Raw genomic sequence first — 119,940 nt, 5'->3', positions numbered from 1 at the left:
CAGCTATTGATGCTGATCAAGAATATATACACTTTATGGGGTCGGAAACGATTCCTTCTGGACGTTACACACATCCACTTTTACCACAAATCTAACATACCCCAATACTCATTTTGAGTATCGGGTATAAAAACTGTTCTATGCTCTAAATGGGATGAAAAGAGATTTTAAACCAATTACCACTCCTGATGGGGACTTTAGAGTTATAAAAGAATCTAAGAAATCAAGGCCCAAAGCATGGCCTTGGCTCAACTTGTTGCTTGACGATGTCAAAAGACAAAAGCCACGGGAAAGTACGCACATTGCGTGGGTCATTTAATGTTTCGGCCACAGAGAGACATAAATCCTCTGTTGGAGTTCCATAACATAAATTACACCTTTAATTGTTTCCTATAGTATTCGATCCAACAAAATTTTTTAAGTTAGTTGTAAAAGTCAATGGTTTCCTATAAAATATAGAATCGGGCTCCCGAAACAACAAATTTACGAAAATAAATCTAAATTTGCTGGCCTCGGCTCCTTGTTGCCGGTCACTCCCCATTGAGTGGTAGCTCTCAGAGTCTCTCCCCCCGCATTTGTAGCGCAGCTCGCACACAATTAGAGGAGCCATGACCGCACACAGGCTTCCAATGACAAGGACCTGGACATTGCCGGTGGCCTGAGTCTGGGCGTGGGCGTTGGCGTTGGCGTGGGTGTCGATGCGAGCGTGGGACAGAGGGAAACTTTTCGCTTTGGTAAGCAACTGACGCCATTTTAATAACGCAAATTACAGTCAGCGTTGTATAAATTTAGTTCGCAGTGGGCAAGGGTGTGGGTTGATGGTGGTGGCTGTGGCGAGAGGGGGCCACTGTTGCTGTCACATATTGCAGCTGTTGTGAAAGGTTATTTATACTGTGGTTCCATCAACAATAGCGAAAAATAACTGTAAATTGATGCATAATTTTCTATGGATACGAAGGAGTAATTCAAGCTAATGGTAAAGATTTAATTAAGGCATATTTGTATGTAAATGTACATGGTCTTCTCTGTATAGAATTTAATCCCTCTTTGACCATTGATTGTCCTTCTCAAAAGCACCGCATAAGTGGGCCAAATTAAATTGCCAACAAAAGCTGATTGTCCCAAACAGGCCACACAATGGATGCAGTGGCTCGGAGGGAGCTCTCGAGCAGTCCATTATCAAAGGATCTACACACAGATACGTATACACATGCATATTTACATCTGATGAGTCGCCGATTGTCTCTGTGCGTGTGGTGTGACATGCTTCGGACAGCAAAGCAGGACACAGCGGGAGGCCATGCGGCAATCTGTCCGACTCCTATCTCTCTCTCTCTCTGTGTGGGCCTCGAGCCGTGTGGCATAACCATAACGCTTGGCAGCAGTCCAACTACGAAATATTCGACAATTGTTGCCATAGCTACAGCTACTGCTACTGCTTCTGCCGCTCCTGCTGCTGCTGCAATTTTGCTACATATTGTTTGCTGATTTCGTTTCGGCTCTAAAAATAAACAACTCGGATTGAAGAGGTTGCTGCCAACACCACCAACCCCATCCCCCCTCCCACAGCCCGGCCAAACCCCGCCCACCAATCAAGGAATGGCTGCTTTTACGAGTACTAATGATAAGCCTTGTTTGGCTGCGCTTCTGTTGTTGGCTGCTCTTGCTGTCTGGTGTGGGCGGTGACTGCCACAAAATCATTATGATTACGTATTATACAAATACACTCTCATTGATTTTAATTTTAATGTGGAATTTATCCTTTTGACTGCTGTTCTGTTTTTGGGCCTAATGCGCTTAAATGCGTAATTATTATGCTCCAGAGAGCATTAAGCCACAGAGGAGCCAATCGGTTTAATAATTAAACAGGAAAACGGATCTCAAGCTTTTGGGGTAAATATATAAAAAACCTGGCGGTGCATAACCAGCTTTATATGGGGATATCATTTTGATCCAATTTGTGTGGGATTTGGTAAGAAGCCACAGAGAGCAACAGAGTCTGTAGAGATAACAGAGCAAGTAACAGAGAGAGAGAGAGAGACTAGAGGCGGCCGTCGAACAAAGAGAGGAGAGAACACAGCCTCAACGATCGACGCCATATAATTCGGTGAGAAAGTCTCACTCGAGCACACGCAAATTACCAGCGCAATCATTTGTACTTATTTCATAAAAGTTAAAGCACAGCGACTATTGTAATCATAACTAATCTTAAATAATATTCATAAAGTCTAATTATAATAAAACCTGGCGTCCCGGACTTGAGTATAACTACGGAAAGCCAGGTGCCACATTTTTAATCCTGATTCTTTTTTGAGGGAGAGATTTTAGAGTGAATGGTTGAAGAAGAGATAAAGATTGGGGGGAAAATATAAAATAACCATACAATTAAGAGTGGATGAAATAAATTAGATTAAATAGGGTGCAATGTCCAAAAATATTGGGTCTTGGCATAGGTAGGACTTGTGAAAAGCGCATAGAACGGCGGCAGAACGCTGTGCTTCCCGTGACATGAAGAGAGCGTCACAGAGAGACCAGAAACTAAGATGCAGAGCTTGCAAGAAGTGGTCCCTATTTGCAGGCAGTCATAAAGAACTGTTGCCCGCGGACACAATTAAAAACCGGAATCGAAAAGACACTTAACCATCGTTTGTTCTCAACGCGATCTTTACTCAACCAGCGAGGAGGGTATTTTGTCGCTCCTTTTCACATAGCTTCCATACGATACGTACAGTCGATATTTGTGTAAAAACCTGTTTGTCTGGGAACATCCTGATCTACTGATATTACATCAAGTCGAAAATGTTTATATCATAACATTAAAGATCTGAAAACATTCTTTTTGTGTGTGTTTTTTTTTTAAATGAATAAGGTTTTTATTTACGCATTAAATTCTTGCACATGTGCACAGTTATCATCAATATATATGTATATATGTATAAGTATATCGGTATATCACTTGTTATGTAATTATAGACTTTAAATCTTTTTTTTAGATTTCTATTCCTTTTTTTCTTGTTGTTTCTCAAAAAAATTACACACACGAGTAGTTTATGACGTGATTGAGTTTATTCTGTATTGAATTTAAATGAGTATCTATTTTAAACGCAACGCACAAAAAAAAAGTTCAAGCCAACATTAAATTAGACATAGTATGTATTTATTTAATTAAGATTTAGAATTAATCAAACAATAAGTTTAGTTTAAATGGTAATTAAGATTGCTGCTAAAAATAAACTTATTTTTTAAATTAATTCATGAATTCATGTTTGTTATAGTGGAAACGTTTTTCTCTAAGCTTTTCTCTTTTGAAGTGCGTCAATTATAGAATAATTATTAATTGAATATAGTACGGATATGAGTACTTTAGCATAAGGTTTAAGTATTCAAATATGAATCGAGTAATTAGAGTGGATTATTGCAGATTTGAACAAGTGTCGAGTGGTTGGTGAATGAGAAGTGGCATTTTGTGTGGGTGTGTATGTGTGGATACCCGGAGACTAGAAACTAGAGCTAAACGTAGACGTACGATATATGTGTTTGCCTATATATATATATATGTATAAAAAAAAAATATACTTATACGAATACGGGGTTTGTGGTTTTCATTTTAGCAATTTTTAATTGTTGAATTGTGTGTGTGTGTGTTGACACTCGTTTTCCTTCTTTAAATGTGCCCATTGCTTAACTCATATTTTTGTATTATAATTTATTTTATTGAGCACAACACTCAAATATATGTCCGAATGCTTGGCATGCCCTTTATTTAAATATACATTTAGATTTACAAACCCCCGAAGGGGGTGTGTGGTTTTATCGGGCGGAGGGGGGTTACAATTACATTCCGAACTTCCTTAAAAACTGCTAGAAGTGTGCGTTAAGTACACGCCGCTTTTAGGATCGAAACCCTAAGAAATTTATTTCTTAATTTTACGTTTTAAGAAATTTGATTAGAATTTATTTAAGTAACGGAATTTGCTGAATGCAAAAAAAAAAGATATATATCTATATGTATTGGCTAATTGGCTTTAAAGGCTTTACAAAGTTATTTTTAAATTTAAATTTAGATTGGTTTTTGTTGGTTGTTTCGACTACATTTTTAAAGGCTTGTTCTTTCCTTGCAGGAAATACTTATTAAATTTATAATTTCATTTTACGCTTTCAACTAAAATGAAGCCTTGCCCAAAACCTTGAATAATTTAATTCATTTCATTTTAAATATAACTTAAAACAAAATTACTGAATGTGTTTTCACTTGGGGGGCGGGGGTGGTAGTTCTCATGTGATCTTATATGATCTGTTTTTTTTTTTTGCTTCTTTTCTTTTTTATGGTTTGTGTTTTCTGGTTTTCTTTTGGCCATTTCCTGCATCCTCGCTCTCTCTCATTCATGCTTTTTCATCCTCCGCTCTGCCATTCGCATTCCATTCTCGCTCTCTCTGTGTCTATAGCTTTCATTTTTTTTGTTTTTTAGTTGGTTAGATTTTTACTCGCATTATTTTCAGATTGGAATGACCTTCATTAGAAACATGTACTTCTTCTTTTTTCTTCTTTATCAATCTTTAGAATATCATTAATTTTTTGCTGTTTTTGTTTTGTATTTGGTATGGTTTTCACTTACGTTTTATTAAAAGTTTTTAATCTTTTTCTAAATGGTTGTTTTTTTTTCTTTCTTTCTTGTATTTTTTGCTTCTTAAGGAAAGGGTGCGAAAGTATGGTGTTATTTTTGTTTTGTTTTTTTTTGTGGAGTGTCACTCCCCGGCAATTTTGCTTGGCTTTGTGTTTGTTTTTGTAGTTTTTGTTGGAAATAGTAAAGTTTCGAAATTTCAACTGACGTTCAAATGTTTTAAATGCATTTAGAAAATAAATAGGATTTTGTGTGTTGTTGTTGATGTTGTTTTGTGTTTCGTGTTTTGGGTGTATGTTCTTCAGGAATTATATATTTTTTGAGAATAGTGAGCACCACGCTGGATTGTGTTTGTGTTTGACACGGAACGAAGAAACTTGTGGGATGAGGAAATGAAAGTTCTGCACATGCGCCACGTAGCTCTATAAAATGTTGCATCAAACAGTGAAATCGCCGGCTGCCCAGTTCATCTTGTAGTCATCCATGTTGAACAGATCAAAGATATCGCCGCTGGCATTAAAGGCATCGACAGCCCCACCGCCAGAGTCGCCCAAGACACCGCCTTCTACTTCTCCTCCTCCGCCCTCGCTATTGGCCATGATGGTCGTCGTTGAGTACTGTCCGCCATGTGATCCCGCCTCTGGTTGTGTGACGGCTTGCATAAAGGAATTGAGAGTGCTCTCAAAGTCATCGCAGTCCATGGGCGTGCCATTGAAGTGACTGTTCGACGAGGAGCTTGATTCCACAGTCCCATTGCAGTGGCCATGGGGACTGTTGCCGTTGCCCGTCACATGCTGACTGAGCTGTGCCACAAAGCTATCCGCATCGAAGTCCACATCGGCACACGGATTGTTGTTCAGGAGTACGCTGTCCGGGCTGCTGGCTTCGAGCAGCTCGTTGATACACGGCTGGAGGCTGGAATTGAGATCGCGCCGCAGGCTGTTGTTGTTGCCTTGGGGCTTGGGGGTGCAGTAAGTGTTCGAGTCGTCGCCCATGTCCATCTCTAGCTGCTGCGACATCAGCTCCAGCAGCTCGTACTCATCAAAGTGATTCAGCTTAGCGTTCGGACTGTTGGGCTTCTCGCTGCCGCTGTGGCTGCTCTTTGGCGGCGTGCTGGGCGGGGGTGTTGCATGGTGCTGCTCCAGAAAGATGTCCAGCGTCTTGGCCACGCTCTCGGCGTCGATGGCCGTCGTGTCCGGCTGCAGGGGCGATCCCATGTCGATATTCTCGACGAAGCCGTGCTGCGTGTGCTGGCCACTGCCGAAGCTTACGTGCGAGTCATTGGTGTCCATAGCTATGTCCACCGTGGCCACAGCCGACTGCGGCGTCGCCGGAGCCTCCAGCTTAGGCACCACTGGCACGATGCTGGCTCCTCCCGCAGCTGTGTTCGGAGTGGCGGCACCGTTGAACATGGGCAGCTCGGGAAGGGGCGTTAGTGGCGTGATCGGATCGAGGGCCGCACTCTCGGGCAGCTCTCCCTGCTTGATGAGAATGTCCAGGACATCGCTGACCTGTTCGGACTTGATGCCCGCCGATTTGCGCTTCACTTGGTTACTCAGCGGAGCTGGAACGGGCCCTGGCAACGTCAACGGCGGTGCCGGCGAGTGCACAGGCTCCTCCTTGATCTTGACAAGCGGCACCAGACCGTTCAGAGCCGCTGCCTTGCTGGCAGCTAGCTGCTTGGTGGCCTCCTCATACTGCGGTGGCGGTGCTGTCGACGGTTTGATGTCCAGTTGGATGAGTTGCTGATGGGGATGTTGCTGTTGCTGCTGGAAGTGTGAATGCTGCAGCTGCGTGATAAAGGACTTGGCTTCGATGGGAAAGACAATGCTGGGCAGGGAGTTGGTGCGTTGGTGCCCATTCAGCAGCTTCTTGGCGGGCGCTGCAGCAGCTCCTGTTACTGCTGCTGCTGTGGTAGTCGTGGCCGTGAGGCTGATATTTCCCAGTGTATGAGCCGTCATGTGCTGATCATCGAGTCCCACAAGGAAGATGGTCTGATTCCCCTCGTTCCACAGCAGAAACTCATTGTTGTGGTGTGGCGTTGCGGCTGCTCCTCCGCCTGCTACTACTCCTGCTGTCGGCGGTTTGCTTGCCTGCAGGATTGTTGCAGTCGTTGTGGTTGTTGGTTGCACAGTGGCAGCAACATGGGATTTCTTGGCCTGATTCTTGGGTGGAGCGTTTGGTTGATTGTTGTTGTTGTTCTGGTTGCTGGTGTTGTTGAATGGAATGAGTACAGTTTGTGTCTTTTGCGTGAGCAGGCGCACCTGCTGTTGCACCTGTTGTTGCTGCTGTTGCTGTTGCACCTGCTGCTGCTGCTGTTGCAGTGCCTGCTGTTGCTGTTGCTGCTGTTGTGCAGCTGCTGCAGCCGCTGCCTTCTGCTTCTGTATTTTGGCCTCCAGCTGCTGCTTTACCACCATCTTCTGGCTAATTGGCGGCGGCTGGCTGGGATTCGTGCTAATGTTGCTGCTGTTGGCGTGCGACGACTTCTTGGCTACTCCCTGGGCCTGCTGATGGACTCCATTGATCTTGGTTGCCCCCGCTGCTGCCTTCATTGTCAGCTTGGTCGGTATGATGCTCTTCTCCACGTGCTGCTGCTGTGGCAGCATCGTAAGCGTCTGTTGTGGCCCGCCATTCGATGCGGTAGTTGTGATCAGGGTGATCTGCTGGGGCGGCAGGGCATTCACCACCGTCTGATTCTGTTGCTGCTGCCGCTGGCGTATCTGCTGCAGTTCCAGCTGCGAGCGCTGCAGTTGACGCTGCAGCTCGTCGATTTTTCGCTGCTGCTCTCGGAGCAGCTCTTCGTTGGTCAGGATAATCGTGGCAGTCTGTGGCTGCTGTGGCAGGATCGCCATGGAGTGTGTAGTGTCCATCTGTTGCTGCTGCTGCACCACATCCATCTGCTCGTGCTCCGTGCTGGCTTCGGACGACACCAGTATGGTTGCGGGTGGTGGAGGATTGCTTGTTTCCATCGCATCGCTGATGGTGATCACCTCCGTTGTGTTGGCGGCGGGAGTGGCTGCGGCATTGCTTTCCAGGGGCTCCAGTGGCAGGTACGGCTTTAGTCGCTCAATCAGATGCGGCTTCGGTCCAGAAACTGGGAGATTGCGGCGTTTCAGATGCTGCTTTAGGTCGGAGACCTTCATCTTCTCCAGCCGCGTAATGTCCGTGATGCAGGCGCTGCTGGTGGTAGCGTTTGACTCTGCGTAGCTGGTGACCGGACTGGGCGGTATGGAGGAGCTCACGGACAGCGCTGGAGATGGAAGTGGCGGTGGATGCTGCAGCAGCACTGTAGGCAGCACCACAGATGTTGCAGCAACTACTGGTTGCTGTTGCTGCTGTTGCTGATTGTGGTGGTGGTGTGGTGTGGCTATCAATGATAGCATCGGAGGTGTGGGCGTGGCCGCTGCCGTGGTCGTGGACGTGGTTAGCATGGCAGCATCCCCAAAGTTCAGTGGAGCTCCGCCCACACTGCTCGTGATGGATATGGTGTTAGGTAGGCTGATCGGAGCTGGAATCGGTGCCGTTTGGGAGGAGGCTAAAGCTGGCACTGTTTTGGTCGTCACCGTGATGCTGTTGTTGTTGCTACTGGGAGTCAGGGGCGGAGCCGGGGTGGACGCTGATGCTGCCGGGGCTGCTGCTGCTGTATTGGACGAGGGCAGTATGGACTGATTTTTGTTAAGGTTCTCCAGAAACTTGAGCAGGCAGTTCTGCTGCTCCAACATCAGCTGGTAGGAGGTCTCCTCCGGCTGCGTCTGATCCATCTTCTGGCCGGCGGCACTCGGGGGACCTTTGTACTCGTGGAATTTAATGGTACGCGCCTTAGACACCGGCTTGGACTTGGACTTTTTGCGATTCTTGTCCTTGCCGGGGGCATCAGACTTCACGGAAACGGGCTGCAGATGCAGCCGGGTGATCGCTGGCGGTGGCGGTGAGGCAATGGATGACAGCGGACTCAGGGTGGAGGTGCTGCTGGAGGCCAGGGAGCAGGGCGACGCAAGCATGGGCATGGGCAGGAACTGGTTAACGCCTCCCGGGCTGGCCGTGGGTCCGGCCACGCTCTGGCACAGCTCCTCGAACAGATTAGCCGTCTCCGCCTTGACCCTTACGATGCTGGCCATCGGCAGCGGTGGTGGCGGAGGCGGTGGCGGTGGCACTGATGCAGGTAGCACCATTTTCTTCAGCTGTGGTTCCTGCTGTTGCTGCTGGATGATCTGCGGCGAGCTGACCATCAACTGGCCTCCACTACTGGCCGTGTGCATTGTCAGGGCCACCGTCACAATCCCTGCAGAGGCAGCTGCCGCCTGCAGCACATCCGTGGGCGGTGAGGGTGCTACGCCTGCTCCCGCTGCCACCATAGGCGTGACGACCATGGCCTCATCGAGACGAGGCGGCGTCTGTCTAGTGTCGCTCTCGGAGCTGAGCGAATCCTCATCAAAGGTCACATAGCTGTGTGGATGCTGTGGCCTCGTGAGCAGACCCTCGCTGGTGGCCTTGAACGAGACGAGGCCCTCCTTCACAATCTTCTCGATGGGTTTCTCCGTGTGCAGGATGTTCTTCTTGATCAGCTCGAGGGGTCCCGGACGATGCTGGATCTGCGAGTTGAGCTGGTCGGCGAGGCGTGCCTTCTTGAGCATGCGTTGCTTCTCCGCCAGACTCGGATCGATGTGGCACTCATCCTCCTCGAGTATGTGACGCCGCTCCAGATCCTCGCGATTGGGCCGCTGCTGGATCTTGGCCTTTAGCAAATCGCTGGTCTTGGCTCGCTCTAGTTGCTTGCATTGTTCGTGGATGGCGGGCGAGGTTTTCAAAGCTGTTTTTTTTTGTGTTTTTTTTTTGAAAAGATAAAGGATAAACGAAATTTTAATTAAATAAATAAATCAATGCCCAGAAATATAAAGGCTGAAGGGTCTTGACCTCAATTAAGTAATCTATTTTGCTGGAAAAACAAGGAAACGGAGTGACGGAAGAGCTTAAACACCTCTTCCTGGGAAGCAGAAAAATTCCAAGGAATAGGAACGGTCTTTTATCAATAGGTTCTAAAGCTCTAAAATATAAAGCTTGCCTAGGTTTGATACGCAGAAAAGGACTACTTTTAAGAACATATGTACATCTGAGTCGGATCCTAATAAATTCTCAGTTTATTTTGCACAAAAGCACAAATGTGCTCGTAGCATGCACGTAACAGAATATCTGAGTAAGGACAGCTGCTTCCCGCCACATTTAATTCAAAATGTATGTGCAATAAATTTATTTTTTGACCATTAGCAATTTTCAATATATATGTTGTTACTCATAGTTTGTCAAACATGTTAAATACACAGGGGTGCATCTAAGATTTCCGTCGTTTTACTTCCGCAAAAGTAAGTGAAAAGTGGACACATAAGGGTCTACATATGTGAAGTAGCAGAATGGTTTCTATGGTTACACACACAGAGAGAGAGAGAGAGCTTTTTTGTTTATCGGCCCAATAATAAGGATATCTTTAATGCATTTTTTGACTAACTAAATAAAAAAAACTCTAATTTTCGTTGGTCTCTGTTTAAATTATTCCTGTCCCCCATTTGAATGCTGAGAAGTTAGGCCATGGATTTTTCTTTTTATTCTGTGGGAAATCTATTATTCAAATTAAAATTTACTTTCACTTTTGTTTGGCGTTCGAGAGCTTTGAATTAGTTTGTAAATTTTAGTATTTTTGCTGGATTCCTCTTCAGGGCAGAGCAGGGTCATGCAGGGTTCTCTCTTTTTATTTTTCCTTCATTCTGTTGAAATTTTTTGTTTTACTTTTTTCTTTTCTTTTGGTTTTATTTTGAGGCTGTTCATAAATTTGAATGCCATTCAACTGAAATATATTTGCATATCCTTTTTGGCCGAAAGCAGATGCTTTGAGCCAAATAAGTGGGGTTAATGGAGATTGTATCGATCTGTGGACTAGCTATAGGGAGATTCCCTGCCTCTACACCCCAAAGCCCGTGTAGTACTTACATGGTATGATGCCCTGTTCGACCAACTGCGAGTGGGGTCGTCGCACCATGAGCTTCACTTTGAGCGCTGCAAAAAATATACAAAGACACAATTTATAGCATGTATGTACATACATATGGAACATTCAACAAGTTGAAGACACACACACGCACATACAAGCATAAATCAAACATAAATTAACGCAGAACAATGCCAGATGAACAAAAAACATTTCCGCTTTTTTCTCCATTCTAAAATTTTCACAACGATAATGCGCAAGGCGCACGCAATAAATGTCGAGCCAACAACAACACATAAAAGGCAGCTACAAATGGGACAAGAAAAAACAAAGGCGCGGACTGAAAAAAGGAAAACTTTTATTATCTTTATGTGCGGGCGATGATGGTATGAAGAGGGCCGTACACATACATATACATAAATACATATACATATATATTTGCCATAGAACTTTTCAGAGAGAGAAATAGAGTAGAAAGTTTGTGCGTGTTATGCGGGAAACAGGCCGCAAGAAAAAAGAGACCCCAAGGTCTGGGTCCCCGGGGCGTATACGTAATAATCTGATTAGATTTTCGCTGTTTTTCGGCCTGGCTAAATGACAGATTGATGTCAATTAACTTGGCGCTTCAGTCGATGAGACGAGACACTGCCGAGACCGAAAGAAAATCGTATTGATTTTGCGTGAACGGATTTCACTTAAGATCCAATTTATATTATGAACGAAAACAGTATCAAAAAAATGAATCAGCTAATGGGACATTGGTCCCGGGCTGATGAACAATCCGCTTCAAACTGGCTGCTGTTGCATTTCGTTAATGTAATTCTGGTCCAGGCTTTCGCATACAGCCTATTGTCCGAAATAAAATTATCTTCAATTAGCATTCAAGGCTGTACCTATCAAAATGTTTCACAAAATGGCCAACGAGTCATATAATTAAAGCGAAATAATGCGAATTAAGGATAAATCAAAGATCTAGGCGCAGGGATAAGTCCAGAGTAGCCAGAAATTGAAGATAGAAGTCGCAAAATGAAATGAAAACACAAACAAAACCCAAAACCCCAAAGAAGCAACAACAAATATAAAGAACATGGAATATGGTAGGTGGTAGGTCGATAGTAGCGCCCTGCATTATGGTTTTCCGTCTGCGGTTTAGGGTCAAATTGCATTTCCAGACCAGGACCCTGATCTGCGGTTTCTTCGCGCACTCGTAAGAGCCTAATTTTCTCAGCAGAATCCCAAGTAAATGGGTTGGAAATTCATTTCAGGCAAATTTTACTGTCTCAAGCAATAGACGCCAAACGAAACATTTGACGCCCCAACAAAGCCGACATCAAAGTGACGATGACGTTATTAAAGTAATTTAGGCTCTTTGTCGGAAATCATCATACAAAAAACGAGGAGGAACGTTGTGAGGAAGTCGCTGCTGCGACCGCAATTCTACATTTATACCCGATACATAGTCAGTAAGGCTCTCCTCCGGAAGCCGGCGCTAACATTGCACTACAAAGAGGGCGTGCGAGAAAGACAAAAAAATCAGTCACAACGTGTCGCCGGCCGCTGCGTAGCCGCAGCCAGATTCGGCAATCCGGTGTTTATTTTTCTTATATCGAAATGGTGGATGCGAAAAATTTTCGTGTAAGGGCGGACGGCGGCGGGGCGAAGTTTTGAAATATACTTGTAACAGTGACATACTACAGAGGTCTGGATACAAAATGTCGTTGCTCTAGCTCTTATAGTCTCTGAGCACTAGGCGCCCATAGGGACGGACAGACATACATGGCTCTATCGACTCGGCTATTGATGCTGATCAAGAATACATATATGTACTTCATGGGGTCGGAAACGCTTCATTCTGGACGTTACACACATCCCCTTTCACCACAAATCTAATATACCCCTATACTAATTTTGAGTATCGGGTATAAAAACGCAGAATCGTTGAGAATGACTATATCTTCTAGACTGCAGAATCTGAGCCAGATCGTATTATTATAACCAGAATGATGAAAACAATTTCATTCTTTCTCGATGTCTTTCTCTAACACACACGTTTCATGGTCGGAACGCGTAGATCTCAGAGACTATAAGAGCTAGAGGAACCAAATTTGGTATCCACACTCCTGTGATATCGAACCTGCACAAGTATGTTGAAAAATTTCAATTCAATTTACAGTGGCTGTGCAGCGCCCGACGACATGTTCAGACACATTTTCTGTCTCTCTCGCACGCACTCGTTATCGCTTAATGTAGCCATGCTATGACTATGTTTCGGGTATAAATGTAGAGCTGCGGTCGCAGCAGCAACTCACAACGTTCCCCCTTGTTTTGAGTATCGGGTATAACAACAGTTAAGCGAGCCGCCAAGGCGCATAATTGTCTCAGACAGACGGAAAAGCAGGGAAGACACAGACAGGGGGCGCAGCTGTTGACTGAACGGGGGACGCCCGATTTTACGATTGAAGTGTGCCACACAAAAAATTACGCAAAAACGAGGGGGAACGTTGTGAGTTGCTGCGGACACCGCAACTCTACAGTTATACCCGATACTTAGTCAGTATGGCTCTCTTCCGGCAGACGGCGCTAATATTAAATGAAACGACAAAGAGTGCGTGCGAGAGAGACAGAAAATCAGTCTGTGCGTGACGTCGGGCGCTGCGTAGCCACTGCAAATTGATTTGTTCCTGTTGGCTATAAAAATTATCTGATCTGATCCAGACTCAGCAATCTGATAGATATGGTCATTCTCTATGATTCTGCGTTTTTAGTATCGAATCTGCAATATTGTGGATGCAACCGATTCTCGTCCTTTGTGGGGGCGGAAGGGGGTGGGACGAAATTCTGAGATATACGTTTTATAGTGAGATCTAACAGAAGTCCGGATACCAAATTAGGTTACTCTAGCCTTAATAGTCTCTGAGATTTGTGGATGCCCCAGATTTTCGTCCTTTGCGGGGGCGGAAGCGGGTGTGGCGAAATTTTGACAAAATTTGGATACCAAATTCGGTTGCTCTAGCTCTTATGGGTTCTGAGATCCTTGAACTCATATTTTGCAATTGGCAAAACCGACCATGAAACCTGTGTGTTAGAGTAAGACAGAGCGAGAAAGAGTGAAATTGTTTTCGTGATTCTGGCTATAATATTTATACGATCTGGTTCAGATTTTGCACTCTGTAAGATATAGTCATCTTCTACGGTTCTGCGTATTGCGGTTTTCTCGTATCGTCGAAATTGTGGATGCCACAGATTTTCGCCCTTTGTGGGGGCGGAAGTGGGCGGGGCAAAGTTTTGAAATATTTTTGTAGCAGTGACATATCACAGAAGTCTGGATCCAAAACATCGTTGCTCTAGCTCTTATAGTCTTTGAGCACTAGGCGCTGAAGGGGACGGACAGACGGACAGACAGACATGGCTCAATCGACTCGGCTATTGATGCTGATCAAGAATATATATACTTTATAGGGTCGGAAACGATTCCTTCTGGACGTTAGACACATCCACTTTTACCACAAATCTAATATACCCCAATACTCATTTTGAGTATCGGGTATAAAAACACAAAATCTAAGGTTACCCGAATCGTTTCATACCCTTCGCGAAAATGTTTTGGCCATGTAACTCACACACGCACACAACCATATCTCGATGACGACACAGTCGTCCTCCTTGGGGAATTAATTATGCGCGAAAGTTGTTGCTGCTTTGGCTTCTAAATCTTAGATACTTCGACCGACGGACCGACCGACCGACTGATTGGTAAAAACAATATCATAAATTCCAAATTAAACACATAAAAGTTTTTATGCGTACGGCGTAATCAAATTGTGTAGACTTTTTCCACCGACACAACAATTTCCTTTTTTCTTTTTTTGTTTGTTCGTATTTTTGCGGTTAGGCAGCAGTGCCCACCCCCCCAACCCACCACAGTGCTGACCGAAAGGCGAAGGTCAGGTAAACAATTCTTGAATGTGAGAGAAAATGAGATAAAGAGAGAATGGGTCGAGTTGGTAGAGAGCCTCACAGAGATATATATTTCTATATATATTGTATTATAACATCGATTACGTGATCGAACGATGGCGTCTTTTGCCCAGTATCACTGCTAGAGAAAATGAATGATATGGCAGCCAGGGATCCAGAGACAGTAGGCTAAATTGGAGAGTAAATTGCTATAAAAAAAATTAAGGGGTTTCTTAAGAAACTAAATAGTTTTCCAAAGAAATTTCAAAGAAAATCAAGCAAATATTCACATGAAAATGTCTTGCTTTGATACAATGCCATTTGCCATTTCCATTGCATCGTGACAGTCAAAAAAGAGCCTCTGGGCTGCACAATGGATATGCTCTAGCCACAACCACTGTGCGACACACAGGCAGTGAAAATGTGGCTCCTGAATCAGCAGCCCGCCCCCTCGCCACCCCCTCTAGTGACTCCTGGGGTCGCGTGTACCGTGTTTATTTGTCAAAAAATTTTGCAGCAGCACCGACCGACACCGACACCACCACTGCCGTCGACGCCCCATCATTGAATGTGTGTGTCGGCCATGTGTTTATAATAAATTCTTTGGCAAAATATTTACACCCAACGGGACTGAGAGGCAGTGGCAGGTTCTAGCTGGTGGTTGCGTCTAAATATGCAGTTTATTGTTAGGTAACTTTTTGGGCGCCTGCCGGAAACATTTTGCCTGCCCCATTCTCCCATTTCGGCCTGAAAATTTGCCAAATAAATACGAATTTCGTACTTATTTGTCAGGGTCAGGCGGCGTAATTGAACTTCTTTCGTTTTTCGTTGGCCTTTCCGTTTAGATCCACAAGCAAACAAAGCAAACAAAAAAAACACAAAAACAACGAAGGGGAACGTTGTGAGTGGCTGCGGCGACCGCAACTCTATATTTATACCCGATACATAGTCAGTATGGCTCTCCTCCGCCAGACGACGCGTTCGACAAAGGGTTCGTGCAAGAGAGACACAAAATCAGTCAGAACGTGTCGTCGGGCGGTTTCCTTTTGGTTATAAAATTGATCCGATCTGATCCAGATTCGGCAATCTATTAGATTTTGTCATTCTCTGGCTTAATCGACTGGGCTATTGATGCTGATCAAGAATATATATACTTTATGTGGTCGGAAATATACTTTTTACCACAAATCTAATATACCCCTATACTCATTTTGAGTGTCGGGTATAAAAATGCCATGCAAGTGGTGCAGGCGACACGAGCTGTCAGAGCTATTAGCGAGTATGCATCCCCAAACCCCAATCCTCAGCCTCATCCCCACAGAGAGACAGACAGATCCAATGGCCCGACGGCTGTCATCTTTTTGGCCATTCAAAATTAATAAGAATATTTCTCTTCACTCGAGAAATGCCACCGAAAATATGTAGGCCAGGCCGAGGAAAAACTGTTGACAAAATAGAGAACATTTTTCAGTCTATGAATGGGTTCCCGCTGCGTTGCTGTGCCGTGCCCCAAGTGTCTGCCTGTTGCGCCTGTGACAGCTTCATTAAAACTTGTAAATGCGGGAAAACGCTCTCTAGACGGTGATGCTGCTGCTGCTGCTGCTGCTGCTGCTGCTGATGATGATATTGATGATGATGATGATGATGATGATGATGATGATGTGGAGGATGTAGCAGCATTTATGACTAACCAAAACAAGATGACAAATGCCAAACAGCCGCCACAAGATGGTTCTTTTGGCGTGGGCGTGGACTATGATCTAGGGCCCAAAAAAGAATGCTTCTTTTCCATTCAGAGCATTCAGAACATTCCGAACTTTCAGAGAATTTAGGGGGCGTCAACTCACATTCTTTGTTCTTGTCCATGGCTGGCTGCAGGGGACTGGAATCAACGATGGCCTTTGGTGGCGATTGTCTGGCATCGTAGCAGTCCGAATTGTTGCCATCATCGCTGCTGCCCAGAAATGTAGCATGCAGTCGCTGCTCACCTGGAAACAGACACAGACAGAGAGAGAGCGGGAAAAAAGTCTAATAAAAAGCATAACCCAAGGAGTTTCCAGAAGCCGGGTACTCACCCTCTGACATATCGTCGTAGGCCTCGTGCAGCAATATGAAATCCTGAAAGGAGTGCTGCAGGGCTTTGCCGCTGAGCCTGGTGGCCAGCAGACCGTTGCAGGCAGCGCTCGAGATGAGCTCTACGGTGGTCAGTGGCGATGTGGATATGTTGGCAAGCAGCGAGGAGCTGCCACTGCCACTGCTGCCGCTACCGCTACCGTTGCTGCAACCGCTGCTACCACTGCTCAGGCTGTGCAACGAGGCGGACTTCACCAGTTGGCCTAGCTTCTGGCAGCTGTTGCTGTTGCCGTTGTGCGTCTTTTGGGTGGCCTTGAGCGTCCGTGCCAGTCCCTTGGCGGGCGTCGTGGAGGTGGATTTGTTGAGGAAACGGCTTGTCGTCGCTGCACCAACACCACCACCACCGCCACCACCACCACTGGAGTGGGAGCTGTAACTGCTGCTGCTGCTGCTGCTGCAGCTGCTCAGGCTGCTGCTGTTGGATTTCTTTGAGCAATTGGAGCTAATGGAGGAAGCAGGCGATGCAGAGCTTGAGCTGGAATTGTGGCTCAGTATCGCTGTCTGTTGATGCTGCTGCTGTTGGAGTGTATGATTGTTGTTGTTGCTGCCGATCTTCGTGTCTATGGTAATGGGTATGACACTGTGAGTGGCCACCAATTGGTACTGATGGTGCTTCTGGTGCAACTGCAACTGCTGTTTGCTGGCTGCTGCTGCTGAAGAACCAGTGCTGCTCTGAAACCAACTGGGAAAATTACCCTTGAGCGTGTCAAATAAATCCTGATCGAGCGTTAAACGCCACGATGCAGGTCCTCCGTCCACGCTGTGCGTAGACTCTGGAAATAGATCAAAGAAAATCGATTTCGATTAGTACGCGGGGGATTAAAAGTCATAAAATTTAAATCCATTTAAAGTTTTTTTAAGTTTTAACAACAGTTGTTTTTCTAGTCGATCATTCAAAATGTATACCAAAGAGAATAGAATATCACAGACAACGTTTTTTTTTTAGAGGAAGGGCCTGGGTAGGCAGCAAAGTAAAGTTCCGTTGGTTACTCTTTAGCTTAATGCAATGTCTTGCATTTGCGAGAGCGAGGCCTCAGAGAGAGAGTCACCGCCTCAGTTGAGTGCAGCGCATTGTTGCTGTTGTTGCTGCGAGAGCAAGTTTGTAGCGCAGTTCGCCAAGGAAATAACATGATCGAACATGTTGTTGTTGTTTTTGTTGTCTTTGCTGAGAGAGCTAAATAAGTATGGAATTGCTGAGAGGCAGTAAAGGAATTGCGAGATTGTGTAATTGCGTGAGAGGAACAAAAGATATGTAAGACAAAATGCCAGAGCTGGAGCCAGCCCAGAGTGCAATAACAATTTACAATTGAAACTCATTTCATTAGTTATTTTTACTTGGTTTGAACTTAATGTTAATTAAATATACACTTATATACACTTATTCTAATGCTTCACCCTCTGCCTTTGGTTGCGCATGGGCGGGAGCTTCTTCCTCTTATGTGCTAGTTATTTATGCAAAACACTAAACGCTGCCAACTAACCTAGTTAGTGGTACCACCAGCCAGCCCACCTACACCTTTGGCCGCATCACAATCCATTCACTATTCGCCATTCGTCCCTCCTGTTGGGTGGGGGGCAAGGAAAATTATTTTTTTTTAAATTCTTTTCAACATCTTTTCAGTAGTTCTCTCTTTTTGTATCTTTCGTTGTATCTATCTTTGTATCTCCCTTAATTTTATATTCTTTTTTCTGTTTACGCAGTTGCCGAGTCGAGTGTTTCCCCAGACTTTTTATGGAAATTTTTTTGGCTTTAGAATAGCACAAAGAAATATCGGTGGTCGGTGGATGGGAGGTGCATATCGAAAAGTATAATGATTCGCAATTAAATGCCGCGCCTGTGCCTGAGCGAAATGATTTAACTGGTGGCGACAGTAATGCGAATTGCGACGAAAAATCTTGGCACGCCGCTTTGGGCGTATTGCATCATGCAATCATTGCCCCAAAGCGGACATTCCCAGACACGCCTCAACTTATGCAATAATCTTTATTTTAGCCACTTTTTCGGGGGAGTATAAATAGTATGGCTAGAAAAACGGTTTAGAACCTTTATAGAGATTTTGTGATGGATGGAAAGGACAGGACAGGACGGGACAGGACAGACGGGACGAGACGGGACGGAATGACATGCACTTGTCAAATGTGTTTTTGTTTTTTTTTTTTGTTATTTTTGGCAATTGGTCTTTTTTGCTTTTTCCTTCCACTTCGATTGTTATTTCTGTTGTTCGGAACTTAAAAAGGTTCTGCATACATTGTTGTTGCGGCTATTAATACCGTATAGAGGACGGCCAGCAGCTGTTTCTCCGCTCCTCACTGTCTCCCCCACACTTTGCTGCTGCTTCTGTGACGTGGGCGACTGATGTGACACTTTCATGCTTTCAGTTTTTCTACTCGGTCGTTTGTTGATTTAAACTAAATTTGAAATTGCAATGCAAATAAATAGATAAATATGCCGTTCTCTGTGCGGCGCTGCTGTTGCTGTTGCTGTTGCATTTATTGGTCAGTAAAGCAGAGCGCCAAACAAAAACAAACAAATATGCACCACGCGACGCGACGCCACCCACCCACACAAACACTTTTCTTGCTGTAGCATAGCTTTAATGCTTGTTGCCCCACTCTGTGTGCATGGTGGCGCGACATGTTGTCCACACGCAGGCACATGGCCTGAGACCGTACCACCAAAGCCATTGCCAATTCTATTTCTGTGGCAGGCAGCCAGCAGCAGCAGCAGCGAATGCAAGTGGTTTCTCTTGGCCACAACACAGACACACACGTCTCCAACTTTCACGGGCTGCAAACACAAGGGGCAGGCGACTCGCGATAGGGGATAACGCCTTGGTCATTAGATTTAGTCAGTTCTCGCATGAAATAGCAAAAACTCACACACAATGGGAAATGAGAGTGAAAACTTACTGATCCGTTAAAAAAAAAAAAACAACTAAGGGTATACCAAAATAAGAAGAAATATTCATATTTTTCAGGCAGAAAGTTCACAGATGTTTTGCAGTTTTGTACAAATAATCATGAACTAACAGCAACGTACATAAATACAAATATATGGTTATCAATTTAAATTAATTGTATTAAATGAATATTCTATGAAGAAAAGGGCCTTACACAGTTCGGGCTGTTATGGAAATTATAAACAAAGACAAGGACACACATCGAACATTTGATGATAATCAATAGAAGAACATATACCTACACATTCCCCCAGATACAGTGAGAGAGAGAGAGGGAAAAAGCTAGGGAGAGTGACAGAAACAGGTGTACTTTCTCCTGTTAAAAGAAAAAGGTTTGAGGCGTCGTCAAAACTACATATAACCTTGAGGGCATGAAGGCTTGAAGCTCCTGCCCCTTTTCTGCAGATACACACAAGGTAAAGGTTCATTCAATTGGAACAGTTGTAAAACCGAGAAAGAATGATGCGTTTTAAGGTATAGAAGCTTTAGATACCCTTGTATTTCTACTAATCTAAAGTAAATAGTGTTCGTAAAAGTTACCTGAGGCTTCCTAATGTTACATAAAATCATATTTGATTTCACAGTTTGGCTTAAAAATATTTATGTACTTCCTTTTCTGTATAGAGGATATCATAAAGGATTTGTAGCGTGAGCACTTAGTTTGATTTCACGGCCGAAGAGGCCAGTCCCAGGGTCTAAGCGCTCCAAGAGACCAAAACTAATCATTCACTGCCAGGAGCGGAGTTCAGCTCACCTCCAAAAGTGTGTATTTCTCCATATGTGTCGGTGTGTGTGTATCTGTGTGGCATCGTTACTTCCAGAGAAAACATCAATTATGCACACGGCTGGTATGGCGGGTACGGGTAGATATGCTGGGAGCTATACACGAATCAAAGCGCCCTAAAGTATGCTACAACATTGACGTGGCCTTTTGTTGGTGTAGTGTGCCACATCACACCACTCTCTCTGTGTGTGTGGGTGGGTGTAGCTTCCTTTTTGGCCAAGACACAGGAAACAGGATGCTGTGAACGTTCAAATTCAACATAATCGATGCTTGTCGTACGAGTGCTCGCATTTAACCCAGCCCGGCAATTTGTTGGCGGCTTCATAAACATTTAGTTTTATTTCCAATTTACCTTCTGGCCACGACTCCAAAAACAAATCGTACTATCCACTGATATCCATGACTGCCCGTAGCTCCTCTCTCTCTCTCTCTGTGACCAATGAAAAAAAAGAGCAATCCAAGATATGCCACATTTACATATTCATTTGAATGCCAATAACAGCTGCAGCAGCAGCAGCAACAGCAGCAACATCGCTGCTGACAGCTTCGACAAGTGCGAAGGAGGATTATGCAAGCGCAATGAATACCAGAAAAAAAAGAGAGAGAAAACACAACACATAAGAACAAATTCAAAAAAACAACAACTAATACTCATAGCCGTAGCCTCAGTGCCATGTGTCGCTGTCTGTGAGGTGGAGGAATGGTTGTACGGTACGCCATGATACAATAAGATACGAATACGAATAGTACTCGTGGATAATCCGCTAGGGTACAATGTGTATAAGACTTCAAATTGAAACGTATATTTGTAAACAATACGCAGACGTCATAGACGAAAACCGAAAACCCATTTAGATGTGCACAAGCACACAAGTACATACGAGAGTAAACGAGTACACGAGTAAATCCAGAAACAGAACACTATTTCGAACAGAATAGAAAAACACTGCTGCGACCGCAGATCTACATCTATACCCTCCGGCAGACCAGTCGTAACACTGAACGACAAAGGGTTCGTGCAAAAGAGACACAATATCAGTCAGAACGTGTCGTCAGGCGTTGCGTAGCCACTGCAAACTAATTTGTTCCGTTTGGTTTTAAAATTGATCCGATCTGATACAGATTCGGCAATCTGGTAGCTTTGGTCATTCTCTATGATTGTGCGTGTTTATTGTTCTGGAGTCTTGAAAATTGTGGATGCCACAAAAAGTGGAGCGAAATTCTAAAATAAACTTGTAGTAGTGAGATCTAACAGGAGTATGGATACCAGATTTGGTTGCTCTAGCTTTAATAGTCTCTGAGATCTGTGGATGCCACAGACTTTCGTCCTTTGCGGGGGCGAAAGAGGTGGGGCGAAATTTTGAAATACACTTGTGCAGGTTCGATTTCACAGGAATGTGTATACCAAATGTGGTTGCTCCAGCTCTTATAGTTCTGAGATCTAGGCGCTCATTTTTAGCGATAGGCACAGCCGACCATGACACTTGTCTGTTAAAAAGAGACGGAGCGAGAGATAATGAAATGGTTTTCTTCATTCTGGCTATAATCGTATCATTGATCTGGTTTGCATTCCGCGATTCTGTGTTTTCGCTTTTTCTCGTATCTTAAAAATTGTGCATGCCACATATTTTCGTCTTTTGGGCGGGGCGAAGTTTTAAAATACAGAGTGTATTCCAGTGACATATCATAGAAGTTTGGATACAAAATGTCGTTGCTCTAGCTCTGATAGTCTCTGAGCACTAGGCGCTCATATTGACGGGCAGGCGGACGGACGGACAGATAGACATGGCTCAATCGACTCGACTATTGATGCTGATCACTAATATATATCCTTTATGGGGTCGAAAACGCTTCCTTCTGGGCGTTACGCAAATCTAATCACCACAAATCTAATATACCCCCATACTAATTTTGAGAATCGGGTATACAAATAACCAGAAAGAAAGGATTGAGTATACCTATTTTTATATAGATACACTTGCATATAGGGGCATGGAGAAATATAGATAAAAGAAAGATAGACAGATAGATAAAGAGGTATATATTAAAATAGTGGTTCCAGGCAACCGAGGCGCACTGCCGCATGATGCGCAACACTTAGATACATACATATGTGCATACAAATGTCAAGGGTTTGTTTATTTTGTCAGCCAAATATCTTAGAAAATAGAAGACTTAACCCATGCGAAGGGCGCTACCGCATAACGCGGGAAACACAGATAGAAGATGGAAGCAGAGTTACAGATAGGACAAAAAAGATTCAGTCCACAGTTGTAGACTAGTTTTTTTGACCAACAAAAGCTTCCTTTTTCTACCTAGACACCCGTTCAAAGGGTATATTCAAATACAGATTACATTTCGCCAGAGCCAAAAAATCGTTTGGCGATTGCCACAGCGCTGTGTTGTGTGCTGTGCTCTAGCCGCGTTTCATTTCATTTCATTTTGGTCATAATGCTGGAAACGTGTTTTTCCACTCGTACCACAGAGCAGGCAGCAGACAACAGCCACAACAGTCATCAAAATATACGATATATATGTGTGTATATGTGTATGTATATATGCATCTATGTATATATAATAAAATAATCTATGGCGAGGCGTTTTATTTTATAGTTTTTAATATGCATAAACTTGTATTGCCTTTTTGGAATCCGTATTGGCTCGTTGTTTGCCAGAAATTTCGCATGTTATCGCCGCGTTTGACAAGTGTCAGGTAGCTCTGGCACAATGCAACAAAACAGACACAAAAACAAAAAAAAAACAACAGACTTTCAGGAGCGTGTTGTATTTGTTGCTTGGGTGTGGAGGAGGGAGGCAGGCAGGCGGCGCTCCAATTGGCATTGAAAATGGAAAATATTGTTTTGGTCTGATCTGCCAAGTGTTTTTTTTTTTTTTTTTTTTTTTTTTTTTTTGGGCTCTGTCTGGGTTTATCAATGGCAAATGGCATGAGTCATGTGGCATGGGGGAGGTGGCGATTTATGTAAGTATTACGAGTACTACAACATATGATTTATTCAATTGTTGTTGTTTTTTTTTTTTAATAACAACAAAATAACAAAAGAGAAAATCATATTCCATGAATTCTATTGATTATTTTTTTTAACATTTCAGCTGTTCTTCAATTGTAACTATTCATACACCTCTCAACCTTTAAATATTCCGAGGACTGTTGACTTTTCCGTTAACAATCAGCTTTAGCTCTTACTTAAAACTTTTCAGAAGCTTTAACTTTTGTTTTTGCTTTAAAATTACACAGAAATTAAGTATTTTTTTCTATAACTCACAATTGATATTTCCACAGATTTCAATGTACCCTACCTCAAGAAATTTCATGACATTTTCGTTGCTTTTCTATTTAACTTTTTGTAAATCACCTTTTCCTGCCTTTGCACTTTTTCGCCACTTTAAACAATATATGTTTCCACACTTTTTTTATATTTTTGTATCACTTTTTTTCAATTGATTTCAACGCTCAAGTGGGTATTTTCTTATCATTTTTTTCTCGTATATTTTCGTTTGCTTTTTGTGGGGATTAAATAAAAGACTGGCACTTTTTAATGCGGCGGTTATCACTGTTTATGCCTCAACGTAATCGCTTAACTGAATCATTATCAGTCTACAAAGAGAGTGCGAGAGAGAGAGAGAGTGAGACAGAGAGAGGGAGACAGCGAGCGGGGGTGGGGTAGGGGTGTAGACAGAGTGAGAGAGAGAGAACAGATATCGCCCGTCTGGCATGGGTAGCGGACGCCGGTATACTGAATGAAACCTGGTTGAGCGATGGTTTCTGGGAGCGCGCTCCATGTTCGAACAGACGTGACGTCGTTGTTCACCTGACCGATTGATTGATTTAGTGAGTGGTTGAGTGAATGACTCAGGGACTGATTGACTGACCAACTGACCAAATGAATGAGTGGGAAGCGACTTAACTGGCATTACATGACGTTTCTCTTTCAAACAAAACCGTTCTGTACTGTTGACATATTTACGCTTCATTGGCGTTGATTGTTTGCAACACCCCGCCCCGCCCCGCCCCGCCCCTTCATGTTGCTGCTTCAGCCTCTTCTTTTTCTTTGAACAATGGCTGCTAATAAGCCTGTGCCCGTGCCCGTCCCGGCCTTTAGAATTGCAGTCTGCTTTTTCAGAGTCGAGTTCTCCACTGAAATTGAATTAAAAGCAGTTTTTGTTCAACTGTTGCATGCAAATGAGTTGCAGCAAACGTCAACAGTCGAACAGCCCAACAGTCCAATGACGGCCTGCCAGTGGTGGCTGCTACTTTGTACCTGATCCCCACACACCCCTCCTGGAGCCCTCCTGGCAGGGGCTCTTCTGGCTGCTGCTGACGGACATGTTTTGCATACAAAACTCGCTCCTCTCCCTCCCTCTCCCTCTGTGACGTTGAATTTTGGCCTTTTATAGAGCCTGCACTTACCTCATGGTAACACTTGAGAGGACACACACTTACACACTGAAAGGGTGGCCGGTTTTAGGCCAAGAGAATGCAATGATTGAATTAGAAGTTAATATGTACGGAGGACAGACAGACAGTTGGATACTCCTCTGGTGGGTTCGAGGTGTGAAAAGTGAACTTTCGTCATGCAACATATGTCTGCACATCTCAGAGTATCTGGTGGTAGCAGTGTTCTATCTACAGTTCCTGAAACGAGAAACCTTTCTTTCCTATAAATATAGATATGTATGTTGAACCAAGATGACCATGTTGCTGCTAACCGCTCTCTAAGGGTATATCTCTCTCTCTCTCTCTATCTCTCTATCTCTCTATCCCTCTATCTCTCTATCTCTCTATCTCTCTATCTCTCTCTCTCTCTCTGTGTGTGTATCTGTGTCCTCAATTAAAATTAATTATGCCCAAACGATACGCTCAATAAAAATTTAATTTGTGAAAATATGAGCCAAGAAAATGAGCCACACAACACACACACACACACACACATAGTGAGGGGGAAAAACTGAAAAATGTGACATTTAAGTGCCAGAAGGAGAAGAAGAATCATCATCGTCTACGAGTATCAACGACAAGTCACATACACACACAATAATTGAAATTGAATTTTCAATGATAGCAAGAAGAGACATTGCTGCCACCCGCACCACAGCACTGTGCAACAGCAGGCAGCAGATTTTTGGCAAACTATTTATAATCCCAGAATCAAGAACGTTTTCTGGCTCCCTGGTTTTTTTTTTTTTTTTTTTTTTTTTGGTTGGCAACAAACTGTGGTTGCCAGCAGCTCGAGTTGATTATAGGATAATATATATTTTATTTTCAAGCACCAATTTAACCAATAGATTCTCTAGATATTTTCCGCTAATAAACACTTGAATTCGGGAAAATCTGTTGTGCATTTCCCCACCCGCTTTTGGGATTAAACCTCAAAATTTCAAATACAGTTACACTCACACAGAGTCCCACACTCAAACACTCACATACAAAAGTCTACAAATACGAATACGGCCATGCTGCGTGCCAAGTGGAAAATATTTCGCAAGTTTTTCTACACACCCGAAATTTTGTTGCTGTTGCTTTTCTAGCGGCGACTACACGTTTATTGTGTGAAAAATACTATAGAAATAATAGGGAGCAGAAGAGACAGGAACGAAGAGCAAACAGGGTGAGGGGGAGGTGGGGGATTTACAGAGGGGAAGGAGGGTAGGCAGTAGGAGGTGCTGTTGTGATTAGTTTTTATACATTTAACTTGCTGTTGTTGGTAGTGGAGCCGCAGAGGCACCTTCCTCTAGAATCCCTATACAATCCATTGTTGCCGGCAAAACAAAAGATTGGAATCCCGCCACAAGCGTTTGCAACACTAAGATACCCCTTAACGGAACTCTATCGACAAGTAATGACACTCAAAGCTCGTTGCTCTGGCACTGAGAGGACAGGTGTTCAAACAGCCAAGCGAAATTTTTTGTATGCATTGTGTCAGTAATATTGAGCCGATTCCAATTAGATTCTGCAACTTGTAGACAAGATGTAGATCATAAAGATTCTACATTTACGGCTTTCTTGTAACTTTACGAAATAAATATACCCTTAAAAACCAAAAGAAACTGCAAAAAAAAAACAAGGCATAGCCAGCAACAAAAAGAACAAAACAATGAATAAAAGCAAATGAAACTGAACATTTTTTGGCAAACAATTCAGGGCTAAATATTTTGTTTATGTGTTTTTATCACACGCAGAAAATGCCTGCCTTGCCACGCCACGCCAGGTAAAGTAAAAGCGACGACGGGGAAAAATCTAGATAAAATCAGAAAATCTGTGAAAATCTAGCATTACTTGTATCATGCCGAATCAGATGATATTTTGAGGGGAAGTTGTGGTAAAAAGAAATCAAAAATAATTGGATTGTTTTCGCCGTTGCGCCATTTCCTGTTTCGAGAAGTACATAGATAATGAAAGAGACTACAAAATAATATAAGAAGATTCTTTCGCATTTCATTAAGACATTTTTCTGGGTTAAGTGTATTTTAGGAAGGAAATTAATGGAACTATTCTAGGGAACTACTCTAGGAATCTGTTGCTTAAACCTTAAATAAGAAGAGCTCTTAAGAAGAAAATACTTATACTTTTAGATAGACTCGTATAATTAGTAGACCTTTGGAAGTTTTTGGTGGGTTTTCGTTTAAGATCGTCTAGCATTAAATTAATTTTGAGGACTGGTTTCTCGACTTCGGATTAACATACATATCTCGGACAGAAAAAGTGTCGGAAAATTGATTTTCTCAAGGGCTCATGCCAGCCACCGGTCCGGTCCGCAGGCTAAGAATTGTTCGGCTCTACAAAAATATGAAGAAGGATAGACTATTGCTTTGCGTTAGACGAAGCATAAACAGCTCGTTCAATAATCCAAGAAATTCTGTGTGTTTGCGCTTAACAGCAAACTACCGACAAACTACCGGCCCTCGGCCAAGAAAGCCGAATGGTTTTTGGACAAGTTTGTCTGGTCGTAAGCCAGTCGGCACCTTTATCCGATGTCGAGAAACCGCCCCTAAATGGTTGAAAGCTACTTAAGTATATAAATACCTTAATAAGAAAAATCTCCTGCTTTAATTAACATTGAAAAGCATATTTTACCTTTGGGGTGAGTTCTTTCTGGGAAGCAGTACCCAAAGAATAGGCTTTCATCTTTAATGTTAGAGTCCTATCGCTGCTAATGGGAGATACCTTAAAGAAGCCACACAAAACGAAGCCTTAATTTAAGCCCCTTCTCAATATTCCCCTTTCATTCGGAGATCCCCTAAGTTATTACTAAAATATTACTTGAATATTCTTCAGGCTGCAGCCTTAAGCTCAAGCAAAAGTTTCGTTAGTTGAAAGGGTTTTTGGGAGGGAGGACGGAGGAGGATGGATGGTGGTAGGGTTTCGGAGAATGGAGGTTGAGGTGAAGGTGAAGGAAGGTACCTACCAGACACGAGGAGGAGACACACGCTTACACATTTAATTGCAAAAATTCTTAATTATGCATGAAACATTGCGAATAACCAAAGAGAAACACATACATATACATACATAAAGAGAAAGAGACAGAGAGAGAGAGACAGAGGCAGATAAATAATTAATGCGAACAGCGAATAACAGAGGCCAGCCAGGGCAAAATGGAGACTTTTCGTGGATCGACTGTGGGACTGTCTCTCTTTCTCTTACTCTCACACGCTTCTCTTTTCTTTCAATCGCTGATGTTACAGCGCGCGTTTATAAAGCAAACAAACAAAGGCGCCACATACACACACATATTTTGCGTGCCACCTAATGACGCCTCTATTCATTCCAGACGCACCAAAACACCAAGAGCCAGAGTGAGAGAGAGGGGGGAGAAGAGGTGGAAAAACTGTTGCGCCTAGCCAACATTCGTTTGCAATTTTCACGTCAACATTTTTTCCCCACCCTCAAAAGGCAACAGCAATTAGGCAAAGTCTGCGGTCAAGTTTGTTGTGATATTGAAAACAATCCCGTGCCCAGGTCCAGGTCCGGACTACCCCGACAATGAGGTGAGAATCGATTGGGAGATTTGTTGGCGAAATTCCAGAGCCAAACACTCCCACTCAGAAACACAAAAAAAAAATTTTACCCCCACACATATTTTTTTTTGTTTTTTTTCTTTTCCTGTTTTGTTTGTATCTTTTTTTTTAATTAGTTAAAGATTTATCTCTGGGTATCCGTTGATTGCCTTCTAAATATGCTGCAGCTTCAGAACGTTATAATCAGCTAAAAGAAACCACTAGAACCTCTAGAGGAATATCCTGTTATCATAACCGTCATAGGAAATTGCTTTGAATTACAGAGAATCTGGTACTCAAGCATTTTGCCTGTTGTAGTGTTTCGATTGTAATTAATTTTCATTACATTTTTATACCCGATACTCAAAGTGAGTATTTGTAAGCTAGAAAAGGACAAAATGTCAAAGCATAAAAACATAAACCTTTTTTTGGGCCCTTTAGGACTTTTTAATTTTACTGTTTTGTTAAAACAAAAAAACAGAAGAAATTCGCTGTTTCTATTATTTTTTTCATCATACATACTCTTTTTTGTGTGGAAACCGCTTGCTTCTTCTGCATTTACAACGAATACAACACACTCTTCCTTGCAATCAATCAATCAGAACTTACCTGCAAAAAATAAGGCACAAAAAATAAGAAAAATAGTCAGAAATTAGTCAGAAGAAAATCTTGTATGCAGCACACTGTCGCGTGTGTAGCTGTATATCATTGTATCTTTGTATCCGCATCTGTGTTTGTGGATATGTCGACTAATTGCGCATACTCCGCATTGGTCAACGCACCTTCCAAGGCTGCCACAGAACGAAGAAAAAATATCTATGGGCAACAGCAGAGGCAGCAGCCGCATATTGCGCTCTAATCATAATTTTATGATCTACAAATTAATTAGCATGCGCTTGAGTGTGATTGCAATTTATTAGACACCAAATTGAGATGAAAATTCATGCGATATTTTCATTCATAAACATTGCAAAACAGCGGTAGGGGGGTGTGTGTAAAGGCAGTGGCAGTGGCAGATGCAGGGTGTGTGGCATAAAACTCACTAAATTTATTAATTGCTAGCAAATATTGCTGAATTGCCGCCGCTGCCTGTGTGTATGTTGGAATTATGTCGTCATGTGTACCGCCGCTGACTCAATACCCACTCCCCTCCCCTCCGCTCCCCTTCCCTTTAAATCGAAAAGTTCAAAGTTGCACAAATCTGTTGAGAACATACAAGTTTTTCGCACGTTCTGCACATCGAGAATGGTAGGGGGGCATGGGTGCACTCTCGTGGTCTGAGGAGGTAGCAATAAACATCCCCCCACCCCACAAAACCGTACGAACTCTGAAGGGGTTGGGCAATAAATAATTGCAAACATTATTGGCCACTCGGCGGCGCATTCTGCCAGAGAGAGACACACACACACACACACAAGCCAGCAGAAGATCCGTCGGGATATACGCCGATCTGCCTACCGGACACCGCTGAAAAATTCTCGAGAGGATCATCTACAATCGTCATTTGGACGCCATTGAGGAAAGGGGAGCACTCTCTGATGCGCAGTATGGCTTTTGAAAGTCCCGCCCAACTCGCTGGTCACGAAAATAGCGAGGAAGGCGATGGAAGGTAAAAGATGGAGATGGGGAGAAAAGGAATACTGTACAGTAGTAATCCTCGACCTGTGGAACGCGTTTAACACGGCACGCTGGGCAAGGATCATAAGCTGCCAGGAGAACGCTGGACTACCAAATTACCTTGTGAGGGTAATCTCTAGCTACCTCTCAGACGGTACCCAGTCACAGCAGGTGTCTCACAGGGGTCGGTCCTTGGCCCGCTCTTGCGGAACATGATGTATGACGATGTCCTCCGGCTTAGCCTCCCACCAGGATGTAGGCTAGTAGGATTCGCAGACGACCTAGCGTTAGTTAGAGGCGGCCGCGAACAACTCAATCCGGATAGCAGGTGAGTGGCTCAAAAATGCTGGACTTGATCTGGCAATCCACAAAACGGAGGCTGTTCTGATATCCAGCAGAAAAACCATGGAGTTCATGACAGCGCACTGCGAGTCAAATCCGGATTGCAAACGGTCTCCGATGACGCAGCGCTGGTCCTAGCAGGGATGATCCCGGTGGATATACTGGCTAGGTAGATGGGCGCAACGCCTGCCGGCACCCAAGAAGAAAGAACGCGATCGAAAGTAACCTGGCAAGAGAGATGGGACACGGTCCGCAATGGGAGGTGGACCCACCGGATGATCCCCAACATCGAGTCGTGGATGGGGCGGAGCAGCGGGGAAGTGAATTATCACCTCACCCAATTCCTGACGTGGCACGAAGGCTACAGAAAGTACCTGCATAGATTTAGGCATTACGACACCCTACAGTGTCCTGAGTGTCCAAATGCCAGCGAGCATGCGGAGCATGTGATGTATTACTGCACAAGGTACAGCTCAAGAACACAATTTGTTCTACCATCAGAGGAGCTGTCATATATGACCGAGTCAGAGAAAAACTGGATGATCTGTGGATGATCCATAATGATCTGAGAAGATGCGAAAGGGAGCGAAGCTTAGCAGAGAGTGCCGAAGTAGGCAACCCATCCCCGCGAAGTAATACTTAGCGGTGATCCCGCGGGGAAGTGAGCCGGGAAGCCCCGGAGGAGTAGTCCAGTTCGTTAACTGGTACGGGCTGGTCACGTCTCTAAGAGATTCTCACCCACCATGAAAAAAAAACACACACATACGCAATCTCTCTTTCACACACACGCACACACACACACACATGCAACAACATGTATAGAGAAAATAAATGCAACAACAATAAGGCCTTTTCGACCAAAATATTGCATTCCCATAGTTTCGCAATAATTCGACGATGACTCAAGAGACGACGACGAAAAATTATAGCCATAAAAACAGAAAAAAAAATAAAACAAAATAAAACGAGGGGGAACGTTGTGAGTTGCTGCTGCGACCGCAACTCTACATTTATATCCGATACTCAGTCAGTATGACTCTCCTCCGCCAGGCGCCGCAAATAATAAACGACACGACAAAGAGTGCGTGCGAGATAGACAGAAAATGTGTCTGAACATGTCGTCGGGCGCTGCGTAGTCATTGCAAATTGATTTGTTCCTTTTGGCTATAAAAATGTGCCGATCTGATCAAGATTCTTTTAGTTTTCTCGTATCTTCAATATTGTGGATGGCACACATTTTCGTTCTTTGTGGGGGCGGAAGGGGGTGGGGCGATGTTTTGAAATCTACTTTTAACAGTGACATATCACAGAAGTCCGGATTTAATGTCGTTGCTCTAGCTCTTATAGGCTTATAGGCGGAAACGCTTTCTGCTGGGTAAGCTTGAGAATCGGGTATAAAAATCATTTGCCATATTAGAGGTGGGTGCAGGCATGATGGGGTGGCACTTGGCATAGATCTCTGGGGGCAGGATGATGTACGGCCATTTGACAGTGCGACTACCCACGCCTCTGGTTAGCAGCCCAGCCGCTCTCTCTCTCCCACCCCCCTCATGTCGTTTCCGGTGTGCTAAACAATTGGCAGGAAATCGCGTCTTGCGTTAATAAGCCGCGCGATTGTCAAGGCCAAAATTGCGGCTGTAATCCAATATTTGCACTGCACAGAGAATTTTTCATTGCAAATGGTTATCTAGCGAATGTTGGGGTCACATATTTTAGACACATTTCAAAATTTTTCCAGCAGCAGCAAATAAAACCTCTTTGAGCCTCTACGGAACATGCAACAGTTATATTCTTTAACTTGAACCTAACAGAAAAACACTATAGAAATCGGATCTAAAAATACAAAAATTGTTGTGACATCCAAAAATTCACCAAAAGAGGAACATCCTCTAAAGCTTTTGTATTCGTTCAGCAACGCCTTCTTTTATGTTCAATTTTGTTTTGCCTTGAGGCTTCCACCTTTACCACAATTGTTGCAATCTATTCTATTGATCCTGTGGGGTTGCATTACTTAAATGTTTTACAGGAGGCAGCTGCAACAGCAACAGCAGCAGCAGAACCTCTGGCAAATTGTCGACCATTTGTTTGGGTTCAATTCAATGGCAGCCACACCCAGCCGTATACCCTGTACACAAGCTGCTGCTATGCCGTGGGCTGTGCCCGACCGCCATCTGCCACTGCCACTGCCACTGCCGCGTGCCTCCCTCCTTACCCTACCGTATGCCCCATGGCAGCCGCAACCGCACGTCACCCGCATACACACAGCAGTCGTGACCAATGCAACAGAACAGCAAAAAAAACTGCAGTTTCCGTGCGGGCAGGCAGGCAAACATTTCTTGGCAGCCGTTGTCGTGCGCTTTGGGTCATTTCTGCTGAATTATGTTCGGCATTCGGCCCGTCGCAGGGGGATTTTTTACACCAATTTATATAGCGCCAGAAAACAGCGGCGAAACGTGGAATACCAAATATCGAAATGTGAATGAGAGCCTTGGAATATCGATGTAATCTTAGTTCTGGAAGTCAATTTCTATGGCTCCTCATGCTATATACATATATTTGTATAAAAATTAATTAAAAGCTTATTTGATTTATAATTTAAGACAAAATACTCGTAGTTGGTGGGGAAAAAAGTGACATTTTTCTCTTGTATCTTGCATTTTTCATAAAGAAAATTATGTATGGAAAATAATCATAATTTTCACACTTGAAAGAGCGACACACAAGAAGGCAAGGGGTGGGTTGGGTTTTGTTCCATTATTTCTTAATTAAATTTATTAATTGCACACAACACGAGCTGACGGGGCATATGGACCAAAAACCATCGCCACCGCTACGAAAAACTCAGCCAAAACCATGAAAGAGAGAGAGTGAGTAAATGAAAAGCCATTTGAATGATTCATTTACGTGCCGAATACTTAATTGTGCCAGCAGGTAAAACGCTCTGCAATGACGCCAGCGAGAGCCAGGCCAATGGACAACCTCATCCTCATCCTCCCAATGAATCACAGCCATCGCTAATCAGAGCTTAACCCCTAAAAGAAAATGGCCAATCAAATGAGCAACAAAGATATACCCTGTACTCCTTTTCTACGTGACTCAAAAATGTATCGACATGAAAGCTCAATGCTCAAGAACTGATAGTGTTCTACGAGTCTAGGTGTTCAACCAGCCAAACGACAACTCTTGTATTGATCATTCTGGCCATAATAATAATACGATCACAAAATCTGCGCATCTCAAAGATATGATCATTCTTCATGATTCTGCGTTTACGGATTTCTTGTATCTTGAAAATTGTGACTGCAGCAGCACCAGCTGTCAAGCCATCATCGTTTTGGATATCTGTCAGGGGGGCTATGCGAATCTCTGGGCATTTGTCAGTCACTCTGTCACCTTTGGCCGCTGCCTCTCTTCCTCCACACAAGCAGGAAAAATTGTGTCATATTCCGACAAAATAAATAATGAATTATTTTTGGGTATTTCTATGGTTATTTCCGCGCACAGAGGGGCATTTGGGAAGAGAAAGTAATTAGGTAAAATGAGAAAGGGAGGGAGAGCGGAGGCGTTCCGAGACAGCCTTTCCCGCATGCTTTTTCCATGACGGTTGTCGTATTGAATTCAATTAATTAAATGAGATTTTTGAATGCACCAAAGAAAGAATTTGTCTGTAAAAATAAGCACAAAGTTTTGTTGCATTATATGGCGAGCATTCTCTACGGCTTTCAATAAACTATGTCTATACCCTGTAAAGAATTAAAATTAAGTGCAATTTCAAGTGAAACTAATTGAAAACTTTTCAATTTTAGGTTTTCACAAAAAAAAATTTTTTTGTTTTTAAACTCTTCGAATAAAATTTTCACATTTCCCTGCCCTTTTTGGTGTTGGTTTTTGAGCGAGTAAATATTTTCATAATTTAAGTTCTTTGATGTAAAAAGTTTAGCTTTCTCCCATGCGCAACGCCGCCACATCATTTTCAACGAAATGGTGCAACAATGTTGATTGTAACACAGAATGTAAAAGCTTAGAGCAGCCTTGTAGATGGGGGGCTATATGCGGCTACAGGGTTTACCTTTAGATTTGTGGTGAAAATGGATGTGTTTAACGTCCAGAAGGAATCGTTTCCGACCCCATAAAGTATATATATTCTTGATCAGCATCAATAGCCGAGTCGATTGAGCCCTGTCTGTTTGTCTGTCTGTCCGTCCGTCGTGTCGTTTAATAGTAGCGGCGTCTGCCGGAGGAGAGCCATACTGACTAAGTATCGGCTATAAATGTAGAGTTTCGGTCGCCGCAGCAACTCACGTTTCCCCTCGTTTTTTTAATTGTTTAATTTTTTTTTATTTTTTATTTTTTTTGGATTTGTTTTTTCTTTATTTCCTTTTTATTTTTGTTTCTTTCTTTTTTTTAGGTTTCGTGCAATAATCTGTATGATTATTTAACTTGCGCTAAATACTAATATTTAGAAAACATTGGTTGCGGCAATTTGTTTGTTGTGTATTTTTCTTGGCATCGGGCGCGGGCCAATAAGCTTTGCTTTTTGGATATTTTGTGCCTCCATCACTGGCAAAATAATTTGGATCATTGAGATACATAGTTAGACCTTTTTTTTTATTGTTATGAATATTATATTTTTGGCATCTGTAGAAAGTATCTGTGTATCTACATATCTATTATTCTTGTGTTATTTATTTGCCTTGGACTTAGGATTTTGAATGAATAATCTTTGGGAAGGATAATCCTCAAGTAGAGGTCAAAGAAGTAAATCAACTGAAATCATTCCAAAATGTCTCATTTGTCGGCTGGTGTCTTCTATGGATATCCTTGACGGAGAAAACAACACATACCCAGGGTCGGGCGCTGCGTAGCCACTGCAAATTGATTTTTTCCTTTGGCTATAAAAATGATCCGATCTGATCCAGATTCGGCAGTCTGGTAGTCTCTTATAGTCTCTGAGATCTAGGCGCTCACTTTTTTTGGCAAAGCCGATCGGGAAACGTGTGTGTTAGAGCGAGACAGAGCGAGAAAAAATGAAATTGTTTTCTTCACTCTGGCTATAACAATGATACGCTCTGGTTCAGTTTCTGCAGATTCTGATTCTAGAAGATATTGTCATTCTCTTCGATTTTGCGTTTTTGGTTTTCTCATATCTTTAAAATTGTGGATGCCACAGATTTTCGTCCTTTGTGGGGGTAGAAGGGGCCGGCCGATGCTCTAGCTTTTGTAGTCTTTGAACACTAGGCGCTGATAGGGACGGACAGACAGACAATCGACTCGGCTATTGATGCTGATCAAGAATATATATACTTTATGGGCCGGAAACGCTTCCTTCTGGACGTTACACACATCCATGTTCACCACAAATCTAATATACCCCTATACTCATTTTGAGTATCGGGTATAAAAAAACCAAGAAACCAACAAAACATTTTGATAATTCTGCAAAAGTACCGGCCGGCAACGCAACCGAAGCTAAAAATACTATTAGTGGGAGAAAAACTCAGCCATACTACACGAAAAAAACAAACCGAAAAGAAATACAAAAACATCAAAAACTAAATACTTAACGCCGACTGAGTCGTTGAGGGAAGAACATTTGTGCAAACAGCGATTAAAAAATTGTGTGGGTTTGCTTTTTTTAATAATAAAAATAAACTAGAACTACAAAAAAAACGAGGGGAACGCTGTGAGTTTCTGCGGCGACCGCAACTCTACATTTATACCCGATACTTAGTCAGTATGACCCTCCCCCGGCAGACGGCGATAGCATTGAACGAAAAAGAGTGCGTGCGACAGAAAATGGTACTGAAAATGATCTAACTTTAGAGAAAATATGCCACATGTGCCACATTTGATCAATGTACGAACATTGTCATCTTACATCTATTGTGCATCCTTTACAGCATAATAACTGCTGTATCATTTTTATTTCCATTTCAATAGCTTCTTTCCCTAAGAGCAAAGAACTATTTTCAACAATAACTAGTATAAGACTATTCGGTATTATCTCTCCGACGAGGGATGGACTACGTACTGCAACGACTGGAGGACAGTTTTTGGAGGTTTTGGGATATTGGTGATCCATTCAGGTAGAAGTTTCCATACCATCGCAACCCCATTCTGGAGAAGTCCAAAATTCATGAAATATCAGGGTAGCGGCTTTTTTTGTCGCTGTGTGTGATACATACATATGTTGAGATATGAAGCGATTTTCCTCGAGTCTTTCGTAGTAGATTGAAGGCCAGAGGATTCGCAGACGAAGCAACGCCGAAGTAGTATCCGCCCCATAAACAAAGTACTTCTTTCCTTCAGAAATCCAGTATTTTTTTGGCCAGCTTGTATTTTCTTTGTTTACACATTTTTCAGACGCTCGCCATTAAATCAGCTAATTTCCTATCAAGCTGCAAAACAGAGATCCATTTAAAGAGCCATCCAAATGCAAAAATTATAAACACAGCATGGAATAAATATCTCAATTAAGGCAAAGCGAATGCGAAAAATGTCTAAAGATTTCATAAATAAAGAAAAGTAAAGCGACGAAAAATTAAATGAAAATGTCGCCAGAGAGACAGAGGCAGAGGCGAAGGAAAGAAATGAGATCACAGGAGACAGGAGTCGTAGACCAGAGTAGCCTCTACGCGACACATGAGGCACAAAATAAGAGCATGAAACATATGTGAATGAAAAGACAACCGACAAAAGACAGACCAGAGAGACAGACAGATTAGACAGTCCGTCATTTGATAAATTTTCATATGGAATGATTTTAATTAAGAACCTGTAAATCTGCAACGAAATAAACATATCTAGAATTTCCATTTCGGACCGAGTCATAAAGTTGTCAAGCAGCGCCCCCGAATATGTCTCCAATATTGCGCATAATTATGATGGATGTGCCGTGCGCGACATTAGTCAATTGATGGGTTGTCCCCTCTCTCTCTTTCTCTCTCTCCCTCTGGCTGGATGGTTTGTTACCTTCGCCTTTGTTCTGCCTGCCCCATGCCCCATGGGCATTAATCATTTTTTTGCTTGTATTTTGCGGCAAAACTCTGCGCTGTACTGCAAAGTCTCACCCATACAATATTGTCTATTTCATTTGCAATTTATTAGCATTTAATTTATGTGCGATGTGCATTGAATAAGCTATGAGTCGCGACAAACATTTATTTTGCATTTTTAAAGGGAATATCCATCATTTCCAAAGATATGACGACAACAAACTTAAACACAATAATATCAAGGAATTTTAAAAGATTTCTTTGACTTCCATTCCTAAAAATCAATTCAAAAATTTCCCGTTGCTCTCCACCACCCACTAAAAATGTTCTATAAAGACCGAGTATATATAGGATATTCTATAGTATGTGTATTATAGTATAGTATGTGCCACCTCAGAGGTAAAAACTTTGCCAGAGAGGCATATCGAACATACTCTTAAATATAGAGTGAAAGAAATGAAAAGAAAAGCGAGGAAAAGCCAAAAGAAAAAGGAAAATGGGGACGCCATAGAAAATCTTTTTCCAAAAATAGATGGATGCTTGAACGCATTTAAGTTGACTTTTTCGTCGTCCGTTCCCGGTGAAAAAGTTGGTTACAAAAGTTTATTGAGGCATTCCCTCTCGTAAGCTGATTTGTTGTCCAGCTGTCACTTTCTGGTCCCTCACCGCTCTGCGGGCCTACCTTCACTCCACTCCATCCATCCATCCGATTGTCGTCCAGTCATTCACATTGCACAAGGGCAAGCGGCAACAGTTGTCAGCTGCTTCTCTGCCTCCAAATATTTACATGGAATGTGTGGCAAAAGTTGTTCACCTCCCACTCCCATTCCATCTCACTCCCTCTGTGTGTGAGATTGGAAAATTTTCCACACCGGACGGCGTAAATCAAAAGATGGACTGCATTTCGCTTTGAAGCATCGACACAGAAAAAAACCCCGTCAAAGGTATTTTGACAACAGACTGACTCTTTTTATACCCGATACTTAAAATGAGTATAGGGGTATATTAGATTTGTGGTGTAGATGGATGTGTGTAACGTCCAGAAGGAAGCGTTTCTGACCCCATAGAGTATATATATTCTTGATCAGCATCAATAGCCGAGTCGATTGAGCCATGTATGTCTGTCCGTCCGTCCCTATGAGCGCCTAGTGCTCAGAGACTATAAGAGCTAGAGCAACCACACTCCTGTGATATCGAACCTCCGCAAGTGTACTTCAAAAATTGGCCGCACCCCTTTCCGTCCCCGCAAAGGACGAAAATGTATGGCATCCACAGATCTCAGAGCCTATTAAGGCTAGAGCTCACGGTTAAATGTGTGTTTCAAAATTGTCGCTAAAAGTAGCCATACTGACTATGTATCGGGTATAAATATAGAGTTGCGGTCGCCGCAGCAACTCACAACGCTCCCCCTCGTTTTGTCACATGAACCACGGCAAACCAGGAAATTTTTGCTTTGGCTTTGGGATGTTTCTTCCCTTTTTAAACACGTTATCTTTAAATTTGGTACCCTATCAAACAAATTTGAAATAAATTTAAGCACTTTATGGCCTTCAGGCGCTCTGATCTCCTCTGCTGGTTCTTTTGACTTTATTTTTTTGGTTTGTTTTTGGTTGAAGTTATTAACATGTACCGGTGCCGCCGCCACCGGCCTGACAATTGACAATCCCCGCCCTCTCTCTTTCTCTATTTCTCTCTCTCTCTCTCGTTTTCTCTCTCTCCTCTAAAGAAGCTTATCCTCGCCAACGCTTCCTTGCTTTGTCTTTTGTTTTTCAGCATAAAATGCCAGCGGGCATTTAGCGCAGTCAGCATTCTGAACGCGTTCTTTTTTATCAAACGTTAACAAATATGTTGACAACATGTTGCCCGACTGATTGTTAAAGTCAGTCAGTCCCCAGTCTCCCTTCCTTCCTTTCTCCCTTTCTCCCTTCCTCAGGCTGGCTGCTCTCTTGTCACAGTTACAGTTGAACAAATCGATTGATTGATTTCTCAGGTGTGTTCTCGACTGCGCTGACGATGACAACGACAATTCCGGGCAAAGTTTGATGGCAACACCAATACCAATACCACCACCACCAGCACTAGCAGCAGCAGCGGCAGCAGAGATAGAGCAAGAGAGAGATGAGAATTTAGTGAAATTCAAGCTAAAAAAAAAAACAAAAGCGCATGTTATTCCCATTTTCTCTCATTCGAATATAAGTATATGTAGTATATATATGTAGTAAGATTATTGTTAAAAGAATTAAAAGTAAGGTTTAGTATAATATTAGTAGAAACTATGAAAATGGAATTTAAATTAAGTTATGCCCTGAATTTAAGCAGTATGTATAGTATTCCGATGATACGATTACAATTGTATATTTAGATTAAGCACCCCTTACCGAGTACCCTTTTACACTATGATATACTACACGAATATTTAGCTATGTAAGTACTACGTACTATGTAGCTGTATTTTCATCTAACGAAACGAATCGATTTAGTTGTCCCTAGCATCCCAGCATATAAAATCACATTCCAATCCTCAGCCAAATATTCTTCCACTTCATTTGGCGGGTTTTTTTCGCTTTCAATTGCCATCACTTTTGTGACTTTGGGGAAGAGGGGCTACAACGTTTAGTTTTGTGTAACGCCATTTTATTTTTATGAGCTCTCCATGTGATACAGATACGTTCCCTGCATCTGTGTGTGCGGTTATGTAAGAGTAGTCGTCTGTGCATGGGACGGGGAGCATGGCATTGGTAGAGAGGGTGTGTAGTTGTTCGCCTGTTGAAGGCGCCCGCTTAACAGCGGTTTCATTGAAACGCTGATTGTTGAAGCGTGGCAAATATTTGTCTGTTTGTACATATGTGCGTGAGTGTGTTTTCAAGCCATAAAATGCATTCGCTGGACTGACTCATAGAGAGAGACAGAGAGATATCCAAAGAGGAATGAGAAAAATCCAGAACCTATTTTCGAGACATCTCTGATCCACTCCACTCCACTCCCATCCGATCCGATCCGAATCTGTTCTGTTCTGTTCTGATCCGATCAAATGCGTTTTAGGTCTGCGGTCATCCACAAATAGGTAATGTCAAAAACAGAAAAAAGGACTTTGCGGCCTGCCCTGTAAATTAATTACAGTCGAAAGCCAAACACACAAAAACAACAACAAAATAATTTTTCAACCACACAAAAAAGAGGGAAGAATGTAAATGAAAATGGGAAGGATTGGGAAAACCAGAGAAGGAAAATAAGTCACAGGGTGAATAATAAAAACAGCAAATAAAATTCTCGTCTGACGTTTGAGTTTTTCTGCATTTTTTAATGCAGACAAAAAGCAAAAAAAATAAAGTCGAAAATTATCCAACTGCGCACACACACACACACAAGTCCTAAATAAACACGAACAAAAACCAAAACTACAAGGGATATGGAACCACAGTACTACTCTTCCCCGCTCGCTCGCTCTCTCTCTCTCTCACTCTCTCTCTCTCTCTCTCTCCTCCCCACTCTGTATAAGCGGACAAGTTAAGTTTCGAAATTATTCGGGCAGGCCCATGGCAGGGGAAATGCATTAGAATCGGCGTTTCATGCAACGACAACGACAGCGAAAACGACTGCAACGGCAACGAAGACGGCGTCGACAAGATGCGTGCCAAGTTATTTGCATTGGTCTGTATCTGTATCTTTTTTTTTAGTGTGTGTCCGTGTGTCCATGTCCGTGCTATTTGCGCTTTATTTGGTCTAAAAAAGCGAAAGCATATTGCATTCTGCATCCCTCTGTGTAGCTCAACATGGGGCTGCAACAATGCTTAGGAGGAACGGTGATGGTGCCACACGGATTTCGACTGCTGCCACTGCCACAGCGACTGACAGTTGGCTCGTGTCGATAAAATGTTGCTTCTGCTGCTGCCGCTGCTGCTGCTGTTGCTTTGTCGCCGCCTGGCCTGGCCCCGGCTTCGGTGGCTTAAGTGGCAGAGCGCGTTGGGCCAAATCTATTTTTATGTTGCCGCCGGACGTTGCAGATGCCTCGCGTCTCTCTCTCCCTCATTCTTCCTTTCTTTAAAAATGTGTGCAGCATAAATTCAAACAACACAACAAGATAGAAAAAAATATAGTCTTTAAACTAAAAACATAAACATTAAGCGAAAGAAAATATGTTTCCCAGTTACGAGGATTGCATACTCTAGCCACATAAATAATTAGTAGGGATTAATGAGATATTTCTGTTTTAAAAAAGTAAATAAATATATTTTAAAGGAGATAAATTTTTGGTATTTTGTGGAGGCCATTCAATTTTTGAATTCACACTATAGAAAAAAGAAATTCCAAATTCCATGCATATAATATATGTATATAATATATAATATAATAAATATAATATATAATAAACATATGTGTATAGTAGTGGCCAAATAGATGGTATTTATAGTCGTTACGAGCCCTGATGAGAGCGACACTCGTTGTTATTGTTTTTTTTTTTCGGAGAGAGCAGTACAATGAAGGATAGCAAGTACGCAGCAAAGCAAAGGCCCGTTGGTTATTCGCATCGCATTGTTGCTCAAGCTTACTGCAAATGTCTTGCACTTGCTAAGAGCGAGGCCCGAGAGCAACGAGTGTCGGTCCTCTCAGTCGAGTGTTTCGATTTATTGTTTTTCCTGCTGAGAGAGCGACCGCAAGCCATTTCTGGGAGACAGCAATTGCGAGAGAGCGTATCATGGCATGCTAGAAGAAAAGCTCCAAGCTCAAATGAAGATCAGGAGATGAGATAATTGCAAAGTCACTGCCCCTTCAGACCATCACGGACCAATTGCTGAATACCGTGTCTTCCCCCGTCGAACTAAAGGTGGATTTTTAACGCAGTTTATGTTCTTTATTGCGATGTTATTCTTTGGACTGCATCCTGTTAATGGCCATACCTGCAAATTTTTGAGAAACTTTTGCACTTTACAGCAATCTCTTTTCCGGATAGAAATGAGAGCGAGGCCGAGAAGTACGACTGCCCACCAGTAGACAGTTTAAAATGAAATTACTCACATCATTTCTACGCAAAAACCACGAAACAAGAAAAAAATTTAAATAAAAGAAGACCCACAGAGATAGGGATGGGAGAGACTCTGTTATGAATACCATCACACGCACCGCTAGAAGGAGACCTGTAGAAATATTTAATCCAAATGCAAAAACTTTTTCCCTAGTACATGTCTCAACTCACGCCACCCACCTCCTCCCCACTATCGTATTATGTTTTATGCTCTTCTCTCTCGCTCTCTCTCTCTCTCTGTCTCTCTCGTTCCCATGTTTTGTTTGTTTTTTGTTTGTTGTTGCTGTCCGCCCGTTCGCCAGTACAATATTTGTCCTTCATTTGAAAGTCAAATGCGTATGGAGACGCAGCACCAGCAGAGAAATTTGTTGCTGGCGACAGAATCGACAGAATAGAATAGAACAAAAAGCCCTGGCGGCCTGGGATTCTTAGCCACTGCTTGAGACAGACACGGAGACGTAGATGAAGACCAAAGGGAAGACAAAAAAATTATTCGATAGAAAAGCCAGAGAGAATGAAACAACTGAGAAAAACAACAAACCAAAAGAATGTATGAAAAAACATAACATAAATTCTAAAAAGGCTGACAAGCATACCATAAAAAAGAGCACCACCAACAACAACCAACGAAACATTGATATAAAAACTATGCGATGAACAGGAAAATTGGGTTAAAAATAAATACATACATACATATATATGGCCCATTGAAATTTATGGCTATGATGTGTCGTCCATTCGCTGGATTTCCTAGACATTTCGGGGCAATTAGCCAGTGTTTACAGAGCCGAAGAGGAATATTCGGAAACCTCCTTTCGAAGGGTTCCTGAAACCAACTGGAATTTTACATTTCACTCAAAAGGGTAAGACAAGATATTTTGCTGTAATTTTATGCGATATTTCAAGCATTGCCAATACAAATTCATCTTTAAATATCATAACATATATATTATGTTCCAATCAACTTTCTTGGCTAATTTTATTCGACTTTTGCATTATTATAAAAATTATTTTCAGGCACCCTTTTCAGCGATTTTTAGAACAAAGCAACTCCGCCCATCAACTTCTTTACCAAAAAGTTATTCTAAAAAGCTTCCAACTTTCAGGAACCCTTTTTTTCGGTTTTAGTAGGAAAAGAGGTATTTTTTGGTTCTAAATTAGTTTCCCCAGTATTTTTAAAAGATTTATCAAGCACTTTCCGCAGTAATTTTTGTTCATATGTATTCAAATTTAATCAAAAATATCTTTCAAATTTATCCGAATTTATGTTTGAGCATTCTGCAAGGGGCCGAAAGTGGCATGGTTTGTTCATGTTTGAGCAATGATCAATATCCAAAAGTTTTCCAAATACCGTTTTTACTAGCAAAAAAAAAACAACATTTTAATCGATTACTAATGGACGACAGACAGGCTGCAATGCCTACCAAATATTTAAGTTAACAATAGTACAAGAACAAAAAAATCCCAAAAGCATAAACATAAACAAAACGGGAAGTCGAATGGGAAATGCGCAACTGGAAAACCAATAAAAAAGTCAGATATCCAACAACAAAAAACATATCCCCAAAACAGAAGCCGAAAGCGGACCAACCAATTTATGCAAATCAACAAATTTTCACTAATTGTAAAGGAAAAACTAAAGAGGCAGCCCGTGAATTCTGGGGCGAAGGTTATTGGCCATGCCGAATGCCCCTTGCCCCATCAATTAGGTTTCGTTGGGGTGTGCCAGAAATCATCATCATCATCACTGGAGCATGGGGCCTCCGAGAAAGAAATCTTTATCGATAATGGGGCATTAGCATGTGATTCAGATGAAAAGTGTTAATTACCATTTGATTGTTTCATATTCATTCCCAAAAAAAATATGAAAACGGGGGGAAACGTTGCGATTCGCTGCTACGGAAGCGACTCTACATACATACATACATGCCCGATACTCGGTCAGTATGACTTCTCTCCGCCAGAGGGAGTACACATTGTACTACGAAGAGTGTGTGTGAGAAAGCGAGAGTGAATGAGTAAGCGTAGCCACCTCTTGCTATAATAATAATCCGATCTGATCCAGATCCGTAGTCTAGAGGAAATGGTCATTCTCTAAGATTCTGGATGCCATTTTTAAAACGAACTGGATTCAGTGTATTATCACAGGAGTCACAAGAATACATATATTTTATGGGGTCGGAAACGCTTCCTTCTGGGCGTTACACATATTCATTTTCCCCACAAATCTAATATACCCCTATACTCATTTTGAGTATGCGGTATAAGAAACCAAAGGCAACACCGAAATGGAAAAGTATTTTTTTTTTAATTTAGGGAAAAATATTGGGGTATGTCTGGGCTTACATTTTCATTATGGTTGGGTGTCTCTGAGACCATTTTGTGGCACATTCTGTGCACCGAATTAGGACACAGCTAATGGCAAAATATTACCCCAAAATGTCAATGAACTGAAGTGTCTGGCTGCATGTGTTCTTTCGATATAGATATAGATATAGGAGGGGAATGGCATAGAATCGAACCTCACCATTCGCTTCTTCTCTTTCCATTTTTTTGGGCGCAAAGTTCAATGTTCGCGAGGAAATCTGCTCAAGAAACAGAAGTCCAATTGGGTGGCAAATACGTTTTGAAAAAGTACATAAATGATAAGGAAAGTGCTACGACAAAGGTGCGCGCTCCTGTGGGAAATATCCTTCACCAAAATGGTTGGACCTTCTTTCAGCATTGCCTTAAATTTTGAAAGATATTCTCTGCACCTTATTTTATTTACAACTCGACTCCCCTGAGTACCAAGAGCACAGCTTAAAGTTCGTTAACACTTTCCGCAAAAAAAAAAAAAAAAAAAAACTCCTTCACGGTAGCTGGAGCCGTACATCCGATTACGTTTACGCCTAGTTGGCAGGGGCTTTTTGGCCAACAGCCAAAGCCGACGCCTCTTGATGCGTTTTTAAGTTGAACCTGGCTCTGAAAATGGCTATGGCTCTAGAGCTTGTGAGTGCCACAAAAACTTTTCCATTACTCGTCTCGTGTACGAGGCACACAGAATTCTCTGGGTTGGCATTCTGGGTGATGCTTTTGGGTCAAGTCGACATTAAAATAGTTTAGGGATTTGTATTTATGTTGATTGCATTGTTGCCAGAGAGCCAAGCCCATCTGGCATGAGTGTGTGTGAAATAGAGATTTTCCTATGCCCCGCTGTAAAATGCAATTTCATTCACTGACAGATGTAAAAAGTCAACAAAAATCGAAATCTCAAGGGAGTCAGACAGGGGCATTCAAATAAAGATGTGTTTGTGTGGCATGCACCTGTTTCAACTTCAAACTTTTTGCAAAGAGCCAGCTCTATTTTTATAGCCAGACGCCACACAGTTCTGCCTTTTGGTGTCCTCCCCGTCCCCACCCCCGCACCACTGTTTTATTGCCATATCTTTTTATACCCGTTACTCAAAATGAGTATAGCGGTATATTAGATTTGTGGTGAAAGGTGATGTGTGTATCGTCCAGAAGGAAGCATTTTCGCCCCGCCGGGTATCGGGTATAAATGTGGAGTTGCGGTTGCAGCAGCAACTCACAACGTTCCCCCTCGTTTTTTCTATGACCCACATTGACAATTTTTATGTTTATAAATACATATATGCAACAGCAGGGAACATCATTGAAAAGAAGGGCGAACTCCGCCAAAACAGCTGTTTTTTTTCTTGTTCAGCGGAAATTTAGTTATCCTCAAAAGACAAAAAATATTAAAATTTCGGATAAATCGAATAAATTAAAGAATAACAGATTATAGTAAAAATCGATTGTGCTACTCGAAAAGACATTTTTTTTTTGTATTAAATTTAAATTAGATAAGAAAAAAACCAACAATATATAAGTATCTTTCCAGCTGTTTATGAAATTATTCCGTTGGTTTCCATTCATAAAACTATAGGAACACAGGAACTAATCTTTTGTGGTTAAAACTTGATGATATCCAAAAAATATCGTACCAATACTTTACAAAAAGAGGCCTTGTAGTTTTTGGATTTTTATTTCCCATTTCTAGAAGTCCCTCTTCGTCTTACCAATTAAGCAAAAGTGACTATGTGAGCCAGCTCCGATCTTCAGTTCCCTCCCTATCTAGTTCCGCATAGTTCTGGTTCTGCGAGCTAGAACTATCGGACGATAGCTTGTATCGATACTTATTCGGATAGTTACGATATTTCATAAAAGGTTCATAGTTAATACAACACTAATAATCATGAGCTAGCAGCAAGTTTAATACAAATGTAGGGTTACAACCTAACAGAATAACCCAACCCCCAAAAAACGTAAGAAGATGCCACTGATTCCTCGCTGATTTGACAAAAATTGTACGTAGAACAGCGACAGATTTTGGCTCTGACTAATTAGTTACTCGCATCCACACAGCCACAGATTCCCATTCTTTTTTTTTTGATATTTTGTGGATCATTTCTGGAAGAGTCTCATCGGCTGTCTGCAGTGGGGTATCGGGGTATCGGGGATACTCCTCCGCCTCTCCGTTTTGCCATTTGTGTCTCTATCTTTTGTATCTGTGATATATCGGGAGACGCATTTTAAATACAATGGACCACAGAGACTCTTCTCTAGTGACATGCCATGGTCACATTTTTGTGCATTTGTCAAAGTGAAAATAAATCACAAAAACGCCAAACAAACGCAGAACAAAACAAAAAAAAACAAAAGACAAAAAACCAAAAACCAAAAACGCAAAAACGCAATGCAAATGACAAAAATCTTTAGCTCAGGTATAGCCATCTCTTTTGCACTTTTTTTTGGCAATTGCTCTCCACTCGAAGGGGGTACAGGGGTGTACCGGGAGGGGCCTTTGTTTAGAAAGGCCAACAGAGCGCAGCGCGCAAAATGTTTTATGCACTCGAAAGCCATCGGGGAATCTGACACAGTTTTCTTCTCAAGCAGATCCACCCAGAGGAAAGCGAGAGAGAGACAGAGAGAGAGATAGAAGCATGCCACATGCCACGCCCACAGTCCAATAGCGGATTAGGCCATTTCAGCCCCAATTTCGTTGACAGCAATAGCAGCGGCAGGCTAAAAAACCCATATGGAATGCAAATTTCATGCCACATTTAAAATGGCCAAAACGCAATGTTTTGTAATTTATCAACGCCCGCCCCCGCTCAACACAAAAAGAAAAGGTAGAGTTGTGAGGGGAGGGGTGGGGAGGGGAGGGGAGGGGGGCACAGGCGTGTGGCTAGCAGCTCAACAGCTACAGCTGTGTGGCAGGCAGAAGAGGCACAACAGCAACCACGCAACGCCGCAACGATGTTGCAATTGCAACGGCAAATGCAAAATGCAAAATGCAGACATTTCTTGACACTTCTCTAAATAGTTTTCCGTGCGACGCGCAACGGGGCAGAGGCAGTGGTAGGGGGTATAGGGGTACAGGGGTACAGGGGTATCCACGCATACGGTCACTCGAGTGCCAAAATGTCCCCGCACGCCATTAAAAATGTTGCGAAAATTACACAGCAAACTGAAAGGTGTTCTAATGAGGCGTACGCCCCGGACTCTATAGTGCGTGTGGGTGTACGGTGGACGGGTGGGTGGTTGGATGGGGGTGCTGTCAGTGGTGTGTGGTAAACTGACGTTGCAAGCAAAGTAGGTGAGGTGTACGAGTGAGCTCTCTCTTTCTATGCGGCAACAAATGAAGTAATCAGCAAAGCTCCAAATCAAAATCGTATTTATTAATATTTAAATAAATAACTACAATTGGCAAACTTTGAACTCTATAAATTAATCTCTCCTAAAATTTCCATAGGAAAACCTTAAATTAAATTTAAATAAATTGAATCACTTGGATCCTTTGGATTTTGTTAATTTCAATGAAAATTCTTGCACAAAAGTCGTGTACAATAATTGCAGTGGCAATTTTCACCAACAATTGTCTGTAATAAATATTTCTCTTTTTTTCTTTTATCCTGAAACGAAATTCCGGTCTTCCTCTAATTTCACCTGAATGGCTCCCACGCTCGTACTATTTTTTTCTTTTAATTTCTCCTCCACTTTCCAGCCATTGGCCTCGTTTTTAATGCTGATATTTTCATTGAAATGAGTTCAAAATCAGGGTCGTCGACGTCATTTACTCCACCACCCCCACTCCCAACCCACTGCTACGACCGCGACGACCCCCTCCCCCTTCTCTTTTCAACCATTATAATGCTCGTTCTACATCACATCCCCGATCCATGAACTTGAACTCGGACCCGAGCGATGCCATGAATACAAATTGTTGCATTTACAATACAAAAATTCATGGGATTCCATTTTAATAAGCGAAAAACGGGGCATATAAATGCAGTCCCAGTTCCAAGTCCCCCTCTCTGGAGGTGGCAGAATGCAAAAGGAGTAGTAAAAAGGAGGTAGTGGCCGCGAAGGAGTGACTGCCTCGGAAGCCGATTCTGTTTATTTAATAAAAGGCAATGTTCAGCATGAAGAATGGCCTTAAAAAAAATGACAGAACGACGAAGACGGAATGGTAGAGGTGGAAACAGAGAGAGAGAGGGAGAAAACGTCAGTTAAATTACCAAGAAAAATATTTTGCAATAAGCCAAAGAGTAAAATAATAATGAAGAGGAGGAAAACTGTGGAAAAATGGGAAGAAAAGAAGCACAAAATGTTTTAAAAAAAGGGAGGAACAGAGAAGAAAATGTTTGGGGAAAAAGGGGAAGAAAAGGGGCGGAAGAAGAGCGGATAATAGGAGTTGCGGAAAGGCGAAAGAAAACAAAAGGAAAAAAGATACGGAAAATGCGCAGAAGGAGAGTCTGGCAAATTGTTTATACGACAAAAAACACAACAACAAAATTACGAAACACCGGCAGTTTCTTTAGTTTCTCTCCTTCTCCCACTCCCACTCCCACTCCCACTCTTGTTATCTCGCTCTCTCTGCATCTCTATTGGCCTTTGTCTTTCTCTCTATCTAATTTGCTTCCACATTTCTATGGCAATAGAATGCAGCAGTTGCCAGTAGCAATAATTCATTAAGAGCCGGGAGATAGCGCACGAACGTAGCGAGTGTGCAGTGGTTGGCGTCGTAGCAGAGCGAGTGAGTCGCCGGTCTGCCCCCCAGTATGAACATATAATTTATCGATCAGCAGGCAGCAGAAGCAGAAGCTCCCAACCGCCACATACCAGACCAGACACCCACCCACACCCACACAACAAGCCACCGCCACCTGGTGCCCCCAACACCACCCTCGCGTTCCACCCACTCTCCGGTCCCACTCCATTGTTTATTTGCACAAATGCGTGCGCTTTCCTTTTGTCTGAAATTTCCAATGAATTTTTTTGGCCAGCACAAATTCCAAATAAAAACCGAGGTAAAAGCTGGACAAAATGTGGCCAACAAGTACCTACTATAGAGAGAGATTAAACAATCTTTATACAAAAACACTGCAAGGTGGGAAAACTGCCTGTTGCTGCTGATGCTGTTTGACGAACAAAAACATATGTCTGCAACATGCAAAAGTAATGCAGAACACACGCAACAGACACGGAACGATCTCTCCTTCGATCTACCCCTGGATTCCTATCCCTCCTCCTTCGATACTATATGTATGTATGTTCTACATGAATTTTGACTTTGACTGGACTGCACGTACATATATGTACATATGTGTAGGCGTATGCGCATGTGTGTGTGTGTATAATTTGTGTAAACATTGCGCAAGACCAAAAAGCAAGCGGCTACAACGCCGTCCAGGAGTAATAAAATTTCTATATTCAAAAGACGTCAGAACAGAGAGAGTGGGGCAGGAGGAGCTGCCGCTGAATCAGCAGCCATCAGAACAACAGAAATTTGACTACAAAAATGGGCAAAATGCAAATACAGAGGCAGCCAAAAAGCAGCACCAGTCTACCCTCCCAAACCCGATTCAAACCAACACCCAACCCCACCCCCCACCCCCTTGAATTTTCCATTTCCCATGTGTCTATGGGATGTGTGCGTGCGGCTTTTCGGCAATTTTGCGGCATGTTTTTCACACATTTACGCGGGATGGCGAGAGAGGGAGGGGGCAGGGAAAGAGCACACAAAAACAATTGAACACGACGCTCTGGCTGCCATGGATATTCATTCGATCTGATAGGTCTTGTTTTGTATACCCAGCAATCCCTCAATGGACGTTCGGAGGATATGATGGATTATTCACCCTTTTCAATGAATGAAAAAAAAGCTATCCACTGTATAAAGTGATCGACTTATATAAAGAAAAGGATCGGGAGAACCCTTGAAACTGGCGGAACCAAATAAGGAAGTCATTGTGGAATCCAGTCCTGAAAAGATATGAGATTCAGTTTTGGCACAATCTAACACAGTCCCAACCATTATTTAAAATTACACTCAAATTTGGCACAATTTTATATAATATAAATATATACCAACCTACCAGAACTCATTGAAATTATAAAATAAAACAAAAAAAGGTGTCTGATCCATAATTCAAAAGATATCATTTTAAAATTTCTGACAATCATACAATATAAATACCCTTATCTACCAAACAAAATAAAAATCACTACCAGTTTATTATTATAATAGACAAAATCAAGAAAATACATGACAGTAAGCAACAATTTTCATTTATAATACGAAAATCGCCTTTTCTCTCAGCGAAATTATTGTACAGAGACTTTTACTGTAGAATTCCTTCAATGTTCGTTTATAAAACCTGGATATCCCTTAGTCGTAGCATGCACCACTTGTTCAATATATAGGGGCAATGGGCGATGATGATGAGGATGATGCAAGTGCAAATTTATTTGCCACTTTTGGTTGCCAGCCCCCCATTGCTTGAGTCTTTTTGTTTCTAGGCGAAAAATGTAAGTGAAATTTAAAATTTTCCGAAACCGAAAAGCGTCCAAAATTGATGGATTTTCCAATTGGAACTTGAGTGCTTTGCTGGTTAGTACTCGTACTCATACTCATATTTTGGTAGTTTTTCTTAGGCTTCCCGAATGTACTCTGCTGTACTCCATGAGCTTGGCCCGTCCGTCCGTCTGTCTGGCTGAATGGCTGGGCATTCAGTACATTCTCCGTTTATCCAAAACTACAGAAATTTAAATTTGTTGTTCTCTCTATATCTCCCTCTTGTCCGGACAGGAGTATGCCCTCTGCTGCCCTTGATGTTGGGATGGTGGGCCCCTCTCAAAACAGCCCCAGCGACACTCATATGAAAGTGTTTAAGGGGAGACACCTCCCATACAGACGACACGAACAACACCTTGTACCCCACTCAACACTACAAATTACATTGAAAATTAACATAAAATAAATGGAGAGCGAAAAAAGGCCGACACACACAGCGAAAAAAATAGACCAAAAAGCAGTGAAACGTTGGGTACCCTTACGGTTCCCAGGAAAGATGTATGATTTTGGATTCTAGTATGAATTTAATTGGAATATGTAATGGTATTTAATAGTATTTTTTTTTTTGGAAACACAAATAATTTTCCCACAAAGGATTGTTTCTCTAAAGAATTGCAGTGACAGTGATCTATAAAGACATTTTATTCTTTTTCCTTTGGATAAACTGTCTAATAGCGATCGTATGTGGATATAAATTATCTAACTGGTACTTCGAAAGTTTGAGTTTGGTAGAAAGTTTTGACAGAAATAACTTCAAAAACGAAAGGCGAAGTTCTCATAGAAACATCATTACTTCGGCTTTTGATTGGATATTGGAAAATACAATGTATTCATACATATACAATGTATGTATATATGTAGTAAAAGATATCTTCTCTTCATTGCAAACATCTTAGGATAATCATAATGCTCTCTCTCTCTTTCTCTTTGGAAAGTGTATGCAAACAGAAACCAGACAAAACGTTGGCCCTTTTCCTGACTTCTTTTGCCTTTTCATTAAATTAGATTTTATTATTGCTGTTTTTTTTCTTCCTCTCATTGTTGTTGCTGTCGTGCGGCAACTAATTTTGCTGCCCTCTCCCCCCCCCCCCCTCCTCCTCCTCCTCCAGCCGAACTTTCCATTTCCCTTCATTTCATTTCATTCTCTCTATCGCATGTAAATAAAAAAGCCATAAACGAGAAAATCAAAATGAGAATTTTTTACATTCAGCTGCAGTCCCCGGCCTAATCGGAGTCAAACAAAAATTGACTATATATCAAAAGGAAAAAGATATATGTATGTACATATTTATATACACATATAGTGGAAGAGATATATATCTCGCATATCTCGTATATCGAAAGAGTGTCAAGGCTTGAAAAATTCTGCTTACATATTGAGGATTTTCCTCTAGAGAGAGATATACATATGTGTGGGTATTTGTAAACAAGAACTGTTGATTGTTGCATTTGTTGTAAACACGCTCTCGTTTATGGCCAAGATTAAGGCACAATTTGGCTTATAGATTTTTGTATGTTCTTTTGTTGTTGTTGTCTTTTTTTAGTTACGATTGTAATTTATTTATTTTTATATGCAAGAAAATGTTTATTTGTCAAAGGCTCTTTCCACACGATAAGTGGAAAAGTGTTTTCCGAAAGTTTCCAAAGAATTTCTAAAGTTTTGTTGGCTAATTAAAGAAGAGATCAGATAGATCTCTTGAGTCATCTGTTCCTTGAAAGGTGGTCTCCTTTCCTCAGTACAATACATATATATTTTGTTTTCTTTTGCTATATATTTGCCCTGCTTGAGAGTGCGCTGACATTGAGAGTGTGCCAAAGCAACCACAGGCCTCGCCTCATTAGGGATCAGCACTTATGCCCAATTAGACGACAAATAAGATACATTTTAATTTTAAACTTCTCGGATACTATGCTAGTGGTTAAGTCTAAAATAATTGAAAATGTAACCTTATAGAAAAACAATATTTGCTATAAAATTCTCCATCTATTACATTTCTTTATAGTTTTCAAACTCAAAAAATATATTTAAAACAATTAAAAAATGCTCTTTAGGCCTAATTTTTCCTCATAATTATCTGCCCCTCCAAAAGCGAAAGTATTTTTTTCAAAAATGCTCTCTAGGCCTAATTTTTCCTCATAATTATCTGCCCCTCCAAAAGCGAAAGTATTTTGACATTTCCGTAACAACATTTTTATGCTGTCAAGAAATCTTTGTAAAGAAAAAATAAAACCTAAATTTTTGCTTGGCCTACAGCCGTTGGTTGTCATGGGATTTCAAACCAAAATAAAATTTTAAGTAGACACGTCAGCGGGTTTTCATGTTCTAGCAGGAGAAACTAAGTGCCCAGCACTTGCCCTGGGGAGCAGCAACAGGGGCAGTGGCAACAATCAAAAAATTTAAAACAAACAAATGCTGGTCGGAGCCTCAGGGACCGACGGAGACCAAAGTTAATTCCAGTTCAAGTCAAGCAAGTGCGAAAAAGAGAGGGCAGACCATACTAATAGGAAAGAGAGGGCACTATAGTGTGTAAGAGGGAGGAAAAGTTACGCATAAATCTATCAGTTGTGTTTGGATTTTAGGCCGAAGTTAATAGCCAGTGGATCGGTGTACATTCCCCCTCACCCCCCACCGTAACCCCCTGGGAAACGGTTAGTGAACTTTCCTCGATGCACTTTTACCCAAAAATTTGTTGTTTTTGTTTATAGAATAGAAGAAGATGAAGAGATAAATATTTTACGTATACTAAGGCATAGGTATAGTAAGAATGGATGGATTGTAAGATCTAGGCATACCCTCACAATGTTTGCAACATTTTGCTGGTGGCTCATCGCTGGCATCGGCATCGGCAATGACCGGCATCGTCCCCCCCGGCGCCTTTCGCTGCAACTTGCAACTTGCAACACCACACACCACTGGCCGGATAGACAGAGAGAGAAAGAGTTTCCTGCTCTTTCCTGCTCCTTTTTCTTTGATGGTTAGTGGGTGGGTGGTGGGGACGTCACACGACTGTCGTCGTCGTCTGCTGGCAGGATGGATGGCACATCACTTAATATCTCACTCAAACTCAAACTCGGAATCAATTGAATTTTTATTCACTATGAGACACACACACACACACGCGAAGGACACTCACGAGTGTTGTTGTTTAGGTGGTTTTTCTTTTGGGAGGATATATATCTTTCCGTGAGGGAATGCACTGGAACCACCTGTGGGTCAGTCTGCCCCAGCCCCAGTTTCGATAAAAACAAAACAAAAATGTGTATTATTTTTTTTCTAAAGGTTTTCCTCCTCCTCCTCCGTTTCGTTTGTTTTGGTGTCTGCTGCTGCTTCTGCTGCTATATGGAATGTTGGCGTATTCATCGATCGATCCAATGGGTTTAACACTTTTCTTTTCCTTTGTTTTCTTTTCTTTACGGATCTGGGGCGATCCTCTCGCGGTACGCTTTCGTCTGCTACTGATGTTGAATGTTGTTGATGTTATGTTGGATGCTGCCTGCCTGATGCTCTTCTACTTCTGATGCTGTCTGTCTGTAGTCTGTGTGGGACGTCACGCCAGGCTATTTCTAGTCTTTTTTGGCTTTCACATTGCGCTTTTTTTCCGTGGAAATTGTTGTGTTCGTTTGGTTCGAGAGGAGACGTTCAAACGTGAAACCTCCGCAGAGACCACTGAGGAGAGACACGGCCAGGCGCACGCCACGGTGCTCCCATTTCGAATGCTTGCGCAGCAGCCGCAGCAGGAGAAGCAGAAACAGTAGCAGCAGACGGACAGACAGACGGACGGACACACACGGATACGGCGGCGCTTTCGAAAACGTAACTGAACATTTTCGAAAATTCTCTCGAACGAAATGTTAGATAATTTTTCCGAAGCATCGTGGCCGAAAAGTCTTTTTAATCAATTTTTCCTCAATGAAACAATGAACTTTCACATTTCCTACACAAACAAGACACAACACAAAACGATCTTTGGCTTTCTCACTCTCTCTCTCTCTCTCTCTCTCTCTCTCTCTCTCTCTCTCTCTCTCTCTCTCTCTCTCTCTCTCTCTCTCTCTCTCTCTCTCCCTCTCTTTTCTTGCTTCTTCCTTCCGAATCCCTCTCTCAATTTCGAAAACGTATTTTCGATAATAGACCCCGTGCGCTACTCTCTCTCTCTCTTTCTGTCTGCTCTAGAAGATCGGCGCACGGCTCTAAATTTCGAAAAAGTTCTTTGCAAAACAAAAAAAAGTTCTGCTAGCCGTTCCGTGCACCCTACACACCAGAGGAGACTTCTGCGCTTAGGCGGGCATTCAGGATCATCCGTCATTCGGTTTCGGGTTTGGAGGGGTTCGGGGGATCGTCGGATAAGTAGGTTTCTGGGTCAAGGCATGTGTCCAAGCACTCAGTTTCTAATTGTTTTGCAAGGGGAGATTAGGAGCTTCAGAAGAAAGGTCTCTTTCTCTCTGTCGAAAATTGCAAATGACAAGCGAAAAAAAGGCAAAAACCTTGGTTGCCATAAGGCCAGGCGTAAAATGGCTTTTAAATGATTGAACATTTTTATTTTTTTTCATTCCGGGTTTTTTTGGTTCTTAGAAAATACAGGGATAGAAAAGGAAAGGACACTTATTCGTTAGCGTTCAAAATATACAAAAACGAGGGGGAACGTTGAGAGTCGCTGCTACGGCCGCAACTCTACATTTATCCTCCGCCAGCCGGCGGAATCGCTTCCTTCTGGACGTTACAAACATCCATGTTCCATGTTCATGTATAATATATAATATTGGGTATATAAATTGTTGGCGAGAGCAAGAAAAGCGAGTGAACCGGGGGCTGGCGCACGAGCGAATCGTACAGGGTATAGTCATATAAAATTCATATAATTTATATTCCAAAAAGACAACATATAACATATACATATGTACCAAAATCCCTTCAGTTTTGGTAAATAAATATGGGAGGACGATCCACAATTGACTTTCACTGAAGTGATTTTTATTTTTACATTTTTACAGCTATCATTAAAATAGGGTCAATTTTAATAAATTGAATTGCAGAATTAAATTTAAATCGGTTTAGTTTTGATCAAAGATCCATGGCAGTTTTTCTAAAATTTGCTCGAGTCATATTTTAGATCTAAAGAAACAAGATTGCCCAGATTTACGGAAAACAGTTTCAATTAAAGAAAGATCATTAAATTATAGTGGTGTCAAGAATCACTTATTCTTTTTGAGAGAATTCTGTAAGAAATAAAAATGAAAAGGATCTGTTAGCTCATGTCTCCACGTGTTTTACAGTCTAACGACCCGCTCCAAATACAAACCTTATAGATGCTTCAAAATATGTGTAATCATTTTTTATGAATATATGGTGCGCTAACCTTTGGGATATGCCTCGAAGCATAATTTTCGACCGACCATTTTCAGACACAATTATTACATGTTTTTGTGCTTTTAAAAAGGAACAACAATTGGAAACAAAATCATATTTATTATTTTGGCAAATATCCAAGAAAGAGAGATCTTAACTGCAGATATAATCCTTTCCCCTTAAAGAAATGACCTTGAGATGAGAAAAACTTTCGCTCAATCTGCAGCATAATTCTCAGGCCAATAAACAAATTCACACATTGGGGAACCAAAATTCCAAATATAAAGATATAATTTATGAACGTTTCAGAATTTCTAAACATGAAATAAAACAGTGAGTCGCTTTCGAATCGATAGATAGATAGATAGATAGAGAGAGAAAGAGTAGTGAGAGAACCACCTGCATGACTAATCTTTGAACCGCAGCCCCATTTTCTCTTCACAATTGATTTGCGGGTGGGGCCACAATCAAAGTAAATTGCAAATACTTTCAGTTTTAAATTTAGATTCAAGCGACAACAAATTTTGTTTAAATTTAGCACAAAAGTATATTTATTTTTTATATGAAAATAGAAATATACATTTAATAGAGTAAAAGCTAGCAGCGCAGCCCGCTTCCCTCTCACAATCCACAAAAAAACCCTCAGAAAATCAAGCAACTAAAAATACGAAAATTGACTCAGCCTCTGATTCGTTGGTTTGTCGTTGATTGTGGCGACACACAGTACCAGAACTGAAGAGAGCTGAAAGCCGACAGAATATTCTACTTCTACTATATTTTTCAAATGTCTTTCCAAACTGGGAACTTCAATGAAAGGCCCCGTCTCCCAGGGAGTCTATTAGGGAGAGGAAGGATTACTCAGAGGCCGACGCGCGCAGCTCCTGCGATTGTGTCATGGCTGTGGGGGCGTGTTTTATGACGGCTTTACTCGTACGTGGGCATATCCAAAGAATCTAGAGAACTATTCCTGGACTACACTGCCGATCAGAATTGTAAGAATTCAATAAAAATGGGTGTGGTATTCATTAACTACGGACAGTTTCAAATTTCCTTAAATATTTCATACGTTGAAAACACCTAAAATTATACATTGTGTGGGATCAAAACATGATAAAAACATTCACTTAATATCCACCAATCTTGTACTTTTACACTCTCGAAACGCACTGTCTTGCACAAATCATATTTGCCTTAGATTTTCTCCCCATTTTCTGGTTTATGGTATGATATGGAGAGGGAGGAAAGCGGCCTTCAATACAGAAATTGTCATAAACAAAAATGAGGCAATTTCCGCCATTTGCATTTTTCAGTTACACATATTCCATGCTCAATGCAAGTGCAATGTCAGGAAAATCCAAACAAATGGCCCAAAAAATACAAAAACTAAAAAAAGGGGAATTTATTTGCAAAATTCGAGAACTTTCGAGCGTCTAGAGGAGGTGAATACGGATGTTGAAAGTTTATGAATGTACATGTGCTAGAATCATAATAAAAAGATACAAAAGATTCATACTGTGCATTTCCACCCCACCAGCGCCCCTTCGAAAGTTTAATTGTTACCACTAGGCCACTAGTGTGGCATCCACTGTCAAGCACCTTGTCCAGGGTCACACTTTGCCAAATAGTTTAGCACCGTTTAAGTTATGAGTGGGACGACTTTTATGGCCCATTGTGCCAGCATTCGCGCAGTCACTTTCCGAAAAAAAAAGTACAAAAAAAAACAGCAGAAAGCTCCGCCAATCAATTCCCGAACGACTTAATGCAGGCAACCATTTGCTTATTTATTTTTTTATTTTCTTTGTGCATAAATTAAAAAGCGGGTAGCATAAAAAAAATATGTGTATAAGAAACAAACACTCAGACACACAGACACACAAATCGAGCGCGTCAGAATTTCTGGTGTGGGCGAGAAAATTTTTTTCTTTTCTTATGTTTTTGTTTTGTTTTTTTTTTTTAATTTTTTACCGTGCGAAAGTTTTTGTTGTTCCTTGTGCCGATGCTGATACTGCCTTGCCTTTTACTTTGACGTCGTTTCATAATGACGAAACGGCGAGCATTCAGTTTTTAAAGCAGCTATAAAGAAAAGATCGCATCAACTGAAGACAGCAGGGGGAAGAGATATTTAAAGATCGAAACGCTGCAGTTAGTCTAGGTATTTGCAGCGGGTGGTGCCGGCATTTAAGAGCAAAAACATTGAATGATTTTCTTATATTTTCTCAGTTTATACCTAAAACTATTGAGCAGCAATCATTTTTAAATCTTATTTCAATGATCTATCGGAATGCAATCCGATACATTTTCATCTCAAATCCGATCAAATTCTAGCCCTCCATCGACTATCGATACCTCTGTAGTATTTGCCTCTCCAAAAACCCCCACTCCGCCACCTGCTGATTTCATAATCAACGATAATTTATGTGATTACTTAAATGAGCAATGTTAGATCGCTTGGAAATAAGAAACAAAAAAAAAAACAAAAAACTATGCCAAGAACATCTAATTGGTACACAACAAGAAAGAAAGAAAAAAAATGGAAAAAAACAATTCTGAAATATGAAATCTGTCCGTCTGGCGTGTCACACTGGTGGCACAAAGTATGCCCACACACCAGTGGGTGGTGGCCGATCAACAGGTAGAGGGAAGAAAACTACACGACGGGCACTGTATAGCGACGACAGCCGACCGCAAGAGACCAACACAAAAAAAACGTTAAGAAAATCGAGTAACAAACAACAAGACGAGACCACAGGCGCTGCAATAAATAAATATTCAAATCGACTAATAATGCTACAGAATATCGTACATACATATGTATGTATATAAAAGCGAATGTATGTATGACAAGAAAAAAACCAAAAGGCGACTATTTAGTGCACTACATTTGTGGATTCTAGAAATTTTTCGTATCTGCTTACTACTTGTATCACTTATTCGCCTTAAGCCTCGATACTATTTTATCGAAGAACGTATTATATTTCCCCTTTTTGTTTGAATCATTCTACAGCCCTCCTCTTTAGCCGAAGGCCTGAATAAACATCTACCAAGCAAAAAAAAGATAAAAAGGAGTAACGGAAAAGAGAAGGAGATAACAATGGAAGCAAGCCCCCGAGGAAACGATTACGTCTCTCTTTCACATTTCAATTCTAAGGGCTAAGCTTATCTCAAAACGGATTAAAATACATTTATCTAATTTACAGAGCTAGTGCATCCAACAATAAAACATGCCAGATTCCGTGTCATATCCGCGGAAAAGACACACACAGAATACCCATAAAATGGAAATGGCCTAGAGACTGACTGACACCGAAACCGCCGCCGCCGCCACCACAACAGCTGCAAAAGAGGGGACATGGTGGAGTCCATTTGATTGGATATTTTCTCTGTGTAAATATATATATATATATATGTATATATGTATATACATATATATGCATTCCGCTTCCCAGTCAGGTGGGATTTATTCGCCTTCTGCACAGTTTAAATTTCGTGAAATCGAGAAGAGAGGCTGGTGCGATATTTATACTCTGTGATCTTCGAAAAATGTATAGAACTTTGTGGTATTTTATTCGGTATTAATTCCAATTGGGATTTACTTATACTTTGCAAATAAGAAAACAAAAAAAGGGCAGGGCTATCCAAAACGCCGGCAAAACAAAGACGCGAATCAGAGCCACAAAACGGAACAAGAAGTACAAGAAGAAGAGAGCAGATAGCAGGCACCAGAAATAACTGTATATCACTTTAGAAATTGGCATTAAATATATGTATGTACATACATGAATGCGAAAAATGCAACAAAAATCACAGCAGCGCTGCGTGCAACGTCTGCCTCCAGGTTGAACCCAAATATCAAAATTAGAAAGAGAACACACTACACGCACGCACTGTGGCACGTCACTGGCACGCACACTCTTGCACGCACCGCACTATGCCTATCTATATTTAAATAAACAAAAAAATGGCATACAAAATAGCAAAATTACCTCAGCGCCTGATTAATGTTGTTGTTGTTTTTGTTGCTGGTATAATTTTTTATTGGTCGCCAGCGTTGTTGTCGTGTTATTGTTGCTGCAGCTGGTGAAGTTTGAGGAAATTACGCGGCACGTGGCATGGGATTGACAGCGGGTGGCACTGGTACAACATTTAAGACCGGAACTAAACCGATGGATTGAGCGTTAAAAGTTATAAAATGTTTATTAAAACTTTTGAGTGAACAACAAAAACGCGATGTTCTCCACGGGAGATTCTAGCCAGTGCTGCCAACTTGCGTCTTGCGAGGATGTCGGATTGCACAGAGGTGTATCAATTTGCAAAGAATTATTTTTAAAATAAGCAATATATCCAAAGGTTTATAGATTTAATTTGCTAAATTATTTATTTAAACACGTTTTTAATTGAATTTTTGCACATAAACTCCTTCACAAAACAATCAAGACAGCGCCATCTGTGATTGGTCAGGCGAACTATTTACAGCATTCCCAAACAGTTGGCAGCCCTGCTATCGATAGTGATAGCGATATCGAGAAATTGCATCAAAAACCAATCGCAATACAGAAGGGTGACTTTTTACTGTACATTCCATACTTTTTTGTTTATTTTGACATTGAAATTGCGTGGCAGATATATTTACGGTGTATCGTTAATATATTTTCATTTTCAAAGGTATATTTAAGAGCAAAGGTTATGTTCAAAGTTACCGCCAAATTCATCATTTATATATCGATTAGCGATACAGTGCTCTCACCTGCGACGAAAAAATGAGTCGTAATTTTGAATGGGCTATACAACAGGGTACGCACAACAGGCATGCGCTGCATTTTTTGGGTCGTTCTGCCTGTTGTCCACACCCTCTTTTTCCTTCCATTATGTAGCAAATGTGTAGTAGCCGTGTAGAGTTTTTTTCATAAAGAAAAAAACGCAGGACGCCGCCGCCGCTTGAAAAAATCGCCAGCCAAAGGAAGGTGAAAATTTAGCCAAAAACAGACCCACGGGTGAGCAGCAGTTCGCACCCAAGCCTAACACAGACCTAGCCCCAACTAATTCCACCTGCACGTGCTACCCGATCCGCTCGCAGTGCCGCAGAAACGTGTCTGAAGAAGGGGGCCCCTCTGCGCGTCTACAGCAAAACAACAAGAAGAACAAGAACAAGATGTCTGACATTTCCAGCGAGGACCTGCGCCGCGAAGTGCAGGCGGTGCTGAAGGACGCCGATTTGGCCACCATCTCGGCCAAGCGGGTGCGCGAGCAGGTAGAGGGAAAACTCAATTGCTCGCTGCTCGGCCGCAAGAAGGAGTTCGACAAGATTGTCATGGAGGTGATAAACGAGCAGCAGGACGAAGAGGAAGATGACGACGATGACAAGGATCCCGATGCCGATCCGGACGATGAGAGCGAGCCAAGCGAGGAGGAGTCTCCCAGCAGCAGCGAGGAGGAGAAGGCCAAGAAGAAGCCGGTACAGAAAAAGCGGCCACAGCCGACCAAGCACAAGGCGCCTAAGAAGAAGCGCAAGACACTTAACGCCGACGACTCGGGCACCGAAAGCGATGCAGGCTCCGATTCCGACTACGAGGTGGTCAAGAAGCCGCCCGCGAAGAAGAAGACCAAGGCCGCCGGCGGCGGTAGTTCCGGCACGGGTGCCCCTCGCAAGAGCACCGGCTTCACCCGCGCCTACAATCTCTCGCCCGAGCTGTCCGCCCTCATGGGCGCCCCCTCGCTGCCCCGGCACGAGGTGGTAAAGAAAGTCTGGGCCATCATCAAGGAGCGGGATCTGTACGATCCGAAGAACAAGCAGTTTGCCATCTGCGACGAGGAGCTGATGAAGGTCATGAAGATCCGCCGATTCCGCACCTTTGGCATGCTGAAGCACCTCAAGCCGCATTTCCTTGACTAAGCGTGAAGAGGAGGAGGAGGAGCACTCTCCACCCAGATCCCATCCAGATGCAAACGGTCAGCATGCACCACCACCACAGACACCAACCAACACAAGCACACGCACACTAACATCTCTATACATCGCATCGCTTAATATTAGTTTAGTTTTTCCATTTTTCTCTTCAGTCATGTCACCGCAAACCTTTCGGCTCTGTTCCAATCTTTTAAGACTTACTTTTACGCGATGTAGACAGCGACCAGGACAACCAACGACAGCGAGAACCAGGAAACGATGGACTCCGACGATAATGACGCCCCATTTGACTCCTTTGGGGAGCCACAGCCACAGTAGCAATGTGTTTAGCATTAAAACCTTAATTAAGACGGATCTACAGAACAATTTTTATGTAGTCTACGGCATTTTAATTATACATAAAAAATTATATTTAAAAACAACTGCGACTAACAAAACGAATTGTAACAACAACAACAATACATGATGAAGAAGAAACGAATTGTATAATTTTTTGTGTAACGTACTCTCGTGTGTAATTTACATTTTATAACAAATCAAAGAAAAACAAACAATTTTAAGGCATAATAATCAAGAATAAACTTTGAAATAGACGACGAGCAATGATGCATCTGAATATACATCTTATGTATGACAACAACAAACAGCGGGAAGTGTTTCCTCTGAATGTATCAGAGCCCTGCACGAACAGGCGACCGAACCGATTCGGCTTTCTTACAACTTCTCTATCGGTTTATTCTCTTGAATATGAATCAGATATAGTAAGAGAATTTTTAGCGCCATTTGAACATTTTTCCAGTGCTTAGTGTTATGTTTTGAGTCATTTAAAAGAAATGCGAACGAAACTTCCTGATTTTCAATCCGCAGTGCTTGGATTCGGGGTGATTCAAATCTGACTGAAGGAAGGATCCGTAGGGATCGAACCCCTAATGCGGGGACATCAGTATAGCTGTGATATTATGAATACTGTGGATTCATGCAGGGCTCTGGTGCGTATTAATGGGTACGATGGAGTTTCCTGGAAATGAAAGATGGTTTTCTCTACGAATGAGAATATTCCTCATAAATATTACCATAAGAATAGAGAACCTTATATTTAGAGTATACCTGTTCACATCTAGGAGACATGATGCGCATTATGCTTTCTTTTCGCAACCTTTCGTAAAGATCATCGCTGGAACCATTATTAAGCTCTATAAGAAGCCGTGAGTTTACACTTTTTCAAATATCAAATATATCATTAAACGCCTTCTCATTTCCTTATTCTAGGAAATTTTCTACGAAGAGGTATACATGTATCCCTTAATAGATTTTCAAACCCCCGTCGCATCATTGATCAATAAAGAATGCCCTTTTTTATTATTGTTTTTGCAGTTCTCACAAAACTTCTTACAAACATTTTTCAGTTTTAATTCGCTTTAAGACTTCGTTTTTTTTATACATAAAGTTTGCTCTAATATACATATGTGTATGCAGTGTATATATATATATATTGTGGATCTGATATATATATATATATATATATATATATAAATGGAATTACTTTGCACTGCATTTTCAATTAACTTTTTTCAGACGCGGCTTATTGCTCGGACGCTCAACAAAAACGGAACCAAAGGACGAAAAGAGCCCGTGGGGGTGGCAGGGGCTAACATAAAACATGAAACAGATTAAGTACGTAAAGAATACGACGAAAAAAATGTATAGATAGATAGATAGATACATATACACATACATATATATATTAGTTATATAAATTCAAAGATCGGCAATAAAACGTTTCAAATTTTGTTAAATTCTTTGGGGATTCACATGGTTTTCGGTTTGGATGAAGCGGAAGAGAGATAGAGAGAGCAGTGTTGGTCAGTGGTCAGCTGTGTTGTGGAGGGTTGCGTGTTAGGTGTTGATCAACGACAAACGAAATATACTCAAAAATGCTCTAAATACTATCGGAAATAACGTTAAATGCTAGGAAAAGCCAAACTAAGGGTTTGAATTCTTGTCCAGTATCCCGTGCTCTCTTCCGAATTGGTTCTCATCTTCAGCATGGGCCATGGTTGGCTATTGGATCTCTACTCGCTAAACTAAGCAATACATTTTGTAATAGTAACTTTGTGTTCTAGTGTTCTCCTTTTTGTGTGTTGTGTGTGTGGTTTTCTGTCTGTTGTCAACAATTTCGAGAGGCCCTTACTCCGACTTCATTCATCCATCCGTATGCCATTTCTGGCCAGCATTCTCTCTTAAATAGTTTTACTTTTGCAAAGACAATACTTTCGTTGGCGTTGTTTCTTCTAATTGTTGCTGCTTGTTGCTGCTACTGCTGCTGTTATTGTTATTGTCCTCCTCCTGGATCAACGTCTTTAGTAGCGATAGTAATTGGGCTTGAAAGGACCGGCCTTGTTTAGGCCCATGTACTTGGCCTGCTCGTCGCTCAGTTCCGTCAGATGGGCATCGAACGTGGGCAGATGGAGGCTGGCCACATACTCGTCCATCTTCTTGGGCAGCAAATACACATCGGACTTATAGCGCCCAGGCGGTGCATTAAAAAGCTCGATGAGGGCCAGCGCCTGCGTCGCCGATGTAATGGACACCGCAAAGGAGGGAATGCTCGAACAGCTCAGATTCACCAGACGCCCCTCAGCCAGGAGAATGATGTACTTGCCCTCTGGCCAGATGATGTGATCCACCTGCGAGCGCACCTTTTCCCAGGTGAGGTCCGGTGTGCGCAATCCATTCACATCGATCTCCGTGTTGGAGTGCCCCATATTGCTGACAATGCAGCCACTCTTCATCTTGTCCATGTGCTCGCGCACCACCACATTCTTGTTGCCAGTGGCAGTGACCACAATGTCCACATTCCGGATCACCTCGTTCAGCTTCACCACACGAAAGCCATCCATGCTGGCCTGCAAAGCGCATATCGGATCGATTTCCGTGATATACACAATGCAGCCCTAAAAAGAGAATTGCAAAGAGGACTAAGAGATATTCTAGAGAAGCATTTCGTTTGTATATATTCGCACCTGTCCCTTGAGGGCCTGGGCACAGCCCTTGCCCACATCACCGTAGCCACAGACAACAACCTGCTTGCCGCCAAACATAACGTCCGTGGATCGCTTCAAACTGTCCAGAATCGACTCCTTACAGCTGTAGAGGTTATCGAATTTTGTCTTTGTCACCGAATCGTTCACATTCATCGCGGGGACCGTCAGCTTGCCCGCCTTGGACAGCTGATAGAGGCGATGCACGCCCGTGACGCTCTCCTCTACAATACCTTTAACGAGCTTGAACATTGTGGGATACTTTTTCAGCATCAGGTGGGTGGCATCCCCACCGTCGTCCAGTATCATGTTGGGCTGCCAGTTCTCGGCATTCACACATCGATCGATGCACCACCAGAAGTCCTCCTCCGTCTCGCCGCGCCAGGCAAAGATGGGAATGTTGGACTCGGCCAAAGCGGCAGCCACCTCGTTCTGCAGGAGAGAGAGAGAGAGAGAGAGAGAGAGAGAGAGAAAGAGAAGGCGAAAGCGAGAGAGAGAGAAAGAGAAGGCGAAAGCGAGAGAGAGAGAGAGAGAGAGTGGAGAGAGGGAGGGGAGAGCGGGTAGAGAGTGGTTAATCAGTGGGTTGTATATTTGGCATTGTTTGGGGTCTTATATCACAGGGCGAAATCAGTACGATTAGGAACTTATTTCCAGTTCATTGCTGCACCCTCTTTAAGCACGGTACTTGTCTGATAAGCCCCGTGCTTCAGTGCCGGGCAGGCACAGGTACAGGGACAGGGTCTGACATGACAGGGAGGGAGGGAGGGTTCTCTGATTCAGCGTGACAACGTGTCATGGCAGTTCTCGATAAAAAAAAGGCCTCGAAAGGCCGATGGAAACCTTGGCATGTCGGCCAGCGGCTGTGTGTGTTTGTGGGCAGCGTTCCATTAGACGAACCATAAACTGGTTAGAGGCGGGGAGACTTGTGCTAATTGCATTGGCCACGGCACCAGGAGATGACGGGCCCAAGCATTGACTACACTTGTGTAGTGATATGGAGTGGCCCGATCTTGGTTCCCTGGTCTCCCTGGGGCTGTGACCCAATTCAGGGCACATCAATTATCAGCAACGTCGCGTCATCGATTGCCAAACACTTGAGCCGCAGCGGACCCGCACAGCCAGTACTTAATTGATTAACATGACTTGATTGATCATTTGTTTGTGCTGCGCTTCGCTTTTGCGTGACAACAATTTTCGCAGGGGGTGGGTTAAGGGGGAGGGGGGGGGGGGGGGGGGGGGGGCGATGAGTGGGGGGGTAGGAGATCAAGTGACTCTACTCACTTGCGTGGAGTAAATGTTACAGGCGGCCCAGCGCACGCTGGCCCCCAGCTCGACAAGGGTTTCGATGAGCACCGCCGTCTGGGCATTTATGTGTGTACAGCCGACGATCTTGGCATCCTTCAGGGGCTTATCCTCGGCGGCACGCTTACGCAGGGCCATAATGCCGGGCATCTCCTGTTCGGCAATTTCGATCTCACGCCGACCAAACGCATGTTGGGCGGTAATGTTGCGCACACAAAAATCAGAGCTGCCTTTGGTGTTTTTCTGAACCTTTTCGCGGGGTGGCACATCGTCACCGTCGTCGCTGCTGCCCGTGTACGAGGCAGAGCTGAACGAATCCGTGGAGGAGGCGCTCAGCGAGCGACTGCGATAGCGGCTGGTCTTCTTCAGAGCCGACGATTGCTTGGTGGGGGGTGGTGGCACCACAACGCTGGCATCCTGAGGCGGTACGGCAGCCTGCTGCTGCTTGTCGCCACCACCGAAACCGGGATCCACCACCACCGTGTCCGCCAGATTGTTCATAATATATTATCCTTTGCCTCTGCTTCTGCTGTTGCCTTCGCTCTGGCGCTGTTATGTAAATAACAAAACTGCCGCAGGATGTTATGGATGTGTGGATATGGGGTCTGATTACTCTACGAATCGCAGATAATTATCACGTGATACTCCAGCGGCTCGCTTTATGTGTGTCAGCGTTACGTCCGCAGTCGAGGCCGTCGCTTGTGTCAATTCACAATTTTAATTGTATTTTTTGTGCGTCTCCTTTGTTTCACCTCTCCTCTGACGCTGCTCTGCTCTGCCTCTGTTGTTGCGTTGCTTCTTCTTCTTCTTTGCTCCGATGGCTCTCTACGCACGCCAGAGCATTGGACAAGTATTGAGTGATGGCTGGCAGTTGGAGTGGGACTGGTCGGAGTGATGTTTCGGTGTCAGTGTATGTACGAAATAAATGGGATCGCGATCGGTTAATTTTAGTTGATTTTTATCAAGAAAAAGAACAAAATCGAAACGAGGACTGTAAACTAGAGCTGGGTAAAACAAGCTGTAAACGCACTATCGATACATCGCATAATCGGTTGCGCTTGTAGTGTTGGTAAATGGCATTAATTTTCATAAAAGTATTCGAACTTTATTCAACAGAAAACACGTAGTAAAGTAAACCCCCATCTCCACTACATTTGCTCCCCCAGGTAACCGCACAGCTCCGCATCATCCTCACTCGTGACCAGACGCGCCTCCGTCTGCAGTCCGACCTTGTAGGACTCCCGCTTGTTCACCAGTCTCGACAGGTTCTCTACAGCCAAGGGTCCCTGCTTGGCGTACTTCTTTATGAAATCCGCCACGAGATGCTTGTCCACCACGGACATCTCTAGGATGTGGCTCCAGGCGAGCAGGGCCAGCGGTCGTTCCGGCGAGAGCGATTGCGAGGGCGTGATAAGGTGGCGATAGAGGCAGCCGCCGACAATCTGCTGCAACTGATCCACTTGGCCCTGGAAGGCGCAGGGATGGTACATCATTACAATAGCGCCCTCCGCGAGATTCCTCATGTATCGCTGTGGCGGCAGGTACGAATAGGTGCCGTACTCCGCTGGCATTGGACGGTATTGGCCACTGGGTACCAGGAATCACATAACCAAATTAATATGAGAAGGAAAGTCTTGATGTATGATCCCTACTTGGTGGGTGGGAGATGCGTGTACTCGATGGACACGTTCAGGCACTTGGATGGCGGGACATAGGCACTGGGTAGGAAGTGCTCCGTAAGCACGGCCTCCCTGGACATATTCGGATCGTAGGTGCTGCGATTGTTACTGATGCAGAGGATATTGAAGCTCTGGCCCACATCATTCGGATCGTAGTCCACCGCAAGATTTCTCTAAAAGTATCAAAGATGAGTCACGGCTCAAAGGGGAAATCCCCACCCCACTCACCATTCCGTCATCGCAGATGGTTTCCTTTAGGGTTTTGACTGCCTCCACCTGTTGCTTAAGTCGTTCATTGGGCGCCTGGGGAAACCAGTTCCCATTCCAGCTATCTGTAAAAGCCTCCTCCGATGCCGCCGATGTGCTCGTGTTTTGTTGCTTTATCACATGGGGCTCCCCCGGGGCATAAGGGAACCACTTGCCCCTCCAATCATCTTTGGTGTTGGGTATTGTGGTCGTCTCCGGTACACGTTGCACTTTCGGAATGTGAGGCTCTCCGGGAGCGTAGGGAAACCATTTTCCCTGCCAGTCGTCCAGGCCAAAATTCGGCTCCAGAAGATTGGCCTGCGCTTTTTTGATGGACTTAGCCTGGCATGTAGCAATGATAAGGCACAAAACGGTCAAAGAACGCAAAGGGAACATAACAATTGCAATTGAAGGAAACAAAAGACCAACAAAACAAAAGAGAATACTATAATTAAGAACTTTTCGAGCAACAGCTGTGTTGGGATACGCTCATTTTGCAGCACTGCTTAGGTCACGACTTTGACCAGGGTATCAACAGGTGGTTTGGGATTTTAAATGGCATCATTTTGCTCGATTTTGCTTATTGTGGGAAGAACTATTTTGGATTTTTAAAGGTATATAAAAATCCAATAAAAGCAAGTGTTTAAAATAAAACATTCAAGTAGAAAATTGATTCATTAATTGGATAAAATTATGTGGGCGGGGCTGAGAGATCTAGATAGCAAGTAATATTCAACGGAACATCAAAAACGAGTATTTCTTGGTAAATAACCGGTTGACAACAATGATTCCCGGCAACACTAATTTGCATACCCTAGGGAAAAGATATTATAGAACTGAGAAAATTTTTGTCATCCCAGGCTCCGTAGGTGTCATGATCGAGATTAATATATACAAGATACTAATAATATACATGAAAATGTCTAAAACATAGCAATTTGAGAAAAAAGAATTTTTTAAATTATGTTTTATCTTCATATAAAATCAACGAATTAGGGTATACAAAGCAACAACGCGACTTTTTTTGTTGAACTATTTTGTGTAAAACTTGTTTTAGTCAAAATACTATAAAAGTAAGGACTAAAAACTTACCAATTTTGTAGAAAATTTATTCATCAATGGCCTAAAATTATGCGGGCAAAACTAAGGAATCTGTAAATTGAGCACTATGAACGACTATCCTCTTTTTTTTAACGCAAAATGCAATAAAAGCAAGTGTTTAAAATAAAACAGACAATTAGAAAATAGATTCACTAATCGGATAAAATTATGTGGGCATGGTTAAATGTTCTATATAGCTGAGAATATTCCACGGAAGATCAAAAACGAGGAATATGTAAATTAGAACTTGAATTCGTCAGTATATATACGGTATATTTTATAAATGAGATGGTATGTTTCGGTATATTTCGGAGGGTCGGACGGTATATTTTATCGATGACAAGAAGAAGAAGAACAAAAAGCTGCCTCGTCGGGTGTTTGAATGGTGATTTTTTAAACGCATTATTTGTACATTTGCGAGTAGCTAAGGCTCTTTTTCATTGCAGCCAACCTGACCCTTATAAATATTAATCCCAATTCTACATTAAGATGCAAGTGATTTGCGCAGTAACGCCAGTTATCGCTAAGAAACGTCCGCTGTGATTTCCATTTCCGTCTTTCACCGACGAACAATAACAAAGGTCTGACTGCGTGTGCGTGTGATTGTTGTTGCTCGACTGGACTGAAAAAAATACAACGCAGAAGGCCGAAAAACTGCGAATCAGAAATCAACAGCACCACCATGTCGTGGTTCAATCCCTGGGATGGGCTAAAGACAAAGATGTGCAGATACCTGCTGCAGCGATATTTGGGTCAGTTTTTTGAGAACAATCTGAATTTGGAGCAGCTGAAAGTGGATCTGTACAATGGCAGGGCCGTGGTGGAGAATATCTCGCTCAAGGTGAACGCCTTCAATGATCTGTTCGAGGACCAGGGCTGGGCCTTTGAGGTAGTATCCGGACACATTGGCTGCCTGACGGTGGCGGTACCATGGAATGCTCTCATGACCAACGACAGCTCGCTGGAGATCTCCAATCTGACGATAACGCTACGTCCGGTGACACGCTTCCAGAGCGGCACCACCATGCTGGAGTCCATGTGGTCGTCGGTGAGCAGCTCCATGCAGATGGCCGAGGAGTGCATGAAGCAGGTGGACGATGATGTGCCCTTCCTCAACCACAACAATGCCCTCATTGGCCTGGAGAAGTTCGCGGAGACTATCGACAATGTCCTAAATCGCATTAAGGCTAAACTCACGAATACAACGCTGAATATCGAGTACCTGCTCCCGCAGTCGGACAGAAAGCTTGTTATGTCCTTCCAGGCCAGTCACGTAGACTATATGAACAAAACGGGCTACGAGAGCCTCAATCACAATGGTGTGGATCTGAGCAGCAGCCAGACGGTGGCGGATGACGATGATAGCATTATCTCTAACTTTAATACGCTGCCAATGATTGCTAAGCACAATCTGGTGATCGAGGGGCTGACCATACACACTTCCGAAGTGCTGGATATCGACAGACACATCCATTCGGTGAGCGGGCCAATCCAGTACGAGCAGCTCTGCAAGATCGTAGAGCTCAAGGGATCGCAGAACATCCAGATCAACATCAAGCAAACCGAGAACATTGTGGGTCCCAAAGTGAATCTGGAGATCATACTGGATGATATCTACTTTATACTGACGCCGCGGCAAATCCACCTCCTGGTGGAGATCTCCAAGGGCTTCAGCAACAATGAACGGCCCAAGGATACGCTGCGCAAGACACGCTGCAAGAGCATCAAGTCTACGACGCCGCCGAGCGAGTATCAGCAACGCGAGCCCACCAAAATGACGGGTATACTCTCGCAAAATGCTGACTGGTCCTCAGAGCCCACAGAGTACTCGAGCTATGAAGTAGCCAACCAGGAGCCTGGAGCCACCAGGAGCGTCTACTCCAGGAGTGCACATCGCAAGATGTGCGAATCTGTGGGTGGAAATTCGGCCTCCAGCATGGTTACCTCCTGCAGCAATGCCCAGCAGGAGATGGGCTACACGGAAAAATCCGGGGAGATCCTTAAATTCAAAATACAGATCTCCCAGGTCTTTGGGATCGCCCTGCACAATGATATTCTCATCCAGAACACCGCGAGCATCGATAGCTATACGCGTGTGTTCGACAGCTCTAGTTTCCAGAGCTACTCGCAGACGTCGCAGCAGTTTTTCCACCAGAACACCCAGACGGCAAACCACCTGCCGATGGAGAACCTCAACTATTTGCTGATAAAAGCGGCGCCCATTATTGTGAGCGGAAATCAGCAGCGCTACTTTCAGGAGCTCACCTCAAAGACCACACTCTCGGCAACGGCAGTGGACTTTTGCGAGGTGCTCGACAATGCGATAGACCATCTCATCCAGTTCGATCGCCAGCGGAACTGCCCCGATGGCTACCACATTCGTCCGGAGATCGTGGTCAATCAGAGCTCGTCGTTCCTGTTCAAGCAGAACCACAATCGTTGCACCAACAAGATTGAGTGTATCTTCGATGAGTGCACCGCAGAGCTCGACATCTCGATCTACGATCGATTGGGCGCCCTCTTCGGGCAGTCGCCCTTTGCACAGAGCTCTCGGGAGAATGAGATCTATCCAGAGGATGGCAGTCTGACGGAAGTGCAAGGGAAATGCGAGAACTTGAGGCTACATCTGCGATTCCCAGTAGTCGATGGGCGGCCCCCCAACGATCCCCACAAGATTCCCTGGTGGAAGAAGAACGTCCGCCAGGATTTCCTGGCCCTAGAGTTTCGGAGTTTGTTGATAGCCTCGCGGACCCACATCACCATCCTGGCGGAGGAAATGGACGCCTTCTACTGCGATGCTGAGAAGCAGAGTGCCATTCCCCTGCTGAAGGGCCATCAAAAGAACAACAAGAAGATCCAGATCGATGTGCTGCAGCCCAAGGAGAACAACAACGACACCCGAACAACGGATCATAACAAGAAGCCCAAGCGGCGGTCGCCCTTTAGCTCCAAGTGCACCTTTGGCTACACCACCAATGTGGAGGGTCTTGATGGGTGTGCGGATAAAACGGATTCCTTTCTGCCTGGCGAGACAGAGGAGATCAACGACTTTTGCCAGAGCTGCACGCAATCCTCGAAGCTAAAGGTCGCGGTGTATGTGCCTCAGATCAAGGTGGTGTTGGAGTCTAAGCTGATGTACGAACTGATCTACAATCGCCTCAATGGCGATCTGTTCATGTGGGAGCCGCGTTCCCCCCACTACGACTACGAGAAAGAGGAGGAAAAGCAGAACGAAAGGGAGGAGGAGGAGCCCACCCTGGAGGAGAGTGCCATGGAATATCAGAAGCACAAATACGACAGGAGTGTCCTGCTGAGCACCAGTGCCATGGAGAGTAGCATCTATTTTTCCATGGCAGAGAATACTCTACCCAAATCCCATGCCAATCCCAGTCGCAGTCCCCAACTGTGCACCGATGACGCCTTCTCCTTTGAGCTGCTTGTGGCAGAGGGATCCCTGATATTATTCTCGCACTTTGTGGATCCCGAGACGCAACTGCGGACGCAACAATGCGGCAAGTTTCAGGTGAATATCAAGGAGTTCAAGCTCTTCACCATCAACGGACTGAACAACGATCCGAATCGGAGTTACTTTTGCATTCAATTGAGCCACGTGGAGGCGCTTCACTGTGGGAATACCCAGCACGATTTGCATCTCGCCTGGAGCGATCATCTAGATGGCAATCTCCAGCCCACCATCTACAATTTTGGCAGGCAGGAGCAGCATCAGGAGCCCTACAGGAAGCGGCAGGAGGTTCTCTCCGTGGTGGCGGAGATCAAGAAGCAGCCGGAGAAGCGCATAAAGCGCATGAAGATGTCTTTCGGTATCAATGGGGCCATACTTCAGCACCATCCCGCCTTCTCGGAGCACAATTGGCTGAATCAATTGCTTGACTTTATGGATGTAACCGATTTCCCCATCGAGGCGTATGTGCCCTTCGCTCTCGTCTCCGAGATCCAGCTTCATGTGTGGAATGCGGCCATCGACTATCGGCCCCAGTTCTTCCCGCATCGGGCCCTTATTGACATTGGCTACTGCACGCTGAGCAGCAACATTATATCTTCGATGAGCGGCTGCACCCTGCGGGTGATTGGCGAGGACTGTGTCCTCAGCATGGGCTCCGGCTCCGGTTCCTCCGGCTCTGATACCCTGATCCCGGTGCTGAATGTGGGTCTGCTGAACATCTCCTTCCGCCTTAACGAGGACGATAAACAGCAGCCCAGAGTGGATCTGCGTTCCTCCATCCACGACATGCACCTGAAGACCTGCTACGACTCGGCGGCGGCTCTGGCACAGCTCATTGGCTATGTGGCCAATGACAAGGATCTCATTTCGCCCGAAGGGAGCTCACTGGAGGCCGAGAGCAAGATTGCTGAGCCCAAGGCCAGTGAGGAGGATCAGGTGTGCGACGACCAGACCCAAGATCATGTGAACAAACTGATGGCCGATGCCGTGATGGATGTGGAGAGTACGCCCGGACCAAGGCACAACAAGCTGGCGGGGAAGGAGGAGGGCATCGAGATCTTCTACTTCCCCGACGAACCCAAGGAGAAGGCGGAGCTGCAGAAAAAAAAGAATATAGCATCCTCGCCCTCAAAGAAGAAGGAGCCCGGCGATATGCAGAGCATATCCCTGATTGTGGAGAGTGGCCCCTCAGAGATCTGCAACATTGTGGACTTTGAGTCGAACGTGATGCTCCAGTCGTATTACAATCAGACTCTGGAACAGCCCCTGCAGCAGGTGCAGCAGGAACTGGGGGATGTGCTCCCCCCGCTGATGGAGGAGCGTGACTTTGACATCATTCACGACGATGAGATCTCCCGCATGGACAAGTTCGGAGTCAAGCAGATCTACGTGTCCGAGGATCCGCTCCAGATCGTGGACAATCACTTCTGTCTGCCCCACGAGAAGGTGGATCTGCTGAGGCCGCCCGTGAACTTTCCCATTGCCGAGAGCAGCTACACTTTGTGCGAGATGACCTTCACGTGGCACCTGTACGGCGGCAGGGACTTTCCAGATCAACCCACAATCGATGGCAGCAGAAAGCAGACCCAGAGCGCAGGCTACGGACACATGTCGGACACGTACAAGTACGGGGTATCGCAGCCGCAAGGCGAGAAGGCTTCGAAGAAGGGGGTAGGTCTGCCCAAGGAGCCAAAGGGCTCGAGGAGGAACATGGATGTGCTGGTGGAGATACAACTGTCGAAGATCCGCTTTTCCTACGAGGCCTATCCCCTCAGCTCCATATACTCCTCGCGGCAGGTGCTGCTCATCTCGGAGATCGAAATTCGAGACCGCCTGCGCTCCTCAGACATCAACAAGTTCCTATATCATCCGAACATCAGCAATATATCCCGCCGACCCGACGAGAACATGGTCATTGTGAAGGCCTTGAATGTGCGACCCAACCCTCAGAAGAGCACCGCGGAGGAGTGCTCCCTGCGGGTGTCCATTCTGCCCATCAAACTGAATATTGACCAGGATACGCTGCTCTTTCTGGAGGACTTCTTTTCGGCGTTGTTCAAGAACTCCTCCTCAAATTCCAGTTCCTCAGCGAATTCCAAAATGGAGCTCAACTCCTCCTCTGACATGCCCGTGATGTCGGTGAACAAAATGCCTGATGCCCTGCAGGATCTGGAGGCGAGGCAGATTGTGGAGCGGAATCTCGATGTGCTCATCGACGAGGGCAAGGACACCACCGCAGAGCTGGAGGATGATCCCCTGGGAGGAGAGTCGGCACCCGTCTACTTTCGGGAGGTGATCTTCAGCCCCGCTTTGCCCATCTGCTTCGACTACCATGGCCGTAGGATCGAACTGTCGCGTGGCCCCATTACGGGTCTCATTATGGGTCTGGCGCAGCTACAGGGATCGGGCATCTGTCTGCGGGAGATCGTCAACCGTCGCGGCATCCTCGGCTGGAACAAGCTCTGCGAGTTCCTCTGCAAGGAGTGGCTAAAGGACATCAAACGCAATCAACTGCCGAACATCCTGAGTGGCATTGGGCCCACCAATGCGGTGCTGCAGCTGTTCCAGGGCGTTTACGACCTTTTCCGGCTGCCCATCGAGCAGTACAACAAGGATGGGCGCATCATTCGAGGATTCCAGCTGGGGGCCCAGAGTTTCACGGCTCGCACTGCCCTCGCGGCACTGGAGATCACCTCGCGGATCATCCACTTGCTGCAGTTCACGGCAGAGACCACCTTCGACATGCTGTCGGCGGGCCCGTCTCTCAAAAAGCGATACACGAAGCGAGGCAAGAAGAAGCGTCAGGGTAGGCCCAAGGATTTGCGCGAGGGCGTAGCCAATGCGTACACTATCGTCAAGGAGGGTATCAACGACTCGGCCAACACGCTGATCGAGGCGGCCATGACAGAGCACGACCAGAAGGGCTACAGTGGCGCTGTGGGAGCTGTTGTGCGGCAGATACCCCAGCTAGTCGTCTGTCCGGCTGTCCTGGCGACGCAGGCCACAACGAACATACTCGGCGGTGCCAAGAGCTCCCTGGTGCCGGAGGCGAAGCTCGAGGCACGCGACAAGTGGAAGCACGAGATCCACTAACGGATTAAATGGTTCAAAAATGTAATCTTAAGATTAATTCTACTTTTCTGTTCGGGACACATACATTTATCGTACAAAAAAGAGTTGCATATATAAATATATAAATATTTTTTTATTATTTTACTAAAAAAATAAACTTGTAAATAAAATGGTACATAAAAAATACTGCTGGAGGAGATCTCTCGACGGGGAATGCATTAACGGACACGAGATCTCTTCAAATGATAAAAATGTATTTTAAAAATCATTAAAAAGGTCGAAATAAATAAGGGACAAGAAATCTATTTAAAAAATGGGATTTTTACTTATTTTTATCAAAATCAATAATATAATTAAAGTTTTATCTATTGATTTCGTGTTTTCATATTTTCATTTGACTTATTTACTTAATAAATGTAAAGAAAAAGGAAAGTGCTGAATGATTAATGGGAAATGGAAATTGAATTATCTATAGGAAGTGGCTTCCTGTATTTCAACGATTTTTCTTCAAAATATTCCCCATTTCAGATCTCTTTTCCGTGGAAAATGATTTTATTTGGTTTTCCCCTTTAAATTTTTTTGTATATTTATTCTCAATTTGAAATCTCTTAATTCTATTGGTATTTTTTATGGTTTGATTTATCAGGAATCTTTTACTTTTAAGACCCGCTAAACTAGTATCTGTTTTTCTTCATATATCAACGATTTTTAGTTTGGTTTTTAAATTTAATTTTTTTAATATTATTCAATATTCTTCATTTGAAATCTCTAGATCTCTTTTTCATCTATGATTGCTACTTAGTTTTTAGTTTATAATTTGTTTATCTATGGTTCGATGTAACAGTGAGGAATAAATCTTTTAATTTTCAGATCTCTTTATATGAATATACTTTTTTTTGTTCTTTGATGTAGTTTTCGTGGTCTTTTTATTTTTGGTAGTAATTTGGTACACAGTTTTTAAAAACGCCTTTTAAAAAAACTTGGAGTGTGCTTCGAAGGTAGATGTAGACGTGTATAAATATACAATAGATAAGGTACAAAGATGGCTAACAAATAAACAATTTATAAAGATATACAAAAAGCAATGTACCCTGGCACCCGGATAGCTTCGATAGCGTCATACAAGATGAAGGGCGTCCGTCGTCTAGCGCTTTAAAAGCAGCCGGACAGAGGCAGCTGCGGTGGGGACTTCATTCACTGTAGCCTTAAGTAGTCTGCCACTGAAAGAAAACATTCGGATTTGCAGGGGGATGGATTGCATTGGGTAATTAGATAAATGAATCACCTTCAGGGTGGGCTGTCCTTGGCCTTGGCGGTCCGCCTCCCGTTCGCGACGTTCCTGCTCCAATGCCTTCTGCTGCTGCCTGCGCAGGTTCTCGGGATTTTTAATTCCACGCGACTCGTTCTCCTGGCGACGCTTTTCCGCAGCGTCCAGTTGCTGCTGGCGGCGCTCCTCCTGCAAAGAATCAGTTTTCAATATGGTCTCTACATCGCTTCCAGCACAGCTATATCGCATTTGTCGCACCGGTGAGGGCATGAGATTGGCTTCCTCGGCACTGTTGCCGCAGCAGGATAGGCACACACCCATGTCTGTTTTTATTTTGTTTTTTTTTGTACACAAAACAAAAATAGGGCTTCCTTCTTGTGTGTTTTTGCGTAGTTTGTTTCGCCTTATACTTTGTTTTTGTGTGTCAGCTGACTGCTAGGGCTGTCGCACTCATTAATTCATAAACTAGTCAGTTTCTCTTTTAAAGAAACTTCAACGATACTTTAAAATTAGTGGTTTGCTTACAGAGACCAAAAATGTCTTTATTAATTAAGTCTTAAAAACAGTTTCTTAGTATTAAATGAAGGAAGAGGGTATGGCCATACTCCGGTTGACAAGCAACAAGTCTTCAAATACCAGCAACATTGACGTGACAACATTGAGACAGTTTCTTTAATGTTCTTCTTTGTTCAAAACGTCTTTTAGTCAAAATACAATAAATGGGAGTACTTAAAAGTAATTAATCTTGTAGAAAATGTATTCATCAAATGTATAAAACTATGTAGGCAGAGCTGAGAGTCTCAGTTAGCCAGCATTATTCAACGGAATATCAAAATTTAGCAATTTGAACCATTACTGTCTTACGTGTTTTTTGTTTTACCTTTTTCGCTAAAACCATTTTTTAGGCAAAATCCAATAAAAGCAAGTATTATAATAAACCAGTAAGGTAGAAAATAGGTTAATTAATTGGATAATATTATGTGGGCATGGCTGAGAGATCTAGATAGCTAGTAATATTTAACGGAACATCATAAACGATGAATATGTATAATAGAACTTGAATTTGTCATTATAATTTTAACAGAGACGGTATATTTTGAAATATTTCTGATGGTCGGTCACACTGATTTTCTTGCCACCATGTTTAGCTCACACACCTTGCAAATTTTATACTTTTCATAGTGTTTTCTAGTACTTTCCAGTATATTTTAAGACGCGTTATTGACTCACCCTCTTGTCGAATGCACCAATGTAGAAATCGTGTAGAAATGCCGCTTGGGGCCATATCCCAGGCCACATCGTGACCAGCATCAAATTGTCGATTGTTTGCCCTCAAAATATTACTTTTTCAAAAATGTCAGATAAAAAGGCATGTCAAAAAGTGGATAACGCCACACTGGCACTTCCATGGAGCATATATAAAAAAAGGGCCGGTTTTCCCCTTCAGGTGTCGCTTTTGGTAATTACATGCCATGTCGTTAGTATGTAGCAGATGTGAAGCTAGCATGTAGTTACTAGGTCAAGAAATTAATTTAGTGAACATTTTTGTTCACTGTTTTGGCCTAAGCCCTATTTTATGAACATTCCAACAAGAATGAAAACTTAAATTCAACCAGTCTTGTGGGAAATTGATTAAGCAATCGGATCAAATTATAAGTCTGGTGCTGAGGGGTCTTTATAGATAGTAGTATTCAACCGAATATAAAAAACGTGGGATATGATGGAATTTGAGCGCAGATATTCGCGTTAGTATATTCGCGGTATTTTTGGAAATTTGTGACGTAGGCTCTACTACGAAGAACGCATTTTGGTTGAAGCGTGAGAGCTAATTTGAATTTCTCAGCCAAGAACGCTCCTGCGCTATAAATTAGTATCGTTCTTGTTCTAGTTTATCTTGCCCCATCGGTCCCGACCTTTAACTTTGCGAGCAAACAGCTTATGCTAAAGAAAAACATTGCGTGGGCTCAGTTGGGGTGCTTAAACGCGATCCGTCGTCCTCTCTCCAGCTGTTTTGTGCAGGCGTAGTGTAAGGGCGCGCACTTTTTCCGTGTCTGTGAGCGTTTGAGTGCTAAAATTTAGAGATAACCAATTATCGACGTTTAATTACTAATTCGGCTGGTGACCCCTACTATAATAAATCATTATGTTGGATGTGCCCAATGAAGGAAAGGTGAGTTTTAACTAAATTTTATGCAGTGTTTCTGTTTCCTCCCGCAAACGCTAGGTTCTCTCTCTCTCTCGTCTCGGCAAACGCAGGTTTGTATGGGTGAGTGCATTCTTGCATTCCAGTGGATGCAACAAATGTTGCCGGTCTCATGGACTGTATTTATAGGCACCGCACCTCTCTTCTCCGGATATCTGGTAACGAAGCCCTTTTGACTCGGACTCTCTGACTGGTTTTGTCTTTCCCTTTATGAGACTCTTGCATTTGCTTAACGTTAACCTTCAAGTGACCTCCCTACAGCCGCGACGCCAAGTACTGGCATGTGTCGCACAGCTGTGTGGCCCCGACAGTGTGTGTGTGTGTGAGTGGGTCTGTGTGGTTTTTTGGGGGGCCAACATTTGCCAAGCCGTTGGGACATATATGTACACATATGTATAATACGATTGTCTATGCCTTATCAATCGCCCCCCAAAATACACTCTAATCGGTGGTATTTGTAGGACGTGCTGATAACTCCTTCAGACTGTGTGGCAGTTGTTCCGTTAGCGTTGTTCACATGAGCATGCGTGTGTGTGTGTGTTTGGTGATAAGTGCCCGCGGATATTGGCTCTCACACCCACTCTTTCTAATGCCTTTGATTACATTTCTTACTCTCATATGGTGCTTCTCCATATTTATTTTCCTTCCTCTTAAGCTTCATCTTCTTCGTGCTGTTCTCCTCCCACTTGACCACTACGTGGCCTCTCTTATCTTTGCTGCTTTGTTCATTAAGTGGTGGCCGGCTTCAAGGTGTAATAATTGCAAGGTGTGGCGCTTGCACTCTCTTAGGCACACTAATTGATTTGCATACGCATTGGAGAACGACAAAAATCACATTTTTGTTGCAATAACATAAAAAATACTTATCGTTGAATAAACTTAGCTTTCGCTGGTAAAATGATCATTTTTACCCACTCACTCAATTCACCCTAAAATACCAGTGTGAGGAACGGCTTACATGAAAATGCGCTGAAGACTGACTGGACCCAAACAGAGTCGAAGGTGCAAATTCAGCGAACAGGGAACATTTTTGCAATCAGTCAAAGCCGTTCTGTTACGCATATGCATAGTTTTCTAAGACAATTGATTGGGCACCAGTCTACCGCCACCTTACCTTACCTTAAAATATACCTTGACCGGCGCTTTGTTGGTTTTGTTTGTTTGGATGGTTTTTTTTTTGTTTTGCTCAGCACTTGACGCAAACGCACACACACACACGCACACGCACATACACTCAAACAGAAAGAGCAGCTTGCTATCACTTGTTGCTTCTGTCGCGTCCGTCGCTGTTGCTGTTTCTGCCGCCCGTACGCTTGTTAAAAAATCCCGTATTGAAATTGAAATTCAAATGGAACCCTAGCTTTATTTTCAATTGCACACTCGACCAGCGCGCTTCGTTCCGTGCTGTTTCACTATTGTTTTCTGTTCTTTCCGCTGTTTTCCCGATCAACTGTCTGCGACAATAATCGCGCGCGTTTCTCAAGTGCAAAAAATATAATAGTTAACAAACAAATTTCATATAAAACCCTTTTGACCTGTACACAATGACATCTGGCATCAGGCCCATTGATGTTTTGCTTCAGCGTGCCGGTGTAAGTTCTTAAATTCGAACCGAAGCACCCTTCGTAAGACGATATTAAGGCCAAGTTCAAAACGTTAATGAGCCACATAGTCGTTAAGTGTAAACGGTTCTGAAGTGATCATCGAAAGAACCTGTTCTATAAAAACCAGAAACAGTCCTACGAAGGAAAATAATAATTTCCCCCTTAAAAGCCAATGTTTTAGGGTAGTTTTTGCATTAGAGACCTGGGACGACTAATTAATTGTTTCGGGTCAAGGGAGCTACTTGTCGAGAGATCTCTTGTCCTAGATTCCTCGGATTTGATCAAAAATAAGACTTTTTGTAGATAGGTCTCGATGATTTCAAAAAGTGTTTGTCGTTCGAATTTCTGTTGTAAGGAAGTAAGTGTTCTGTAAGAAGTAAGGTACGAAAATTATTTGCTTGTCTCGACGGCAGTACATATCTTATCTCAAAGCAGACAAAGAGGAAAAAAGAGAATATATAATTTACTTTAATTACCGGATCTCCAGACGTGTATGTGTGTGTGTCAGGTGTGTTAGAGGGCCTGGTTGGTAACCTGGATGGTTGTTGATCCCCAAAAACCATTTCCGAGTTGGCACAGCTGTTTTTATTTGAGCATTCAAATATTCCGAGTTTCCGATGATGCACAAGACTTCTCCGAGCTGCACACGGAAAGAGTCGCCACAAAAGACAGGGATCCCAACAACGAAACGTGGGCCAATTATCTTGAGCTTGTGTTGACCTTGTCGAAGTTCAAGCACCTGCCCTCTGACACCGGCTTATCGCTCAGATTGCTCATCATCATTGTCTGTTTATCAAAATAAACCCCATGCAATCGTCTGCCATCTTGGGCGCCATAGGCGTGGCACTTGTTTTTCACTCCACACCATTAATTTGCGTAATCATTTTGGAAAAAAAAAACGATTGCAGCAATCATTTTTTTTTTTCACAATTCGATTGCATTTTTCCCGACTCGGATTGACTGATTGACTGACACTGGGCCTCAATCGGAAGATTAAAAAAAACAAAACGTACTGTTTTCAAGCAAAACATAGTTTTGTTTGTTTAGAGTTGTCTTTGTATTTTTATTTGAAGATAGATATCGCGACAACCTTGTGAGTGGAGTTCAAGGTCTAAAACCACCTCTTCCACCCCTCATAGGACTGGGTGTCGAACGATTTATTGTCAATATGCTCTTTATGGATTGCAGGGTGCTTAAAAAATAACTGTTAACCCATTAAGAGCCAATGGATATATAAATATCTAGAAAAATTATGGAACTTGAAGAATTTTAGCGCGGAGCTGGTGAAAGATATCGCAATAGTTCTTCTTGTTCATTAAGGAGGAAAGATTGATTGATCTACAAGAAGAATTAATTTTACAGACAGCGTTACTTTTTGAGTTTTACCTACAAAATTTCACCCGTGAAAATAGTGATTTTTTAATGGTCGGAAAACTTAAAATCGATCAATCGTTTTTGCACTTCAACAAACTTAACAGCGATATTTAAACACATTAAAATGGGAATTTAAATACCAATAGGTTTTTGCTTATACCGAAGATGCAATTATTTTGCTATATGGAAAAACTTTGTCTTGAGTAACAACCAGATGAAAATAATAATAAGATGGTGTCAGAAACAGAAACTTGTTTCCAAAAAAAGTAATTTTGGTATTTATATACTCAGGCTATATTTCAGGTTATGGTCCCCAAAGCAAACATATCAATATTTAGAAGCGCCGCCCCGTAATGGGTTATCGGGAGGAGCTATCATCGTCAGACACCATAAAGGTTTAGATCATACATATGTTGAGTGAGGTAAAGGCCAGAACTTGGAATATCTTTGTGGTTCGATTTTGGCGAACGCAAACGAAGTGAAATTCATGAAATACACATGTTATTTTTTTGTATTTAATCTTGTCGATGAAATTTGATTATCAGACACGCAAACGTGATAGGACGTATACGTGAACTAAAAATATTACCCAGATTACTGGCTGGTGGAATCAGATTACATATAGGAGCAACTTTTAACTAAGAGTACATATTATAAAAGTCATGATGAGAGAGATCGAGATTAAGCCAAATGTTACACAAGGAAATTGCACCCGCCTAGAGGTCGTTTCATGGTACATTACGCACGCTCTGGAAATCCAATTACGGAGGAGGATCCGGGGGCTTATCTCTGGGATCATCTTTCAACCGAATGTTCAAATGTCAAACTCATTATACAAATACATAGCTAAATATTCCCCGTGTTTATTATTGCACCAATAGGGTTCTAAATAAATAATATGTTATTTGTCAAAGGAAATTTATCGATCTTCTTGATTTATATTGTAGAATGCAAGTTTAAGATACAAATTACAAATCCCTTTGCTAAAAGTTGCTAAACAAATAAAAAAAAAAACATATATATATATAGAATATAATAGAATGGGTTTCCATCGAAAAATTAATATTAATACTCTTGCGTTGTTGCATTCCTGGGACATTCCTCATTGAAACGCGTCTCACAGCCAGCACTGTGTTCCTTGAAGTCCTTCAGGCTGGGCAGAAACTTGAAGAATATACCCTTGTTGAAAAAGTTGTGATTCTCCTGCTCCTCTAGTAGCTCGGGCTCCCCGGCCAGACGCTTCTTTAGCGAATTCTGCATGCCCCAGATAATGGGTTTGCTCTTGCACATGAGCATCTTCAGGCAGCCGGCCTCGTGGCCCCTTTCTAGGTCCTCCTTGGACTCGATCATGTCCAGTATGTGCTCGGGCAGATCCCTATCCATAATGCGGCCCAGCAATCGCTTGCTGTGCGTCCCAGGTCGCTGTAGAAACCAATCTATCGGTGAACCCATGGATAAAGAACGCGGCTGATGATCGTTTGGTTCGTACAGCGCCTCAGGTCCCTCGAAGGCAGCGCCGGTATTTCCGCCGGCTCCACCTCGCGTTGCCTGCATCAGAGTGTTGCCAATCTGCAATCAAAACATTCCAAACAAATTGAAAAGTTATCAATCCAAAAATAAGTAATGTCCCCAAAACTAATGGGCGGCAGATTCGCATCAAACAGCAAACGGAATTGAATGTGCTCAAACATTTAATTGCACTGCATTTTGGGGGAGTTATCTGGATCTGTATCTCTCTAAACGTAGACCTACCGCCTGGGCAATCATGATAATGGCATTGAGCGCCAGAGCTCCCAGTTTTCGGGCATCAAAGCCCACCATCCGCAGCATATTCGTCAGCAGTTGTCCGCTATCGAAACTGCCCATTAAAGGCGGCGGATGAGGAGGCCTTCGAGTGCCGTCATCCTCTTGAGGCGGCTCTTCCTGCTGCTCCGATTGATTCTGCTCCGCTTGGTCCTCTGAGGGCTGGAAGCCGTGCTGCAGAATGCTCATCAAACCTAGCGGCTTGCCCCTGGATCCATTGCCCGAGAAGGCTTGCGCCACCAGATTTGCCACATCGGCGGCTGTATTGATGCCAAACATTTGTCCCGCCATCTTCAAGCTGTCCCCAACGTTATCCAAGACCGTGCCAGCGTTGCCCTCCTGGGCGCCCACATAAAGGAGTAGGATCAAAAATATCCAACGACTTGTCATCGCGAGGTTTCAAGGAATACTGTCATTGCGTTGGTCTTTAGCAAAGCCATCGTCTGGATGAGAGAGCACCAGTAATTGGAGTCTTACGAAAGCAGCAGCCACTGCCTCTGTGATTTTGTCACTTGAGTGCGTGCCTTCGATGCGCTTTGCTGCCTGCCTTAATCGATTTGTCACGAAAGTTTCTCCAAGTGTAAACAACTCTTCTTCTTTGCTCTTTTTCAGGTGCGTGGCCACCAGCGAGTGCCCTCCGATTCGAAGGAGTTCCATGAGGTCACCAAGCGGGATGCTCTGCGGCTGCTGGAGAACGATGTGGACCGTCTGCTCCAGACAACAGAACAGGTGCGTCGGCCAGCCCTCCAGGCGGAGATGGGTCGCTTTGCCGATCTCTTTGGACGCTTCCTGCAGGAGGGTAAGTGGTGGAATAGAATCACCTTTGATTAATCTTCCTAATGCTTTTCGGTTTCCAGAGGGTCCCGCTTTGGACTGGAACAAGATCCAGAAGCTGCCAGAAAATGCTGTGATGAACTATTCGAACCTAAAGTTGCCAAAGAACGAGCAGGTATGCAGCAGGGTCCAACGATCGGGCCCAACCCTTACTTTCCATCCACGAAAACTTCAAAAAATGCCCCATTCACAGAATTTAGAAACTAAAACAAAACGGAAATGAAGATGTTAACTTTTTTTAATTTGCATATTTTCATGTTCTTTGATTTGAAAACTGATTACTGAAATGTTTGAATACTCTTATTGTTGCCACAATATAATCTACGGCAAATTCCCTGGCTAATATCTGGCCAACACATATATATATATAAATATATATTTATATATATGTTATATATAGAATGAGGTAAAAGCGTTTTCCCTTACACTTAAAAACCTCTCTATGCTTCGCTCTATCTTTCGACTTGGAGCACAGCTCAAAAAAATTAACTCCTATTGGGCTTTTGGACGCTTCTTTAGTTGCTGATTCTATTATTTAGTTTTTGCTTTAGCTTGTAACCACTAGCACACGCTGTACTACTAAAACCATAAAGAAATTTGGCTCTCACTGCAACCAATTCCTTTTGCTCTCTAACACAATCAATCCCTCTTAGCAAAAGAGCGAGACATTGATATGTCTTTAACTAACGATACGTGCATGATTCCGATAGATACGCAATATGCTGGACAAATTGGTGGTCATTAAGCTGAACGGTGGCCTGGGCACTTCCATGGGTTGTCATGGACCCAAGAGTGTGATTCCCGTCAGATCTGATTTGACGTTTTTGGATCTGACCGTCCAGCAGATCGAGCATCTGAACAAGACCTACGATGCCAATGTGCCGCTGGTGCTGATGAACTCCTTCAACACCGATGAGGATACCGAGAAGATTGTTCGGAAATACAAGGGCTTCCGCGTGCAGATACACACCTTCAATCAGAGCTGCTTTCCGCGCATCAGTCGCGAGCATTTTCTGCCTGTGGCCAAGGACTTTGATGTGGAGAAGGATATGGAGGCGTAAGAATAATCTTTAAACTCTGATTATTCAGATTTTGTACGAAGTAATATCCTTCTTCTCTTTCTTATTAGTTGGTATCCACCTGGTCATGGCGACTTTTACGACACTTTCCGCAACTCTGGGCTGCTGAAGAAGTTCATCGAAGAGGGACGCGAATATTGTTTCCTCTCCAACATTGACAATCTGGGCGCCACCGTGGATTTGAATATACTCAATAAGCTGGTGGGCGAGGAGCGGGCCAGCACTCCAGTGGAATTTGTCATGGAAGTCACTGACAAGACACGGGCTGATGTCAAGGTGGGAAAGGCACAACGATTGTTCAGCCAAAACCTTATAATTTCGGCTATTTTTTTCCCCTTCAGGGTGGCACTCTCATACAGTTCGAGAACAAGCTGCGGCTGCTGGAAATTGCCCAAGTACCGCCAGAGCATGTGGATGACTTTAAATCGGTGAAGACCTTCAAGTTTTTCAACACCAACAACATTTGGGCCAATCTAGCATGTATGGAATTTATCCCATTTGTCTTTAGTTTTCATATCATATCAATGCCTAAAATGATGCTACATTTCTTTGTATAGCCATCGATCGGGTCTTGCGGGAGCGCACCTTGAGTATGGAGATTATTGTGAACAACAAAACGCTAGAAACGGGTCTGCGTGTCATTCAATTGGAGACAGCTGTGGGTTCGGCCATGAAGTGCTTTGATGGCGCAATTGGCATCAATGTACCTCGGTCGCGCTTCTTGCCCGTGAAGAAGTCCTCCGATCTGCTTTTGGTCATGTCCAATCTGTATACGTTGAAGAACGGCAGCCTGGTGATGTCGCCGCAGCGCATGTTCCCCACCACGCCACTGGTGAAGCTAGGCGAGAATCACTTCTCCAAGGTGAAGGAGTTTCTGGGTCGCTTTGCCAATATACCCGACATTATTGAGCTGGATCATTTGACGGTCAGTGGAGACGTGACCTTTGGCCGTGGTGTTTCTTTGAGGGTAAATTTGAGATTTCTGTAGTTTATTCTTGATTTATTTCCGTATTTTGTATCTGTACAGGGCACTGTGATCATCATTGCCAATCATGGGGATCGTATTGATATACCCGCTGGGGCTATCCTAGAGAACAAGATTGTCTCTGGCAATATGCGCATCCTGGACCATTAATATTTCCCTCCCCTCCCTTCCAACCAACCCCCCCCCCCCCCCCCCCCCCCCCCACCTGCCCACCCTCACCTGGAACCTAGAACCTGGAATTGGAAGTGCAATTGGATGCTGTCTGTCTCATTATATATGTAGTCTAACTTTCTAAGTTTTATGTAGTACTAACCTCGTCACAGGAGGAGGAGTGTTTGCTGTTATCCCCCAAAATTTCAAATTTACGAATCACGAATTTCATTTGTTAGCCCAAACCAACAACTGAAGCACAAAGTGTGTCCTGTGTCAGTCGATCGTTCTGTATATATCGTTAGGTTGAAGCTAAAGCTAAAGTTTTAAAAATCTACTTTCAAAAAATATGTTTAAAAATGTAGTCAAAAGAGAAGCTGTTAAAACACTCATTAAAGGCATGTTTATTTCTATATAAGTATGAGACGGGATTTTGTATAGATCTTAACACTAGTATCACTTGATGGATGGCACTGGTAATCATTGCCTGCTTCCTGAATTCTATGCTGTGTTGTCTATAAGTGTATAATCCTTGCTTATGTGACCCCATTTGATACCCAGCTCTATGAGTTCCAGGGCCAATTTCTTATTGCTATCTGAGGGACCCACAAAGCCCACCACGAGCTTATTCGAGGAAAACTGATCTTGTTCTGTCTCGCAGCTTTGATCCCAGCCCCTGCCCTCGTAGATGTTCGTATCGCCGGCAATCACAAAATTGTAGTTGATGTCCGTGTAACCGCTGCTCTCGATGTGAAATGTTTGGAGTAGCCGCACTTGGAAAACGCACCCTGCTTGGGTGTGGCACGCGGGTGACGCAGTGAGCACGAAGCGTACGGTGTTCACGGGCCGGTTCAGGGGAGGCAGTGCCTTCCCAGGAAGTTGGGCCAACCAGTAGGCGCGTGTGACGAACTTTAGCGTGGCATTTCCAAGCAAGCGCACTTAAATCAAAGGGAGATTAGTTAACCATTTTACTATGTCCTTACAGGCGTGTACATTGTGTCACATCCGGTATCCAGCGTGGCCAGCGCTTGATCATCTCGAACAGCTTCTGGCCGGGACTCTCGGTGGGACTCAGCTGGCGATGGGCATAGATGTGGTAGTCCGGATTCAGCTTGTGCAGGCGCACACCCTCGGCCATCAGTCGCTTGGCCGCCTCCACTTGTCGCACTGGTGGCTCCATATTCACAAAGGTTCCAATGAAGGCAATGCTTATGGATACAGCGCCATAGCCGCGCACATGCTGCCCCTGACTATGCCAGCCACGTCCCACATAGATCTGCCCGTCCCCGCCTACCAGAAAGTTATAGCCAATATCCACCCAGCCGAGGGATTTCATGTGAAAGCCCTGAATAGTCTGCACACGATAGATGCAAATCTCCTATGGAAATAGGGGATGGGAAGTTAATTCAAGATTGCCCCAGAAGTGGTTCTTTTTCGCACTCACTTCTGTCTTACATCCCTCGGTGGCCGTGTGACTGATGATTACATTGGAGATGGGGAGCTTGAGGTGCTCATATTTATCGCTGGGTGGTTCCCCCTGCCATTCGATGCGGTCGAGTATGTGCAGATTATTATTGGAATTCATTGGGGAATGGGCTAAACCCAGATTTTTATCTATTAATATTTATGTTTCTAATACTTTGGAGATTGATTTCGACTCACTCATCATCCAAAAGGCGTAACCAGCAGCCAGTGCCACTAGTATCAGTAGAAACACACAGAGAAATATCAGTTCCTTTGGGAATCTCTTAACGTTTGTATTCCGCTTAGTTGCGAGATTGTTTTGCTCAGTTTTCTGCATTTTGTGACTACGTTTTGGGGTCTACTCAAGACAACTGTTTGACGGGAAGTGATTCGACCAGAGCCCGAGACCCTACTTGTTGTTCATCTCAAACAAGTTCTGCTCGTTTGGGGGGGTTTATTTTTGCTTTTACTGTTGACAGATGGAAAAATCCCCCGCTCTGAACAGCGCAGTGGCAGCGCAGCGGCAAGATCGTATGAAGAGCTTTTTGATCAGTAGTCGTTATATATGTATACTCATATATGTATAAATACTGTGTGATTTGTATGCCTTTGTCATAAAAAAGCTCTCTGACAATATAGGGTGTTTATTTTTTATTGAAGGTTGAGCGAGCTCTAAACGCCGCCCACTTTGAAGACGCAAAACAAAGATATCTCTCTTTCTCTTTGACCAAAAAAAGAGATTAGAGACTGAAGAAATGGGAATCCCCTTTTGAACGAAGGGGCGTTTACAAAAAGCCGAAAACGCAATGAAGCGAAATCAGATATTCTTATATTCTCATTATAAGGCAGAGCAGCTCAAGCAGTTGTGACCCCTATGTGGGTCATCCCCTTTGACAGAAAAACAAGTCTAATTAATCGCTTTTTGCTTTTGGTTTTCATATAATATCACATTTTCTTCAGATTTCGAGCGAATCGTAAGTCTAGCTAAATTGTATATGCCACACATTAAAGAAGGAGAAGGATGAAATTATATTACAATATCAAATATACAATACATATGTACTCGTACTAGTGCTAGTAAATGGCCTAACCTAATCACGACCAGTGCGTCCAATTGCTAAAGCTCTGGTAAAGTTGATCGGCCTTGTATTCGGTGATGCTGGGCTCCAGTTTGCTCGCACCCGTAAGGCGGTAATTGGGGGAAATCTTGCCCAGACTGACGCCACGTTCGAGCAACAGATGGGTGACGCTAAGCTGCTTGGCCGACGGCTTCTGGTTTTGGAACGAGCCGATGTACGCGAAGCTCAAACTCCGTACATTGTAGCCACTCATGTGGGCCCCCACCTGGTTCCAGCCACGACCCACATACACATTGCCATCGCCGCCAATCACAAAGTTGAAGGCAATGTCGTCCTCCTGAAGGGACTCAATGTCAAACGTCTGACGCAGGCGTACACGCAGCACACACTGGGCCTGTGTGCTGCAGTTGTCGGAATTGGTGGGCAGCACGATGACCAGGGAGACGGGAAGCATGAGATCGGCCAGGGTCTTCTGCGGCGGCTGGGCCAGCCAGGCTTGACGGTGAACAAAACGCAGGATCAGGCCGCCGCCAATGTTGTCTTGATCTGAAGGAATGAATATCGCGGATATATGTAAATTAGAGAACGCATTTAGGAATTTGAATAGTGATTAGTTCTGGAAACCGGCAGGTTGTGTGGGGATATCTTATTCCTTATGCTCGAAAAGTAATGAAAGTGTTGGTTAACGTTAGGAACTAGTGTTGGTTACGGACTATCGCTAGGAACTAGTGTTGGTTAGAGATGAACGTTACGAACTAGTGTTGGTCAGGACTACCGTTAGGAGCTAGTGTGGAATTATGGAGTACATAAGCGATTTTTTGTTTGCATGTTTATTGGATTTTCTTTTATTAAGTGCAAAAATAACATTTATTTTTTGTTTGCATGTTTATTGGATTTTCTTTTATTAAGTGCAAAAATAACATTTATTTACAACGCATTTTGTTATTTCTGCCAGTGTGGCCACGTCTGTATGATTTTGTAGAGTTCATCGCCGGGACTCTTGGTGGCCACAAGCTGGCGATGTCCGTAGAGCTTATAGTCCGGCTTCAGCTTCTTGAGGCGCACTCCCTCTGCGATCAGCAGTTGACAGGCACGGAGCTGGGCCTTTGTCGGCTTGATCTTGTCAAAGCTACCCAGAAAAGAGATGCCAATGCTGTCCATGTTGTGTCGTAATGCGTGGGCGCCTTTAATATCCCAGCCGCGTCCCTCGTAGACGCGACCATCGCCGCCAATCATAAAGTTGTAGCCCACCTGATCCCAATTGTAGCCATCCATGTGAAAGCTTTGAGCCACTCGTGCCCGATACGAGCAGACTTCCTGAAAGGCGGTGATATCCAGAAAACTTCTTATAAAGGTGTAAGTCCACTCACCAACGATTCACAGCCCTCGGAGGCGGTGTGGGAGATGATCACACGGGAAACGGGTAGATCAAGAAGATCAGGCTCACCTCTAGTTGGCTTGCCGCCCCAGTCCTTGAGTTGGATCATCTCTAAATCTCCATCCAACACAATATCACCTTCGACTAGAACAAAGATCATCATAAGCCGTTTGGGGAGTAGTAGGGGAAGTGATAAGAAGAGTAGAGTACATACATGTCATATATTCCATTCAACTCAACTTTAGGCAACACTTTTGAACACATTTTTTGTTGTTTTTTTGGACAAAACGAGAACCCGTGACGGAACAGGTTCCAACAGGAAACGAATGGATGAGGTAATTTCTTTTGTGTTGAAAATGAAAATGCAAATGGGCTTTTCCTTGTGTGAGTGTGTAGATAGACTCTATTTGAACATACATTATATATAAGCCATTCCATTAAACAAAACTTAACTAAACTTAGATCTAAACTAGATGTCGTGAGACCAATGTGGCCATTTTTGGATGATTTTGTACAGCTCCTCGCCGGGACTCTCGGTGGCACTTAGTTGTCGATGTCCGTATAGCCGAAAATCGGGGGCCAGCATCTTGAGACGCAATCCCTCGGAAATCAGGAGCTGGCAGGCCTTGAGCTGCCTCTCTGCTGGCCTTATAGCCGTAAAGGTACCAATGAAGGAGATACCTATGCTGCCTTTATTATAGCCCTTGGTGTGGGCACCCACTCGATCCCAGCCGCGTCCCTCGTAGACGCGTCCATCGCCGCCCACAAGAAAGTTATAGCCGATATGATCCCAGCCCCAGCTGTCTACGTGAAAGGACTGAACGACCTGCGTGCGATTCGAGCAGATCTCCTTGCGATGGGAGGATAACAAACGTTAAAACGTTACAAACATTGATGGAATACCCAGCGATTGGACAGGACTAGACTTACCCTCGATTCACAGCCTTCGGCGGCTGTGTGTGAGATGATTACACGATGAACTGGCAGGTCCAAGGGATCTAGAGTGGTCTTGGGGGGCTTACCACCCCATTCGGCAACTTTGAGCATGACTAGGGTGCCATTGTCGATGACATCAAAGTCAGCTGCATATGGAAAGTTTCGTGGGTTAGCAATGTACGATCGCATAACGCTTGATTCACTCTCTCTATATTCCATTCAATTAAACTAAGGTTACGCTCTCAGTTACTCCTTTATACCGAGTTTGTACTTTGTTCACTTCACAACACTGTTCGTACAGTACAGTTACGCGCGTTTTAGTAGTAGCAGGATGTATGTATGTATAAATGTAAGTGTACGAGTATATTCCACCGGTTGTATGTGTATGTAGTGTGAATTGTATGTTGAATTTGCTTTTGTTTCTGAGGGTTAGAGACATGCAAGAAAGGAATAGATGTTGTTGGGAACGGGTTAAGGTTAAGATTAAACCAATCGAGTAAAAAGCACTTTCGGCTCACACACAAAAAGACACTTAATTGAGGACAAAAAAACTGTACCTATTGTTGAATTGATTGGAATATTTAGTCTGGAATCGTCGAGAACATCACCGAGCTTACTTTTGTTCAACGTCTTGCCAAAGAGGTTCGTTGTGGTGGCCAATATGATGCCCAATAGTGTTGTTAACAATACAAATGCCACCGTTATGCTGATGGCCTTGCGACTTATGGTATTTGGCAGATACGGACAGAGCATAGGCGCCTGCTGACCAGGATCATCAAGCTTGGAACCTACAAAAGGGAACAGCCAACGAAAAAAATTATGGTCAATGATGATCAATGATGATCAATGATGGTCAATGATGATTAATGATGGGAACTTATAGTTTGCTGTTGTGTTCTTCTAGAGTGAAAGCACTCTTACGCTGCTCTAACACCTCCAATCTCTTCTCGTGCTGCCTGAGACTCTGCTCCAACCATTTGCTCAACTGCAAGGAACTCTGGTTTTGGTTGCTCCCCAGACACCCATCACATTTCCAACTTAAATTGGGGATTGTCTCTAGCAGCTTAAGCTGCTCTTTGGTCAGGCCCGTGCACTGGCTATGCAAGACACGGCTGCATAGACCATTATCACATTTGATCCGACTAGGGATCGTTGCTATCACACCGCGACACTTCTGGCAACATTCGAGCGCACTGTCCAACATCGTCTGATCGTTCCCAATGAACAACTGAAGCAATTTCGAATCTGATTCCGATCAGATTTTGGCATGCACTAGCGGTACTTTTTTCGAAATACACACCTACAGACAAGTGCGTGCCACATTTTTCCCTCTTTTGCTATTTATTTAGGCAAAAATAAAAACCCCCTTTGTACACGTGCCATTTACTACGCCAGAAATGGGGAAGAACCTTTCTAGGTACGGTCTCTCTCTCTGTGTTAATAAAAGCTACTAACAAAATGGAGACTACGTCCCCCTCTGTTTACGGAGTCCCCTGCCACTGCTGCACTGGAATTGGATTTCTGGCTGGCTCATTTAATTATGGTAATTGTGAAAACCAATCAAGTAAACAATTGCATCTGGGGTCTGTCTTCTTGTGGAAAAAACTGCCTAGCAGACCTTGAATTTCGCAGTTAAATTATATTTTTGTGATTGATTTTTATGGTTTTAATCGATCTCCTAACAGTCGACAAAAAGAAACTAAGAGATTTATCTTTTTCTTTGCGAATGAAAGTAGATATATGTATCTCCCTTTCTTTGAATGATTTTTAAGTTTCCCCAGCTGCAGTGTCGCTGGGTTTTTCCACTCCCAACATATAGAAAATACTATTTATTGTATATTTGTTCGATGTATCTCAAATTGTGTGGGGCCATCTGCTAATCTACGATTCGCAGCACAATCGTTAAACCTCTGAGTAAACAAATTGCTGCCCCAATAAAGCAAACAGAACAGAATAGAGCAGAGTCGAAGGTGAACACAAGTCAGGAATGTGCTACTTAGGCAACAGGAAATCATAGATAGATATAGTAGGCACTCACCCGCTGGAGTGCCATTCGCCTGGGGGCGACCATTGAAGGCGGGATTATCTTGGCCAGCGCCCAAACCGCCATCGGCGCAATCGCCGGGTTTCCACTTGTCCCGATTGTCGATGAGAAACTGTTGTATCGTGACGGGACCCTCATAGAAGTGCTTGTCCCCGAAGGTCACGTCTGTGGAGTTGGTCAGCGCTATGCTGCCGATGCCCTGCGGCGAATTGGGCCCGGTTTGGGTGGGGGTGGCCAAGGCCAGGGTCCCGTTGAGCAGCTGCTTGGCCATGGCCCCAGCCTCGGAGGCTGTGGGTGGCGGCACTTCGGTCTGGCCCGGTGTCACCTGACGACTGATTAGGGTCAGGCCCTGGTTAAGGTCACGAAGCTGGGAGCTGCAGTTGGGCGGGTAACTGATCTGCTGGCCTAGCTTCTGGACCGTGCAGTCATCGTGGCTGCCCTCGACATCGGAGTCGCTATCAATGCAGCTGGAATCGAGGGCATTCTCATCGATGGACACAATCGAGATAGTCGTACTCCGAATGGAGAGAGTGGGCGAGGTCTTAGCCCCTTTACTCTGACTGATATTTATTGTATGCTCGATGCTAATGAGCTTGGGATCCTGTGACTTCGTATTCGCTTCCGCCTTGGGTCTTGACTGGGGCTCCTCATCGCTGCTGCTACTCGTATCTTTGGTCATTGGTCCCTCAGCCTTGAAGTTAGGCACATTATCGATGAGTATGACACCAGAATCTGTGGATGAAGTGCTGCAGTTCTTGCCAGTCGTCAGATTAATGATCCGATTGCTCATATCGGCACTCAACGGCTGCCCGTTCATATTCCTTTTATAATTCACATGCATCGCGTAATCAGAACTTGACTCTGGGGATATCTCTCTGTCTCTCTCGGTTTCGTGTTCTGCTGCTGTTGGTTTAGCTATTTAGCATCCCTCCTCCCTCAGATTTGGGAGAACATTTTTGCACATTCAGAACTTGTTCTTTTTGTGGTATCGGATTTTCTGACACTGTTGGAGGCTCAAGGCTTTTGGCAAATATCACATCACATTATGAGCATCTGCAAACAGTAACATTTGATCTCTACTCAGTTGAAATTCTGTTTGAAATTTTCTCTTTGTTTGATTATGTCTTTGATGTTTATCTTTGTGCACTTTTTTACTTGAGTTTACCAGACTTTATACAATAATTTAATCCAATCTTTGGACAAATTTAAAATAAAGAAGATAAGAACATAAGAAAAGAAAAAAGGTTAGATTTTATATTTCAACAATTGCAAAGATTTTAATCGTTTTATTGTTATCAGAGAGACACTTTTCCTTGTGATTTAGCCGTATACTATATTTTTATTAATAGATCATTTATATGCCATATTTGATAATGACGGCTTGCTGTCTTAGGGGCCCGTCTGCATTATTATTTTTCCGAATATACAATTATATTTCGTATTATAACCCAGCACTGCTCAAACCTAAAAATTATGCAGTTTTTTATTGTATGCCCCTCTTTAAATTTTGATTCATAAAGTTACCCAATCAGCCCCATAAATTGACGCTTGACGTTTTCACACTGGAGACGACAACGACTAGACCGAGAGGCTTTTGCAAATTATCTATAATCATTGACGTAATATATTTACTTTAGTGGATTCCGAGAGAAGCTACGCTGCAGCCAACCACTGGCTATAGTACAGATCCATTCGGACTTGTTGTGTGTACATAGTTGTCTATAACGGTTGAAAAAAATATTTAACACCTTTCCAAGACAATCGAAACTCTTTCATTGCACAAACTTGGAGAATGAATTCGCGGAACTTTGATAAAAAAAACCCACGAGAGGGGGTGTGCCTGGCCATAGAGTTGGCACAGAGCGGGCTTTTGAGATAACACACGAACAACCGCTACAAATGAGGAGCAAAAATTATTTGTGAGCGCACCAATACACTCAAATCTAAGCGGCCATTGTCACCAATACATCCCTACATCCCCTGTATCTGTATGTATCTGTGTCTGCGTTTCTGTCTCTTTGTTGGGCTCCGAGGTTCTGTTTAAAGTGGAGGCTGTCTCTCTGACTGTCTGTCTCTCTTTTTTTTTTTTACGTTTTTTCGAAAATTATCATTAAATATTGCCTACACTCGTATGTGCAAATTAATTGATTTTAGCTTGAACGTGTTTTCATTTGTGGTTTTTTTCCTTGAACATTTTTCCATTTCCATTTTGGAATTCTTTCATCGTTATTTTTTTTTTGATCATTTTTATTGTGATTACTCTGATTTACACTTTTTACACACATATACATACATAATACATATATAATTAATGTGATTGTTGTTAACTTTTTGGTAGCACCAAAAATTAAAACAAAATCTTCTCAACTTAAAAAAAATGCTCACAAAATTATCAAAAAAAAAATAGAAAACATTTTTACGCACTTCCAAAAGGCCGACGCGAATCGAATGCAGCACATATGTACATGTAAATATTTGTACCACTATATAGATGTTGTAAAATAATCAGCGACTCGTTTTATTGTAATTTTATTGCGCGCCAAAGATGAAATTGTCGAGCAGCGGCGCGTTCGAATGACTCTGATCGACTGAGCGGGCGATCCGATCACACGGCGGATCGTCAGGCTGGAGAGTCAGAGACCCCCCGAAGCACATAGGGAAAAAGAGAGACAGAGAGAGAGAGAGAGAGAGAGAGAGCAAAAGAGGGGAGGGAGAGAGAGAGATAGAGAGCCACAGGTCTGCTTGGGAATCGCTGTTTATAATTTTTTGATTTGGGCCTGATTTTGTGCTGCAACTTCGAGAACGCGCTTTAAAGCTTTACGATATACTAAAATATATTTTGAATATTTTATGAATTTTTTTCACCAACTTCTGACTTTGGAAAACCTTGTCCTAATTATGCCTAACTAAAATTTATAGATGGTAGGTATGTAGGTATATATTTATGCTGTTCTACAAGTCTTACCAGTTTTATTAAGCGTGCGTTGTAGCAGGTTGTTGCCGCTTTTTCCTCTCTTTCTTAAATGGTAATGGGACCCAAGAATTCCGAGATCGTATGCATGTGATACGGCTGCATTCTGGGAGATCGTTATATCTTGGTTTAATTATTCGATTTCCCCATGCGTCACTGCGTAACCAGTTCTTTCGGTTTTTTTTTTGTATTTCTGTCTGTCTGGTTCCAGATATTCGTCAAATTTATAATGATATTTCTCTAGATACGCCCCATCGCTGGTAGCTGGTACCTGGAGCTGAAACTGAAGCTGGAAGCTGGAGCTCTCTCGACAGCACTTGGCGGTTAGTTAGTTCTCCAGCGCCCACCCGACGATGACTGTTTGTTTTTGTTTAGACGTATACACAGATACGGTACTGTATATACCGCAAAACGCATATATGTATATTTAACTTTTGTTTTTTTTTTGTGTTATTTGTTCATCCAATAAACAACACAAATCTCTTGCTCTCTCCCCGGCGGCTGGTTCACGGCATTCATGGTGGTACACGTGCGGCCAAAATTTTAACATTTCAAATTGCGCTACCATTTCCGAGAATTGTTTTTCTTTTGTGCACCACCGCAATGTGTTTTTGGGTTATTTTGTTTGTTGTCTTTTCTTCACATTCGCAAAATAGCCGTTGTACTTACTCTGTGGCAAAAATATTGAATGTAATTATTGCTTGGCCGCTTTTTTCTCGCACGCATTCTATGATGATCGGTCACATCGTCTGATAGTCTGATGAAGAGAAGGTCGGGGAAAACTTTTTATGGATAAATTATACAACAAAATAGCCATAAATAACCAAAAATGGTAAAACTATTTTCTTGAATAATCGCAGTTTCTTTTCTATTTCCTCTGAAAAGCTCATAAAAACGCCGTTAAGGTACTACGAAAATACTCAAATACTACTATCAGGTAAACTAAAAAAAAATTCCAGAAATACTGACAATCAATACTAAAAATACTAAAAAATATACCAGGAATAAAACAATTTTCTTGAATAATAGCAAAGCGCTGTTTAAACATATACCAAGAAAATACCCCGCTGATATCGTTAAAGACCTATAGAAATGCTGATGTTATCTATCGATCTTCTACAAGCTACCAACTCCTTTATTGGTAGCCTATTTTATTGTTTGTGTACAAATCATTTCCGATGAATTTTCAAGTTGAATACCTATAAATAAACCTAATACCAATCGTAATACCATTTGTATATGCCTTTACACCATTTTATCATTTTCTTTCTTTAATTATTATTAATTATAGTGGTCCCCTTTTTTGCGTGTGGTTTCTACACATGCCGCACTTTCGTCATTGTTTTCTCAGCCCCATGGCATCACTCTTGAGGCCAAATTTGGTACGCGGGGGTATATTCGAGTATGATTTATTTCTTTAAGGGCGTTGCTATTTGATGAATGAATCCGATGAGTGGTTGCAGTGAAGTTCGTCGATTAGACACACCCACCATGCAGGAAGAAGTATAGAAGAATATTATAGAATTAGGAGTGTACCAATGGAAAACGTTCTAGCAGTTTTGTTTCCAGTAATTGTAGCAATAGGTAATGTTCCAATCACGAGAATTACTCCAGTAATGTAGCAAAATCTATCCTATGAAAGGGCCCTATGTAGCGACCTCAATTTATAAGTACATCATTTGTTTTTCGTGCATTTTTTTGTTGTACAGTATTTTAATTAAGTTGAAAACCAGATAAATAACAGGCGACGACGACAGCAACAGTCAAAACACTATCCCCCATACACAAGTGAACATGAAGCTACCGATAATGATGGTTGTACTTGCATACACAATCATACGTATGATACAGATATGTGTATAGTAGAGTAGATAGAGTATATAGGCACGATCATATAGTATACTACAGTGCTCATGAGAGTGTTAAAAGCTGGTCTACTATATACATTTACTGATAGGTTCGGTTCGGTGTTTGCGGCTTGGGAATTTCCAGCTTTTGAGCAAAAGTTAAAACAAAAATTAAGAGAGAGGGTGAATCGCATACAGAGAGATAGAGAGACAGAGTGAGAGGAACTGCTCTATAAATAAACGTACATATGTATGTATGTCTCTCTCTCAACCGGTTTGGTTTTTTTTTGTTTAAACCAAAACCCAAGTCAGACATAACCGATTAGCCAGAAGAAAAAAGAAAGCTCGTGTCGTTTTCTTGTTTAGTATATATGTATATTAAATGTAATTTGTATTTGGATACTCTTTTAAGTGGTATGAAGTCTATGGAAAGGTAGGTCTACTGCTTGGCATCCCAGGAGGCACGCGTCATGCCCAGCTCGCTCCCACAAGCGGGTGCATCGTCCAAGCCACAGCCATAAAAATGGGGCCATTTTCGGATCTCCCGAAACACATTGACGCCGGGACTCTTGGCCGTCTTCGTCTGGAATCAACAGAACAGGTCAAATGGCTTTGGTCCTCTTGCTTTGCTTTACCTGATTCTGGGCCACCAGTTTGTAGTCTGCTTCCAGCTGGTGATTTGCCACTGCATGGGCAAGCAGAAATTGGACACCTTCCAGCTGCTTGGGTGATGGCATGTACCGTCCGTAGTCACCCATAAAGGTAATGGCCAGCGTCTGGTTGGCATACGTGTTAGCCCAGTCCCATCCACGGCCCACATAGATGTTTCCCTCGTCGGAGACCTGCCAAAATATATGCGTAAAACGGAAAAGGAGAAATGGACGTGCAGGGCATATAATTATATCTAGATTGGGGATTTCGTTTTTCTTTTGGTCTTACGTACATAAAAGTTGGACTGAATATCTGGTAGGATCTTCTCCGCCACTGCGGCGTCTTGGATGGTACGCATTTTGATGGAGCATTTGTAGACATTGGAACAGGGTATCGACTGGACTCCTATGTGTGTGATCAGGACATAGGGAATGGGTCGTCGGAGGGGAACTGTCAATGGCCGGACATTGCTCGAGGCGCCCCACTGTATCCGATCGATGACGAGATGACCATTTCCTAGATTCGGAACTGTACAATTGATGAATTTGGCTATGGCGGATGGTACGCATTAGCCGGTCCCGACTTACACGTATCGTGGTCATAGGTGTTCCCAAAGTAGATCGCCTTGTTGGCGGCCTCCGATCGTGGTCGATTCAGTTCCACATAGAGCACAATCAGTGCTGTGGCTAGGACGAGAAGGATGAGTGTGATCAGTAGGATGGTGTTCCGGTTGAGACGCTTCGATGGGGAATTATCACGACTTCGATTACTGCTGCTGTTGATTCCTGTCCAGAAAATAAAAACACCCAAAAAATGGTTTACTTTTTGATTGCGGCGGAGATCTCCACAGTTGGGACCCCATACTTGAGGAATCTCTAGAGTGTCCCAGGCTTGGTTCTGGTGTGCGTCTCCTGCGCGCCGTGCGCTCCGAGTGTACTTTGAGCAACAGTTTCATTGCGTGTGTGCGCGGAAAAACAGTAGCCTATTGCTTATCAAAATTCGTTTGCCCACATAAGACAGGTAATTATAAGAGTTAATTATTATGAGTAATTGCCCAGCGCTGAATCATCCAAATCATCATAATAACTGAGGCACGAGAGAGTGGCACAGAGCAGACCGGTGGCACGACAATGGCGACCGATAAATAGAGAGAAGACCGGAACTCCAGCGCCAATGGCACCGCACCTGAACCCGTCACAGAAACAACTGAACTGCCGCCGCGCAGTTGTCGATGGTCGGCAGCCGTTCGTTCCATCACCCTCGGACGCCTCCGGTTGACATGTTTAGTATGGTGCGGAGGGAATATCAGAGGTAGGTAGGGGCTGCGTCATTATGATGCCAATGGTGTCGGCAGGCCCGACATTTCCAGAGTCCCACGGGGTATATTTGATTCGCGAAAGGCAAGTATTTCCGCTAGATAGCTACCGATGAATATCCGAGAGAGTATACATTTACTATGTAGGGTCAGAAAATTCTGTGGCATCTTGGCAATATTTTAATTTAAGCCAGAATTAGTTTGAGATTAGTTGACACGGATTAGCAGGGGTATCTCTTAGTCGTAATCTTGACGTCTTGCATTTCTTTCTTGCTTGGTTTGCTTTTTGTTTGGTTTGCCATATCACATTTTACACACTCTACGCTTTGCACTCTTGTTTGTTTCTCTCTCGCCTTCATTGTTGTCCGCTGCAGCAAGACAGCGTGACGTATGCGCAATGCGCTGTGCCGTGCATTGGTAATGCCCCAAGATTGATATACAAACAACAAAAACAGGGCGGTACTTAGGGGATAGGGTAGCTCGCTAAGTGCTCTCTCTCTCTTTGCACTACAGTTCCAGGAATACCCTACCTCTCGTTTAACAGCTAAAACAATTTGCATTTAAATTTTTCTGACAGGCAGATAATTAAAAAACTCAGCTTGAACTTCGATCTGTCAGATATTTCCGATATTCTACGTGGCAGGAAAGTAGCGAAAACTTACCAGCTGCCGCTTGCATGGCATGCGCCTCCATGCTGGCATCCATGTAGTATATAGATACCGGTCCTTGATATTGGGTCATCGGTCCAATGACCACATCTGTAGAGTGCGAAAGATTGACCACACTGGATGGTTGTATCGAAGGATTTGTGAAGACGTTCTGTGGCAATGGAATGGCTGTTGAGGTGGATGATGTGGCCGAGGCCGATGTAAGATTGTGCAGCCTTTGGGCGGGACTCGGCCTGGACCGCTCCCGCTGCCTGGACACAGAACAGAGCGCAGACTCAGCCGCCATCGTCGAACTGCTGCTGCTGTTCTGCTCGAACATGATCGGAAGAAGTATTCAGTTCGAGAACTATATCTATATATGTGTATATCGAGGGAGGGAGCTGCGCTTTGTGCCGCTTGCGGTGCCAGCCTAACGACGACTGCTGGATATTGCATTGCCCGCCGTTGGGGAAATACAAATATCTGAATCCTCTCTATATGTTTCTCTCTATCTTTGGGCTCTGCATTGCTCTCACTCTCTCTCTCACTCGTTCGGAAACTCTTCAGCTTTTTTTTTTAATGCACGGAAATCAGTTGAATGTTTGGGAAAATTTTTTACGAGCCGCAGATAGTTTAATCGTCAGACTCTGTAATGACTCGATTCTGATTTGAATGTAGTCTGAGTGCTAGTCATGTGCTGTACCCGCAAGTTAGATGTACTTATCTGGGGAATATCTAGTCATTTACATATTAACTAAGTAATTTTCTGTTAAAAATAGTTCTGTTTGAACTGAATGCTTGAATAATTGAATTATTAAAAAAAAACAACAACCACTAGTGGCTTCGGCGGATTTTCTATTGCGACCTCTGGCGTTGAATTTCCAAAGCGCACAAGCTTTTCTTAGTTCCGCAAACAGCCGCTAGTATGGCGCCTTTAATTAAGTCACGCCTACGTCCCACTGTATTATTGAAATTTGTATTTAATTTAAAAAGGAAAATGATTGAATTTCGTTATTTTAAAATGCAGTTAAAAGTTTAATTAAGCTCATTTTTGTTTGTATAAATTTGAATTATTTTGTTGCATTCTATTTCACTTTTTGTTTCGTTAATTTTCCATCCCCATCCCCACCCAGCCAGGAGGGTTACACATCTCAGTCTACTCTTGGGTCGAAACTACAGCAACACATATTTGTAATTTTCCGGGACTCCGAGTATAGGACCTTCAATGGTGTATGCGTCTATGCGGGGAGTACCGACCGGTATCACCGAGAGCGCTTAGGCAATCGCCGGATAGCGGCCTCGGGATCCTGTTGGACTACGAACTACTGGAGGGAATCATGCGAGGGTACCGACGGGCATCTGTAACGAATACGGATCACCACGTAGATTGGGCGAAAGGGGGGGCCCGGGGAAGCGGTGTCAGGATAGAGAGAGAAGGCGAGACCCCTGACATCCAGTTTCTCCAGTGAATGGATACCGACCTTTAGTGACTGGGTTATATGTTGATTATATTCTTTTCTCCTTTATTCTTTTACTTCCCTGCCTATCGCACCGCTTAGCAGCCCGTACACACGACGAGAGACTCGCTTAGCCCTGAACTCCCACGCATATTACTGTCCTCTCCCTTCTCCTCCGTTGACGCGGCGTCGGTGCACGATCTTTGCTCGTACAACTCGTGTAACTTTCGCGTTTGCGCGGGTCCCGTTCCACACGTGCTTTATATTTTCGTCAGCCACTCGACTTAACTACTTTTCATTACATGTATTATATTTTGACTAAAACACGGTTTACAAGTTAATGTTGCCCGCAACCCCGAAAAGCCAGTGGCGCCTGCCGTGATCACGACTTTCCCCACTTTATAAAGATAAGAGACTACGTGGGGCTTAGAGACCCCTTGGGCCGTGTAATATGGAAATTAATGAAGTTGGGCCTTCGTTGTTCTTCCCCCCCCAAAGCTGAAAAGGTCAACGCTTAATTTCTAGAAAAATATGAAGGGTCAGTAACTTAATTCTAATAGGTAATCGTAACTTACTTCCAATAGTTAACTGAATCGAATTGCAAACGTAGGGTCCCTCCAGTGGGAAAGAAAACGAGAGTGAATGGTGGGCGGAAAAAATTTGGGTGGAGCGAACGCTCCCTCACATTAAGTGTATCAACACTCACTCTTCGCCATGGATGTCGCACCCACAACATGCCAGCCAGTTGCCGCCTGCTGTGCGGCAGGAGGCTTCTCTTTCGCCACAGGCCAGACGACGGCAACACTGTGAAACACTTGACTTTGCCATGGCGTCCACGTGGACCGACGGCCACCTCTGTCAACTCAGAGGTTGTGGCAAACAGCAGCAGCAGGAGCAGCAGGGGAGGATGCATGTGGCTCGGGTGCCCGGCCATTAACACGCTGCTGGTGATGCCTGCCTGCCTGCCTTGCACGCAGAAAAAACAAAGCGCATACTTTGACGTCTGCCCTCCTAATGACGACCACGAGAATAACGATGGGCTAGGACGACAACGGTGACGACGACATGGCACTGGCACTGCCAGCGGTAGCGCAGATTCCCAAAGGGCTACGACTTTATTCATGTTCAGTTGGCATTAGTCGACGACCTACCCTCTTTTTGTTTTATTTTACTTTCTTTTATTTGTCTGTCTCTCTCTCTCTCTCTCGCTTTGTGTACCGCCATTGTGCCAACAGCTGGCGGTGCATTGGTGGACAGGGAGGTTGAGGGATATACCGGGAAGATGACGCAGGTGAAAACCCCAAAGTGCCTTAGGACAGTGCGAAGTGCTGAGTCAAGTGTCAACTGCAAATGACATTTGCATTTCGCTGGCAGCCGGTACAGCGGGTTACTGGCAAAGGGGAATGGCCACGGCTACTCCACCCGGTCCTCCTTGTCCTCCTGCCACCCTAATTCTTCTCTGCCCCTGCCTGGTGGCAACGCGTCAACTACGACTGACATTTGTTTTAGTTTTTCTTCCGCTTTGCGCAAGCCATTTGGCAGTTCGTTGTGTTTCCTGGCCAGCAGCAGCAGCAGGAGGCAGCAGCGTGAGGCTAAAACAAAGCTCTGGAAAAAAACGGCTGGGGGTTTGCTAATACGTCGGTGGTTGTCTAGCGGTGGTGCCTGCCCCAAGACCAAGCTCCCGCCTCGATTATATGTTACATGTATACCACACTGTGCAGCATACAACACGAGAATCAAAATGCAGTTTTAAATGCTTGAAGGATTACATTTCTTATCATATGTATATCCTTTACATTTTGCTGCTGCCAAGTCCTCGTACTCCTCCCTCTATTCTAAAGATCTGTCCCCTGGGCGTGTGCTCAACTGTTTATTCTGTTGTTTTTTTTTTGGTCCCAGACATAATTACATTTTCCTCTGCACACACTAATTAGGTGGACGTGACATGTGCTGTGATGCTGCAAGCTCAGACATGTTCTGGTCAGCGACTCGTTCTTTTTTTTTGGTGCCACTGTGTGGAATACAATACATAGCCCACACTTTGCGTTTTAGGAGGACGGGGAACACAACAATCCAATTGAATTGGCTTTGGCCCCAATCGTCGACTCGTCTGTAATACAATTGGATCAGACAATATGCAAATTATTTATGGCCATGCACAGCGCACTCCGCTGCAGTTTGTAGCTGGAGGAGCTTAGAGTACTTTCCTAGGGCCCACTCCGCATATCTTATAGATAGACAGGGCGGCGGCATGTATAAGTAGCAGGAAGTGCGCTTTAAATGGCCAACGATTTGTCTGTGCTCGAAGTAGGATACACTTCGCCTTCGGCCAAAACAAATTAAGGAAACAATTGGCTTATGGAAAAGCTGTTCGTTCGGGTGATTAGCCCAGGAAAGCGAGAAATATTCCCTGTTTAAAGTGTGCTGTACTGCCAAAAAAAGTGAAGGCTTGCCAATTAACTGGCATTACAAAAAATGAATGTTTCGAAAATATATTTGGACTTTTTGGCCGGCAGCGGTAATCGTAACCAGGCTGCGTGAGGGAATCGGGGAAAAGAGAGCGTTTCGATCTCCGTTAGAACGGAAAACAAACAGAATCACACATCTCAACCGACGGGGCGCACGCACACATACACAGACACACACGGGCATGCCTTTCCCATACGCTTCCCTCCGCGCTCGTACAATCCCCCATACAATAAAATCGAAACTTTTGCATTGTATATGCAAATTGCCATTGCCTTTCCCAATGATTCTGCTGCTGCTGTTACTCTGCTGCTGCTTCTGTCAGTGTACTCTATGGTAAAGGGTACTATGATTTTCTAGTGAAAGCGTGTATTCCGATCAGCAACAAATCAAAGTTGAATAATCATGCGGTGTATCTGTCGTCTGCATTGAACCACTAGTCCGTTATTCTTGTTTTTTCCCCATCACTGTACAGTATACACTCTGAGAGACAAATGGCCGAGTAAAAAGAAACACACTCGTGATTAAATGCATGGAAAGTATGCATATTGAGCATGCACACACCTCTCTCTCATTCTCTCTCTAAGATCGTTGCTCTAAGTGCTGTCGTTGAGCGTATTGAGTGCGAGTGTGCAGGAAATGTCTTGCAAATGTTTGGAAAAGAAAGAAGTGCCAGCAGCAGGAAAGAGCTCACCTCTCACTCTTAAAACGCATTCTTGAAACTTGGCACTGCATAAAGAAGACCTTCCGTGCCATTAGATCAATATAGTATCAGCAAGGGTATCCAAAACCTCGACTCCAATCCGAGCCTTTCCTTCCTTGTTGTTGATGCTACTGCTGCTGGTCCGGCTGCTGTTGCTGTTGGGGCGTTATGCAAAAAGAAAAACTTGTTTGCACAGCGCATAAAATTTTATTTGTTGCTACTTTTGGGCCTTTCGCTTGATTTGGCAGCACTCTCCCCCACACACTCTCACACACTTCCACACTCTCGTATACATGTATAATGTATGGGGCTTTCTCCAACTCTTGCCCCAACCCTTCCTCGACCGCTTGCCCCTCACTGATATTTGGCATATTTTGGCGCACATCAATATCTCGCGTGCTAGTTGGCATCCATTCCAATACCCAATACCCCAATACCCGAATCCCCAAAAGTTTCCAGGGGAGGGGGACGTATTGGCATCGCGTTTTGTGGTGCACCCCAGCGGAATGGAATGGCATGGCATGGGGATAGGATGGGTTATAGGATGGTGCCAGGGATAACAAACGTTAGACGTAAAATGTACTCCGCATAGAACGCGCGCCGCAGCTTTATGGTGCAGCTGTAGTTGCATGATGTGTGTGTGCTTATTTCATTCCTCAACTATCCAGAGTTTTGGTTTGCGGCATTTAAGCAAATATTTCCTCAAATGCAGTTCATGTCGGACTCCCTTTCTCCCTGTAGCCTTCAGCCTTTCTCGCAATTATCGCCGTGCAAAGCGGTGGGACGGGAAGGTTCGGGCTTGTTCGTGACTTTTGGTTAAGTTTTTCTAATGATTTCCCTTCGTACAATACTTGAGGTGGTTTTCGAGAGAATAAAACTTTTAAAATATATGCGAAATACTCGTACGCGATACGTGAAATTTTTATTTTTATATTACTGCACCCTTAAGCACCTCGACGCACACGCATCCTTAACAATAAGAGCCACCAGAGGGGTGGCCTGGGAACAGTTCTCACTACGCCGCATCTGTTCCTCATTTATACGGAGAGACAGAAACTGTGGATTTTTATGGCATTCTGTTCTGTTTCTGTTATGTTAAGTGCATTACTTATTGGCAAGGGGAATGGAATTTATGGCATCCTATGTTATGTTATTTAAGGGGCAGAATGTAACAACTACAGAGCGCGGATTATGGTTGATTATGGCAACATTTCTGTTAAGCTTCTGGAATTCTTTTCGCTGTATAATGGAAAACCTATGTATTATTTCCGTTTAGATTTCGTACAGCTCTTTCATGTTTTCTTAGGGGTCGAGTTTAAAGAATAAAAGGTGCTGTTACTGCTATTATTACAGCTATTATTTTTAGTAGATTTAGCGGGGGAACTCATGTTATGTATATCTGCTGCTAAAGCTTTCCTTAGAATGTTAATGTGCAGAAACCGGGGCAAGAACTTCCTGTAATGATCTAAAGAGAACGTCTGCAAGGGATTTATTGGCTCCGAAGGGGCATGAAATGTTAGCTCCACCAATGTGTAGTGTATGAAACATTTCCCTCCTTTAAAATGTTAAACATTCTGTTCATTTATTGTCCAGAACAGGATATAGCTCCATTATATCCAACCCCCCCATACACATCCCTTACGATTGTTACATTCCTGTTCAGCATGTAACATGTAGTGAATTAAGCTCATGTTAAATCTGCAATAAAGTTTTCTTTGGAATGTTAATGTGCAGGAACAGGGGAAACAAATTCCAATAATGTTCTAAAGAGAACAGATATATCTTCGCAGTCCTAGGAGAAAAGTTTGTAAGGGAACAGTCTTTTACTTTTAAGGGAGCTATGACATGAACTCCATCAATGTTCAGTGTGTGGAACATATCGTGCTTGAAAATGTTAAACTCTTGAATGGAATATCCATTGAGCCTGTCTCTGGGTGAACAATTAATTGTATTTTCTAGTTTTACTTCATAAATTTTGTGATATGCCCCATTCAATTGAATGGAAATTGTTGACACTTTTCGAAAGTTATAAGGGAGAGCTGAGCTGGGTGGGCCTTGTTCTTCGGGCGACGAACAAACAGACATATCGAAGGAGCGACTGACCGACACTACAACCTACATACATATATCGCGCCTCGTCTGGCTAGTGGGTGCTAGCTGGTGGCTGCTAGCTGATAGCTCCTGGCCTCTGGTCCTCGTGGCTCCTTTGGTTCTGGTTTCCCTTTTTTATGTGCAATTTAATGTCTTGCTTTTGGTCAATTTCACAGAAATTTAGTTGAAGTCGAGGCGGCAGCATCAGAATCAGGACATCAGGGAAATGCAGGAGACGAGACCGCTAGCCCCCCTCCCCGTTGCCATTTCGATAATTAAATGAATGCACATGTGTGTGTGTGTGAATGCATCTGTGCGTGTGTGCACGTGCCATTAGTGGTAAAATGTTGTAAATTTTTACACAGTGTGAGTGCGGCAGTGGAATTATGCAAATTGAACCGCAGAAACGCTTTTAAAATGTTTTAAGTGCATTTCCATGAATATTTTGGCGGCAGAAAGAGATGCATATAGTGAGACAGGGAGAGAGTGAAAGAGATACAGCAAAAGAGAGAAAGAATGCAATGCAATGTGTGTCAACCAATTTTTGGGGCTGAAATTTTGACGAAATTTGTAAGTGAAGCGGATGACCATTTCTCTCACCGACTCCTCGCTTTCTCAAAAACGGAAACCAACTGCGAAAGGATTTCTCTCCAATGCCACCACTCTCTGGTTTTCAGCTAAGGGTACTCAGGGGTGTGTTCTATTTGTGTGTGGATGGATGCCACAGATTCCTCAAGCGCATAATCGTAAAGAAGGATCATATCTACTATATGGCAGAAAAGCATTCCTATCGGTTCATAATTAGAGCAGGAATATGTGAAAAATTCAAGAATGTTTTGGCTCTTTGAACACCTGGATTTTCGATCACGCACTTGTCCGTAGCATAGTTTTGGGGATGCACACGAATATCAAGTTAGAAAAGATTTCAAAACCTTTACCAATATATGTACCAATGCGAATACTTAACTTAAATTTGGGGATAGGGTTTCTTTGCTACTATGCCATCTGGCTATGGGATATCGCAGTATCGTGGCATTATAGTGTTATTTTTTTGTTTAGTTTCTCATTTGGTTGATGAACATCCGGAATTTGTTGTGTGGTTTTTCATTTGATTTTTTTTGTTTTTTTTTGTGCATATTGAAAATGAAAACCACAACAAAAAAAAAGATGAGAGAAAAAACCACGGATGGGACAGCCAAGTAATCATAGAAAAACAAGTAAATATGTATGCAGGATCCTCATTCAACTCTCGGACTTTCTCTCTTTCGTATTCTTCCAACTAATTGAAGTGCACTGAAGCGGAACCGTTTGCCAATCTCTGTGATAAGCCATGCAGAATCGTGCTGCGAGGCGTAAATTAAAAATATAAGAAGCGCCGGCGGTGGTCAAACAGGAAAGCCCCAAAAAAAATGAAGAAGGAAAGGAGATTTTGAGGGCCTTTCGGCCCTTTCGGCATGCCAAATGCGCTCGAGTTGATTAAATTCAGTATCAATCACAAGTTTATGGGCTCAGAAGTCGGCGGGAGATTTGATGGATTTTTTGGTGCCAGAGTTTTAGCCCTAAGGCTGAAATAACAGGAGGAGCAAGAGGAGCTGGGTACGGGTGAGGGTGGACTGAAAATCCAAAGGAAATCGTCGCCATCGCTGCTTGATTGCTTTGCCACGTTTATATCTTTATATCGAGGAGTATGGTCTGGTATTAGTGCAGCAGCAGCTCCTTCGATTCGACCTTCGTCCAGTCCAGTGCAGGGCGGAAACGGAAGTCAGTGTACAGCAAATGCAGCAGCCCGAGAACATCGATGGTGATGGCGAATGCCAGTCGCCGCTCAATTTGATAATGAAGTCCGTTGTCGTTGTCGTTTTCGGTTGCCGTTATTCTGTGCCCTCTCTCTCTCTCTATATCTCTCTTTCTGTCTTTTTTCCGCAACTCCTCTGCTCCTATCTCTGTTTCCCGTCTGGGCTTCATTATGTTTTCTTTTGCTCTGGCAGCATAACAGGAAAATCATTAGGCCATAGCGATTTGGCGCTGCTGATTGCATGAAAGCTGAAAGACTCCCGCCCCATGGAAGCTTGGCATCCAGCTCCAGATCCAGCTCCCAGGCATCCAATACCAATCCCCGGCTCGAGCTCCTGGAGTTGTGCCGTGCCCCTTAGACTGCAATTAATTACATTTTTGTGCCTCGTTGTTGCTGCATTCGGTTGCGTTTCGTTGCTGCAGTGCGTGCGGCTTTAATAAATTTACAAAATTCATTAAATCCTTTGTGCAGCGTGTGGGCTGGTCGCTGGTCTTGTTTGTGGCTGTTTTTTGTGCCCTCGTTTTGTGCCCTTAAACTGGGCGGGTCTCCGCATATCAAATGCCCCGACAAGAGCCAAGCCCTACCATAAAGCCACCCAGAAGAAGTCTCGAGGAATTTAATATCTTTGCAAAAGCCAGCCCCAAAATAAATGATTTACTATATTTAGTAGGGAATAAGGCTGGGATGGAAGTTAATTAAAGATTCCGAGTAAATAACAAATTTTAAGATTTATGGTCCATAAATCAATTTGATTATGGAAAAGGTGTTCATTTGTTGAAAAACTGAAACGAACATTCAATTTTCCAAAATTTTAATTTCTTTGTTTTATCACTAACTAATGATGTTATATACGATATTTAAGGTTTCCACTTTTCTTTCAAGAAAACCGGAGAGTCCGTTTTGTTTACTCTCAAGACTCGAAAATTTCTATTGTATGAACCTGGCTACTTTGTCGTTGAAGCAGCTCTCTGAAACAGTTGCTCAACCCATTGACTTTTTCTTTTAGTAATTGTACCATTACCATTCAATAACTTCAGTAAAGCCTTGACAATTTCATCAATCCAATGATTCAATTAGGAGACAAGGAGATAGGGGGAGTGAGGGAGAGAAGGCCCTGCTGGCCCAAAAAAATGAAAACATCAATAAGCTCACTGCTCTGCTCTGCTCCGCTCTGCTCATCTTATACCAGCTATTTCCCTTCATTCCATTTCATTTCGTTTCGTTTAGGTTTTGGTGGCTGTTCGTTTTTTGTGTCTGGCAAATAAATCACATGCACTTATTTATTTAATTAGACTAACTTCTTACAATAGAGATACACAGACATACACTTAAAACACACACATGGATGCATACATATGCATGTACATGCATACATAAGAACCCCGCCACACATGCTCACAAATTGACTGCTGCCTGACATGCCACGAGATTGATTAGCTTCAGCCGCAAGCCATTGCTTTGCTTTGCTTTTCTCCGCTCTCTCTCTCTCTCTCTCTCTGTCTCTGTCTTTCTCCCTCTGTCCTTGAGTGTGTGTGTGTGAGTGATTGTATCTCTGTGTGTGTGTGTAGGAGCTGTTGCTTGTAGATTGGTGTAAATTGTGCATGGAAATGTAACTTCTGCTCTACTCCGATCCGCTCCACTCCACTTCGTTGCAACTCCGCTCTACTCCACACCCAATCCGCTCCCCCCCCATCCATTTCAGTTTTTCTATATGTACGTATGTATATGATTCCAGTTCCCTCTTTGGGCAGCTGACATTATAAATTACCAAAGAGGCAAAGAACCAGCCTCAAGCCGAAAACAACTTGAACTCATTAATGTAAGTGATTTTTCTTGCGGGCGCTACTCGTCTCCTACTGGCTGGCTGGCTGACTGGGTGGTCTCTCGTGATCTTGGTAAAGAGTCCTTTTTTGCCTGGTCTTATGGTGGGGTGGCGTGGGCAGGGCAGGGGCAAATCATCTTTCAATTTCAATTGATTTTGCTGTTTGTTGCCGTTGCCAGTTGCACGTTGATTGATTGCAAGCGATTTTCTTAAGGAAATTCTAGGCGGGAATCTTCTTCGGTAAGTAATTGCCATTTTCAGACCCCCCGTCCTCCCTTTTAGTTCCTCCCTTTTCCTACTGCCTTTTGAGCCAATTATTTGCCAGTTTAATTTACATAAATTAAATTTTGTCTTTTTTCTGTTGTAAGGGGGATTTTGTTTTTGTTTTTCCCCAAATGTCTTTTGGGCTTTTATGACCACACACAATGGACATAATATTTATGACCCTGGGCAGCCTTAGGCCTGGCCTGGAATGCGCTACTCCCCCTGGTTATCCCTCAAATCTGCAGAGCCAGAGCCCTTCCTTTGCTGTAGGACTTCCTTGGCGTGGTAGTAGCCTTTTATTGCGAGAACTTTACGAGTGGCAACTTTGGCACTTGTCAAATGACCAGCACAACCACGGACTCCCCCTTCCGAAAAGGGGTCCTGCACACTATGCCACGAGGAGATATAGGACACACGAATTATTTTACGAACTAGGCGCGTGGCTGTAGTACTCATATGGGGATGGGCCGCGTTAGCTCTGCCTGCCAGTTCATTGGGATTATGTTGAATTTTTGATAACTTTATAATGCCGGAATGAAAGAATAATCGTTTCATTTTCAATTGTTTGCATTGTATTACCTTCCTCCCTCCCTTCCCCAGAAATTAAGCAGTCCTTTTTCAGGAGGTTCTTCTAAAGGTGTCCTGTCTGTCTGTCTGTTTGCACCATTAAGGAAGCATGCCACATGCTTTCCACCTTCTCAACGCTTGTGTAGTGGTAATTGAATCAGTGCCGCACCGCACCGCGCCACGGAAACGGAAATGTCAGTGGCAGCAGCCTCAAATATGGTGACAATACAGAATGTCTCTGTGTGTGTATCTTTGTGCTTGTGTGCGTGCATGGCATATAATTGAATATTGAACGAGGCTTTTAGTGTTGACTTTATTAGCGTATATGCCACGTTGCCACGGTGCTGGAGAAAACTCAATTAGGCAACGAAAATGGCCATAAAGACCTACGGTTCCAAACTATTAGAAAAGTGCCCCGCACTTCCGGGAAAATGTCAGAAAGAAAATTTTGAAAATTATGTAATATGCATGTGACGTGTTGCTAGAGAAATCTAGAGGGGGAGCGGGTAGAAAATAAACTATTAAGTTAATTAGAACATTGGCTGCCACAATCAATGTAACGATTGCATCAGTCAACAGCCATGTGCCGCACACACACACAAAGGGAGCAGCAGCAGCAGCATTTTAATTGCATTTACATGTCCCGTGGGCAAAAGTCCTTTGCAGTACTTTCCAGATTCCCTCCTGGTTGTGGCACCTCTTGTGGCAGTCGCTGGGGTTGCATCTGCCTCCTCATCCTCTCATTGTTGCTAGGGGTTTTTGGTAAAAGTTTATTAGACAAAATGCAGTCGCTCTGTTCTCCTCTTCTATCTGTGTGTGTGTGCCATGTGCCTATGGGGCAAAACCACTAAATGCTGCCACAGTCCAATATAATTATGCGCCATTTAAAATGTTGTGTTGCCTCTTAATGTTGCACGAAAATGTTGCTGACACCGCTGCATCATACCCGGCTGCATTTGCTGTCCCTTGCCAACACTCGACAGTCCCTCGCCCGCGCCCCCTCGCAACGGGTAGCCAGCGATGTCCTCAAAATGTAATTGACATGTCCTCCGCAAAAAGGCCTCAGGCCCAAGCCTTTGTCCAGCTTTGGCCTCTCTGAAGGGTGGGTGTATCTCTTACATTACCCCGCTTGGTGTCCCATCGAAGGTTGAATAAAATCGATGAGATGCGTCTTTGTTTTTGGGGGCCCTACGAAACAGGCCTTAGACATCAGAATTAATGGTGCAGACAAGGTTTTTTTCTTTTTTTTTCTCCTTTTCATATCCCTTTTTGCTGTAAGTATCTTTTCGCTTTTATTTTTCGTTGCGTTTTCGTTTTCTGCTGTGATTTGCGAGTTTAATGCGTCTTTAATTTGAAAGTGAACGGCGGCAGGAGGAGAGGAAAAGAGAGGGAGAGTTGGGGGGAAAGAAATTGGCAATCCTCTTTAGATGGAGTTTAAGTGCGTTTAATTCAAAATACGGGAAAGGAAAGTAAAGGATCTATTACGGCAGCTGCTGTACCAGTCCTGCTATGCTGTCTTTTAACATGTCCTGGACAAGTCCTTGAAAGCCTTGAGCTCTGATTGAAGCTGTGTGTGTTTGTTCAGTCCTTTTGCTGAATGCTGGCTGGCACATTCCTATATGCATGCACATAAGTACATACAATACCTTACATGATATAGAGATATCCTCATTAATATGCTTGAATAATGTGCTGCTACAGCAACAACAACAGCTCCTGCTCTGAGTACACTGTGCATTCAGCTAAAGGACTACATGGACTGTAATTATGTATTTGAGCATTCGGGTGTGGCTAATGGCAGGATCTAAGCTCACATTTGACTGCATTCATGCCACGCCAGAAGTTCCTTCAGGGCTCCTCTCTGGTTTGGCTCTCTGGGGCTCATAATTCCCCACAAAATTAGCTTGAAATTATTCTCAAGCCAAAGATATTGCTGCAAGCCGGGAATTTTATTTAATATTTGATGCGAGAGAGCACACACACACACACATCCGGCATTCAGCTGGCAATCCATTCCGCAATTAATCATTACATTTGTCGGTTATGTTTTGTTTTTTGTTTTTGGCACAAGCTCATGCATTAAAAATTACAACATTTAAGCTGCAGAATGGGCGCATCTATCATCAGCACATCATCGCAGCCACATATGCGTTTACACAAATACAAAGATTCATACATAGATACAAAGGGGGGGCAACGTTGTGAGTTGCTGCGGAGACCGCAACTCTACATTTATACCCGATAGTTAGTCAGTATGGCTCTCCGCCGGCAGACTCCGCCGGAGAAAACGACACGACAAAGAGTGCGTGCGAGAGAGACAGAAAATCAGTCTGAGCCTGTCGTCGGGCGATGCGTAGCCACTGCAAATCGATTCGTTCCTTTTAGCTACAAAAATGATCCGATCTGATCCTGATTCAGCAATCTGATATGACCATATCCATTCCCTATGATTGTGCGGTGTTAGTTTTCTCGAATCTTCAATATTGTGGATGCCACAGATATATGTACGTTTTATAGTGAGATCTAACAAAAGGGTGGATCGACTCGGCTATTGATGCTGATCAATAATATATACTATAATAATATATATAATATATATAATATATATAATATATATAATATATATACTTTATGGGGTCGGAAACGATTCCTTCTGGACGTTACACACATCCATTTTCACCACAAATCTAATATACCCCTATACTCATTTTGAGTATCGGATATAAAAAACAGCCAGAGTGTCTAATGAGAGGCGCACGTGCTGCTGCTGTTGCTGCCTCTGGGGGGATGGGGATTTTAAATTGCATTTAATGAAGCATAATGAAGCAAAAGAAACCCTCGTAAATCCATCTAGAAGTACGGCTACATCCCTGTTAGCTGATACGTAAACATATGTCACTAAATAAAACCATTTACTTGACGCTTCTTCTGCTTCAACCCCTGCTTCGGAGTTTGCTGTCTTATGTCTGATGTCTAGTGCTTGGATATAAAAAAAAATGAAGCGAAAAACTGGTAAAAGGCTTTTAAAATTCACTTAAAAATCAACAATGGCACTCACATCACATATCACATTTTTTTATTGCGCATGGAACCCTACTTTCTCCCTTTGTTTGGGGCTGATTTCATACCTTTTAATTGTGGAACGCACGGGGTATATTGCGTACTTTTCTGAAGCCAATGGATATTTTCGTCAAAGATTGCATTTTGTTATTGGATTTGGAGGACCGAAAAAGACTGGTTCAGCGCAGAGTAACGAGGTAGAAGGTGAGGGTTTAGATTGAAATGCTATTTGTTGCTGATGCAATATCCTTGTATTTTATAGTCATTGCAGTTTCTCCTGCTCAGATACATAAATATGTATGAACATATATTCTTGTTTATAGTGCGCATTTCCTGGGGTATTCTTTAGTCGAATAGACTAACCCTTTCATACTCTTTTATGAATCAATTTCGATGCTCGGTTCGGGGGTCTTGGGTTGTGGATTTTGTTTTAGTGCCTTTAAATCGGTTAAATGACTTAAAAGTTTGCCATAAAATATTGCGAAATTCCTGCAAGAAATCCATTTTAGTTTTCACACGGTTTTTTTCACAGCGAAAAGCCCATGTCGCTTAATTTTTACGCTCACTTAGTTCTTGGCTCGAGGTCGTCGCCTTCGCCGTCGTCTTCCTGCCAGTCACGTGCGCCTGTCAATAGACAATCAATGGCAGTCATAATAAAAGGTTGTAGCAGCATTCCGCATCTTTGTGTATAGTTTTCTTTTCATGTGTATGTGGTCGTGGCAGTTATTTATGCCTTTCAGTTGAAGGCCGTTTAGTCCATGTTGTGTGTGGATATGTCGTGGATATTGGGGGAGAGTAGATCCTTCTTCCGGTGCTTTAGGGAGCTGTGGGCCCTTGCCCAATTTTATGGCCGTACAACAAACAAGCCTTAATGACTTAATAGTCAAATTCAATATTATTACAATTTTCCAGTTGCCCGATGCTGTTCCTGCCCGACATTTCGCGATGTCGAGTGGGAATTGGGTTCAGGGGTTCAGGGGTTCAGGATATCTGGCATTCAGAGCGCACTGACAGCAGTGACCGAAAAATAAAAACTTTGGCAATTCAATAAAAATGCAAATTTTTTTTCTCTACTGCATTCGCTGCAGTTGGTTGCAATTTTTGGCAGTTTTCATTTTCGTTTTTAGTAGTTTTCCATTTTTTGTGTGTTATATATGTATATATATTTTTTTTTCTCTTCTGCAGTTATTTCTATTGTTGTTTGGCTCTGCTCTGCGCTGCGCTGCGACAGTTTTGTGTGAAAGTTATGACAATATGCGGAGCGTTTTGCTTTCATAGCGGACTTTGTAGTTCCTTCAGCATTTTTGATGTCTAAAAAGTTGCACCACTCTTTCGGGGGGTGTGTGAGTAGGTGGCGGAAGGGGTTGTTTGAATGCTATTGAAGCAGATGGAGCCAAGCGCAGTCCAACCTAATTGTTGAATAACGATCCATTTTGATGTTTATTTAGAAACAATAAGAGATTAAATTTGCTGGAGTTGTGGTAGATGGATATGTTAATAATGATATCTTTTGAAGTTTATTCTAGGGAAAATATGGCTCTAATCTATAGTTTGTATGGGAAGAGAAACGAAAGTGGGTTCAGTTTTACATAGTTAGAGCATAGCAAGCACTAAAGATCTCTCTCTCAGCTCTCTAAGTTTTGTACTTTCCGTTCAGAATGTTGTCTGGATTTCCTTCGAGGACCATCCGTTGAACGTAAAACGTGCGCTTGTCAGTCTAAGAGTTGAGAGATCACTGATTGTCCTCACCATAGCGGACAACATCACTTATTACTAAATTCATCTTGCTCCCGTTGTCTGCTCTGTTTCATATTTTTGTTCATTATTGAATTGTCTTTATTGGGAAATAGCGCTTTTTACAGAATGTGTACATTTTTCATCCATTTGACATTGTATCCGTAAAAGAACTGCCACTAATTTCAAATATTTGATCTAAATTTAAAATATTTATAACTATTTTATATTTGGATAAACAAATTCTTTTATTACCTAATTTTAAGCGTGATCTAAGAGTGATTAAAGTGGAATCCCAATCATTTTTTTTTCTTCTAAAGAGTATTCTCTTGGGCGACTATTTGTTGAAACTTTTTTGTCTGTTCAACTTTCTTGTTGTGTAATTTAATTTAGTGCAGTTATGCAAAAGTCAACTAAAATAAATAAAAATTCAAATGCACTCGTACTCTTTCTCTTGCACATAAACACATACACCCAGCTGTTGACAACAAAAATGGCGTCTGGTCGTCTAACTCTGCTGCTTTGCTCTGCTGTTGCTGCTGCTGGCTACGGGATCCACTTTCGCGAAATGTAAATCAAATTTGGCTTTAAAATGGCCAAAACGCAGATTTTCCACGAAAAATTCCTTTGCCCTATGGCAACGCCCACGCCGATGCCCCCGCCACGGCCACGGCGCGCCGTCCAGTCTAATGCTGAAAGTGTCAGTGGCGGTGCGCATGAAAGTCATGAATTTTCATGTAGCCGCTTCTCGGGGAGGTTGACAAAGTCGCTGGATGTGCAATTTTTTACGTGTTCCCATCAGCGAAATGTCAGCATCCTCGCGTTGTCCTTCCACTGGAACTGGCAATGGCTGTGGAACTGACACTCACTTTGGCACTGCCAGCCTTAGAACAATTTATAATGCAAATGTCAAGCAGGGTCGAGAGGGCAGTTGTCTTTCACCCTATCCTATCCCTCTAAAGACGTGCATATAAAGGGGCGTGACCGAAAATTGAATTAAATTTAGCTAGAAAGTTCACCTTTCGCTTGGGGTTTAATTAATTTTCTTTTGTTGTTTTGGCCTCTAACTAATTAAATGATTGAATTTGCGTACAGTTTACCCCTTTTGCTAGGCCTTGCGATCATCATAAATCATTAGTAGCCCCTTTACGGGGTGGGGGATTTGAGGGGCTTGAGCTTGGCCTCCAGGTGATTGATGAGGCCGCTGGGGGTCGGAGTGAGATTCATGTAAGTCCCAGTGCTTGATTTCTTGGCAACCGATGATTCAATCATATTTGTTGCCATCGCGCATTATTGTGTGCTTAATTGACAATTACGGATAATATAATTTTCTATAATTTAAATAACTATACTTATCTGCACACATACATCTCCGTACACACTCGTACGAGTGACATTTAATTCGATTTAATTAACTCTCGCTCTCGCGCTACCAAACAAAAACCAACTGCAAATACAACAAAAAGAGTGACTTTTTGTTGTTGCTGTTGTTCAACAGAGCAGCCTCAAAGTCATGTCGAACATTTGTGTTTATCAAAATTTCATTTAACCATCGCCCGCGGGGCCGGTGCCGCACACCAGCAATAACAATCAACAAGAACAACATCAAGTTCAACATTTCTCCCATAAATAACCGCATAGGACATAGGGATAGGGACACAGAGACAGATACATCCATGATCCATGGACATAAATATGGATGGATGTACTCGTATTCACTCACTGCAGGGGCTGTGAAAACACGCACACAGTGTTTCGATCACCTGACCAAAACGATTGTTTTTGCGACCACCAAACGGAGAATGCCGCGGGTCGTCGCGGCACCACAGACCCGATCTGACTGATAAAATTTTTGTTAGCCCAAAG

The 119,940-nt window shown here is 43.2% G+C and overlaps 11 protein-coding genes and 3 long non-coding RNA genes across 34 annotated transcripts; 4 read left to right on the top strand and 10 right to left on the bottom strand.

Annotated features, from left to right (window-relative positions):
- Window positions 1–4,275: 4,275 nt before the first annotated feature.
- On the bottom strand, window positions 4,276–55,082 carry Mrtf (Myocardin-related transcription factor). 2 transcript variants are annotated; one of them, XM_015187000.2, is made up of 5 exons: window positions 54,125–55,082; window positions 16,635–17,465; window positions 16,407–16,547; window positions 10,605–10,670; window positions 4,276–9,432 (listed from the first exon to the last, which is right to left on the bottom strand). In XM_015187000.2, exons 1-5 carry the CDS (start codon window positions 54,189–54,191, stop codon window positions 5,060–5,062), a joined length of 5,478 nt encoding a protein of 1,825 aa, XP_015042486.2. In that variant the 5' UTR covers window positions 54,192–55,082; the 3' UTR covers window positions 4,276–5,059. The 2 variants fall into 2 exon arrangements, with proteins under 2 accessions (XP_015042486.2, XP_015042488.2); XM_015187002.2 differs by lacking the exon at window positions 54,125–55,082 and adding an exon at window positions 20,407–20,476.
- LOC117184883 (uncharacterized) lies at window positions 23,320–23,871 on the top strand. The gene is made up of 2 exons (XR_004470344.1): window positions 23,320–23,416; window positions 23,548–23,871. It is a non-coding gene; the product is annotated as an uncharacterized lncRNA (long non-coding RNA).
- A 1,191-nt stretch (window positions 55,083–56,273) lies between the features above and the next one.
- Window positions 56,274–61,152, bottom strand: LOC117184884 (uncharacterized). The gene is made up of 2 exons (XR_004470345.1): window positions 60,659–61,152; window positions 56,274–56,545 (listed from the first exon to the last, which is right to left on the bottom strand). It is a non-coding gene; the product is annotated as an uncharacterized lncRNA (long non-coding RNA).
- A 310-nt stretch (window positions 61,153–61,462) lies between these two features.
- Non2 (upstream activation factor subunit spp27 homolog Non2) lies at window positions 61,463–63,186 on the top strand. Of its 2 annotated transcripts, none has more exons than XR_001453048.2 (2): window positions 61,463–62,621; window positions 62,733–63,186. XR_001453048.2 is itself a non-coding variant. In XM_001354107.4 (2 exons), the coding sequence occupies exon 2, from the start codon at window positions 61,825–61,827 to the stop codon at window positions 62,563–62,565; it is 741 nt and encodes a 246-aa protein (XP_001354143.1). In that variant the 5' UTR covers window positions 61,463–61,666; window positions 61,750–61,824; the 3' UTR covers window positions 62,566–63,186. The 2 variants fall into 2 exon arrangements, 1 of the variants encoding a protein (XP_001354143.1); XM_001354107.4 differs by having other exon boundaries at window positions 61,463–61,666; window positions 61,750–63,186.
- Window positions 63,187–64,288: 1,102 nt separating this feature from the next.
- On the bottom strand, window positions 64,289–67,966 carry AhcyL1 (Adenosylhomocysteinase like 1). The gene is made up of 3 exons (XM_002134672.3): window positions 66,903–67,966; window positions 65,604–66,053; window positions 64,289–65,534 (listed from the first exon to the last, which is right to left on the bottom strand). Exons 1-3 carry the CDS (start codon window positions 67,422–67,424, stop codon window positions 64,941–64,943), a joined length of 1,566 nt encoding a protein of 521 aa, XP_002134708.2. The 5' UTR covers window positions 67,425–67,966; the 3' UTR covers window positions 64,289–64,940.
- A 46-nt stretch (window positions 67,967–68,012) lies between these two features.
- LOC4814043 (uncharacterized) lies at window positions 68,013–69,344 on the bottom strand. The gene is made up of 3 exons (XM_001354108.4): window positions 68,831–69,344; window positions 68,576–68,775; window positions 68,013–68,510 (listed from the first exon to the last, which is right to left on the bottom strand). The coding sequence occupies exons 1-3, from the start codon at window positions 69,242–69,244 to the stop codon at window positions 68,072–68,074; spliced, it is 1,053 nt and encodes a 350-aa protein (XP_001354144.2). The 5' UTR covers window positions 69,245–69,344; the 3' UTR covers window positions 68,013–68,071.
- Window positions 69,345–70,292: 948 nt separating this feature from the next.
- On the top strand, window positions 70,293–76,916 carry Atg2 (Autophagy-related 2). The gene is made up of 2 exons (XM_001354109.4): window positions 70,293–70,334; window positions 70,396–76,916. Exon 2 carries the CDS (start codon window positions 70,632–70,634, stop codon window positions 76,503–76,505), a length of 5,874 nt encoding a protein of 1,957 aa, XP_001354145.3. The 5' UTR covers window positions 70,293–70,334; window positions 70,396–70,631; the 3' UTR covers window positions 76,506–76,916.
- Window positions 76,917–77,052: 136 nt separating this feature from the next.
- Svip (small VCP interacting protein) lies at window positions 77,053–78,285 on the bottom strand. Its single transcript, XM_001354110.4, has 3 exons — window positions 78,010–78,285; window positions 77,770–77,940; window positions 77,053–77,704 (listed from the first exon to the last, which is right to left on the bottom strand). Exons 1-3 carry the CDS (start codon window positions 78,070–78,072, stop codon window positions 77,690–77,692), a joined length of 249 nt encoding a protein of 82 aa, XP_001354146.2. The 5' UTR covers window positions 78,073–78,285; the 3' UTR covers window positions 77,053–77,689.
- A 1,275-nt stretch (window positions 78,286–79,560) lies between these two features.
- Window positions 79,561–88,198, top strand: UGP (UDP-glucose pyrophosphorylase). Of its 4 annotated transcripts, none has more exons than XM_001354112.4 (9): window positions 79,561–79,921; window positions 85,348–85,534; window positions 85,593–85,684; window positions 85,970–85,975; window positions 86,280–86,626; window positions 86,699–86,924; window positions 86,990–87,128; window positions 87,206–87,615; window positions 87,676–88,198. In XM_001354112.4, exons 1-9 carry the CDS (start codon window positions 79,895–79,897, stop codon window positions 87,781–87,783), a joined length of 1,542 nt encoding a protein of 513 aa, XP_001354148.2. In that variant the 5' UTR covers window positions 79,561–79,894; the 3' UTR covers window positions 87,784–88,198. The 4 variants fall into 4 exon arrangements, with proteins under 4 accessions (XP_001354148.2, XP_015042491.1, XP_015042489.1 ...); XM_015187003.2 differs by lacking the exon at window positions 79,561–79,921 and adding an exon at window positions 81,322–81,546; XM_015187005.2 differs by lacking the exon at window positions 85,970–85,975 and having other exon boundaries at window positions 79,562–79,921.
- On the bottom strand, window positions 81,320–82,394 carry LOC117184982 (uncharacterized). Of its 2 annotated transcripts, none has more exons than XR_004470464.1 (2): window positions 82,026–82,394; window positions 81,320–81,925 (listed from the first exon to the last, which is right to left on the bottom strand). It is a non-coding gene; the product is annotated as an uncharacterized lncRNA (long non-coding RNA). The 2 variants fall into 2 exon arrangements; XR_004470463.1 differs by having other exon boundaries at window positions 82,035–82,394.
- Window positions 83,197–85,350, bottom strand: LOC4813993 (uncharacterized). The gene is made up of 2 exons (XM_001354111.4): window positions 84,685–85,350; window positions 83,197–84,501 (listed from the first exon to the last, which is right to left on the bottom strand). Exons 1-2 carry the CDS (start codon window positions 85,123–85,125, stop codon window positions 83,998–84,000), a joined length of 945 nt encoding a protein of 314 aa, XP_001354147.1. The 5' UTR covers window positions 85,126–85,350; the 3' UTR covers window positions 83,197–83,997.
- On the bottom strand, window positions 88,164–89,800 carry PGRP-LF (Peptidoglycan recognition protein LF). Of its 2 annotated transcripts, none has more exons than XM_033384326.1 (4): window positions 89,446–89,800; window positions 89,228–89,397; window positions 88,777–89,161; window positions 88,164–88,721 (listed from the first exon to the last, which is right to left on the bottom strand). In XM_033384326.1, exons 1-4 carry the CDS (start codon window positions 89,582–89,584, stop codon window positions 88,285–88,287), a joined length of 1,131 nt encoding a protein of 376 aa, XP_033240217.1. In that variant the 5' UTR covers window positions 89,585–89,800; the 3' UTR covers window positions 88,164–88,284. The 2 variants fall into 2 exon arrangements, with proteins under 2 accessions (XP_033240217.1, XP_001354149.2); XM_001354113.4 differs by having other exon boundaries at window positions 89,228–89,379; window positions 89,446–89,792.
- Window positions 89,801–90,158: 358 nt separating this feature from the next.
- PGRP-LC (Peptidoglycan recognition protein LC) lies at window positions 90,159–97,667 on the bottom strand. Of its 11 annotated transcripts, none has more exons than XM_015187006.2 (5): window positions 97,109–97,304; window positions 94,679–95,877; window positions 93,258–93,428; window positions 91,697–91,848; window positions 91,258–91,643 (listed from the first exon to the last, which is right to left on the bottom strand). In XM_015187006.2, exons 2-5 carry the CDS (start codon window positions 95,523–95,525, stop codon window positions 91,269–91,271), a joined length of 1,545 nt encoding a protein of 514 aa, XP_015042492.1. In that variant the 5' UTR covers window positions 95,526–95,877; window positions 97,109–97,304; the 3' UTR covers window positions 91,258–91,268. The 11 variants fall into 11 exon arrangements, with proteins under 11 accessions (XP_015042499.1, XP_033240216.1, XP_015042493.1 ...); XM_015187010.2 differs by having other exon boundaries at window positions 91,497–91,643; window positions 91,701–91,848; XM_002134675.3 differs by lacking the exons at window positions 91,258–91,643; window positions 91,697–91,848 and adding exons at window positions 92,079–92,554; window positions 92,635–92,786 and having other exon boundaries at window positions 97,109–97,305.
- A 2,185-nt stretch (window positions 97,668–99,852) lies between these two features.
- Window positions 99,853–102,564, bottom strand: PGRP-LA (Peptidoglycan recognition protein LA). 4 transcript variants are annotated; one of them, XM_015187017.2, is made up of 5 exons: window positions 102,131–102,554; window positions 100,741–100,938; window positions 100,446–100,681; window positions 100,138–100,344; window positions 99,853–100,079 (listed from the first exon to the last, which is right to left on the bottom strand). In XM_015187017.2, the coding sequence occupies exons 1-5, from the start codon at window positions 102,453–102,455 to the stop codon at window positions 99,942–99,944; spliced, it is 1,104 nt and encodes a 367-aa protein (XP_015042503.1). In that variant the 5' UTR covers window positions 102,456–102,554; the 3' UTR covers window positions 99,853–99,941. The 4 variants fall into 4 exon arrangements, with proteins under 4 accessions (XP_015042503.1, XP_015042501.1, XP_002134712.1 ...); XM_015187015.2 differs by having other exon boundaries at window positions 99,853–100,085; window positions 102,131–102,551; XM_002134676.3 differs by lacking the exon at window positions 102,131–102,554 and adding an exon at window positions 101,018–101,394 and having other exon boundaries at window positions 99,853–100,085.
- Window positions 102,565–119,940: the final 17,376 nt, after the last annotated feature.

Source organism: Drosophila pseudoobscura, chromosome X, assembly GCF_009870125.1.
Source record: "Drosophila pseudoobscura strain MV-25-SWS-2005 chromosome X, UCI_Dpse_MV25, whole genome shotgun sequence".
NCBI classification, from domain to species: domain Eukaryota; kingdom Metazoa; phylum Arthropoda; class Insecta; order Diptera; family Drosophilidae; genus Drosophila; species Drosophila pseudoobscura.
The sequence above is the reverse complement of the archived record's forward strand: the minus strand, read 5'-3'. Positions and strand labels throughout refer to the sequence as shown.

What these genes read in the sequence shown, in the direction of transcription:
- Mrtf (XM_015187000.2), bottom strand. Translation starts at nt 54,191, where the DNA reads ATGCCGGTCATTGCCGATGCCGATGCCAGCGATGAGCCACCAGCAAAA. An exon ending in CTACGACGATATGTCAGAGG is followed by an intron (nt 16,548 to 16,634) that starts GTGAGTACCCGG and finishes GTCTGTTTCCAG; the next exon opens with GTGAGCAGCGACTGCATGCT. An exon ending in CGAACAGGGCATCATACCAT is followed by an intron (nt 9,433 to 10,604) that starts GTAAGTACTACA and finishes AAAAAAAAACAG; the next exon opens with CTTTGAAAACCTCGCCCGCC.
- LOC4813993 (XM_001354111.4), bottom strand. Translation starts at nt 85,125, where the DNA reads ATGACAAGTCGTTGGATATTTTTGATCCTACTCCTTTATGTGGGCGCC. An exon ending in TTATCATGATTGCCCAGGCG is followed by an intron (nt 84,502 to 84,684) that starts GTAGGTCTACGT and finishes TTTTGATTGCAG; the next exon opens with ATTGGCAACACTCTGATGCA.
- LOC4814043 (XM_001354108.4), bottom strand. Translation starts at nt 69,244, where the DNA reads ATGTTCCCTTTGCGTTCTTTGACCGTTTTGTGCCTTATCATTGCTACA. An exon ending in CCATCTGCGATGACGGAATG is followed by an intron (nt 68,776 to 68,830) that starts GTGAGTGGGGTG and finishes TGATACTTTTAG; the next exon opens with AGAAATCTTGCGGTGGACTA. An exon ending in ACGCATCTCCCACCCACCAA is followed by an intron (nt 68,511 to 68,575) that starts GTAGGGATCATA and finishes CCTGGTACCCAG; the next exon opens with TGGCCAATACCGTCCAATGC.
- AhcyL1 (XM_002134672.3), bottom strand. Translation starts at nt 67,424, where the DNA reads ATGAACAATCTGGCGGACACGGTGGTGGTGGATCCCGGTTTCGGTGGT. An exon ending in GTAACATTTACTCCACGCAA is followed by an intron (nt 66,054 to 66,902) that starts GTGAGTAGAGTC and finishes TCTCTCCTGCAG; the next exon opens with AACGAGGTGGCTGCCGCTTT. An exon ending in CCCAGGCCCTCAAGGGACAG is followed by an intron (nt 65,535 to 65,603) that starts GTGCGAATATAT and finishes TTCTCTTTTTAG; the next exon opens with GGCTGCATTGTGTATATCAC.
- Atg2 (XM_001354109.4), top strand. Translation starts at nt 70,632, where the DNA reads ATGTCGTGGTTCAATCCCTGGGATGGGCTAAAGACAAAGATGTGCAGA.
- Non2 (XM_001354107.4), top strand. Translation starts at nt 61,825, where the DNA reads ATGTCTGACATTTCCAGCGAGGACCTGCGCCGCGAAGTGCAGGCGGTG.
- PGRP-LC (XM_015187014.2), bottom strand. Translation starts at nt 95,525, where the DNA reads ATGCATGTGAATTATAAAAGGAATATGAACGGGCAGCCGTTGAGTGCC. An exon ending in GGCGAATGGCACTCCAGCGG is followed by an intron (nt 93,429 to 94,678) that starts GTGAGTGCCTAC and finishes TCCCTTTTGTAG; the next exon opens with GTTCCAAGCTTGATGATCCT. An exon ending in TCCAATCAATTCAACAATAG is followed by an intron (nt 90,873 to 93,197) that starts GTACAGTTTTTT and finishes TCATTCCTTCAG; the next exon opens with ATCAAGACAACATTGGCGGC.
- PGRP-LA (XM_015187015.2), bottom strand. Translation starts at nt 102,455, where the DNA reads ATGTTCGAGCAGAACAGCAGCAGCAGTTCGACGATGGCGGCTGAGTCT. An exon ending in ATATTCAGTCCAACTTTTAT is followed by an intron (nt 100,345 to 100,445) that starts GTACGTAAGACC and finishes ATATTTTGGCAG; the next exon opens with GTCTCCGACGAGGGAAACAT. An exon ending in AACTGGTGGCCCAGAATCAG is followed by an intron (nt 100,086 to 100,137) that starts GTAAAGCAAAGC and finishes TGTTGATTCCAG; the next exon opens with ACGAAGACGGCCAAGAGTCC.
- Svip (XM_001354110.4), bottom strand. Translation starts at nt 78,072, where the DNA reads ATGGGTGTGTGCCTATCCTGCTGCGGCAACAGTGCCGAGGAAGCCAAT. An exon ending in CCAATCTCATGCCCTCACCG is followed by an intron (nt 77,941 to 78,009) that starts GTGCGACAAATG and finishes GATTCTTTGCAG; the next exon opens with GAGGAGCGCCGCCAGCAGCA.
- UGP (XM_015187003.2), top strand. Translation starts at nt 81,499, where the DNA reads ATGACATCTGGCATCAGGCCCATTGATGTTTTGCTTCAGCGTGCCGGT. An exon ending in TTTTGCTTCAGCGTGCCGGT is followed by an intron (nt 81,547 to 85,347) that starts GTAAGTTCTTAA and finishes GCTCTTTTTCAG; the next exon opens with GTGCGTGGCCACCAGCGAGT. An exon ending in GCCGTGGTGTTTCTTTGAGG is followed by an intron (nt 87,616 to 87,675) that starts GTAAATTTGAGA and finishes GTATCTGTACAG; the next exon opens with GGCACTGTGATCATCATTGC.
- PGRP-LF (XM_033384326.1), bottom strand. Translation starts at nt 89,584, where the DNA reads ATGCAGAAAACTGAGCAAAACAATCTCGCAACTAAGCGGAATACAAAC. An exon ending in TTACGCCTTTTGGATGATGA is followed by an intron (nt 89,398 to 89,445) that starts GTGAGTCGAAAT and finishes AAATATTAATAG; the next exon opens with ATAAAAATCTGGGTTTAGCC. An exon ending in CCGAGGGATGTAAGACAGAA is followed by an intron (nt 89,162 to 89,227) that starts GTGAGTGCGAAA and finishes CTATTTCCATAG; the next exon opens with GAGATTTGCATCTATCGTGT.